Source organism: Hydra vulgaris, chromosome 15 (assembly GCF_038396675.1).
Source record: "Hydra vulgaris chromosome 15, alternate assembly HydraT2T_AEP".
Classification (NCBI taxonomy): Eukaryota; Metazoa; Cnidaria; class Hydrozoa; order Anthoathecata; family Hydridae; genus Hydra; species Hydra vulgaris.
The window spans coordinates 11,080,518-11,224,696 of NC_088934.1; the positions used below are offsets into that span (position 1 = coordinate 11,080,518).

Genomic DNA, 144,179 nt, shown 5'->3' on the forward strand with positions numbered 1-144,179 from the left:
TGGACTAGATAGTTGAATACCAATTGTCAGTACCTGTATACAATGCCAGCTGAACAAAACAGTATGTGCAATCGGTTGCCAACATACCTTGGAAAAGTACTGCAAGATAATCCACTTTGCTTGAGAAAGGATTTAAAACCATGCGGATCTCCTTTGGCCTTGTATCTGAAATACAATAATGCAGATTTAAAATATAGCAAGCAATTAAACTCTGATTTTATAAAAAAAGTAACAATATGCAGTTTGTTTACATTATTTGGATCAAATACAAAATTCAAACATTGACCTTAACTTTGAAATGCTGTACAAAAGATTTGCAGCTCTGCAATCTGACCCATAAGTGGTACTGGGTATTGTATCATTCAGCTTTTGATGTGCTTTCCTGGTCTCACTGGCTATTCCATCAAGTGGATGCAGATGACAGTTTAACTCTAACAGCTCTTTTTCAAGTATGCTGTTTAGCTTCACAACTGCTGCATGGTTAACTGAGGCCCTGTCTGTCAAGTTTGACATTATTTTGCCCATTAGTTTTTTCATTACATCAGCAATCTCTAATTTATAATATGCTGCATATGTGTTGGCTAAATCCTCAATGGTATCAGTAATGTGTTTTACATAGTCCTCTGCCTTGCCTCCTGGTAATTCAGTAATGCTGGCTGTAAGGATTTGTTGCTTAGTAGCAAAATGAATTTGATTTATGTGAATGCCCTTAATTGTTGTTGCATCAAATGCTAATGTCACAACATCAGCATTTATTATTGTTTCTGCCACTTGTAGCAGAGCAATTACTCCCATTTTTCTGGACATCTGCGCAATCGTTGACAGATTGGGGAGATCTTGAGGCTTCAAATTCACGTTACCAAGACTTGCACATGACATGATCACTTTAGGTATGGCATCTACAGGCACGTTGCTTTCAAGACAATGGTAAACAACCAGACGCAATGAGGCATTGAAACTTTTTTTTTCTTTTGTAAAAATTGAACCCTTTTCAATTTGATTGATGTCGCAGTTTAGCTGGTCTATGGTAATATCACTTTCTTTCAATGCTAAGTCTTGAACTCTAAGTTTTTTTTCTAAATCTAAAATAGTAAATTCTAATGCCAGGATCTTCTTCTTACAACTTTTATTTTCTTTAACCAAACTTTTGCATTTGAGGTTCAACTTTTTCAAGGATTTTGTTAAAGATATAACATCAGCTTCATATTTTTGGGCCTTCAACTGATATTTTGAGATCCGGCGTGAGGTTCTTTTAATTAGTTGGTTTACTCTCTTAACTTGAAAAGTCTTACTGATTGTTGTTTTCTCTTTTTTTACTGTTTTGATCACTGTCCTAAGCTTTTTGTTTTGAGTAAGTAAGGCTTTATTATAAAGTTTCCTTTTTTCACAGGAATGACATTCTCTGTTAATCCTTGTCTTTAATAGAGACACAGAAGGAGGTGTCTTTGGCTGAACAGGGAGAAGTGATGCCCTGGCTAGCGGAAACTTGAAGTCTTCACTTAAAAAAACAACTATCCTATCCCAGCTATAATGTATGTGTCTTTTAAAAAACTGGATTTTTTCGTTAACTCTTAGAATTGATAGTGTTAATGATGAAACTTTACATTCACTTTTACTAAATTGCTGAATTAAATATTTAGCTGTTTCTGTAGCATTTCTGTTCTGTTTTAAAAAAACATTGTACACAAAACCATTTGAAAGTATTTTATACTTGTGGGAACCAAGAAGATCTTCAAAGTCTTTTGCCTTTTTAATTATTTTCTCCATGTCACAAAAACAAGTTATTGTAAAAAATTGAAATAAAAAAAAAGGGATTTGTATATTTAATATTTAACAAGGCAACGTAATAAAAACAAAGAAAAACTACTAAGTATTAATTTTTAAATAAATCTTATTTATCGTAGATTAGCAACTAATCTACGATAAATAAGACATAGCTATTTCAATTATATTATTATTGATTTATTAATTATTATGCCATTTAAGCTAAGCACAATTTACTACACTTTATAATCATTATAACTAAGTAAAAAAAATGTCAAATTTTATGAAATTAGAATTCAACCATATTTAAAAAAAATAACAATAGTAGTTTAAGAAACTTGTGTTGAAACTTGTATTTATTCTAAATTGGATTGTGCAACACCACAAATGCCCATTATCGGTATTAATAACCGGTTACTTGTGGGTAAGTTCGTTGGGAAGCATTTATTTTTAAAATTGGGTAATTTATTTACATAAAAAATACACAAAAGTAAATTAGATACATACATCCTTATGCAAATTTAATAAAAAAATGACTATCTAGCACAAAAAGCAAAAAATTTCGAAAATAAAAACTTACCTTGTTTTGAAAATCAAATTTTTCACTAACAACACACTGGATGAAGGATTTCCAAGTTATTTATAAAAAGATTAAGTATTCAATGTTGAAATACAAACAAGCCTATTTTAAAATCTAAAGAATTTAAAGAGCAGTCTGGTTTTAAAAAAACACACTATCCAGAGATGACTAAAAATCGGGTTTATCTAAGTATATGAAAAACCAAGTGCAATTTCCGACTAAAGTTACGGCCGATATTAAAGTACCTACTGTACATATGAAAATATGTGAGTCACTCAACTATAGTTGCGTGACTTTAACAGTAGAATGAAAAATACTGAAAAATAATGAAATTCAAGATATAACAAAATAATAACCAATTGTTATTTAGAATTGCCCTTCTCATGTTCCTCAAGTTTATACAACGTCATAGGTTAGACTGTTCCATTTATTAACAACCCTATTAGTAAAGTAATGCATTCTTGTTTCCGAAATAAGAACATTTTGTTTGTGCAACTGTTGATTATGAACTCTTATTTTTGGATATAAGTTGTTTATTGGAGGGTTTCTCCAACTTACTTTATGAATGTCATTTTTAATTTTATAATACTCTATTATGTCGCTCCATTCTCTTCGTTCTTGTAATGACATCAATCCAAATTCTTTTAATTGTTCCTCATATTTCATACCTTTTAAACATCTTATTCTTGTTGCTCTTTGTTGTACTTGTTCTATTTGATTGATCTTTTTTATAATAAGGATTCCAAATTGGTGAAGCGAATTCCAAATGAGGTCGAACTAACAAACAATACAGCAGTTTCATTAGGTTTTATCTAAGTATTATCTAATTATTATAGCAAGGATTTTTTTTCCTATATGCATAACTTTGCATTTTTCATTATTAAAGTGTAATAACCATTTTTTTCTCCATTTACTAAGGTTCAATAAATCCTCTTGCGTTGCATAGTTATCGTTGATATTTGTAATAACCGAAATAATTTTTCTATCGTCGGCATACAACTTACAGCAATTTTTTATTTATTGTATTATCTCATCAATATAGATAACAAATAATAGCGGACCTATTACTGAGCCATGCAGCACTCCACTTGTTACCCCCTTCCATTCTGATTTATAAGTACCAAGGACAACTATTTGAATTCTATTAGTCAGATATGCTTTAAACCAGTTTACTAAAACTTCATTTTCACAATGTGCTTTTAATTTTATTAACAATCTATTGTGTGCAACTGTATCAAATGCTTTAAAGAAGTCCAAAATAACTATATCAATTGAAAAACCACGTTCCAGAGACTGTGTAATTAAATCTCAAGTAAATTTGTGCAACAGTTTTTACTACAGACAAAACCATGCTGCAAATCAGATATTAATTTATTTTCAACAAATTGTTCCATCAAAGTGTCGCTTATTATACTCTCCATTACATTACATATGACAGACGTTAATGAAACAGAACTTTATGAACAATTTCATATTTATACTCTCTAATTGTTGATTTTACAGTTGTTTTTTTTTGTGACTTAACAAGCTTAAAGATTTAACAAGCTTAGGCTCATTTGCCTATATGGGTTTAATAGGTCTGGTTATTGCAAGTTTAATCAATTTGTTCTTGCGCTCCGGATTTTGCTCTGGATTTTGCCGTCTCATTTATAGGTGTAGGTATATTTACTATACTTACCGCTTGGGATACACAAAAGCTTAAATCTATATATTACGGCATGAACGGTAGTACCACAAGAGCAGGAAATATTGCCATATACGGGGCACTAACCTTGTATTTGGATTTTATTAATCTGTTTACTATGTTACTACATTTCTTTGGGGTCAGAAGAAATGATGATTAATTATTAAGGAACATATAACTATGGAAAACAATCAAATCAGTAATTCGGGTAGTTGCCGTAAATATTATAAATGTGTCCTGACTACAGGAGTACTTTTAGCTTTAGCTGCTGCACGGCTTATTTATTATTTCAGAATAATAGACAAAAGGAAGTTATACTAGGTTATACAAGGCAAATCAATGAACTTCAGTCCGTAATAAAAAGCAACCATTTGATGATTAATTTTAACGATTATCTGAATTCAGTATTTAACGACCGCAAGTTTACCTTTCATAAGTTTTTTAACGATATAGAAAATCAAATGTCGGAATTACGCCGAAGCTTTTATAAGGATAATATAAGCGGAAAGGTTAAAGTAGTCAATAATAAGAAAGAATGTATAGTGACCGTTGCTCTACAAGGATTTTCTGAGCAGGAAATCTTAATAAAGCTAGTTCATGATAATTTGGAAATAAGTGCTCAGCATAGTATCACAAATAATAGCCATAATGAAGATAATAAGGATATAGCCGATAAGCAATCTCAAGAGAAGATTAAGTACACGATAGCTGTTCCTATAAATATAGACAGAAATAATGTTACCGCTCAATTAGAAAATGGCCTGCTCACAGTTAAATTCTCTAGAATAATGGATCAAACTCCTATTGAACCAAAAGAAATATCAATCGATTAACAAAGAAGAATAACCATATATGAACAAATCAGAATTTATCACCCATATCTCAGAGCAGCACCAATGTACAAAAGTAGAAGCAGAGAAGGTAATTGACATGTTTACCTCTTCAGTAATTGAGGCGATAGGACAAAGTAAGGGAATATCATTCCTTGGTTTTGGTATTTTTACTATTAGTAAAGTTGCAGCAAGAAACGGGCGTAATCCTCGAACAGGTGACTCATTAAAAATTGCCGCTTACAATCAACTAAAATTCAAGGTAGGATCAAAACTAAAAGAAGCCTGCAACAAATAACAATTATTTAAGGTATAGATATTATGGAAACCGGTACTATTAAATGGTTTGATTTTAACAAAGGTTATGGTTTCGTATGGTAAACCGGATGATAAATCAAGAGACATATTCCTTCACATCTCAGCTCTAGAACTAGCCGGTATCAGGAATATTGACCCGGGCGAGAAGATAAGTTTTGAAACTGTAACACGGAAAGGCAAATTATCGGCTACTAATATTAAATTACTATAAAGTGCGTTTAAAAATTATTTCAAATAAAGTAAGCTAGTAGCTAGGAATAAAGTTAAACAAAAATGAAACATAATTACATAAAGTATTTATCGGTATTAATATTCGTAGTCTCTATATACTTTTCATATATAAGATCTTTTTTTCAAACGATAACGTTGATAATCACGGACATTTACATCATCAAACCCCCACGGAATTATGCGATCAAGCAATACAATCTAGCGCTTCTTCTGTTAATCAATATCTTATGTACGTCAAGAAAGCAAAGGCATTAAACAAATTACATCGTTATGAAGAGGCGCTTAAAAACGCAGAAGCTGCTGTCGCAATCTATCCTAAAAAGGAAGAAGCTTCTCAAGTACAGGCAAATGCTTTGTTCAATTTAGGAATGGACGAAGAATTAACCGCAGTTCTGGAAGAAATCATGGCCATAAATCCACGTACCCCGCTTAAGCTTCTTTTGAATTCTTCAAGACTGAAACGCAATAAAGCTCAATACTGAAACTATAACCTAATATACGACAGAAGCACTAGAAACAGACAAACTAAAACAGATAAGAAATAAAATTGAAACCATAGAAGAAGAAAGGCTAGAGAAAATCCGCTGATATTCTCAAGGACGCTTATAATGAAGCTAAATCGATGGGATTTGACGTAAAAATGGTGTAGAGCTAACTTTGCAATTTATATTATAGCTTATTATAATTTTTAACTATTCGTAAAACTATACGGAAGGCGAACTATAATAAATGCATCATGTATAACAGAATTGGATGAAGAACAAAGGCACGATTCCTACAAAAAATATCAGCTTATTGAACCGTATCTAAATGGTACTCTTAAACACCATGAGATTGTAAGAAATAAAAACTTTCCAATTTAGAGCTATGTTAAATCTTAGGTTTGGAATTAACTCAAAAGTATAAGTACATCGTATTACATCTGTTATACCATATCAAAGCATTTTAAATTAAAGAGACAACTAGAGCTATTATTGACACATCAATTTTACTTTTCAGTATTACCACGATAATTTATTACTTGTTGTCTAATTGTTAATATGTACCATTTTTCTAGGACAAAAATAAATTTATCATTGCTAATCTTTATAGTTTTGAATTATCTTTTACAATTATATCTACAGAATCGTTGTCTTCTTCTTTTACCGTCAGATCATCTAAAGTAAAAGTGTTAACTACTTGATGTATAATATCAAATTCTTCTTTAATATCATGATCTTTAACCATCTGCAATTGATAAATATATTGTGCAATTTGCTTATGTACACTTTCTAAAATTAAAAGATGTCCTCCTGTTTTAAGAGTTAGGAAAGACAATTTAGGATTTTTACACAGAATAGGATGTAAGAATTCTGCTAACTTTGTAGCATTAATTAGTTTATCTTGTTCTGAAATAAATATAGATGTAGGTTTTTTTAGATTCTTCAATACAGTAACAGGATCCGACGGTGTAACAGCTTTACACATGTTAACAGTATATCCTGATAAGAACCCATCTTGTTCAATTTGTTCTTTAGAATAATTAAATGTAACTGCTCTTGAGCTACCAAAAAACCCTGATACTGCATTTACTAAAATGAAAGGTAGACTGACTGTTACAAATGGATGTTCACTTTCAGTAAGTTTATTTTTTACTGGTGCTTTATACCCAAATTCAGGAGCAACCATAATATAAGAGTCAACTAGTAATCACTAGGCCCAAGCTGCGTAATTTAAAATAAGGCCTGCACCTGAAGAATGACCTCCTAAACAAAGAGGTATATCTCCATAATTCTGTTTCAAAAATATAATAGCACTTGAAATATCATCCCATACTTGGTGTATATAAGGTGTATGCCCTAATTCTCCACCAGATTGTCCATGTCCACGTGTATCAAATAAATAAGTAGCAATTTGATATTTTTGACATAATTGATCTGCAATGAAAGTGTATCCTGCTAATCTATGAGCCCGTCCTCCATGTAAAAAAATCATAGAACTTATTGGCTTATCTAGAGCAAACGTTGTGTAAGAAAGATTTATACCAACACTAGCTCTAATAACATTTTATATAGGTGAAGTAAAGGAAGAAATAATTTTTATAATAAACTTGATAAAAACTCTTCTCCGATTAGTAATTAGTAATAGATGTATATCTCTACTCTTGCACTTTTCATTGAAGTGCGCAAGAATTAAATTTGAATTTATCCAACTTTAAATGACCAAGATTTAAAACTATAGGAAGTCGGTTTATGGATGACGTTATTATTAGCTTAAGTGATGTGAATAAACACAATAATAATGGAAAAGTTTATACAAAAGTTCTAAATAATATACATCTTGAAGTGAAGCATGGTGAATTTGTAACAATTGAGGGAGTAAGTGGTAGCGAAAAGAGCACATTGCTGAATTTGATAGAATGTATAGATAAACCTACTTCAGGGTAACTTGAAATTTATAAAAATAATACTACAAAATTATCTGACTGAAACTTAGCTTTTATAAGACGAAAATATATTGGTTTTATTTTTCAATTGTATAATCTGATTCCAACATTATCAGTGTTTGATAATATTTGGTATTCTCAATATATTCGCGAACTTCCCTTTGAACCCAAAAAATTTTTAGAAGTCGCTGAATTAGTTGGTCTAGAAGATTTTCTTCAAAAATAGGTCAGAAGAGTTATCTGGAGAGCAAGCTCAAAAAGTTGCGATTGCTCGTGCAATAGTTTCTCGCCCAGATATTATTTTAGCAGATGAACCTACTGCAAATCTTGACTCTTTCAAAACTAAACGTATATTGGAGTTATTAGTTACTTTACAAAAAAATTTGAATTTGACAGTTATCTTAGTTACTCTTGACCGTTTTAACAGCAGTGATTATGGTAGAAGCATTTACATGCAAGATGGCAGACTGATAAGTTAGTTGTAAATAAAAAATACGGAGTACCAGTTTACAAGAGTTAATTTATTTAAAAGCAAGAAATAACTACTTATTTTTAGAATATAAATTATGTTTTATCTAAAATTGTGTTTTGCAGCAATTAAAAATGCATTTTTACACGTTATTAGAATACCTCGTCATAGTATTACTTCAATAGTGGTGTTTGCATTTGGTTGCTTAACGATGATTCTTTTTGGTGGTTTTGTTGAATCAGTGTATGATGGAATGCGTGAAAACATGATTCATTCCCAGTTAGGCCATATTCAAATTGCTGCAAAAGGATTTAAAAAAAGTGGAACAATTGAACCAAAAAAAATATCTTATACCTCCAGAATTAGTAGAAACTATTCGAAAAGTTGTACAAGACAATCCACATGTCATCACTATAACTAGTCGTTACCATTTTATTGGTATAATAAGCAACGGTAGGCAGTCTACAAGCTTTTTAGGCACTGGTGTTAATCCAAGCTCTGAACGTGAACTTAGTACTTCAATTTATATTAAAGAGGGGCAAGATCTCTCTCCACGACAACCGGATGGGGTTCTATTAGGCGAAGGTTTAGCGCAAGGTATTCATGCAAATGTCGATGATAGATTAACAATTTTAACTACTACAGTAGACGGAGGGATGAATGCAACTGATGTAACTGTTACAGGTATTATGACTACAGATATATCTGATTTAGATATGCGCTTAATACGTATGAAATTACCGTATGTTCAACAAAGAGTGGATACTAATAAAGTTACAAAACTGGTTATATTGCTTGACAACACTAATAATGCAGAAAAAGTTTCAATCCAGCTGGCAAATACTATTAAAGAAAAAAAATTGCCTCTAGAAATACGAATTTGGAGTGAGATGGCAGATAATTATCAAGGAGTTGTTAACTTTTTTAATGGAGTTTTTGGGTTCATCAAAATTACTATTGTAGCTATTATATTAATTTCGATATCAAGCACTATGTTAATTAGTATAATGGAACGTACACGAGAAATTGGAACGATACGCTCTATGGGTGCAACTCGCCTTGATATTATATCTAACTTTATTCTTGAAGGTACTTGCATAGGTACAATAGCTCTTTTCTGGGAGCAGTAATTGGCATATTACTTGCTAAACAAATTACTGCCGCTGGTATCTTAATGCCAAGACCCCCGGAAAGTACCGTTGATTGCCCTTTAAGGATTTTTATTGAAAATAAAATCTTGATAGAAGCATTCTTTATTGGATTAATAACTGTGGTAACTTCTAGTATTTATCCTTCAGTAAAAGCTGCAAGAATGAATATAGTTGACGCTATTAGATTTGCATAATAGGAAATTATGATAAGATTCAGTGTATTTTTATTAATATTCCTTTCATCTATTGCTTTAGCGTTACCAAATACTGATGATATTGTTCTTAAAGTCGATGATTATCGTGGGTATCATGGAAAATCTTTTAAATTCGATGTTAAAAGCATTAGCTATGAACAAGAACAAAAGGTTAGGGAAAATAAAGTAGAAGTATTATTTAAAAGATCCGATAAAGTATTAGTGGGATTTCTTGAACCAAAGCGTGAAGCTGGTCGTCGAATATTAATTGATGAAAAAAATATGTGGCTTTCTATTCCTACAACTCGAAATATTATTCGGATTTCACCTGCTCAACGTCTAATTGGTGAAGCAAGCAATGGTGATGTTTTTAATACTGATTATAATTATTATTATCCCAGCTTAAAAGGTGAAGAAATCATTGATGGAAAACCTGTATTACATTTGACTCTAAAAGAAAAAGATAAACGAGCAACTTATAAACGTGTTGAATTATGGGCTGATAAAGAGACATTCAAACCAGTAAAAGCTGAGCATTATGGAAATTCTGGAAAGCTTATAAAAATTGCTTATTATAAAAGTTTTATTAAAGTAAATAGTCAAGAATTTTTAAATGAAGATTTAATGGTGAACCCATTAATCCAAAGTAATTATACTAAAGTATTATTTGATAATTATCGTTTAGAAGATTTTCCTGATTTTGTTTTTTGAAGTTGCCATTTTTGAAATTTTTGATTAGTAGAATAATGTAATGATAAATAATTTTTTCTTAAAGGAACATTACTTAATGTAGAACCTACATTAAGTAAAAAGACCCGATATGGATTCCCAGAAACTGACGTAAAAGGATAACTATTCTGATTCCATGCTAATAGTTGATTAGATGCTCTGATTCCATCAGTTATTATATTCCACTCATTAGTAGAGTAACCATGTGTAGTATAATAGTATACTAATTGTAGCAACTGTGAATCAGCAAAGGTATAATCTACATCCAATAATAGACGATAGAATTGACCTTTTTGCGACATATTATTGGTAAAAGCATAACGAGCAGGAAGAATAAGTTTCTGACCTATAAAAATAGGTGGAGATTATAAAATACCAATACCACGATCACGTAGATCTGTCGTTAATAAGGCTGTACGTAAAATGATATTATCTGTAATTAATGTATTAGATCCTATTCCAATACTAGAATCCATACCATAACGGCGATGTACTAATCCAATAAATTCAGTATCATTTAATTTTAAACTTACCTTGGATGCTGCTTGCCAACCCGATATTCGTGGTTTTTCATTAGATCGATCTGACAATACAAATGTTGCAGAACAGATTTCATTTGAATAGTTAGATAGTAATAAATTAGTACCTTCTTGTAACTGTGATTCATTGTCAGGATCAAATGAAGTCATTGGATATTTCTGAAATATATCAAAAGGATCACGTCCAAACCCTGAACCCCAATTTACTGGTACTTTTCCAAATTCGATAATATATTGATTGGTATGAAAACGCAAATTTCCTTCCAATAATCTCCCTTTATGGCGAAGAGGAACAAAATTATTTACATTCCATATATAAAAATCTAAATTTTTATTCAGAGGATGATTAATAGACCATTCGATTTGATTAAAATTTCTAGGTTGTACAATATTTTTATTATTTGAGTTGATATGATTATTTTTGTTAAAGTCGTAATGACTTAAGTAAGAGCGAACCGTGGCTTTATAGGTTGTATCTATAAATAAATTAGAAGTAATAGCTGAAGTACTTATCATGAAATAAAAAAATATAATAAATACCAGTAAGGTTTTAAATATTAAGATAACAATTATTTTCATACTTTTTGATTATTTAAGGCAATCATTAAAACTGTAATTTTTATCTATCCGCGTATCTAATTTTGAAGTACAATAGAGACTTAGGGAAATATCTCAATGCCTTAATGTGCTATAATTTATATTTTACGAGGTTTATTATTATTCAGATTTTGGTAAAATACAATATCTCTTCATCTGTTATATGTTTCAACCTTGTTTTCTGTCATTGACATCTAAACACGGTATCTTTTTAGTACAATTTTCTGGTTTCTTTTATCTTAGCAGTGACATTTGAGATAATATCACTATATCAACTTATGATATTTTTGTAAGAACTTGGTAGACGTAGGAGTTAATTAAAGTTTTAATTAAAAAAAGACTATACTCTCTTTTTACCCTAACAATATTTATGAGTAACTCACCTTACGCAAACACATTATTTTTACGCAAATTTATCAGTTCATTCATAGAGGCTATATTAGCAGCAACTAACAACTTATATTTAATGGCAAAATGATTAGTTGCAGTTTGTAACCTTCATAATCTCTAAGTTGCAAAATGCTACTATAGAAGCAAATATATGCTTTGCTCGAGATCTTACCCTCTTTGTTAGAGATTTGGCTTGCATTTTCCTTTATAGATTTATGATATTCTTCAATTCTCCATCGTCTTTGATAGATTTGATATAAATAAGCCGCATCATGTTCTACATCATTAGATGCAAAGTATAGAATACCAATCGATCCATCTTCGTTTGTGAAAACTTTTTTGACGAGGACAACCTCAAAAGGTACACCCTTTAGCCATACTTTTTAATTCCCCATCCCGCATATCTAATGATGATACTTGCTTAAACTTACCTGGTTTTTTATCTTTACCAGATAATGCAACAGTTCTGTTTGATTTTATACCAACGATAAATTTCTTACCAAGTTTGTTTATGAATTCCACATTCTCTTGAGAACCAAACCAATTATCGGCTAAAACATGGTCAAACAGCACTTGGTTCTCTATGGATTTCTGAATCAAATTCCGAAAATGTTGGTTTTTGCAAATGCTAGACTTACGCTTTACTTTTCGTGTCTCAATATCAGAAAAACTTGCATCCTTACTGATGATTCTATAGCCAAACGGTAGTACTATGTCGTCATACAAAACCAAGCACGATAAAATGTTTATCCCTTTTACATGTCTTCCTTTAGCATTAGAGTGATGCTATGCAACTATCTCATTTTCATCGGTGTTGGGCCTTTCCTCTATAGAATCATCTAATATCAAAACTCCACCTTTATCAGTCTGATGCTTTCTAATTTCCGACTTGACATATACCCATAAATCTTTTGATCCTAATTCCTCAGAGTTAAGATATTTTGTGATCTTGTCATGGCTTATGTCACCAGATAGTAAATCGGATAAACCGGTAGCAGTTCCATACTTACTTTGACAGATTAAATAGTCCGAATAGATATCCAATATCTTTTTAGCCATACTTCTTGAGTTTTTCTTTTTATCCTCCCCATTATTACTACATTTATCCTTGTTTCGCTAATTTTGCGTAAGGTGAGTTATGTCAGAAGGATCAAAGCGGATTGTTACGCTTTCTCCAACATAGTCTGCTAATATAGGATCAAGGTACCTAAGCCTTTGAAAGTGGATCCCATCTCGCATTATTTTACGCGGTTTACAACTAGTAAGTAGTAGTAAGTCTAACTTTTCTACAGTTTCTGGTATATTTGGTAGAAATCCATTTTGCTTCCAATGTTGCTTTGAAGAAGATCCAGTTTGCGAATTTTCACGTTGATTATACTCAGCGATAAAATTTTTCAGCAAAATATCAAAATCTTTCAGTGTCAATTTAGCAATAATATCTTTATTTTTTGTATATCCTGGAAGTTCACATAGAATAAGCTGATTGAGTGTTAAAAAAAATCTTTCAATTTTCCCTCTACCTCTCCTCTAGGTTTGCCTATAGTTGAAAAAATAAGATTAATCTTTAAATCAATGCAAACTTGTTCGGTATGTAACGAAGTAAAATCAGAACCATGATCGGTATATAATATCTCCGGAATTCCACATATAGTCTATGGAGGATCTTTTTTTCGACATATTGCCATTCGTAAACAAAGGGCTGTTTTCATAGCAGAAGGAGCAGTAAAAGAAAGCTCAAAACCAGCAACGCTGCGACTGTAATCGTCAAAAATTATTGTTACCCACGGTCTTTGAGCCGTTTCCATTTGATTTAATAGCATCGTATCTAATTTAGCATGATCTGCTTGCCATATTTCATTAGGCCGCTGAGCTTCGCGTCTATACAATAAATCAAATTTTTCACTATATGATATAGCCCCTTGATGAGCTAAAGTTAAAACTGATTTTGGTATCTTGCTTAAAATATTACATACAGTACGATATTTTGGGTATTTCAAGCCCTTTTCTTGTTGATAGTTTTTAATTTGGCGGAATATAACTGCATAGCTTAAATGAGGTGATTGCAAATATATTCCTTCAATTATTTCAACTAATTCAGATGAAATATAACGATTTTTACCTTTATCAACTCTTGTTTTTCTTGATAAAGCTGCTAATCCATACTTATGATAAATAGATACCCATGATTTGGCTGTACGCAAGGATATGTTACTTTTCTTACATACTGCAACTAAAGTGTCCTGCTGTTGTAATTAAGGTTGAATGATTTTATACTTATAAAATGCTTGGTTTCCTTGCGCCTGTGTCATGGTTGCAATTTGTCTTTGTATATCATCTCTGGGAATCATAAACCTGTTCTTCTTGTATCAACAAACGAGCGTTTTTTAAGAAAAAAAATTTGTGGTACCAAATGCCTCTTTTTGTGTATTAAAAAGTCATCTTACAAATTAAAATCTTATTAACTCAAAATAACACTAAAAAAGTGAGAAAATCATGGGTAGATTAATTGGATATGCTAGAGTTAGCACTAATGAACAAGATCTAGATTTGCAGTTAGGCGCATTGAAAAAAGCCGGATGCCACAATAACTTAATTTTTACTGATAAGGCCTTTGGCGCTCGTGCAGAAAGATCGGGACTAACAGAATGCTTAAAAACTATTACAGATGGAGATACACTTTTAGTATGGAGGCTTGACAGATTGGGAAGATCCATGCATCACTTAGTTATTTTAATTGAAGATCTGCGAAAAAGAAAAATAGCTTTTAAACACCAGTTTAGGATAAACAACAATAGAAAAGGTTAGATATATTGGTTTTGCCGGAAAGCAAGTGTTGAGTGAGGATGTATTTTTTCAACAAAAGATCGATAACTCAACAAGAAAAAATGTATCACAAGTGTGTATTATTTAATAAACAATTTTTGCAAAGTTTATCTAGAATGGAAACAAAATAAGTTATTACCGAGTAACAAAAAACGTCAAAGAGATGGTAGTTTAGGCCTTTGTGAGCTAATGACAATAGTATTGTATTTTTGATTATCGCCTTGTCGGGATTTTAAAAATGATTACTTATATTACCTATCAAACAAATATAAAGGTTATATTGCTCTACCAAGTTATAGCCGAATAATCCAGCTGTGGCCTAGACTGATACTACCATTAGTAATAATATAACAATTATTAAAAGGAAATAGCTCTGGTATATATTTTATTGATTCTACCAAATTATCTATATTCCATAGAAAACGTAGCAGTGGCATTAGGGTTTTTAAGAGAATTGCTAAAGTAGGCATGAGTAGGTATGGATGGTTCATGGGAATTAAATTACATTTATCTATTAACAATAAAGGAGAAATTATGGCTATTAAAATTACTATGGGAAATGCCAGTGATTTATCTGCTGTTTCTGGTATAACAAAAGGTTTATATGGCAAGTTATTTGGCGATAAAGGTTATGTATCCAAGGACTTATTTAATGAGCTTTACTCTAAGGATCTGCGATTATTCACTGGTATTCGCAAAGATATGAAGAATCATCTATTGGAACTGGAAGATGAAAAGCTGTTTCGTAAACGCTCGCTAATTGAATCTGTGTTTAATGTACTAAAAAACCATATGAGCTTAGAACATTCAAGGCACAGGACGCCTGTTAAATTTCTTGTGCATGTCTTAGCTAGTCTTACTGGTTATGTTATTAAAAAATCTACCTTAAAACTTGATTATTTAAGCAATTCTTATCCCCTTTTATCCTAAACTGGCGTTTCTAGGGCATAATAACTCTGCTTAAAAAGTGCAAAATATCTTTGCCGACTACACTAATTTAGCAAGTTATAGCATATCAAATTAAGGTATAGACAAATTGATAGCAGAACAAACACAATCGAAGAAATCATTAAAACTATATTTTATTTTTCTAATGTTTTGCTTTACCTTATGCCAATAATGCTCAATTAAATTCAGATCGGGAAAAAAAGCCGGTATAAACAAAATAGTTGCCCCAACAGACACAATTATTGTTTTGACAGATTCTTTTTTATGAAAAGCTATGTTATCCATTACTACGACATCTTCTCTAGATAACTGAGGTAATAAGACATTTAATAGATAAGTTTCGAAAACCGAAGAGTTACAGTGCCCAGTAAAAACTAATGGCGCAAATAGTTCCTTGTTCCTTAAAGCGGCAATCTTACTTACCCTGATTTTATGTTTGAATTCCTTTTTACCGTAACATCTTGTACCATCTAAGCTGTAACCATGAGTAAAAGTGATGTTTTCCTCTGCACCGCTTTCAACAAGATAAACGCTCTACCGGCGTTTGTTTTATTTGTTCCATAAACTCTTTTACTTTTAATTCATTTCTTTTGGTATAAAAAAAGGCTTTTTTTATATGTAAAACCTAGCCTCTTAATCCACCTACTTAATGTCTATGCAGATACCTTTTCCTGCCATAACCCAGATAATTCGTTTTATCAGGGATAAAACGTTTTATCAGGGTTTTCCAAGAAAAACTGTTCTAATTGTTTTGAATCTTTTATTTTATGACTATGGCCATTTTTTTGATAACCTGATTTTGCTTCTATTTTACCCGTTTCTTCCTTGATACTTACCCAGTTGTATATTGTTTGTCTATTGACTCTGAATGTTTTACTCGCTTTGCTAATAGACATTCCTAAATCCAGTCGGGCAAATAACTTTTCTCTTAAATCTACACTGTATGGTTTTGGCATTTTTCTTCTGTTTAACAGGATCTATATCTACTTGTCTAAACCTTAATCTGATATGCTATATATTATAGCTTGTTATAAGTTTAACTATTTGTAAAACTATACGGAAGGCGAACTTTTACAAATCCATATAAATATTACATATAATGAACTTCACTTTAATAAATTGCATTTGCTGAAAAATATATTATAGCTTTTACAATCAATGATTCAAAACAATTAAATATTTTAAAAAGTATTGTGTTGTATTACCAACTCAAAACTAAATAAATGATCAGCACTTGGATATCAAAATATTATTAATCAGGTTAATAAACTTGTAACATTATTTTTTATGTAGTTGGTAATTAAATTTATAAATTATCTTTTTGTTTATTTTAGTAATTTGGTATTGAGGAACTTAAATATGAAAAATAAAGCTATCTTAGAATTTGAAAACAATGAATTAACTGATTTTCATTCTTGGTATACCCCAGATGTAATTACTTATTTAACATATCTAAATAAACAAACTGAATTAATAAGATATACATTTTTTGATGGAGATTTTCAAGCGCAGTTTCAAAGCATCAATATGCTTAAAAACGGCTTAAAACAAGGATTTAATTTTATCTGCAAAGAACCAGGGATAGGACAAAACCATTTCATATTTGGAATATTAATTGAAAATAAACTTATTTTTATTAATCCTGTGGGTGAAACTGCTCATAAAGATTTTTATGAAATAGCAGCATTAATAAAAAGAGAATATAATTTAGATATTTACTTAAGTAATACCATTATTCAAAAAGATACAAATCTAGGTAATAAAGGAGTATTTTCTTGTGGTCCTATATGTGTTGAGTTAATGAGATACATATCTTTACTATCTGAAAAAGAGATTTTATCTTTTTTAAAAACATCTACAAGTATTACAACACAAACCAAGTATGAGTTAGAATATAAAGAAATTAATATAAAGGCTTTATTACCTGAATCATTAAATTCATTAGAAACTACCGATATAATTAATTATCAGCATCTACTAGAAGGGATTAGAAAACAACACTTAAAGATTCTGGCTGAAGATCCTTTAAATACAAATTTAAGATTAGAAGAGCAAAATGAATTCTTAGAAAATAATTGTATTAATCATCCAATTCAAGTGGAAATTAGAAAATTTACTCAAGAGAGTAACTTATTGGAAGCAGTAGAAAGAATTAAAGAACATTTACAACAAAAACAAATTATGTCTAAAACAGTTTTAAAACAAGAAAAAACAGAAGAGATAGCTTCTAGTTCTAAACTAAATAATGACTTTAGTGATAAAGAAAAAAGACCTATAAATACTAAATCTAAATATGATGAAAATATGATCTTGATGGTTTGGGATAGCTATATTAAGCTAGAAGGAATCCAATACTTTACTGATGGTTTAAATCCTTTGCTAACACTTTTTAAAAACGGTATGGCACCTGTAAAATCAGCTGGCTTATTGATAAAAACAGAAAGTAATAAATTATATATAAATAGGTTTAAAAAAAGTATAAGTATTTGTGGATCAGTAGATCATAAAGAAAACACAGCAGAAGATGCGGTAACTACTAATTTAACAATCGCTATAGAACAAATTAACTTATGGAATAAACAGCAGCGAGAAATAGGTGCCAAGATAAAAGACCATACGATTATATTTCCTTATCATATTACAAATGGACATTGGGCTTTAGGTATTTTAGAGCTTAACCTAAATGACGAAAGCAATTTAACATATGCCGAAGTAAAAGTGTTTAACCCTTTACCAAGTTGTGGTGGACAAAAAATATCTAGCACAGCTCATACAAACATTCAAAATTTGCTTAGAACATCTTTTGGCAACGCTGAGATTAATTTAACTACTGAAAATACTGGGCATAATAAGCAACAAAATGATGGTGAATCTTGCGGAGTAATTAGTGCAGAAAATGGTAAGGATTTTCTAAGTTCTCAGTTAACTGAAAATAGACTAGATCAAATATATCCGAGAGGAGCTGAAGATTTAAGACATAAGCACATAAACGAAGTAAGTAAAGAAGAATTTTATCAAGCGCAAAATAACGAGCCACCTCAAAATCCAGAATTTTTTAAACCTACAGATTATGAAGAGTTAAAAAGCAATTTTGCTAAAAGTATAGAATCTTTAGAACAAGATGATAAAGTAAGGATATTAAGTATTATGAGAGAAATTAATATAAATGAAAAAATCAATGTAGCTATAGAAATTAAAGACTTTATTAAAGATCATAAAGATAATTTCCAATTAATTTTAAGTTTGTTTAAAACCGATAGTGAAGACTGGATATTTGAAGGAGAACATATTAATACCCTTGTCAATATTATTAATGAAAGCAATGTAAAGTCTACTACAGATCTCAAGATTGATCAAGTTACTCAAGGGATGAAAAATCTTGGGATTGATTATGTTCAACAAAATCCCGTAACCAAAGATATTAAAAGTTATAATAAAAAAGCACCTATAAACTATGTTCAAATAGGAAAAGATATTCCCACAAAGTCATATACTGCAAATAAAACAGCAGAAGCTGGACATCCTGATGCTAATAGAAAGCTATCCGAAGTAATAGATAAAGTTTTATTAAATAAAGATATTACCACATTGGAAGGATTTCATACTAAAGTCTACGAACTGTTATGGAAAAACCCAGAATTTCAAAAACCAAAATTCAAATATAGTTTTAAGTATAAAATCTCTTATAAATTGCGTTCAGTTGAAATTGGGGAAAGTGATAATTTACTATTTCTGTTAATAGCTAATGGTGATTCAAGTAAGATATTGACTATTTTAGATAAGTATAAATTTGATGTAGAAACCGTAGAAGACAGTAATGAGAATAGCATTTTACACATAGCAGCTTTATACGGAAACCATTCAGTTATTGAAAAAATTTTTGACTTATATTTAGGTAGAGAAAATTTTCGCGATCAATTTGGAAACATAATAAATTATCGTAATAATGATGGTACTAATCCCTTAGGAATGGCATTTTTAAGTAACCTACCTCATGAAAAACTTATCAAAGTTACTGAATTATTTGTTCTTGAATCTCTTTTTGAAGTCAATTCTTATCTAAATAACAAGAAAGGAATGGATGTTTTTGCTGATGATTTTTTAAAACAAATAGGAGGATTTAATACCCTACATATGGCTTTAACTGAGAAATACCCTAAGATATTAGAGATTTTATATACACGTCATAAAAAAGGTAATGAAAGTGATACAGATCCATATTATGTTAACTTTAAATACCCTTCCTTAAACCCAGCTCACCATATGAATAGCCCCGAAAAGGTTTTAGAATCAAAAACTATTTTTTCTAAAGAAAATGAAAAGATACAATGTAAAAGATTACTTAAAAAATATCAAATAGAACAACTTCAGAAAGAAGAGGAAGACGATAGTGGCGATTCAGAAGATGAAAACTCAAGTGCTTATATCTGGAAGCATGTGTTAACAGATATGATGGAAAGCCAAGCTATTACTAAAAAGGAAGACACATATTTTGTACCCCTTTTTCATGGAGTACCATTAATGTCTGGCTTGTATACACATAGTAATAGAAAATATGTTGGAAAGAAATTAATGTTACTAAACCCTGGTCTTACAAAAAAAACTAAGAGCATAATAAAAAAGCAATTAGGTGATAATGAAGGCTCGTCTGATGAGCTAAAAGCAGTACATTCTAGGACTTCAACTGCAAGTGCCGGTATGGAAAACCTAGCCAAGATAGCTAAAGCTAAAAATGGTATGTTAAATAGATTAAGTGTAATAGATGATACACTTAAAAGTGGTTTACAAACGGCTTTTCAACAAAACAACGAAGATTTTAAAGCTCAAGTTGCTAGTTTTGTTAATAAATTTTCAAGTGATGAGGCTCATACAGATGTATGGCAAAACTTAACAACAATAAATCAAGAATTAAATAATGATTTGATAGTAAAATATAGATTTCCTTTCATTTCAACTAGTAAAACACCAGATCATGGTATAAAATATGGGTTTGGTACAAATCTAGAATTACCGAGAGGGGAAGGAAAATTAGAACCATGTTATGAGCATGGTAAACCTCGGCACAGACTTGCAGGGTTTTTATATCTTATAAAAGAAAATGAAAATGAATTTACGGAAAAACTTAAATCTGGTAAAATTTTTGATATATGTTCTTTAGAAGGAATAAATCCACTATTTCAAAAACAAATTGAAATTGCCTATTTAGGAGGGATAAGTAAAGAAAATATATTAGCAATTATTCCACTAATTTATCCAAATTTTTCTAAAGGTTTTGATCGCAATTACCATGTTAATGTACTTAGCTTTTCAGACGAGAGAGCTTATAACAAATCAAAAATAGATTTTCTTATGCCAGAGCTAACAGAAGATGGAAGATTAATTTTAACTCAACAAACAAAAACTCATAAAGGTCAACCAAATAAATTGTGTGCTTATCTTGCTAATATCTTTGTTCACATTGCTGACAAAATAGCTTTAAAATTCACAGATGGCATATTAGTTTCTAAGTTACCAAAGGAACAAAATTTTATAGAATACATCATAAATAAAACATATAGAATTTCTAGCGCAGATATTACTTCTCCGAATCATAAAATGCTATCACAATCTACAAGTGAAAAGACTCCTCCCCCAAAATTAATAAAAGTAGTTAAAAAACTATTTCAGGATACTGAAATGGATAGTCTAACTGGACAAATAAATACTCTTAGTCTACAAAATAAAACAATCCAAAAATCTAATATAAGCAGCATTAAAATTATTGATGATAGTCCTATCAGATTACGTGAGGCAGCACATAATGGAGATGAAAAAGAAGTTACTGCATTACTTCCCAGACGGCACAACTAGTTAAAAAGCTACGCGTGGTTTCTGTTGCGTGTTTAAAACTCCCGAAAACACTAAGAATAACAAGTGTCAAGAATTTGGTTTTGATTCCGTGAGAGTAACAACTATATTTTACCTAAAAACCAGTTTGGATATTAAGTTTTTAGTAATGGTTTTTCCTTTACAAAAAAGGAGTATTAAATTATGACAAGTTTTCGCAACGAATGTGAAACCATTACTAAAAGCACGCGATTTTTCAAATTTATTGCATTTTTATTTTTCGGAAGGTTTTAGAGTGTGTAACAAGAACATTTAGGAAAACATTTGTCGATCAAATTTATATGTTAATAAATACAGTTTTTGCTAAGTATTAGCATATATATATATATATATATATATATATATATATATATATATATATATATATATATATATATATATATATATATATATATATGCACATATATATATATATGTATTTATATATTGAATATATATATATATATATATTTAAATATATATATATATTATAGATCATCTATTAGATATGTATATTTATATATGTGTGTGTGTTTGTGTGTATATATATATATATATATATTTATATATATATTTATATGTATATATATATATATATATACATATAAATATATATATGCACATATATATATAAACATATATACACACACTTATATATAAATATGCACGTGTGTATATATATATATATATATGTATATATATATATATATATATATATATATATATATATATATATACACACACACATATATATATACACGTGTATCTATATACATACACAATTGTGTATCTATATAATATATACAATGTATATTTTATATCTGTATGTATAATACATACATATATAAAATATGTATGTGTTTATTTATGTATTCATATGTATATATGTGTGTATGTATAAGTCTATATATTATGTATGTATAAATATATATATTTATATACATATATACATATATACACTTATAAATAAATATATATGTGTATATATTATGTATACGTAATATATACACATATACACACATGTGTGTGTATTTCGGCGTATGTATATTTGTGTGTATTTGTATCTGTATATGTATTACTGCAATGAATATATATATATATATATATATATATATATATATATATATATATATATATATATATATATATATATATATATATAAAATACATTTTTTGTGTTAATAGTATTATTGTTATTACTATTAGTATTGTTATTATTGTTATATGTTTGAAAAATACTAGTGTTGTTCCTATATAAATGTGTGTGTACTAAATGCTATAGGATATCCTATTAATAATAATTATTTAACAAAAATGAAAAGAACAAGTTCAGCATAGTAGAAAGAATATATGAAAAAATATCGATCAGCCTTAGCTGGAAATTTATTTCCTGAATGTTTAAATTTGTCTTAAACTGCGAGGCTGCACCAATATACTACCTATGCTTCATCGAATAAACTTTCTCTACCAATATTGACAGCAAAATCTAGTAATACTTTGTTGCAAAATACTGTCCGTAAGTAACTTTACTTATCTGTAAATCAATTTTTTACATTTGTAAATTATATGTAAATATTAAATTAATTTCTAATTGTTTTAAAAGATACAAAAATGAGTCAGCAGTATAAAAAATATGGCATGAGCCAAAGCCAGCAAGAAAATTTCTTGCATGGTCTATCTAATTGCAGAAATGATATTTTTTTTTGCTGATAAAGGTAAGGGTCTATTATCAAGCAGACTATGGCTAGTGATATGCATTAGCACATATTGAATTTTTGTTTTGTTTGTGTGTGTGTGTGTGTATATATATATAACATTTTTAAACCAGAATGTGTGGGTTTTAATAAGCAATAAAACATAAATTGAAAAGATTCTACTATAAGTCTTCTACTTACTTATAATCTACTAAATTATTTAATAATTACTTATAATCTTACTAACTCTACTTAAAGTCAACTACTAAGTTTTTCACATGTTCAACGAAAAAGACAATAAGAAAAAATATTTATGCTTGTACAACTGTTAATGAAAATACTTGTATTGAAACTCTAGTTATTTATCTTTAAAAATCTTTATTTATCTTTCAAAAAATTTAAAATGACACTAATATTTCTGGTAAATTTTGTTTTTGCAAATTTTATCTTTTAGGAGTTTTACCGTTATCACATAATCCAGCTGAAGACAATATATTTATAGAAGACTTCAGAAACTTAATGAAGATAATGATGTTAATGTTGATTAAGGTAGGTGACTATTAATGAACAGGGGGCATGTGTGCATTTGGTTTTTTTAAATATTATGTATAACTTATATTTATATTTATTACCTATATTTGAGTGTATATTAGTCTAATTTATCTTAAAACAGGGTATTTGCACTTTAACAAGCAACAAAACCTAAATAAGATGGTTTCGAATTATTCTTTAAAGATTTCTATATTTATAAGCAAAAATCAATTAAGAGAGGATTTACATCCTGGTACAAATGCTAATGAAAATACTTGTGAATACTCGGGCTTCTTGGTCTTTCCAAAGTAATAACTTATTTGCATTTAATTTAACAGTTTATAATATTTAAAAAGTGCAATACTATATTTGATGAGTTATGTTTCTTATTGGGTTTCATAAATTCTTAAAGGGCGTCTCTTATTTAGGTTGAAGTAGGTGGCTCTAAAAACAATTTGAAAAGAAGAATGAAGGGTCGATTCCTTTTAAATGTACAGACACAAACAAGCGTGATTAATAAGAAAAAAAGCAATTTTACTCTTTCATCGAATCATCACTCTGATTTTTTCAAACAGCATTTTTTATAGTGCATTTATTTAGGTACAATACTAAACAATAGACTCAGATAATCATTTATTTTGTTATTTATTATAAAACTTGTTTTTTTTTTTTTAATAGATTAAGGCGAATCATCAAAAACCATTACCAATACAGATCGACTAAAAAATCAGACAAACGAAACCTCTCCTATGGATGATGCCATGTCTTAGCGTAAAATGATTGTGTCACACCATTACATAAAAAGAAATTTGGGCTACTGCAATAGTTTTTAGATAAAGATTTGAATAAGTTAAATTTGAACAGGTTACCTCAATTGAGGAATTAGTAAAGTTCGAGACTCGACTTTTAAGAAAAATTAAAAAGAACATTTGATGCTACTGGAATTGTTTGTAAAAATGCGAAAGCGTATTGTTATACGATTTTAGATTTTATGATGACGGAAGAGGCGGTCAATCGAAATTAAATATTATGTATGGTAACCATGTGACTAACGTCTTTTATTAGCTTATTTTTGATGATTTGGTTTTTTATTTCTCTATTTATTTTTTCTTTGTAGTATAATTGTAAAATAATTTACCTTAAAAAGCAAAAATAAAACAACAAAATTGTCGTAAATATAATGTAGTATATATGAAAAAAGGTTTACATGTTTAAAACTATAAACGTGTGTCTGACGAAACCTACGTATTTTTGGTTTATCATTGAACCGTGCTGAACAGCTTTTAGTTCAGGCATAAGTTTGGAAAACTTATGATTACTTACTATGCCTGAACTAACTTGTGGCATTAAATAAAGTTTCCGTTTTGGAAACTTTATTTAATGCCATAAGATCGTTTTAAACTATAGAAAACACGAATTTAAAACCTCAAAAACACATATTTAAAACATAAAAAACTCGTGTTTAAAACCTTAGAAAACACGTGTTAAACTCCAGTAAAACTTCCCGCGAAATCCACGTGTTTTTGGTTTACGCCTGGATCGTAACAAACACGTGTTTATACCGGTTTTAATTCCGAGTTTTGAAACCAGATGTGCCGTCTGGGTTACTACAATAACTCAAGAAGCTATTATTGCACCGGATGAGAATGGTCAAACAGCTCTACATCATGCTGCTTATAGTGGTCATAAAAAAATAATAGAACTGTTACTCACTAAAATGCCTAAAGAAATTATTAATGCTACTGATAGTAATGGATATACTGCGTTATATTGGGCAGAACAACAAGGCTTTAAAGAGATTGTAGTTTTGATACAAATCAAAACACAGGAGATGCCATTACAACGAACAGCACTAGAAACAGAAATATTAGTGGAAGCAGTTGACACTAATAGTACTAATACACATCAATTAGAGCATTTAGGAAATATTTCAGAACATCAACAGAGTGATTTTTTATAAAAAATTCTAAAAAAAATATTATATAAAGTTAATGGTGCTATCTCTTAATAAGGTATAACAAAAGTGAAAAAAAAATTTGATCTTTACTATGATGACTCTTCTTGGGAAGAAGATGAAGAAAGAAAATTTAATAATTACAGTAATAGAAAATTAAAATCTGGTAAACAACAAACTCATGAAAACTTGAAAAAGAATCTTGGTTATAAGTATAAAAGTGACGATGTTAATTTCAAAAAAGTATTGATTTATCTTTTTTAGCTCATGAACTTTCTATTTATCTTATAAAATCACCAATAATAAGTAAAAAGTATTTCGCTCTTAAAAAGGAATTTTTAAGTGATAACAAAGTTCCAACAGATGAACAAATGAAAGAAGTAGTAAAAAAAGCTGTGCAATCTATTCTTACTATGGAAGTAGCCGAAAATAAAATGAGTACGTTAATTATATATTTAAAGATCCTAAGAAACTATTAAAATCTCTTAAGTCTGATGATTTAAGTTACCTATATCCATATAAAAATCCTCTTGGTCTTCCTATAAAAAAACAAAAACTAAAAGAAAATAAGTTATTTACAGAAATAACAAAATATTTATAACGATAAGAACTTGAAAATTACGCATCAAATTTCTCATAAAGTTCCTAAAAAAAAAAAAAAAGTCTACTTGATAATACCCAGATATCATTTTTTAGAAAAATATCGTTGTCTAATGTAGAACTAATGGAAACTCAATTGTTATATACAAATTCTGGTTCCAGAACTGATCGTCACGGAACATTGTTGGCTGCTCTGGAAAAAAATTATTTAATACAGTACTATTTAGCCTAATAATAAGAGCACTAATGTCATAATTACCTTTTAAATTTTTTAACACCTCAACTTGATGTAAATTATCTATTATAATAGTAGCTTTTGCACCGATTGCAGCACGCAATAAGTTAATAGACAGATAAATTATTAACATATTTCACTCCACTTGCTCTTCCAGCTGCAAGATTTAGTTCTTGTAAAGAAGCAACCTCGTATCCCTCTGTTGTAATGTGTAAACTGCGTAAAAGTAATTCGGCACAAGGATTAGCTTTAACTGATAATATAAGGGCAGTGCCTAACTTTTGTTTAAATTGTTTAAAATTATTTATTAATATTTCAGGATCAAAAATATAACATGGAGTTTCTATGCTTTCATACTCTTGTCTTGATTCCATAAATTTTATGTTATTTCCATGCATTACTTGAAACTTATTCCTCAAAAGAGTAAATCTTATATTTTTAATCGAATTCATATTATAACAATTATGTTTTCTTTGTGCAATCAAAATATTTGTTAACAAGAACCATAGCAATTAAATGTTATGGAAGCCCAGAAGTATAGTTATATTACTCATATGTTATATACAGCAAACCCAAACAGATTATGCATTTTTGATCATCTGTTGATCTACTTCACGTAATGTAGTATGCTCATCAAACGATAGAGCTTGAGGATCCATAAGATTTGGATAGAGTTGCTCACAAATTAATATCAACTCTACTATGTTAAGTGAATCAAGACCAATCTCACCTAAAGTATTATCTGGATCTGCGTATTCTTTGCTGAGCATTTCAGCGACTTGAACAGTTAATTCATCTAACTTTGATTTTTCTTCCATAGAGTACTCCAATTATCTACTTTACTTATATGAAATAACATAGCTTTGCATTCTAAACTGAATGTTATGAAAAATCAACTACTACTGATCAATGTTAAGCAGAGGGTACAATATCTTTATAATACATAATATATTACTTTTTGGTAGCATTTTTGGATCCTTAAGTTTAATATCTCTACATATTGAATATTCCATGATCCTAGAAGGGTTAAATCTTGACAAAAAGAATAGAGTTTGATAGTATTTTTCTTTTTTTAAGATATGTCTTAATAAACAAAATTCATTGATCAATCTAGAAAATGTAATTTAAGGCGCCTATCAGATTAAATTTTGACTGGTACAGTATATGACGAATAAGCGTTGGAATCGGTTGAATTTGTAGCAAGAGATGGGGTTAAATTGGTAGCTAAAAAGATAGTACCAGTCTCTAATAAATCTTTAACGCAACCAATTTTGTTATTTCTACATGGGGAATCATTTAATAGCAGACGTTGTGTAACGTTCGCTGAGCAATTAAAAAATTTTAGTGTCCTAGTATTTTTATTGGATATGCGTGGCCATGGAGATTCTGAAGGTATTCGTGGTAACACAAATTATATTGGACGATTGGAAGATGATCTAGAAGATGTCATAAAAATACTTCATATACGTTATCCAGATTCAAAATTGTTAATTGGAGATCATTCATCAGGAGCTGTTGTATTATTACGTTACCTTTATAGATATAACGTAACAAAAATAGATGGTTTTATTTTAATTGCACCTGCTTTAACTGCTCTTGAATTAATAAGATATAATCAACCAGCTTATCGCTAATTATATAAGTTTAATTATTATCGTTCTCTTAAACATTATGTTTCCCTTCCTAAGGGCGCTGAGAAACAAGTTCCCAGAATCAATTCTTCAAAAGCATTATTAGCAAAATTATTTCCGTGTTTACGTAGAAAAATAAAAATCCTAACGTTTCCAGGAGACTATAAAATAGCAGCTATCGAAAAACGTGTTTTGGAGTATACTTATAATATGATGGCTTCATATACTTTATCTATAAACTATCAAGATGTTCTACATTCAATTCGTTTTCCATCATTATTTTTAATAGAAAGTGACGATGAAATATTAAATCCATTAGCACTAAAGAAAACTTTATTATGGAATATTTCTCCCTTTGTTCCAGTGAAATTTTATGACATATCTAATGCTAATCATATAAATATTTGTAATCAATGTGTTCCAGTATTAATAAATTGGCTTTCTCAACATGGTTTTATTTAAAAAAAATTGATATGACAACATATTGTACATCATTTATAGGTATATCTTGTGCTCATAAAAATTCATTATTTGTAACAAATTTTTTTAAAATGTTCGCAAATAAAAATCTGTGTTCAGAAAATATGTTACAATTAAAACTTTCTGAACATCAATTTATTTTTTTTAAAAATTTGAATTTTGAAATGGAAATTTTTTTATCTAACAGGATTAAAGAAAAAATTTCTCCTATCTCTTTCTACCAATTGCAATCAAAGGTTTCTTATTTTGAGATTTTAGTTAGAGAACTTTTAAAAATTCAATGGAAAAAAAAGAAAAAACACTAAAAATTTTTTCAGATATTATTGGAAGAGACACTATTTTTTTTATTAAAGAAATGGATGGTATTGTATATTCAGATCGTTTGGATTGGCTTTTATTGTATTAAAAACAAAATAATAAGTCCTTTCACATAAATGATACAGCATTGTTGGATGCCATTTTTTTTCAAGTTATTTTAGCACCACAAACAATTTTTAAAGAATGTTTTTGTCTTAATGCTAACCAAATATTAAAAATTGTAGAATATAATGATACGATACACGTAGCAGTTAATAGTAGTCCTTACATTAAGAAAAGTACTTTTTAAAAGAAAAAGGTTTTTCTTTTTTGCAGCAATATGAACCTGTTTTAAGCAATATTTCCACAAATACTTTTTCTACATTATATTCGTTTGTATCAAAATTTAACCAATTATTTAATCTATCTAAAAATAAGTTAGATTATTATGTACTTACCCAGTCTCATGTGAATTTATCTTCCAGCCAGGTACCAAATTTAACATGTATAGAAACTAGTCAATGTGATTTATTTAATTATCTTCCGGTTCTTGTTACAAGGATGATGGAACCCTGCATTCATTGTTCTGAATATTACCATGCTTTACTTTTAGAAAAAATCTTTTCAGAAAAACTGCTAATGATAAGCGATATAGGGTTTTTGCATTGTTTAAATGCAATTGTTAAAGTAACAAATATAAATCAAAAATTTTTTGATCATACAAAATATATTAGAACAGTTTTAAAATCGATAAAAATTTTTTATCGTTTCAAAACTTGTCCTGAAGATTATCTAATTCATAGATGGGAAGAAACTATTAAATTCATTCGTTTATTAGTAGGAGAGTATAAAATTGAGTTTATATCTTATATATCTTTACTTGAACTATTAATTTGTTTACCTGAACGAACGAGAAAATTTCGATCTTTTGCAAAAACTCTTGGAAAAAAAGTAATTTTGCCATGTGACGATGACGAATTTATTTTTAAAACGCTGCTTTCTTTAACAGAAAGCAGCGTTTTAAAAATAAATTCCTCAGCGCAAAAAATAAGAATATACTTTCATCTCAAGAAGCAATAACTATAATAAATTCTATACAGCCAACATATATTGCCAAAACAGATGATATTAGTTTTTTCAATTTATTCGATGCAGTTCAGAGAACCTATTTTGCCCACAAGAGTACCATCAATGAAATTTTTAACTTAAGTAGATTACAAATGAGTAAATTTGCTCAAATTTCAAAAAAAGGTCATCAACAGAGAGTTACTGATTTTTTAATTATACTTTTAATATTTATCATTTATATAAAAATTTTGAAATATGTTTCAAATAGGCCATGAACTGGATGAAAGCTGTTTAGCCATGTTACCGCATGTTAGCCGTATCGGTTGGGATAATGTTATTTTATATGGAGAATACGTACTCGATAGGAGTTTTGAATCAAAGAATAAATCCCTTATCGTGTATTTACGGCCAATTCTTCCTGATACCCTAAATAGTAGCTAATTTTGCTTTATCTATTTTTCCATTATCAGTAAGAGGTATATTAGAGGAAAATGTTATTTTTCTTGGAAGTAAATATACTATCTATTTCTTCTGATAGCCATTTACGCAATTCGTCACGTCTTTCTTTACTATCTTCTTGTAAATTAATAAAGATATGCGCTATTTGATTTTCTTGTTGATCAAATTGCCCTAATACACTACATAAATAAACATTAGGATGTTTTAAAACGTGATCTTCAATATCTCTGGGATAAATACAGTACCCACCTTGTTTTATTAAATCCTTACTTCTTACCTTAAAGTAAAAATAACCTTCTTCATCTCTCAGAAATAAGTCTCCAGTATTTAACCAGTTATCATCACGGTATTCTCCAGAAATTATTTCCGTCCCTCCTTTTGCTTTTGTATCGCAGTATCTCTGCATAACGGAAGCTCCACGCAGATATAATACTCCAATTTCATTAGTTTCAGTTTCAATATAATATTTTGAACCATCTTGTTGGTATTGTTCTTTAAAAATGTTAGCTTCTAAGCCAGGCATTGGAATCCCAACTACTCCCCTTTTTCTATCTATATCCTCTTAAGGAAGATATAAGGCACGTTTTGATTCTGTAAGACTATACATTGCAAAAATTTTAACAAAAGGCATTTTTTTTCGTAATCTATTTATAGATACTTCAGGTAGGTGTCCGCCAGTATTAGTGATTTTTTTCAAACTATATAGTTTTTGTTTAAAAAGATGAAGTGTGCGCTCAATTGAGATAGCAATAGCAGGTAAAACAGGCAAAATAGTCACATTAAATTTATTTATCGTTTGCAGTAAGATTAAGGGCTGCACTGGCTTATCATAAAGTACTACTGTACATCCTGTTTTAAAAGCAAAAAATATATTATATAATCCATAATCAATTGATATAGGAGATATGCATATTATTATATCTTGTGCAATAATATTGAGATAATCTATAATGCTATTCAGCACCGTTATCACATTGTTATGAGTACACCTTTTGGTGTACTTTTGGTGTACTTTTGGTGTACCATGAGTACACCTTTTGGTGTACCTGCACTTCTAGATGTATAGATAATTAGAGCTAAATTGCTTCCTGAAACTCGTTGTTGTATTGTCGTAATAAATACCTCTGTTTTTTTTGATAAAATTTTGAATTTATTATTTCTTTATCATTGGGTTCAATTATAAAGCGTGCATTACAATCTTTGCTAATAACATCAAGTTCCTTTTCCAGAATATCTTTCTTAACAGGAACTACAACTGTACCCATTGACCATAAACAGATCATTGTTAGGATTGTTTAATAAGAGTGATCTGTTTTTACAATAACCCAATCGCCAAAACGAATTCCAGCAGATTTATATAATATGAGAAGTTCGCTGGTAGCTTCAGTTATATAATTCCTATTTAAACTTTTCAATAAAAAGAGACTTGTATAATTGAGCCTTGCTAACAATTAACAAAATAAATGATATATGTCTGCAAGAGTATGCATACTTTGCCTTCTAATTAATGAAACAAAAATATACCTGAAATTAAATTATAATTATATTACCAATATCGTAAATATACTTAAATGTGTGGGAATATTCTTCAATATTTTGTTATTTTTAATCTAGATATATTCCTGAATAATATTTTCAATAGTGTATATTTTCAACAACTACACTAAGATTCTGCCCTCTAAAAGCTGGTAAGTTTAGTTACACATTAAGGATTATTATGTATAAATCGCTTTTAATACAAGATCTTCAAGTATTTCAATTTGAAAGTTTAGCATCTAAAATAAATGGATTATATAGTATTTTTAATTACATTGAAAAATATAAGCATGAAACTAAAAAAATATATTTTATTAGTTCAACAGAACTTTTATTTTTAAGAGATAAAAACGTTATTCTTTTATTTAAAAAAATACATCATAAATTCTTACAAATTAAAATTTCAATATTATCGCTTGGTTGTACAGGATTTTATGCTAGTTTGTTAGATTTTTACTTTTCGAAAGAGACAAGTGTAATTGTTTGTGTTATTGAAACGCCCTTATCAGAATTACAACATACTTTAAATTCTCTTGGTATTGGAATAGACCCTGGACAAGATGGCTTAGTTTCACAAGACGGTATCGGACTTTGTAGGTTAAATAAACAAATTGATATTTCATCAAATCAAAGGTGTTTTTGGGTACGAGCAGTAAAAATTATGGGATTGCCAAATACCATTGATTCTACGATCTTTTTAATTAAAAAATTTGTAAAATATCTTTCAGAGATAAGTCATAAAAATATATCTGAATTTTTTTCATTTCAGATTCAATCAACGTGGAGCGAAGCACTTATACGGGGTTTAAATACCTTAAAAGAAGATTTAATAGATGTTAATAGTTGGTTACCAAGTATCGAACAATCTTATTACCATACACATGGGCTAAAACCGTTACTTGAATTGCAAAAATATCAATAAAAAACAAATGATTGATATTTAATTATTTCTTGCTTAGGAGCCGCAGGGCGGATTGGGGTGATGCAAGTTAGTTTGAAGAAGCCTGTTAATACAATATTTACTAAATCAGAAAAACTAGTTGTAAAAAATTTTACTTTATTATCTAATCAAAATAAATTTGATGTATTAGAGCTGCATGTTAATAATTATCGTAAAATAAATCGTGAAAATGTAAGAAATTTTTTTTATTATATAAAAAATGAATATTCTGATCTTGATAATTTTTATTTTGAATGGATTTTATAATGGCAGAGAATTTTATGTAAAGAAATGTTTACAGAGTAAATTTACGGGAGCTTCATTTTCTATTGTGGGAGCAGCTAGACATTGAAAAAAACCTTTTTAGTTTAGAAAGTTATGAAGGGTTATCTAAAACAGCTATTATTAGTTGTGTTCATGAAGCAAAAGATTTTGCATATAAAAACTTGGACCAGCATACCAAAGCAGTGATAGAAAAGGTTGCAAAATGCAGGACAGTGAAACAGTAAAAATACCTAATGCTTACTCTAAAATATGGGAGGAATATAAAAAAAATTGGGCTCCATCTACTAATGCAGAAAGTCTAAGATTACCTTATGTGGTTAATCAAATGGTGGCTGAAATGTTTATGGGGACAAATCCATCTTTTATAACTTATAATGGTTTTGCAAAGCCTTCAGCTCAACTAATTGAACATTTTGGAACACATCAACAGAAAAAACTTTTTACTAACAAGCTTTTGAGTTTGGAATGTCTTTGTTTAACAGAACCCCAAGCAGGTAGTGATATTAGTGCAACCGAGACTGTTGCTATAAAACAAACAGATGGAACTTATGTCCTAAAGGGAGAAAAAGTATTTATTTCAGCTGGTATGCATCAATTAACAAATAATATAATTTACTTTGTGATGGCAAAAACAATGCAGTCACAAGATATGTTTGGTCTAAGCTGTTTTGTTGTTCCTAAATTTTGGGTTCAAAGTGATGGTATTGCCAATGAATTTAATAATGTTACCTGTATGGGTTTAGCTGATAAAATGGGATTTAATGGTTGTGCAAATACACATTTATTGTTTGGGCATACTGGTAAATGCCGTGCATATTTATTAGGAGAAAAAGAAAATATTGGTTTAATTCAGTTGATGACTCTTATGAATCAGGCAAGAATTATTACTGGAATATTTGCATTAGGGATGGCTTCTAGTGCTTATCTTAATAATATCCAATATGCGCATGGTAAAATACAAGGAAAAAGATATGCAGAACCGTTTAACCCAAAAGCCCCACGCGTTTCTATTCTTACACATTATGATATTCAGAGAATCCTTTTAGAAATGAAATGTAATGTAGAAGGATGTCGAACCTTAATTGCACGACTAGCATATTATGAATCATTACAAGTCCATTATGCACGTTTTAATACAGAAACATGTCAAGAAAAAAAGCTTTATTATGAATCTTTAGTAAGTTTGATGACAACCATTGTTAAAGCTTATACTTCTGATGAGGCTTGGAAAATTTGTGAATTAGCAATACAAGTATTTGGTGGAAATGGATATATTAGAGATTTTCCTGTCGAACAATATGCTCGTGATGTTAAAGTACTTTCAATTTGGGAAGGAACAAACTAGATTCAATCACAAGATTTAGTACGTGATAAATTAAGTATGGGCAGAGACTCTCGCTTATTTAAAATATATTTACAAGAATTCAATTTGATTTTAGAGCAAATTTCTTCTTGTTCCGAGCTAACAATTGAGACAAAAGCATTAAAAAAAGCTTTAAAAATATATCAAGAAACTTTACTAGTTTTGGGGGAATGGGTTAAGAATGGAAAAATTAATTTAATTTCAGGATATTCCACAATATTTCTAAAAATGATAGCTAAGTGTACAATATCATTATTTCTTCTTGAAGCTGCAAAAATTTGTAAAGAAAAGCTAAGGTTCAATTTAGATAAAGAAAACAAAAGCTTCTATGAAGGAAAGGTTGCTTCTGCTAAATTTTATATCAATAATATTTTACCTTATCTTCATATTGAAGCAGCATCAATAAAAAGTGAAACAACTAATTTTGGAACTAATGACATTTTCAATTCAGATTTACTATCTCTTCTACAAGACTAAAAGAAGAAAGATTTTTATACACAGGAATTGTTCGATAGGGTAATAATTTATAAATAAAAGAAAAGATTATGCTAAAAACTAGTCTGATATTAATAGACAAGAAATAATTTTATCGTTGGAAAGTCAAGCATAATTTTGGAAGGAGAAATATGATAGAACAATATGGACACTCATGATATTATTTTGATTGTAATTTTCATTGTAATTAGTATTTTATCTATTGGACAAGATATTTTTTGTAAAATTGAAAATAAAGCTTACATCTCTAAAGAAACTTATGACAATACACCAATTAACATTATTTTAGTATTCATTCTAACCTTTTTATTCTTTCTAATCATGCCACTTAATTTTATTTTTAGTTTTTGTCCTAAGTTATTTGATTGGCCTTCAAGTTACGTTTGTTTAGCATTAGGAAGCGTTATATCATTTGTAGGACTCTTAGCACGTCTTCTAGCTACTTACACATTATCGGAAGCACATAGCATTAAAATTCAAATACAAGAAAATCAAAAATTACACCAAGAGGTACTATATAAATTTATGACACCCCATTTATTTTGGATTATTACTAACTGTGAGTGGATTATCACTAATTTTTCAAAATTTATTTATGTTATCTATTGGACTGCTAATATATTCATGTGTTATATTTATCAGATTTAAAAAAGAAGAAAAACTTCTTATTCATCATTTTGTTAAAGACTATTTAACTTACATAAAAAAGACTAAAGCGATTATTCCATTCATCTATTAGATATATCATCGGTTTGCAAATAAATAGTTAATTTCTAGTAATAATTTGGAAATGAGGTATTTTAATTAGTTAGAGAAAATGTTTTAAATATGAGTACAAAACAATCTTTAGATAAATTATTTAGTACATTAATTTTAAGGCATCTAGAACGATATGTTTCTATTCCTGAAAAATTCATTTACATTGTTTATTAAGCATTAATTAGATTAATAGATTCAAAGATAATTATTGAAGATCCATTAATATCGTTTTCAGATTTGTCTGAATCCAAAATTGAACAAACTCTACCATTAGTTAACAATGATGTGTTCATTGAATCTCTAATAAGTAAAATTCGATATAAAGGGTTTGGAATGAATTTTCACCAGTTAACTGCTCAATTAGGTGCAACTATGATCCAATTTTGTGGTAATGAACAGCAACAAAAGGAAGTACTTCGGTGGGGACAAGGTGTTTTCATAATGACAGATAAAGGTGGTTCTAATCTAACTTCTTGGTTATCAGAATCTATACAAGAAAAACATGGCTTAATTAGTCTGAAAATAAATAAAATTTGGGCAATTGAAGCTCATAAAGCTAAATTTTGTATAGTAAATGTTAAGAAAAAATCCATCATGGCACCTCTTGCTTTTTTTATTTCTCCTGATAAATATCAAACTTTAAATAAGTCTCCATTTGGATAAAATTTTTTAGATAATTATGTTCAATTAGGAAATGTAGAAGGATCAGTTATTGTTACAAAAAATGATCAGCTTAGTGCAGGAGGAATTGTAGGAGTTAACCGTTTTTTAGCTTTGGCTAGACCACGTTTTATATTAAGTGTTATGGCTCATTTGCAGTGGCTTATTAAAAAAGATCGACTTTATATTGATAAAGATTATTATCAAGTAATCGAAACTATTAATTTAATTGCTTCAAAAATATTTTTCAAAAACTATATTTAATCGGTACTCAATCGAAGAGGTTTTAGCACTTAAATTGACCAGTAATGAAATATTACTTGATTTGGTATTAAATAATGCTGTTCCATCAAATTTTGATCAACGCGAAAAATGGAAGGTAGTTCATATCGTTGTATGCATGAATTATATATCAGAACCAAAAGAGCGGTTGATTAAGAGACCATCCAAAACCAGTAATAAGATTTTTTCCTGCTATTTTAATATTGTGACCATTCAGATAAATAGGGAAAATAAAAAAAGGAGTTACAGAGAAAAAAGGTTAATTTACAATTATAGGTACAGTCTTACTATTACTCACTCACCTTACGCAAAATTAGCGAAACAAGGATAAATGTAGTAATATTGGGGAGGATAAAAAGAAAAACTCAAGAAGTATGGCTAAAAAGATATTGGATATCTATTCGGACTATTTAATCTGTCAAAGTAAGTATGGAACTGCTACCGGTTTATCCGATTTACTATCTGGTGACATAAGCCATGACAAGATCACAAAATATCTTAACTCTGAGGAATTAGGATCAAAAGATTTATGGGTATATGTCAAGTCGGAAATTAGAAAGCATCAGACTGATAAAGGTGGAGTTTTGATATTAGATGATTCTATAGAGGAAAGGCCCAACACCGATGAAAATGAGATAGTTGCATGTCATCACTCTAATGCTAAAGGAAGACATGTAAAAGGGATAAACATTTTATCGTGCTTGGTTTTGTATGACGACATAGTACTACCGTTTGGCTATAGAATCATCAGTAAGGATGCAAGTTTTTCTGATATTGAGACACGAAAAGTAAAGCGTAAGTCTAGCATTTGCAAAAACCAACATTTTCGGAATTTGATACAGAAATCCATAGAGAACCAAGTGCTGTTTGACCATGTTTTAGCCGATAATTGGTTTGGTTCTCAAGAGAATGTGGAATTCATAAACAAACTTGGTAAGAAATTTATCGTTGGTATAAAATCAAACAGAACTGTTGCATTATCTGGTAAAGATAAAAAACCAGGTAAGTTTAAGCAAGTATCATCATTAGATATGCGGGATGGGGAATTAAAAAGTATGGCTAAAGGGTGTACCTTTTGAGGTTGTCCTCGTCAAAAAAGTTTTCACAAACGAAGATGGATCGATTGGTATTCTATACTTTGCATCTAATGATGTAGAACATGATGCGGCTTATTTATATCAAATCTATCAAAGACGATGGAGAATTGAAGAATATCATAAATCTATAAAGGAAAATGCAAGCCAAATCTCTAACAAAGAGGGTAAGATCTCGAGCAAAGCATATATTTGCTTCTATAGTAGCATTTTGCAACTTAGAGATTATGAAGGTTACAAACTGCAACTAATCATTTTGCCATTAAATATAAGTTGTTAGTTGCTGCTAATATAGCCTCTATGAATGAACTGATAAATTTGCGTAAAAATAATGTGTTTGCGTAAGGTGAGTTACTCATAAATATTGTTAGGGTAAAAAGAGAGTATAGTCTTTTTTTAATTAAAACTTTAATTAACTCCTACGTCTACCAAGTTCTTACAAAAATATCATAAGTTGATATAGTGATATTATCTCAAATGTCACTGCTAAGATAAAAGAAACCAGAAAATTGTACTAAAAAGATACCGTGTTTAGATGTCAATGACAGAAAACAAGGTTGAAACATATAACAGATGAAGAGATATTGTATTTTACCAAAATCTGAATAATAATAAACCTCGTAAAATATAAATTATAGCACATTAAGGCATTGAGATATTTCCCTAAGTCTCTATTGTACTTCAAAATTAGATACGCGGATAGATAAAAATTACAGTTTTAATGATTGCCTTAAATAATCAAAAAGTATGAAAATAATTGTTATCTTAATATTTAAAACCTTACTGGTATTTATTATATTTTTTTATTTCATGATAAGTACTTCAGCTATTACTTCTAATTTATTTATAGATACAACCTATAAAGCCACGGTTCGCTCTTACTTAAGTCATTACGACTTTAACAAAAATAATCATATCAACTCAAATAATAAAAATATTGTACAACCTAGAAATTTTAATCAAATCGAATGGTCTATTAATCATCCTCTGAATAAAAATTTAGATTTTTATATATGGAATGTAAATAATTTTGTTCCTCTTCGCCATAAAGGGAGATTATTGGAAGGAAATTTGCGTTTTCATACCAATCAATATATTATCGAATTTGGAAAAGTACCAGTAAATTGGGGTTCAGGGTTTGGACGTGATCCTTTTGATATATTTCAGAAATATCCAATGACTTCATTTGATCCTGACAATGAATCACAGTTACAAGAAGGTACTAATTTATTACTATCTAACTATTCAAATGAAATCTGTTCTGCAACATTTGTATTGTCAGATCGATCTAATGAAAAACCACGAATATCGGGTTGGCAAGCAGCATCCAAGGTAAGTTTAAAATTAAATGATACTGAATTTATTGGATTAGTACATCGCCGTTATGGTATGGATTCTAGTATTGGAATAGGATCTAATACATTAATTACAGATAATATCATTTTACGTACAGCCTTATTAACGACAGATCTACGTGATCGTGGTATTGGTATTTTATAATCTCCACCTATTTTTATAGGTCAGAAACTTATTCTTCCTGCTCGTTATGCTTTTACCAATAATATGTCGCAAAAAGGTCAATTCTATCGTCTATTATTGGATGTAGATTATACCTTTGCTGATTCACAGTTGCTACAATTAGTATACTATTATACTACACATGGTTACTCTACTAATGAGTGGAATATAATAACTGATGGAATCAGAGCATCTAATCAACTATTAGCATGGAATCAGAATAGTTATCCTTTTACGTCAGTTTCTGGGAATCCATATCGGGTCTTTTTACTTAATGTAGGTTCTACATTAAGTAATGTTCCTTTAAGAAAAAATTATTTATCATTACATTATTCTACTAATCAAAAATTTCAAAAATGGCAACTTCAAAAAACAAAATCAGGAAAATCTTCTAAACGATAATTATCAAATAATACTTTAGTATAATTACTTTGGATTAATGGGTTCACCATTAAATCTTCATTTAAAAATTCTTGACTATTTACTTTAATAAAACTTTTATAATAAGCAATTTTTATAAGCTTTCCAGAATTTCCATAATGCTCAGCTTTTACTGGTTTGAATGTCTCTTTATCAGCCCATAATTCAACACGTTTATAAGTTGCTCGTTTATCTTTTTCTTTTAGAGTCAAATGTAATACAGGTTTTCCATCAATGATTTCTTCACCTTTTAAGCTGGGATAATAATAATTATAATCAGTATTAAAAACATCACCATTGCTTGCTTCACCAATTAGACGTTGAGCAGGTGAAATCCGAATAATATTTCGAGTTGTAGGAATAGAAAGCCACATATTTTTTTCATCAATTAATATTCGACGACCAGCTTCACGCTTTGGTTCAAGAAATCCCACTAATACTTTATCGGATCTTTTAAATAATACTTCTACTTTATTTTCCCTAACCTTTTGTTCTTGTTCATAGCTAATGCTTTTAACATCGAATTTAAAAGATTTTCCATGATACCCACGATAATCATCGACTTTAAGAACAATATCATCAGTATTTGGTAACGCTAAAGCAATAGATGAAAGGAATATTAATAAAAATACACTGAATCTTATCATAATTTCCTATTATGCAAATCTAATAGCGTCAACTATATTCATTCTTGCAGCTTTTACTGAAGGATAAATACTAGAAGTTACCACAGTTATTAATCCAATAAAGAATGCTTCTATCAAGATTTTATTTTCAATAAAAATCCTTAAAGGGCAATCAACGGTACTTTCCGGGGGTCTTGGCATTAAGATACCAGCGGCAGTAATTTGTTTAGCAAGTAATATGCCAATTACTGCTCCCAGAAAAGAGCTATTGTACCTATGCAAGTACCTTCAAGAATAAAGTTAGATATAATATCAAGGCGAGTTGCACCCATAGAGCGTATCGTTCCAATTTCTCGTGTACGTTCCATTATACTAATTAACATAGTGCTTGATATCGAAATTAATATAATAGCTACAATAGTAATTTTGATGAACCCAAAAACTCCATTAAAAAAGTTAACAACTCCTTGATAATTATCTGCCATCTCACTCCAAATTCGTATTTCTAGAGGCAATTTTTTTTCTTTAATAGTATTTGCCAGCTGGATTGAAACTTTTTCTGCATTATTAGTGTTGTCAAGCAATATAACCAGTTTTGTAACTTTATTAGTATCCACTCTTTGTTGAACATACGGTAATTTCATACGTATTAAGCGCATATCTAAATCAGATATATCTGTAGTCATAATACCTGTAACAGTTACATCAGTTGCATTCATCCCTCCGTCTACTGTAGTAGTTAAAATTGTTAATCTATCATCGACATTTGCATGAATACCTTGCGCTAAACCTTCGCCTAATAGAACCCCATCCGGTTGTCGTGGAGAGAGATCTTGCCCCTCTTTAATATAAATTGAAGTACTAAGTTCACGTTCAGAGCTTGGATTAACACCAGTGCCTAAAAAGCTTGTAGACTGCCTACCGTTGCTTATTATACCAATAAAATGGTAACGACTAGTTATAGTGATGACATGTGGATTGTCTTGTACAACTTTTCGAATAGTTTCTACTAATTCTGGAGGTATAAGATATTTTTTTTGGTTCAATTGTTCCACTTTTTTTAAATCCTTTTGCAGCAATTTGAATATGGCCTAACTGGGAATGAATCATGTTTTCACGCATTCCATCATACACTGATTCAACAAAACCACCAAAAAGAATCATCGTTAAGCAACCAAATGCAAACACCACTATTGAAGTAATACTATGACGAGGTATTCTAATAACGTGTAAAAATGCATTTTTAATTGCTGCAAAACACAATTTTAGATAAAACATAATTTATATTCTAAAAATAAGTAGTTATTTCTTGCTTTTAAATAAATTAACTCTTGTAAACTGGTACTCCGTATTTTTTATTTACAACTAACTTATCAGTCTGCCATCTTGCATGTAAATGCTTCTACCATAATCACTGCTGTTAAAACGGTCAAGAGTAACTAAGATAACTGTCAAATTCAAATTTTTTTGTAAAGTAACTAATAACTCCAATATACGTTTAGTTTTGAAAGAGTCAAGATTTACATCAACACTAATGATTCTATAGCCAAACGGTAGTACTATGTCGTCATACGAAACCAAGCACGATAAAATGTTTATCCCTTTTACATATCTTCCTTTAGCATTGGAGTAATGTCATGCAACTATCTCATTTTCATCGGTGTTGGGCTTTTCCTCTATAGAATCATCTAATATCAAAACTCCACCTTTATCAGTCTGATACTTTCTAATTTCCGGCTTGACATATACCCATAATAGTTGTGATCCTAATTCCTCAGAGTTAAGATATTTTGTGATCTTGTCATGGCTTATTTCACCAGATAATAAATCGGATAAACAGCTGGCCGTTACATACTTATTTTGACAAATTAATTAGTCCAAATATATATCCAATATCTTCTTAGCCATACTCCTTGAGTTTTTCTTTTTATCCTCCACAATATTACTTCATTTACCTTGTTTCGCTATTTTTGCGTAAGGTGAGTTAGATAGTTATTTTTGTATTGAAGCACTAGAAGAAGCTATAGAACAACACGGTCAACCTGAGATTTTTAATACAGATCAAGGCTCTCAATTTACATCAAATAATTTTATAGGTGCTCTGACTAAACGTGAAATCAAGATCAGCATGGACGGTAAGGGAAGAGCTTTGTATAATGTATTTATTGAATAATTTTGGCGTTCATTAAAACAAGACAAAATATATTTGATCATTTTAAATACTGTTAAGGAGGCAAAAATGCTGTATCAGATTACATAACTTTTTATAATCAAAAAAGAATGAACCAATCTTTGGAATATTTAACTCCAGAACAGGTGTATTTAACAAAAATTATTAGCTAAATTTATAATGAAAATTTTATGTACGAGTTAAGATTTGATCGTACAAACACTATTTTTTCACTGAACAAAGCTGTCGTTTAAATTTTGATTATTTTGTTCAGCTACATATTCAAGATATAATACCTCGTTATTCTTTTCAAGCGCAAGTTTTTTACTGTCTTCAAAAGTCTGCATAGGAGTTTTGCCATAGCAATACTTCCCTGAATGAGGCCTTTCATAATTATAATGAAGAAGCCAGTCATCCAACTCATTCTGTAATATATCAAGAGATGTATAAATCTTTATTCGCATAGTCGTCTCAAAAAACTCATTATTCATGGTTTTATGGAACCGCTCACAAATACCATTAGTTTGAGGATGAGAAGCTTTAGTAGTAGTATGCTCTATACCTTCAATACTCAAAAACAGTTCAAAAGCATGATGCTCGATATTTCCCTTGTAATCGCTACCTCTATCAGTGAGAATAAGAAGTACCGGAATCCCTTCTTTTTCATACCACAGCATATCAGCAGAAGTAATAGCAGTTTTTTCGGTATAAAGCTTAGCATCTGCTACCTTTGAAAATGTATTAATATAAGTTCTTTTTCAGATTTACGTTTTTCTAAAACCTTTAATTAAGCTTCAGTAAGTACTATACAGTCCTGCGCCATCTTCGTCTCCAAAGCAACAAGGCGCTTCTTAAGGTTATTTAGATCATTCCGTAACCAAATCAACCTTACTCCGCCAGGTAATACCAATATACCATTTTTCTTTAATTCGTTCGATACTCTAAGTTGTCCATATGCTGGGTAATCCACAGCCATGTCAAGAGCTGCTTTTTCTACCACAGGATCTACTCTATTAGCTATTATCGGTTTCTTACGGCTAATCTCGTATAATGCTTCTTCACCTCCAGTTTCGTATAGTTCTTTAAATCTATAGTAACTATCTTGGCTATAACCCATAGCTTTACTAGCAGATGATATACTTCCAAGACTTTTTGCTAAGTCAAGCAAACCTTTATTTGGTTTGATTCTTTTTTGACTTGAGTTCATGTTTAATCTTTATTTAATTAATAATTTCTTTTACTAAATGTAAGAATTAATCTCAACTATTTCAGATATGTTAATGCGGTAATAAACTCACCTAATTCTTCTTTTTGCCCTAATGTCTAAAGAAGCATAAATTTCAGCTTCCCCTTTAAATGTTTATGTATCCATTGAGCTATTTGTTTATCTGTAACATTTAATTTTTGTTTTTTGTTTTCAATAGTTATAGCTATATTCTTATAAGCTCCGGATTTACCTCGTGTTTCTATCTCTACATAATCAGTTCTGGAACCAGAATTTGTATATAACAATTGAGTTTCCATTAGTTCTACATTAGACAACGATATTTTTCTAAAAAATGATATCTGGGTATTATCAAGTAGACTTTTTTTTTTTTTTTAGGAACTTTATGAGAAATTTGATGCGTAATTTTCAAGTTCTTATCGTTATAAATATTTTGTTATTTCTGTAAATAACTTATTTTCTTTTAGTTTTTGTTTTTTTATAGGAAGACCAAGAGGATTTTTATATGGATATAGGTAACTTAAATCATCAGACTTAAGAGATTTTAATAGTTTCTTAGGATCTTTAAATATATAATTAACGTACTCATTTTATTTTCGGCTACTTCCATAGTAAGAATAGATTGCACAGCTTTTTTTACTACTTCTTTCATTTGTTCATCTGTTGGAACTTTGTTATCACTTAAAAATTCCTTTTTAAGAGCGAAATACTTTTTACTTATTATTGGTGATTTTATAAGATAAATAGAAAGTTCATGAGCTAAAAAAGATAAATCAATACTTTTTTTGAAATTAACATCGTCACTTTTATACTTATAACCAAGATTCTTTTTCAAGTTTTCATGAGTTTGTTGTTTACCAGATTTTAATTTTCTATTACTGTAATTATTAAATTTTCTTTCTTCATCTTCTTCCCAAGAAGAGTCATCATAGTAAAGATCAAATTTTTTTTTCACTTTTGTTATACCTTATTAAGAGATAGCACCATTAACTTTATATACTATTTTTTTTAGAATTTTTTATAAAAAATCACTCTGTTGATGTTCTGAAATATTTCCTAAATGCTCTAATTGATGTGTATTAGTACTATTAGTGTCAACTGCTTCCACTAATATTTCTGTTTCTAGTGCTGTTCGTTGTAATGGCATCTCCTGTGTTTTGATTTGTATCAAAACTACAATCTCTTTAAAGCCTTGTTGTTCTGCCCAATATAACGCAGTATATCCATTACTATCAGTAGCATTAATAATTTCTTTAGGCATTTTAGTGAGTAACAGTTCTATTATTTTTTTATGACCACTATAAGCAGCATGATGTAGAGCTGTTTGACCATTCTCATCCGGTGCTATAATAGCTTCTTGAGTTATTGTAGTAAGTAACGCAGTAACTTCTTTTTCATCTCCATTATGTGCTGCCTCACGTAATCTGATAGGACTATCATCAATAATTTTAATGCTGCTTATATTAGATTTTTGGATTGTTTTATTTTGTAGACTAAGAGTATTTATTTGTCCAGTTAGACTATCCATTTCAGTATCCTGAAATAGTTTTTTAACTACTTTTATTAATTTTGGGGGAGGAGTCTTTTCACTTGTAGATTGTGATAGCATTTTATGATTCGGAGAAGTAATATCTGCGCTAGAAATTCTATATGTTTTATTTATGATGTATTCTATAAAATTTTGTTCCTTTGGTAACTTAGAAACTAATATGCCATCTGTGAATTTTAAAGCTATTTTGTCAGCAATGTGAACAAAGATATTAGCAAGATAAGCACACAATTTATTTGGTTGACCTTTATGAGTTTTTGTTTGTTGAGTTAAAATTAATCTTCCATCTTCTGTTAGCTCTGGCATAAGAAAATCTATTTTTGATTTGTTATAAGCTCTCTCGTCTGAAAAGCTAAGTACATTAACATGGTAATTGCGATCAAAACCTTTAGAAAAATTTGGATAAATTAGTGGAATAATTGCTAATATATTTTCTTTACTTATCCCTCCTAAATAGGCAATTTCAATTTGTTTTTGAAATAGTGGATTTATTCTTTCTAAAGAACCTATATCAAAAATTTTACCAGATTTAAGTTTTTCCGTAAATTCATTTTCATTTTCTTTTATAAGATATAAAAACCCTGCAAGTCTGTGCCGAGGTTTACCATGCTCATAACATGGTTCTAATTTTCCTTCCCCTCTCGGTAATTCTAGATTTGTACCAAACCCATATTTTATACCATGATCTGGTGTTTTACTAGTTGAAATGAAAGGAAATCTATATTTTACTATCAAATCATTATTTAATTCTTGATTTATTGTTGTTAAGTTTTGCCATACATCTGTATGAGCCTCATCACTTGAAAATTTATTAACAAAACTAGCAACTTGAGCTTTAAAATCTTCGTTGTTTTGTTGAAAAGCCGTTTGTAAACCACTTTTAAGTGTATCATCTATTACACTTAATCTATTTAACATACCATTTTTAGCTTTAGCTATCTTGGCTAGGTTTTCCATACCGGCACTTGCAGTTGAAGTCCTAGAATGTACTGCTTTTAGCTCATCAGACGAGCCTTCATTATCACCTAATTGCTTTTTTATTATGCTCTTAGTTTTTTTTGTAAGACCAGGGTTTAGTAACATTAATTTCTTTCCAACATATTTTCTATTACTATGTGTATACAAGCCAGACATTAATGGTACTCCATGAAAAAGGGGTACAAAATATGTGTCTTCCTTTTTAGTAATAGCTTGGCTTTCCATCATATCTGTTAACACATGCTTCCAGATATAAGCACTTGAGTTTTCATCTTCTGAATCGCCACTATCGTCTTCCTCTTCTTTCTGAAGTTGTTCTATTTGATATTTTTTAAGTAATCTTTTACATTGTATCTTTTCATTTTCTTTAGAAAAAATAGTTTTTGATTCTAAAACCTTTTCGGGGCTATTCATATGGTGAGCTGGGTTTAAGGAAGGGTATTTAAAGTTAACATAATATGGATCTGTATCACTTTCATTACCTTTTTTATGACGTGTATATAAAATCTCTAATATCTTAGGGTATTTCTCAGTTAAAGCCATATGTAGGGTATTAAATCCTCCTATTTGTTTTAAAAAATCATCAGCAAAAACATCCATTCCTTTCTTGTTATTTAGATAAGAATTGACTTCAAAAAGAGATTCAAGAACAAATAATTCAGTAACTTTGATAAGTTTTTCATGAGGTAGGTTACTTAAAAATGCCATTCCTAAGGGATTAGTACCATCATTATTACGATAATTTATTATGTTTCCAAATTGATCGCGAAAATTTTCTCTACCTAAATATAAGTCAAAAATTTTTTCAATAACTGAATGGTTTCCGTATAAAGCTGCTATGTGTAAAATGCTATTCTCATTACTGTCTTCTACGGTTTCTACATCAAATTTATACTTATCTAAAATAGTCAATATCTTACTTGAATCACCATTAGCTATTAACAGAAATAGTAAATTATCACTTTCCCCAATTTCAACTGAACGCAATTTATAAGAGATTTTATACTTAAAACTATATTTGAATTTTGGTTTTTGAAATTCTGGGTTTTTCCATAACAGTTCGTAGACTTTAGTATGAAATCCTTCCAATGTGGTAATATCTTTATTTAATAAAACTTTATCTATTACTTCGGATAGCTTTCTATTAGCATCAGGATGTCCAGCTTCTGCTGTTTTATTTGCAGTATATGACTTTGTGGGAATATCTTTTCCTATTTGAACATAGTTTATAGGTGCTTTTTTATTATAACTTTTAATATCTTTGGTTACGGGATTTTGTTGAACATAATCAATCCCAAGATTTTTCATCCCTTGAGTAACTTGATCAATCTTGAGATCTGTAGTAGACTTTACATTGCTTTCATTAATAATATTGACAAGGGTATTAATATGTTCTCCTTCAAATATCCAGTCTTCACTATCGGTTTTAAACAAACTTAAAATTAATTGGAAATTATCTTTATGATCTTTAATAAAGTCTTTAATTTCTATAGCTACATTGATTTTTTCATTTATATTAATTTCTCTCATAATACTTAATATCCTTACTTTATCATCTTGTTCTAAAGATTCTATACTTTTAGCAAAATTGCTTTTTAACTCTTCATAATCTGTAGGTTTAAAAAATTCTGGATTTTGAGGTGGCTCGTTATTTTGCGCTTGATAAAATTCTTCTTTACTTACTTCGTTTATGTGCTTATGTCTTAAATCTTCAGCTCCTCTCGGATATATTTGATCTAGTCTATTTTCAGTTAACTGAGAACTTAGAAAATCCTTACCATTTTCTGCACTAATTACTCCGCAAGATTCACCATCATTTTGTTGCTTATTATGCCCAGTATTTTCAGTAGTTAAATTAATCTCAGCGTTGCCAAAAGATGTTCTAAGCAAATTTTGAATGTTTGTATGAGCTGTGCTAGATATTTTTTGTCCACCACAACTTGGTAAAGGGTTAAACACTTTTACTTCGGCATATGTTAAATTGCTTTCGTCATTTAGGTTAAGCTCTAAAATACCTAAAGCCCAATGTCCATTTGTAATATGATAAGGAAATATAATCGTATGGTCTTTTATCTTGGCACCTATTTCTCGCTGCTGTTTATTCCATAAGTTAATTTGTTCTATAGCGATTGTTAAATTAGTAGTTACCGCATCTTCTGCTGTGTTTTCTTTATGATCTACTGATCCACAAATACTTATACTTTTTTTAAACCTATTTATATATAATTTATTACTTTCTGTTTTTATCAATAAGCCAGCTGATTTTACAGGTGCCATACCGTTTTTAAAAAGTGTTAGCAAAGGATTTAAACCATCAGTAAAGTATTGGATTCCTTCTAGCTTAATATAGCTATCCCAAACCATCAAGATCATATTTTCATCATATTTAGATTTAGTATTTATAGGTCTTTTTTCTTTATCACTAAAGTCATTATTTAGTTTAGAACTAGAAGCTATCTCTTCTGTTTTTTCTTGTTTTAAAACTGTTTTAGACATAATTTGTTTTTGTTGTAAATGTTCTTTAATTCTTTCTACTGCTTCCAATAAGTTACTCTCTTGAGTAAATTTTCTAATTTCCACTTGAATTGGATGATTAATACAATTATTTTCTAAGAATTCATTTTGCTCTTCTAATCTTAAATTTGTATTTAAAGGATCTTCAGCCAGAATCTTTAAGTGTTGTTTTCTAATCCCTTCTAGTAGATGCTGATAATTAATTATATCGGTAGTTTCTAATGAATTTAATGATTCAGGTAATAAAGCCTTTATATTAATTTCTTTATATTCTAACTCATACTTGGTTTGTGTTGTAATACTTGTAGATGTTTTTAAAAAAGATAAAATCTCTTTTTCAGATAGTAAAGATATGTATCTCATTAACTCAACACATATAGGACCACAAGAAAATACTCCTTTATTACCTAGATTTGTATCTTTTTGAATAATGGTATTACTTAAGTAAATATCTAAATTATATTCTCTTTTTATTAATGCTGCTATTTCATAAAAATCTTTATGAGCAGTTTCACCCACAGGATTAATAAAAATAAGTTTATTTTCAATTAATATTCCAAATATGAAATGGTTTTGTCCTATCCCTGGTTCTTTGCAGATAAAATTAAATCCTTGTTTTAAGCCGTTTTTAAGCATATTGATGCTTTGAAACTGCGCTTGAAAATCTCCATCAAAAAATGTATATCTTATTAATTCAGTTTGTTTATTTAGATATGTTAAATAAGTAATTACATCTGGGGTATACCAAGAATGAAAATCAGTTAATTCATTGTTTTCAAATTCTAAGATAGCTTTATTTTTCATATTTAAGTTCCTCAATACCAAATTACTAAAATAAACAAAAAGATAATTTATAAATTTAATTACCAACTACATAAAAAATAATGTTACAAGTTTATTAACCTGATTAATAATATTTTGATATCCAAGTGCTGATCATTTATTTAGTTTTGAGTTGGTAATACAACACAATACTTTTTAAAATATTTAATTGTTTTGAATCATTGATTGTAAAAGCTATAATATATTTTTCAGCAAATGCAATTTATTAAAGTGAAGTTCATTATATGTAATATTTATATGGATTTGTAAAAGTTCGCCTTCCGTATAGTTTTACAAATAGTTAAACTTATAACAAGCTATAATATATAGCATATCAGATTAAGGTTTAGACAAGTAGATATAGATCCTGTTAAACAGAAGAAAAATGCCAAAACCATACAGTGTAGATTTAAGAGAAAAGTTATTTGCCCGACTGGATTTAGGAATGTCTATTAGCAAAGCGAGTAAAACATTCAGAGTCAATAGACAAACAATATACAACTGGGTAAGTATCAAGGAAGAAACGGGTAAAATAGAAGCAAAATCAGGTTATCAAAAAAATGGCCATAGTCATAAAATAAAAGATTCAAAACAATTAGAACAGTTTTTCTTGGAAAACCCTGATAAAACGTTTTATCCCTGATAAAACGAATTATCTGGGTTATGGCAGGAAAAGGTATCTGCATAGACATTAAGTAGGTGGATTAAGAGGCTAGGTTTTACATATAAAAAAAGCCTTTTTTTATACCAAAAGAAATGAATTAAAAGTAAAAGAGTTTATGGAACAAATAAAACGAACGCCGGTAGAGCGTTTATCTTGTTGAAAGCGGTGCAGAGGAAAACATCACTTTTACTCATGGTTACAGCTTAGATGGTACAAGATGTTACGGTAAAAAGGAATTCAAACATAAAATCAGGGTAAGTAAGATTGCCGCTTTAAGGAACAAGGAACTATTTGCGCCATTAGTTTTTACTGGGCACTGTAACTCTTCGGTTTTCGAAACTTATCTATTAAATGTCTTATTACCTCAGTTATCTAGAGAAGATGTCGTAGTAATGGATAACATAGCTTTTCATAAAAAAGAATCTGTCAAAACAATAATTGTGTCTGTTGGGGCAACTATTTTGTTTATACCGGCTTTTTTTCCCGATCTGAATTTAATTGAGCATTATTGGCATAAGGTAAAGCAAAACATTAGAAAAATAAAATATAGTTTTAATGATTTCTTCGATTGTGTTTGTTCTGCTATCAATTTGTCTATACCTTAATTTGATATGCTATAACTTGCTAAATTAGTGTAGTCGGCAAAGATATTTTGCACTTTTTAAGCAGAGTTATTATGCCCTAGAAACGCCAGTTTAGGATAAAAGGGGATAAGAATTGCTTAAATAATCAAGTTTTAAGGTAGATTTTTTAATAACATAACCAGTAAGACTAGCTAAGACATGCACAAGAAATTTAACAGGCGTCCTGTGCCTTGAATGTTCTAAGCTCATATGGTTTTTTAGTACATTAAACACAGATTCAATTAGCGAGCGTTTACGAAACAGCTTTTCATCTTCCAGTTCCAATAGATGATTCTTCATATCTTTGCGAATACCAGTGAATAATCGCAGATCCTTAGAGTAAAGCTCATTAAATAAGTCCTTGGATACATAACCTTTATCGCCAAATAACTTGCCATATAAACCTTTTGTTATACCAGAAACAGCAGATAAATCACTGGCATTTCCCATAGTAATTTTAATAGCCATAATTTCTCCTTTATTGTTAATAGATAAATGTAATTTAATTCCCATGAACCATCCATACCTACTCATGCCTACTTTAGCAATTCTCTTAAAAACCCTAATGCCACTGCTACGTTTTCTATGGAATATAGATAATTTGGTAGAATCAATAAAATATATACCAGAGCTATTTCCTTTTAATAATTGTTATATTATTACTAATGGTAGTATCAGTCTAGGCCACAGCTGGATTATTCGGCTATAACTTGGTAGAGCAATATAACCTTTATATTTGTTTGATAGGTAATATAAGTAATCATTTTTAAAATCCCGACAAGGCGATAATCAAAAATACAATACTATTGTCATTAGCTCACAAAGGCCTAAACTACCATCTCTTTGACGTTTTTTGTTACTCGGTAATAACTTATTTTGTTTCCATTCTAGATAAACTTTGCAAAAATTGTTTATTAAATAATACACACTTGTGATACATTTTTTCTTGTTGAGTTATCGATCTTTTGTTGAAAAAATACATCCTCACTCAACACTTGCTTTCCGGCAAAACCAATATATCTAACCTTTTCTATTGTTGTTTATCCTAAACTGGTGTTTAAAAGCTATTTTTCTTTTTCGCAGATCTTCAATTAAAATAACTAAGTGATGCATGGATCTTCCCAATCTGTCAAGCCTCCATACTAAAAGTGTATCTCCATCTGTAATAGTTTTTAAGCATTCTGTTAGTCCCGATCTTTCTGCACGAGCGCCAAAGGCCTTATCAGTAAAAATTAAGTTATTGTGGCATCCGGCTTTTTTCAATGCGCCTAACTGCAAATCTAGATCTTGTTCATTAGTGCTAACTCTAGCATATCCAATTAATCTACCCATGATTTTCTCACTTTTTTAGTGTTATTTTGAGTTAATAAGATTTTAATTTGTAAGATGACTTTTTAATACACAAAAAGAGGCATTTGGTACCACAAATTTTTTTTCTTAAAAAACGCTCGTTTGTTGATACAAGAAGAACAGGTTTATGATTCCCAGAGATGATATACAAAGACAAATTGCAACCATGACACAGGCGCAAGGAAACCAAGCATTTTATAAGTATAAAATCATTCAACCTTAATTACAACAGCAGGACACTTTAGTTGCAGTATGTAAGAAAAGTAACATATCCTTGCGTACAGCCAAATCATGGGTATCTATTTATCATAAGTATGGATTAGCAGCTTTATCAAGAAAAACAAGAGTTGATAAAGGTAAAAATCGTTATATTTCATCTGAATTAGTTGAAATAATTGAAGGAATATATTTGCAATCACCTCATTTAAGCTATGCAGTTATATTCCGCCAAATTAAAAACTATCAACAAGAAAAGGGCTTGAAATACCCAAAATATCGTACTGTATGTAATATTTTAAGCAAGATACCAAAATCAGTTTTAACTTTAGCTCATCAAGGGGCTATATCATATAGTGAAAAATTTGATTTATTGTATAGACGCGAAGCTCAGCGGCCTAATGAAATATGGCAAGCAGATCATGCTAAATTAGATACGATGCTATTAAATCAAATGGAAACGGCTCAAAGACCGTGGGTAACAATAATTTTTGACGATTACAGTCGCAGCGTTGCTGGTTTTGAGCTTTCTTTTACTGCTCCTTCTGCTATGAAAACAGCCCTTTGTTTACGAATGGCAATATGTCGAAAAAAAGATCCTCCATAGACTATATGTGGAATTCCGGAGATATTATATACCGATCATGGTTCTGATTTTACTTCGTTACATACCGAACAAGTTTGCATTGATTTAAAGATTAATCTTATTTTTTCAACTATAGGCAAACCTAGAGGAGAGGTAGAGGGAAAATTGAAAGATTTTTTTTAACACTCAATCAGCTTATTCTATGTGAACTTCCAGGATATACAAAAAATAAAGATATTATTGCTAAATTGACACTGAAAGATTTTGATATTTTGCTGAAAAATTTTATCGCTGAGTATAATCAACGTGAAAATTCGCAAACTGGATCTTCTTCAAAGCAACATTGGAAGCAAAATGGATTTCTACCAAATATACCAGAAACTGTAGAAAAGTTAGACTTACTACTACTTACTAGTTGTAAACCGCGTAAAATAATGCGAGATGGGATCCACTTTCAAAGGCTTAGGTACCTTGATCCTATATTAGCAGACTATGTTGGAGAAAGCGTAACAATCCGCTTTGATCCTTCTGACATAACTCACCTTACGCAAAATTAGCGAAACAAGGATAAATGTAGTAATAATGGGGAGGATAAAAAGAAAAACTCAAGAAGTATGGCTAAAAAGATATTGGATATCTATTCGGACTATTTAATCTGTCAAAGTAAGTATGGAACTGCTACCGGTTTATCCGATTTACTATCTGGTGACATAAGCCATGACAAGATCACAAAATATCTTAACTCTGAGGAATTAGGATCAAAAGATTTATGGGTATATGTCAAGTCGGAAATTAGAAAGCATCAGACTGATAAAGGTGGAGTTTTGATATTAGATGATTCTATAGAGGAAAGGCCCAACACCGATGAAAATGAGATAGTTGCATAGCATCACTCTAATGCTAAAGGAAGACATGTAAAAGGGATAAACATTTTATCGTGCTTGGTTTTGTATGACGACATAGTACTACCGTTTGGCTATAGAATCATCAGTAAGGATGCAAGTTTTTCTGATATTGAGACACGAAAAGTAAAGCGTAAGTCTAGCATTTGCAAAAACCAACATTTTCGGAATTTGATTCAGAAATCCATAGAGAACCAAGTGCTGTTTGACCATGTTTTAGCCGATAATTGGTTTGGTTCTCAAGAGAATGTGGAATTCATAAACAAACTTGGTAAGAAATTTATCGTTGGTATAAAATCAAACAGAACTGTTGCATTATCTGGTAAAGATAAAAAACCAGGTAAGTTTAAGCAAGTATCATCATTAGATATGCGGGATGGGGAATTAAAAAGTATGGCTAAAGGGTGTACCTTTTGAGGTTGTCCTCGTCAAAAAAGTTTTCACAAACGAAGATGGATCGATTGGTATTCTATACTTTGCATCTAATGATGTAGAACATGATGCGGCTTATTTATATCAAATCTATCAAAGACGATGGAGAATTGAAGAATATCATAAATCTATAAAGGAAAATGCAAGCCAAATCTCTAACAAAGAGGGTAAGATCTCGAGCAAAGCATATATTTGCTTCTATAGTAGCATTTTGCAACTTAGAGATTATGAAGGTTACAAACTGCAACTAATCATTTTGCCATTAAATATAAGTTGTTAGTTGCTGCTAATATAGCCTCTATGAATGAACTGATAAATTTGCGTAAAAATAATGTGTTTGCGTAAGGTGAGTTATTAGTAGATACAGCTGGTACTTCTGGCGCTGGATTAAATTGGTTACAAAAAGGAGAATCATTGCTCTTTTTCAACCTAACTAGGCTGATATAAAAGCAGTATTAGATTGGTTTTATGTAATAAATCCTACATTACAATGAAAGTAATGTTTATACCAAACTAATACCAAAAAACAAATGAACAAAAAGATGGATTGTTACAAGTAAAAAAAGTATAGGATTCAGAAAATGCTAGAACTCTACTTCCATATCTTTTAAAAAGACCTGCAATCGATGGATCTTTATTAAATGGAAGTAATATAAATGTTTTTAGACATTATTCAAGATGAAATATTTTTAAGTGAAACTAAAAATCTAATGAGTTCTCTAATTAGTGGTTTATCAGAGGTCAAATGAGAGAGATTATGAAATCGCCCTTTACATCAATACAATAAAGCAACCCTCATTTTGTGGGTAAATTAAATACTTTTAATACATCAAAAGTAAATGGATATAAAATTACAGTCCGGATCAGTATAATTTTAATTGATACTATAAGGAATATTATTATTTGAAATAGTTGAGATTTAATCTTACATTTAGTAAAATAAATTAATTATTAAATGGAGATTAAACATGAACTCAAATCAATAAAGAATCAAAACAAAATTAGGTTTGCTTGAATTAGCAAAAAGTCTTGGAAGTATATCATCTGCTTGTAAAGCTATGGGTTATAGCCGAGATAGTTACTATAGATTTAAAGAACTATACGAAACTGGAGGTGAAGAAGCATTATACGAGATTAGCCGTAAGAAACCGATAATAGCTAATAGAGTAGATCCTGCAGTAGAAAAAGCAGCTCTTGACATGGCTGTGGATTACCCGGCATATGGACAACTTAGAGTATCGAACGAATTAAAGAAAAATGGTATATTGGTATCACCTTGCGGAGTAAGGTTGATTTGGTTACGGAATGATCTAAATAACCTTAAGAAGCGCTTGTTGCTTTGGAGAAGAAGATGGCGCAGGACGGTATAGTACTGAAGCTCAATTGAAGGTTTTAGAAAAACGTAAATCTGAAAAAGAAGTGCATGGAGAAATAGAGACCGAACATCCAGGTTATCTTGGAGCACAAGGTGTGTATTATGTTGTTACTTTTAAAGATATCGGCAAGGTATATACACAAACATATATTGATACATGTTCAAGGGTAGCAGATGTTAAGCTTTATACCAAAAAAACTGCTATTACTTCTGCTGATATGCTTAATGAGAGAGTTCTGCCGTGCTTGGAAAAAGAGGGGATTCCGGTACTTCGTATTCTCACTGATAGAGGTAGCGAATACAAGAGAAATATCGAGCATCATGCTTTTGAACTGTTTTTGAGTATTGAAGGTATAGAGCATACTACTACTAAAGCTTATCATCCTCAAACTAATGGTATTTGTGAGCGGTTCCATAAAACCATGAATAATGAGTTTTTTGAGACGGCTATGCGAAAAAAGGTTTATACATCTCTTGATATATTACAGAATGAGTTGGATGACTGGCTACTTCATTATAATTATGAAAGGCCTCATTCAGGTAAGTATTGCTATGGCAAAACTCCTATGCAGACTTTTGAAGACAGTAAAAAACTTGCACTTGAAAAGAATAACGAGGTATTATATCTTGAATATGTAGCTGAACAAAATAAACAAAATTTAAACGACAGCTTTGTACAGTGAAAAAATAGTGTCTATAAGATCAAATCTGAACTAGTACATAAAATTTTTATTATAATTTTAGCCAATAATTTTTGTTAAATACATCTGTTCTGGAGTTAAATATTCCAAAGATTGGTGCATTCATTTTTGATTATAAAAAGTTATGTAATCCGTTATAGCATTTTTTGCCTCCTTAACAGTATTTAAAATGATCAAATATATTTTTTCTTGTTTTAATGAACGCCAAAATTATTCGATAAATACATTATACAAAGCTCTTCCCTTACCGTCCATGCTGATCTTGATTTCACGTTTAGTCAGAGCACCTATAAAATTATTTGATGTAAATTGAGAGCCTTGATCTGTATTAAAAATCTCAGGTTGACCGTGTTGTTCTATAGCTTCTTCTAGTGCTTCAATACAAAAATCACTATCTAAACTAATCGACACTTTCCAGCTCAGAATATAATGGCTAAACCAATCAATTACTGCTACTAAATAGACAAATCCTTGTGCCATTCTAATACAAGTTATATCACTGCTCCACACCTGATTTGTTTTGGTAATCTCAACTCCTTTTAAAAGATATGGATATACCTTATGAGCTTGGTTGCGCTTACTTAAATTCATTTTAGGATATGCGGCTTCAATGTCTATTTTTTCATAATAACGACTTACTGCTTTGCGACCGATAACAATTCTAAACGGTTCAAGATGCTTTGACATTCTTCTTGCTCCAAAATACGGATACTCTGTATAGATTTAATCAATTGTTTTCGTCATTTCTATATCCCTTGCAGTTAGTCCTTTTGTCTTGTAATAATAAGTTGATTTATTAATTAAAAGTAGATCGCATTGCCTGGCAATGCTTAGATTCTTACAATTATTATCAATCATACTTTTCCTAGTTTCCAAGCCCAAACAGTGTAGATTTTTTTTCAGCCAGTTACGATCAACGCTTAGCTGTCCTATTTGTTCATATAATTGTTTTATCAAATCTTGATTATCTGGATCTTTTATTGCAGGCTTAACTTGAAAACCACTAACTAAATTTTCTATACCTCTTTTTTTCCATGCTTGTATTTGAGTTGCATGAACCCCATATTTACTGCTTATTTGTGTTATCGTTTTTTCACCTTTTATTGCTTCTATAAGAATTTTTGTCTTTTCCGTGGCACTATATTGCTTCGCTTTTTTAGATTTCCTTTTTTCTTGTTGTGAAATTATATCTCATCTTGCTATTTTAGCAGTCCAGTTTTTGGGGGCCATTATACTTTAAAGAAAAAGGAGAACAGGAAATTGCCGCAAAAAAAACTGCAGAGCAGACGGCATTAAATAATAGGGCCCAAGCAGAAGGTCTACATAAAAGCAGAATACAGAATCAACTTGATACGAATGAAAGAGCTTTAAACATGAAGCACAAGGAAATGACGCAAGAGGTACAAAGTCAGCCAGGTAAGAATTTGACTTAGCTAAAAGACATGCAAACTAAACAAGCTAAAGCAGTACAGGAAGCTGAGAGTAAAAGATATACTACACGTTTTGCCAGCAGAATGTTGCCAAAAGAATAAAGGTTTTATTTGCGCATACGGTGATAAATATTACTTAACAGGTAACTACGTGATGGCGAATAGTACATCTTTTTATGCAAATCACTGCTAGTTGGTGTGTGATAAATTTTTTTATTGCCTGGGGTATACCAAACATTGTAATAATCCCAGGCTTTGATGTTAAAGAAAGCGGAGACCGGAATGTTATTCTTTATAAAGTGATTATTAACCCAAAAAGAGAAAATAAAATAACAGTATCTGTCAGTAACTCCGGTTGAAATATATAAAGCATAATAGGTAGAAAAGTAATGATTATAATTATAAACCAGCTTTTATCATAATTAAATTCAAAAGGTAAGTGCATGGAAAGTGATTCTCCCCGTTTATTAAAAACTTTAACTTCCGTTAAAGGAGTATCTTCTTTACTAGAAGGGTCAAAACATATGTTATTGAATTTAGCTAGTATATACGGGACCATGGTAAAAGAGCTAATAAGACCCCAAATAGTACCATTCTCAAAAATATTATTACCGTATTCCAAGGATATATACACGGATACGGGCATAGCAATCCAGGTCAGAAATTATCGATTAAAATTATCGATCTTTTTGTAGAATCACTCATAAGCTGTACTAGTTAAGATTTGATCTTAAAGACACTATTTTTTCACTGTACAAAGCTGTCGTCTAAATTTTGTTTATTTTGTTCAGCTACATATTCAAGATATAATACCTCGTTATTCTTTTCAAGTGCAAGTTTTTTACTGTCTTCAAAGGTCTGCATAGGAGTTTTGCCATAGCAATACTTACCTGAATGAGGCCTTTCATAATTATAATGAAGTAGCCAGTCATCCAACTCATTCTGTAATATATCAAGAGATGTATAAATCTTTTTTCGCATAGCCGTCTCAAAAAACTCATTATTCATGGTTTAATGGAACCGCTCACAAATACCATTAGTTTGAGGATGATAAGCTTTAGTAGTAGTATGCTCTATACCTTCAATACTCAAAAACAGTTCAAAAGCATGATGCTCGATATTTCTCTTGTATTCGCTACCTCTATCAGTGAGAATACGAAGTACCGGAATCCCCTCTTTTTCCAAGCACGGCAGAACTCTCTCATTAAGCATATCAGCAGAAGTAATAGCAGTTTTTTTGGTATAAAGCTTAACATCTGCTACCCTTGAACATGTATCAATATAAGTTTGTGTATATACCTTGCCGATATCTTTAAAAGTAACAACATAATACACACCTTGTGCTCCAAGATAACCTGGATGTTCGGTCTCTATTTCTCCATGCACTTCTTTTTCAGATTTACGTTTTTCTAAAACCTTCAATTGAGCTTCAGTACTATACCGTCCTGCGCCATCTTCTTCTCCAAAGCAACAAGCGCTTCTTAAGGTTATTTAGATCATTCCGTAACCAAATCAACCTTACTCCGCAAGGTGATACCAATATACCATTTTTCTTTAATTCGTTCGATACTCTAAGTTGTCCATATGCCGGGTAATCCACAGCCATGTCAAGAGCTGCTTTTTCTACTGCAGGATCTACTCTATTAGCTATTATCGGTTTCTTACGGCTAATCTCGTATAATGCTTCTTCACCTCCAGTTTCGTATAGTTCTTTAAATCTATAGTAACTATCTCGGCTATAACCCATAGCTTTACAAGCAGATGATATACTTCCAAGACTTTTTGCTAATTCAAGCAAACCTAATTTTGTTTTGATTCTTTATTGATTTGAGTTCATGTTTAATCTCCATTTAATAATTAATTTATTTTACTAAATGTAAGATTAAATCTCAACTATTTCAACTTAAATGAGAAAAAATATGTTGCCTAATTTTTTTCATACACAACAATTGACAATAACTCAGACAAAATTACACTTGCGGATTTTTCTTGGTAATTATTACTTTTTATGCCTATCTATTCTTTTAAACTTAATTCGAAGTTCATTAATAATCTTTTTATGGTATTTCCATATCGCTTTATTATCTCCTCCTGAATAAAAGAATTGATCGATGAATATAAGTCTAGTTAAGTTAGTACAAAAAATACTTGAAAATTTTGGGGCTTTTTTGTTTCCAGCCTCCAATCATCGCAATTTTTTGCAAATCCTCATTATTTGACATATGTATAAACATATAAATGTTTGGAGTTTACTCCATGTCTGGAAGTTACCTATCTCGAACGCCAAAAAATTCTTTCTACGCCTCTGTGAACAACATAGAAATTGAAAAAGAAGTCTGGGTTCTAAATTATAAAAACTTAAGCAAATATAATTACACTGACAACGTTTCAAAAATTATTAAAACAGGATGCCAAAAAATATACCATTTTCAAAACAAAACATCTGACTGGGATCTTCTTAAACAAGAATTAAAAAACTTTCCACAAAAGTTCAGTAAATCTCCAAGCAAAAAAAAAACGAGTTGAGAAATATAGAATCAAAAAGCATCTGAAAAACTAAACTCCTGGAAAAATTCCTAAAAAGTCCCACTTTAACCCCAGAATGAAATACCTCAGCGAAATTCGAAAGGTAAAACTTCAAAGCTTTGAAATAAATAAAATAAACGGCGCAGAAATAAAAAAATAAAATGGCGAACGGATGGTGAAAAATCCAGCAACTTCTTTTTCCAGCTTGAAAAAGCAAAAACATCTAAACAAATCATTACGCTAATAAAAGACAAAAACGAAAATAAAAACAAAAACACCCAAGATATTACTAAAAGTTTTGAACAATTTTATAAAAAAATGTATAAAAACACTAATAATGACGTTACACTGCAAAAGTTTTTACTCGATAACGCAGACATAAAAAAAATCACCAAGCAACAACAACGCTCATTATGCTTTGTGAGATCGAAAATGCAATAAAAACTATGAAAAATAATAAATCACCCGGAAATGATGGCTTAACCGCCGAATTCTACAAATCCAATTTTGACATTTTAGGTGAAAGTTTACTTACAGTTCTAAATGAAATAATAAAAAAAAACGAATATTACCCAAAAACAAGCCATTATAACTTGCCTTTTTAAAAAAGGAGATAAAACCGACATTTCAAACTGGTAACTAATATCTCTCTTAAACACGGACTACAAAATTCTTACCAAAATAATATCAAAACAACTCACAAAAATTCTCCCAACCATCATAAACGAAAACCAAATAGCGAGTATCCCTCATAGAACAATTTACCAAAACATGGCATATGCAAGAGACATAATATATCGCAAGTAAAAACAATTTAGATGCTTCCATTATATCGATCGACCAAATCAAAGCCTTCGACCGTGTCGACAGAAATTTTATATGACTGTTTATCTAAATTTGGTTTCAGTGTTTACTTTATTAACCTTATTAAAACTCTACACTATGACATTAGATCCAATCTTAAAATAAAGGGCTTTCTATCTGATAAAATAAATATATACAGAAGAGTACGGCAAGGATGTCCCCTCTCAATGACACTGTACATAATTCAGGCTGAAGTCTTTGTAGGGTATATTCGAAAAAATCCCGAAATAAAAGAAATTGCCCTAGACAACAAAGAAACTAAACAACAACAATACGCAGATGACACACATTTTTATTCATCATCTGACAAATTCATAAAAGCCCTAGGTAATGCCATAAATATTTATAAATTAGCTACAGGTACTAAATTAAACACTGCCAAATCCCAAGGGTTGTGGCTTGGAAAGAACAGATCAATAATAAAAGAAAACTTCTTAAATTTTTCGTGGCAAGACACCACACTTCGGAGTTTAGGTATTATTTTCTCAAGTTGTAGTCGATATACCAACCACCAATGGGATGAGGGTATCGCTAAAATTAGCAAAAAAATAGAAAGCTGGAAAAGATTTCATTTATCGATAAAAGGAAAAGCTATTATTATTAACCAAATACTCTTAAACAGCTTATGGCATCTTGCCTTTACGCTTCCTATTCCAGGAGACCGAAAAATTAAACAAATAGAACAAAAAATCGAAAGTTTTCTTTGGAACAATTGCACCATAAAAACTCCAAGACAAATATCTAAACTCCCTGTTGATAAGGGAGGCTTAAATATCATAGACGTTAAGGAAAAACTTCAATCTATACAACTTAGTTGGATTTCAAAATATTTTGATAAAAATGAAAAAAAAGCGTGAAAAGATTCAGCTTTCTACATATTCAACAATTACAGAAACGCCAACCAGGGAAACCTTATCTTTTTCACCACACACTCAACAGAATCGTTAAAAACTCTCCCTCCTAACTATCACCAAACTATAAAAAAATGGAGTTGCTTATACAGAAAAACAAATAACCACACAAATCTCACAATCGAAGAAATACTAAAGCAACCTACATTCTATAACCCATACATACACTACAAAAATAAAACTCTCAAACCAACTCAAGAATCCACAAACAATGACGTAATAAAGCAAGGTGATATCGCAAAATTATTTATCCCTGGATTTCTGGTAAATCAAATAATTGGTATAAAACAACTCTTCCTAACAAAAATTATAAACTCCTTACCGCCTCAATGGAAACAGCTCATAAATACTCAAAATCAAATGTACGATCGCAACAAGTCACTGACATCTATTCACCTAAAAAATTGACCTCCCCTTCGTATTATTGACCTCAATCCAAAAAATTTATACATCATCTCAAAGAACTACAAAAACACAAATTTAACCGAAAAATATTTCAGGTGGCAAGATCATTTCAAAAATAGCATGAAAAACACCACAGCAAAAAAATGGTCGCAGTTATTCTGCTCAATTCACAAAAACAACACCAACAACAAAGCACATGAAATAAGGTATAAACTCATACACTTTGTTTTACCTACCAACTCAGTATTTAATAAGAGATAATGCATTAAAAATGATCTCTGCCCCCAATGTAAGAATAAAAAAAAAGATCTACCCCACATGATGTATAAATGCAAGAAAGTACAGCCACTAATAAAATATTTATTTGCTCTTATCCGAAAAATTTATCCACATCATCCACCTCTAAAAAATACATTTAAATCTTTTCTTTTCGCTTTATCACCTTCTGTAAATAGTTTTTATATTGGTAAAATAATATTTAATGAGCTTTTTTATAAATTATATTGCAACAGAATGAGGTCATTCCACGAAAAGTATATGTTTACGATAGTGATGCACTTAATAGAATTCCAAAACAAAATCAAAAAGATTTTGTTACAAAAATTCGAAATTTCGAAGGTAACAAATAAAAAGAATTTTCTTGTTTTAGAATTTGCACAAATCTGGAGCAACGAAAATAAAATTAATATAAAAATGAACAACAATCGTTTTTTAAACTGAGATGCCCAGATTTTTTTTCAAATTTTTTTTTTATTTTTTTTTTTATTTTGCTTTTTCGTTTATTTTTGATTTTTAATTCTTTTTTTCTTCGTTTTTTTTTTATGTAGCCTCTAGAGACTATGTCTATATTTTACCTAGTAGTGGAACAGTAGACCAAATTGTAAAAATAACTACTGTATTCATTATTAAAACTCTGCACAGCAAATGCCTGAGGAGAATAAACATCAATATAAATTTTAGTAATAAAAAAGATTTATCAATAAAAAGATTACTTTCAAAAGCAAACCCGCAAGCAATTTAGTAGCATATTTGTAAATGAAACGTTAGTTGGTAACCTGAACTTCATATTACTAAAATCTTCAAAGATAATTCTAAGCAAAATGTCACGCAAGTTACTACAAAAAAGTCTAGTCTAATTACTAACATTCTAGTCTAGTTACTAACACACTAGTATCAGTAGTAACTACTAGTAACACTAACACACTAGTCTAGTTACTAACAAGTCTAGTCTAGTTACTAACAAAAAGTCTAGTACTACACGCAAGTCTAGTTGCTACAAAAAAACGGTCATATAATTCAATTTTAAAATGGTGGGACGACTGCAAACTTTTTGTTAGGGCTGAATTACAACTTATATCGATACAGGAAAGTGCAAAAAATAAAAAAAACATCAAAAAGATTGAAAACGAAATCCATCGGGAGAGACAAATCGCTAACCCGAATTTAGACAGCATCAAAGAAAAACGCGATGCTCTTTTCTTGCTCCAGTTTCCCGGAGCGTTTATTCGCACGAAACAAAAACTAATCAAAGAAGGAGAAAAACCTTCAAAATTTTTGTATAATTTGGAAAAAGTTTAACAGCGGAACAAGTCAATTACCGAAATTCGCAAGAATGACGGCACATTGACGAGTGAACCTGGTGAAATACTAAACTCCCTAGTTTCATATTATAAAAATATTTACACCAAAACTAGTTTATGCAAAGACAACCAAAATTATGTCTTGTCACATATCACAAAACGTTTAAGTGATGATGAAAATCAATTTTTAAACACCCGCCTAACCGTCGCGGAACTAAAAGAAGCCCTTTTTAAATTTGAAAACGGAAAATCTCCGGGCTATGACGGACTTCCAGCTGAATTTTATAAAACTTTTTGGCACATTTTAGAAAAAGATTTTGAAAAACTTACATACGAAATACTTTTCGTAGAAAAAAACACCAGCCACTCTATGAAAAAATCTATTATTTCACTGATCCCTAAACAAGGAGATCTTACTGAATGCAAAAACTGGAGGCCCATATTCTTAATCGGCGCCGATTACAAAATAATCGCAAAAGCGCTGGCCCTAAGACTTGCAAAAGTAATGGGGAAAATTATAGAACCAAATCAAACTTGCAGAATCCCAGGTAGAACAATATTTTCAAATTTACATTTAGTCCGTGATCTTATAGATTACGCGCAATTTAAAATTCTACCTAGTTTCATTTTGTCAATAGATCAAGAAAAGGTGTTTGATAAAGTCGATCGTGCGTTTCTGCTTCAGATTCTCCAAAAATTCAATCTCGGAGAAAATTTCGTATCTTTTGTTAACACCTTATATTCAGAAGTTTCGGCATCTGTTCTGAATTGCGGTTTCCTGTCAGCTTCTTTTCCTACGGAAAGGGGAGTTAGACAGGGCGATCCCCTCTCTCTTGCTGTATGTTTTTGTCGCCGAAGCTCTCGCTTTGGTTATCAGAGCAGATAGCAGAGTAGAGGGTTTCCCGCAACCAGGTACATCTAAACCCCTTAAAATACAGCAGTACCCAGACAATTCAAACTTTTTTGCCAGGGACGTAAAATCAGTCCGTTTTTTCTTCGAAAAAGTAAAACTTATTAAAAAAGCAAGTGGTTCAGTGATCAATGCCTCAAAAACCAAGGGTCTCGTCCTTGGGGGTCTTGATCCCAAAATGTACCCTGAATTGGACGGCATAGAGTGGAACAACAACACCGGTTTCAAAATTTTAGGTGTTACCTTTTACACCAGACTGAGCGATACTACCAATTTCAACTGGTTAGTAACTCTTAACAAAATAGAGAAAAAACTCAAGTTTCTGGGACTACGTACTTTGTCACTTAGGGGAAAGACTATGTTAATAAATACGTTAGCAATGTCAAAAGTGTGGTTTCTGGCAAACGTGCTGCCCGTTCCCGAATGGGTAATAGAACGTCTGCACAGAGCCATTTTCGAAAATCTGTGGCAAAAGACCAATTACAATCCGGTCAAGAGAGAGACACTTTTCTTACCCGTCAAAAGCGGGGGTCTCGGAATTTTATCACCGAAGGAGCAAAGTCTCGCACTTCGCCTCAAAACACTCTTTCAACTGAAAGAATGCGAAGAGGACAAAGCTCACGATTATTACTACTTTTCAAAGTATTGGTTGGCGAGTTCACTTATTAAACAAAACGTCTCAGTACTACAAAACAACAATCGAAATATTAGGCAAAAACGGGTCCCTTTTTAACATCCCCCTAAAAACAAAAAATAATTTTTACTAAGAAGTGGCAAAAAACAAAAAGACAGTTGTGCCTGCAGAACTTTTCTGGAACGGTTCAACAAAAACAACAATGCCGTGGACCCAAATTTGGAAAAAAAACTTCACCTCCTACGCATGCGGACCGACTCAAAACATCCTCTTTCGTTTTTTACACAACAGTTTACCGTCTGCGGCCTTGCTAGCCATAATCACAAGGCAGCAGATCGTCAAAAATAACAAATGCAAAACCTGTGGTAAAATCGAGGACAGCATCCATATCTTTGCCTACTGTCCTCCTTCTGTTGAAATTTGGGAGTATTTTAAACATGTATATAACTCCTTGACATCCCGAAACAACTTTTCTTCGATAAATTCAATTTTCTTGATTGAAACAGCGAATTTATCGGAGAAAAACCCCACTTCGCAGCTGCTGTTGACACTCACTCAAACCATCATGAATACAATATGGAACAGTAGATGCCACCACATGTTTACTAACAAAACAATTGACCCAATGGCAGTGATCAGGGTAATAATCAGGCACATCAGGAATGTTATTACCTTAAAATATAATTATCATGTCCGTAGAAACACCGCGGGCATTTTCTGTGAGTATTTTTGTATTAAAAATGTTTTCTGTCTAGTAGAGAATTGAAGTCTGAAACTAAACATATGAGCTAAAATAAAACAACGGCTCGTTGTATGTTTAGTAAAGATTTCCTTCCCTCTTGCAATTTTTTTATGTTATACAACAAAATTATTATTATATATGATTAGCAAATCACTGCCAGCCCTTATTTTATGAAATATTATTTTAACACATAAGTTTATTATATATAGTGTTCGTAACGTAATGTTTATGTAAAAGTCCTGTAATTCTTTTTAAATTTTTTTGGATATAAATCATTCTTTTACCTTATGAACCTTTCCTTAATCTATTTTAAAATTTTTCCTTTTTTTTTAACCTAATCTAAACTCTCGATTTCTTTCGGCACAACGGCAAAAAAATAAAAAACAAAAAATACAAAAAAATATAAAACCAAAAAACACAAAAAAATATAAAATCAAAAAACACAAAAAAATCAAAAATCAAAAATATAAAAATATATATTATAAAATAAATACGAGAAAATGTATATATTTACGAACACTTGTAAAAACTATATATTGTAAAAGTTTAAAACCTGAGTTAATGTTATGATAAAGAAAAATTGTAAATAATTATTATTTTGTAATAAAAGAAAAACAAACAAAAAAAAAAGTCTAGTTATATATTGCTATACTTTAAAGGGTACTTTGGTTACTGGTGTAACTGGTTGTAACTAAAGTAACCACGCATAACTTAATTGAGTTAAAATACAGCAAAAGAGTTTATTTTGATACTTTATAGTATTAGGAACAAATATGTTCTATTGAAATTTATTTAAAGCATTAACGCAAACACAATAACACGTATGGCAACGAATAAATTGAAATATGATAATAATCCTTATTTTTATAGTTAATTCAAATTCATTTATTAAATAATTTTTTTGGCTGATTAAAAACACTTATTATAGGCTAAATGTGATGAATGAATTATGGAACCAATGGTTGTAAACAAAGCTTGATATTTATCAGTAAACTTTTCTTAAATTCTTAAATATGAATTTAATTAATTTTAGGTTAATTTTCTAGGCTAAGTAAGATTAAGGTTCTTAGTTTAGGTTCGCTTTTTTGTTAGATTGGGTAGGGTTAGTTAAAACTTTCATTTTATACGTCTTAAACATGTCTTGTGCCCACAGAGAAGTATCTCTATTCTAACTAAATATCTATATTCTAACCAAATATTTGCAGCTAAGTTAAATCATTACTTTTTTAAAAACTCTGTGTTTTTAAGAAAAAAAAATTTCGGGTGCTCATATATATAAGTTGTCAGAGTAATGATCCCTAAAAAATTTTATTTGCAAATTTTTTGGATCCAGCATAATTATTTTTGAAAATATTTCAATTTTCGCTAAAGGTGTTCACAATATCCTAATCTATCCTGATCGTTTTTTGAATACCTTAATACTAGGTATCAAAGTTTTAGACAACTTCTACTATTTGTTTAAACCTTATCTTTTGCTTCTCGTTTAGTTATAGATTTGGTACGTTCTTCGAGAACGTTTCTTCGGTAGGGAATTTATCATATCTCTGCTGGATTTTATTTTGCGCTGTATTATTTTTGCTAGATTTGAAAACTTAATATCTTTCTGTAATTTAAATTCAAAAAATTTGTATTTTTATCGTTTATAGGTTTGAGTTAATAAAATGTAAAAAATAACGAGTTATGTTTTTTGTTGTTGTTTTTTTTTGCGTAAAAAAAATTAGTATTGTTTTAATATATAAATATAGCAAAAAGCTATATTTAAATAAACGGATATTAAATACCTTTTTGAAAATCCAGCAAAAATATTATCAACTCTTATCTAGAAATTTATTAATTCAATTCAATCTAAAAATTAATTATTAGTTGCTTTAAAAAACGAAGCATAGAAAAATAACTATAAAACTTATTACTAAACGCTTTTCGAATATTTCTAAATTGTCATCTTTTATTAGCGATACATTGAAAACTTGTGACGTTTTCAAAACGCTATAATTGGATAGCTTTTAGAGTGGAATGTGATTCTAACTTTAAATAATGATAGCTACACGATATTTAAATGAAAATTATCCTACTAAGTCTGTTCCTTGAAAAATGACGTAGTTTTACTCCGTTTTCACTCCAGCTACATTATAACTCTTTGCTTTAATAAGATAAAAAAAAAAAAAAATGTTTTTCGTAATTTTAAATTTTAAATTATATTTTAAATTTAAAATTCATTATATTTTACATCAGAGTTTTTATTGTTATCTTAAAAGATCAACCACGAAAGTTAGGTCTCTTTTAAAACCTTTTAAACAAAGTTTTATGATTCTATTAGGTTTTTAATAAACTTTAAAAAAATGTGGATTTTTAATGAACTAAACATGAACCAAACGTTTTTTTTAACTACTTGTGTTAGAGATGATTTTGAGAAAAGCTTTTTAGCAACATCTAGTCAGCAACAAAAAGACGTTGATCAAAAAAAGTGCTTGTGGAACCAGCGTCTAATCCAAGTACCATGTATGCAACTTTATCAAAACCATCGTAGTATCGATATCATTTAAAACTATTTTAGAAAGCAAAACATATTGTTCTAAGTATACTCTGTATTTTTTCATAGGTCAATAAACATTTGTATCTTAAGCAAGAAATACAGATGTTTTTTTAAAAACCGGACAGAGCAAAAATTTTAGATATACTTTGCAATTTTTTGAAATTCTATCTTTTGATTATTTACTAATTCATCGGGAAGCTGAAAAATTATTATCAAAATATTTAGCTGTGGCGCAATAGTGGGAGCAATGGCGTCAGAATCAAAAAAGAAAAAGTAAATCCCTACTCTGGCTATGCAAGCAATATTAATTTAAAGGCGGCGTGAACTTCCTTATTAAATACTCTTTTACGGTGCTCTGTTAGACCTTTAAGTCTTCGTGTAGAAATAGATAGTTTAGGAAATAGAATGTGCATAAAACACACGTTCTGTATCTTAAAGTTGAAACTTAGGAGTAAGTTTCGATATTTTAAATAATTATAGCAACTTGTTATAATTGTGGAAAAGTGGTTACACGATAGGTGTGCATAGTTATCTATTAGAGGTGCATAGTTATTCATTTGATGTACAAAAGTTTGTTTTCCCAATAACTAAAAGTTTTAAGATTTTATAGCAATCTATTGTTTATGTACAGTTTAGCTATAGTGATTATTAGCTTGGTTTATTACATAATATAAATTTTTGAAAATTTTGCTAATTTTTTTTTATTACAAATCTGAACAAAATTAAATAATTGTGCGTGTTTATAAGAGAGTGATGATATGAGAAAGAAGAAGAAGGACCTTCTATGTACTTATGTAAGTCGTCTATGCACTTAATTAGTAAATTGTTGCTAATTGTATTCAATGGAATTAAAAAATGTTTAAAATAACTAGTATTAAAGTTAGACTTAATCCTATAATAAATATAAGTATGAATAATAAATAAGTAAAAATAAGTATTAATAATAAATTAGCTTATAATAATATTAATCAGAATTTAGCTGGCATTTTTTTTAAACTGTGAAAAAAATTTTTATAGTTAGAAACAAGTTTATATATTTTAAATATTTATTCATTAATTAGGTTATTTTAACATACGTTTATTGATTTAATTACTTATCTTTTCATATTTTTTTTTTCACGGTATTTAAAATATAATTTTATTTTTTATTTTTTTAACATATTTACTCTCCGTTGCGTATATCCCTAAAAACTAGTCTAGCCAACGGATCTTTAGCTAAACTAGACTTGTTAGAGTTTAGACTATTTATAATCGAATACTTTTATTTAGAAATGAATTCATCATTTCCCCAAAGAAAAGCTCAGACAAAGTGTGCTTACTGGGTATTTTGTTTCAACGAAAATAAACCCAACTAAGGCATGTCACCTATTTCAAAAGCATTAAATGAGTCACATAGTCTGCATTTTATTGAAACATCATCTGCAGTCACTGCTAAAAGCAGAAGCTTTAGCATTTTAAAACAAAACATACAATAAATGGTGTCTTGTGAGATAAAAGATTTCAAAACATTTATTGTGCGTTTACTTCACAGAGATGTTAGAAAACATCATACATAAGAAAAAAACTTCATACATAAGAAAATATTTTTATTTAAACAAGAAATAAAAGAACACGCTAATTCATTGTTTTGTTTCATTGGTCTGGTTCATTGTTTTGCTATTTCTACAAACAAAAGCATTGCTGTAATAAAAATAATTATTTCAATTAAGTCAACTTTTAGTTGAATTTTAAGTTAATGCATTTTTATAATTTATTTTGTTCTTTAAAAAGGAAAAGGTTTTTACAGCTATTGCATAAAAGTAAACTGATGTTATTAGTTGCATTAGTTATCTTTAGTTTTCTGAAAAAAAAATATCTAAAGCTTATTCAATGCAGCAACAATTTAACTGAACGCCAGATTTCAGTTTATAATCCATCAACTATTTAATTTTGCTTATTAAGAGATAATCTATTAGAAGAATCAAATTTCTGTGTAAAATAAAAATAACACTAGTTTATTAAAATAAAATAAAATTTTGTTTTTCTTTAGACATAACTGTTGCTTTGCGACATTTTTTTTTAACTTTTGCATTTTTACACATGTCAAACAATCTTAGTTTAATGCCACTCAACTTCATATTGAAATATATTTAAATGTTAAAGTTGAAAGGTTCTTAAGCATTTGTTTGCTTTAGTGAAATACAACCTTCATTGTTGGAAATATATATTGCATATATATATATATATATATATATATATATATATATATATATATATATATATATATATATATATATATATATATATATATATATATATGTATGTATATATATATAAAATAAAATTAACAATACTTTTAAAATGTTTATTATACATGTTTCGAACTACATAGTTCATCATCAGTAAAATTTACAAAAATTATAAAAAAACCGTTTTATATACAAATTATATACTTTATTATATTTGTATCCCTTATAAAAACGGTATTTTTTTTATTGATGATGAACAATGTAGTTCGAAACATGTATAATAAACATTTTAAAAGTGTTGTTAATTTTATTCAAATATTTATTTCAATTGTGCTTAACAAATCATTTGGCAATAATATATATATATATATATATATATATATATATATATATATATATATATATATATATATATATATATATATATATATATATATATATATGTATGTATATACATAAACTAATTTAAAATGTCAGATAATACGAATTCTCTCAATACTAAACAATTTATTTGAAGTTTTCGCCGGATTATAGGCACCTACAACATCAGCATAAAATGTAACATAATTACAAAAATTGCGACCGTTAAATAACAACAAAAATTTTTAACTTTGACGTCACCTTTATAATGGTTTCTTTTACTTAAATATGAAAAAAATGAAGTCCAAAAATTTGAAATTTAAAGATCTTAGAAATAAAATTGAAGACAAAGACTATAATCAAGTGCTATTTATCACTGAAAAAGCTCGCGAAAATATGTTTATAAAATCTAAAGAACGATTAATTAAAAAATTTAAAATACTTCAAAGTAAATTCAATTACAACAAAAGTAATAAGAAATCAACGAAATACACTTAAAATGCGATTTTAAATCTTTGTGATGCCAAGATACTTGAAAACCAAACTGATCTTCTGAACCTTGGTCCACACTTTGTACCTTCCTTGAGATTTATATCTTACATGGACTTTATTACAACAACTGAATCGTCTGCCTTAAAACTTGAATTTAATAAAGAAATTGAAAAAGCGCAAGCCTTAAGGAAAAATGTACTGAGAGAACTTAAAATTGGCAAAAAAAATTAATCATAATCTAACGAGACATCAAAGAAAAGCATTTAAGGAGATTAATTAAGAAAATTAATCAAGAAACAAGAAAATTGATATTTATCCATTTGATAAAGGAATAGGATTCGTGAGAATAGAGCATGATAAAGCAATTGAAAAGTTTAGAGAACAAATTGGCCCAACAAAAATTTTTAGTATTGATCCCACTCTCAATTATGGAATTAAAACAAAGTCTTTCCTTTCAAAGCTTAAAAAAAAGCAACGTTTTTTTAATATGAAAGCATATATCCTAGTGATCCTGTCGCACCACGTTTGTATGGGCTAATTAAAGCTCATAAACAAGACAAATCTTATCCGATGAGAGTCTTTGTATCAACTATTGACACACCTTGCTATGGAATTTCGAATTACTTGGTTAAAAGAATACAACCGGTCTTAAATGAAAATCCTATTAGGTTAAAAAAGTCAAAAGACATTATTAACAAAACTAAGTCGTGGTTAATTGACAAAGATGAAATACAGGTATCATTTGACATTGTGAACTTAGATCCATCAATACCAATTAAAAGAAGCAACTTTAATACTTTTGGATCAGTTAAATAAAAACGTTTCTTACAAAAACTCAACTAAACTACTTTAACTGAAGCAAAACAACTAATTGAACTTTGTTTGTTTCGTTGTTATTTCTTGTGAAACGGTGAGATTCATGAGTTAGAGAATTCATGCCCAATTTAATTATCTTTTATGGTTGTTTTGGCTGAACCTTTTTAACAAATGAGGAGAAGGCAATAAAAACAGCTGTGACAATGATTCCTTCAATTGATATTAAATCCTTTAATAGATATGTTGATGATAGCCACGCTAGGTTTTCTAACTTAAAGCAAGCGGAACAGTTCTAAACAATCCTTAACAGATAACATCCTTCTTTAAAATATACTATTAAAGTTAAAAACAAAAATAAGATTCTTAACTATCTGGATATAACTGTTATTAATAATACACAAGGAAAATATGAGTTCAAGGTTTACAGGAAAGATGTTATAACCAATATCTAAAATCAAAGCTCATTCTAATCACAATGTCCAAAATTTTAAAAGTAATAGTTAACGGATACATACACAGAGCAGCAAAATATGCAGCAAAAATCATTTAAAAGATGAGATAAAAATTTTAATTCAAGTGTTTACTGAAACTGGGTACAATTAAAAAATGCTCAAAGATATTTTTTAATCAGGTTCGAAAAAAACGTTTAGCAAATAAAAATGAAATTCTATCAAACTCTAATAACCTTCCTACAATCTCTTTACCATGGATACCAATAATATCTCCCAGACTTAGAAGAATATTCTGAAAAGCTGGTTACAGAACTGTTTTTAAATCAAATGCTAACCTAAAAACGCTATTAACGCCTAAAAATAAATCAAAGTTAACACGCAACAGCCAACCTGGTATCTATTTCATTAAGTGCAAATGCTCCAAAGTGTCGGTGAATCAAAACTTCAAATAGGAACAAGGGTTCAACAACGCCAAAAACATTTGACTGTAGGCAAGTTAAACCAGTCTGCATTAGCTTTGCGTAAAGTAAATTGCAATGAGGACATTGAATGGGATAAAGCAGAAACACTTAGAGTTGAGGATAAAAAATTAGAAACAAAAGTCCGTTAAGGCTTGGAGATACAAAAACGTCAATGTACTCCAATGTACTGTGGTATGAATTAGGACAATCGACAATAAGTTATAACAAATTTTTGGACTTTATTTTTTGATATTTAAGTAAAAGAAACCATTATAAAGATGACGTCAAAATTAAAAATTTTTGTTGTTATTTTACGGTATCAGCATATACTATAATATAATTTTGTAATTATATTATAGTATATGCTGATGCCGGCGTCTATAATCCGGCAAAAATTTCAACAACAAAAAAAATTTCAAATAAATTATTTATTATTGAAAGAACTCGTATTATCTGATGTTTTAAATTAGTTTATATATATATTTATATATATATATATATATATATATATATATATATATATATATATATATATATATATATATATATATATATATACTCTCGTACAAGATGTACAAGATATACAAGATGATACATATGATAAGATGATTATATATATGATAAGATGATAAGACCATCTAATCTACTTGCTTCAGTCAATTTGTTACGTTAACACTTTTGTAAAAAATTTATATTGACGAAAAAGATTATATATCTATCTCCCTAAGAATATATACATATATATATATATATACATATATATATATATATATATATATATATATATATATATATATATATATATATATATATATATATATATATGTATATATATACTTTACGGCTAAAAAAGCGTGTTTGTGGTAAAAAATGGCTCTTCGCTTGTTTGTGGTTTCATCCCCCCTCCCTTTATCCCACCTTTCATGAATCCGTTACTGATATACCTGACATATATATATATATATATATATATATATATATATATATATATATATATATATATATATACATATATATATATATATATATATATATACATATATATATACATATATATATATATACATATATATATATATACATATATATATGTATATATATATATATATATATATAATATATATATATATATATATATATATGTATATATATATATATATATATATATATATATATATATATATATATATATATATATTATATATATATATATATATATATATATATAGTCTTATAACGTTGCTAAAAAATTGAAACGTTTTTTCGAAAAAAAATGGTGGTCCAAGCTGGTTGGTCTACCTTTGGTACCAAAACCTGGTTGGCCTAACTCAACCTAACTTTGAAATTTCGTAAATCGTAGATTATGACGCTTTTGATTTTCAATCGAAAATTTTTGTTTTTTATAATTTACACCTAATTAAAATATGTACTACTAATTTTCCGACCTACAAAATTGCTGACCTACTGAATTTTCAACCTACTGAATATTGAACCTACTATATTTTTCTATTCACAAAAACATATACATTGGATGTACGCTTGGAGAAAAAAATCAAGAAATTCGATTCTAATGACTAACACTTGAAAGTAAAGTGATTTTTATTTTATCCAAAAAATAAAAAAAAATAAAGTAACCTTTTCATTATTTTTTCTTTCTTCTGACCAAAACAACAATTTTTTTTGCTTTTTCGGAAAATTCTTGATCAATCTCAAAAATACTATATGCTCATTACACAAATTTTTTAACGTATCACAGAAATAGAAAAAGTCCTGTCAAAACAAATTTGTTTATATTTCACTTATACTAATCAAACATTTTGCAAAACTGAAAAAAAAAAAAATGAAAAAAATGTTTTTCTTTAGAGAATGTAAATATAAAACATCGGAAAACACGCGACATTTATTTGAGCAGCTTTACTCCTACCTCAACATGAATAGTTTTTAACTTTTCATCTCAGTAAAATTTATTTAATCTTTTGTATATTTTTTTGTTTTATGTTGATCAACGTCAAAAAATATACAAAAAGATCAAATGATAAGATAATCATTAATTATTTTTTTTTCGAAGTAAAGTAAAATCAAATTTTTTATTTTGTAAAGTTTATCTACTTTGCTTATGGTGATCTGGGCCTAGGCTTAAATTTCAATTCATGTTTCAAGCAAGAAAAACGGTTATTGATATTTATTGACGCCAAGATAAAAATATTAAACGAACTATTGGACGACGATCAAGAGTAAAACAACAACTTATTCTTTTTTTAAACGTTTATTTTGCAGCTTCTATAATAAGATAATAAAATTACGTTTACATAAAAAAATTTTAAAAACGTGTGCTCGGTGTAGTTAAGGCAATTTTAAAATATTATTGCGTCTGTATGATATTTTATTGATTACAACATATTTTCGTTAAATGATCAGGTCTGTGAATTATGAAAAGAATTACAATGATAAATTTTGCGGTATCGTAAAATATAATTGTTTCTATCGAAAAAACCTAAACCGAAGACTCTTTTTTTTTAAAAACAAATCTTCTTAAAATCACAATCGCTTGCCCAAATTTGAATAAGATTTTAAATAAATAAGTTTTTTTAGGTAAAATGAATATCATATTTAAATAATATGATCTTTATGATCTAGTATTTTTTGTGAAATTGATAAAAATATTGTATTTGGACAACTATATACAGTTAATATACGTCAGAACCGATTAGAACTAAGATCAATAGTGGGTTAAGGCACTTTTATAAAAGATTTTAACTAAATTCATGTTAACGCCGATGAGCGAAAGTGAGCTAAAGACTTCAAAATGGTGTTCTTTAGATTCACTATTAGGAGTAGTAAAAAGATTTTGAAAATTATATATAAAAAAGAAAAGTTTCTTTAAATATTAAATTTGAGGCAAAATAAATACAACATCTAAAGCTTTTGTTTGAACATAATACGCTCATAAAATCATGTTCATTCCAAATAAAAGAATTCAAATATTTTGTAAATCGCCTTAACTACACCGAGTGACCGTAGGAAGTGTATCCTCTTTGAGCTCCTGTCTGTTTTTATAAATCCACTTTTTTATGCAGATTTTCCATACATATCTCGCATTTTTTGTAATTTGTTATTAAAATTTTTCGAAACCAATCTTTTATTGTACTTATACATTAAAAAAATTTTTGTTAAGGTTTATTTTTTATATATATTCATTATTTCCATGTCTCTAATAAATGGTTTTACATGTTTATTTTTATTTTGTCTTATACAAGTCTAAACGCGTGTTTTGTTGAAAAAATATTTTTTTAAGTTTTCTTGGTTCAGCTCAAGTATTGAAATAGTTGATGAAACAATGTAATGCAAAGATTAGCTAATATTAGTTTCAGACTTGTGAAGTTATACATGGACAAGTTCGGTACATCCAGCCATTTTTTTAAAAATTAATTTGTGATTGTTAATGTAAATTATTCTTTATTACTTTTACTATTGAATATTTGTTAAAAAACTTCTATAAAACATCTACTATATATGACCAGTAAATATCATCCATTATTTTATACCAGTAAGGTAAATTATATTTAGAAAAAAAGAAATGTAATTTTTCTACATAAAACAATAATATGTATTATCTTTTAGTTTATATATTTACGTTCATATTATACGATAATTGTAAATCAGACAAAACTTTCTTTTACTCGTTCAACTTATTTTATTGTATATGTATGTCATATATATATATATATATATATATATATATATATATATATATATATATATATATATATATATATATATATATATATAAATATATATATATATATATATATATGTATATATATATATATATATATATATATATATATATATATATATATATATATAATATATATATATATATATATATATATTTACATATGAAGACCTCAGTGGAAAAACCGGCGTTGTTACATTTAAAAAGTATTGAGAAACTATTTATTGATCATTAATAAAAGTCTTTATTTAAAGCAAATGAAACTAAGCAATTTAAAAAAATTTATATTATAATTATTTTATTTAAAATTTATTCAAAACAAAACATTTTGTAATTTTTTATACAAAAATTTTTTTTCTTTGCTTTAATAAAGACATTTATTAATGATCAACAAATACTTTCTTAATACTTTTTAAATGTGACAACGCCGGTTTTTCCACTGAGGTCTTCACACACACACACACATATATATATATATATATATATATATATATATATATATATATATATATATATATATATATATATATATATATATATATATATATATATATATATATATATATATATATATATATATATATATATATATATATATATATATATATATATATATATATAAGTTAGATCCTCACCACGTCCTTGGTAGAACCGCGCTTAACTTGTATCTCTGCGCAGCGGCCTTATTGGCCAAGGTTCTTGTTTCGGAGTTATAGAGTTGAAAGAGGGTTATAACCACAATTAAGTGAGTGAATTAAGATTAAAAAAAAAGGTTTATAAAAACTGTATTTGTATATAGATAAACAAACAAATAAATAAGATCATTATGGAATTTTTTCTTCACGAGTATTCTTGAAGATTCTTAGTAAATTTTTTTTTTTTCTGCTTTGCATTACATGCTTTACATTTTTTTCATGACTATTGCACAACTCCTTTGCACCATCTAAAAAGTGTGTGGAGCAATGTGGAATGTGGAAAAATTTCAATATTTTAGCTGCGACTTAACAATATTAAATATTATTTTATTGGTCACTCGGAAATAAATAAGTTTAGCTTGCTTTGTTGAAAGATTGTTAATATATCCTGAATAAAAAAATAAGAGATTAATATAATTTTTACTGTGTTTGAAAATGTTTAGGACTTACTTGTACCAACTATATCAAGCTTTTGCATTAAATCAAAGTTATGTTCTCAAAGGACCATACATTAGTGTCGAAACGGCTAGTTTTTTGTATTTCTAAAAAACATATTTTGAATAAGCAAATCGAGTTCCAGATTGAATTAAAGATTGGATTACTGCCCGGATATTTGATATTCTACAATTTGTTTATTTATTTATTTTTTATCCTCATATTCAGCTGGACATCTTTGGCGTAAGAGGCAGTGTTCACAGTTTTTTTTCCTCCTTATAACACACGTATTTTCATTTGTTTCTATATTTACCTGAGAAAACCCTCTACCTTCTTCTTCTACTGCTGATTAGTTTAATTTAATTGTTAATATACTTTGTACAGTTAGAAAGATTTCTTCATTGTATAACTTTGCTCCTGTAATAGAGAACCTTACTTTTTAAACCATAGAGTTTGTATGGTGCAAAAAAGAAAGTTAAATTTGTATAATAAGTGATGTAGATATCGATTTTAGTGTCTGTCTATGAATAATTAAAAAAATTAAAGAATCTTACTAGCAATTCTGTCAGTGCTTCACAACTCACATTTTTCAAATTTTCTGAAGAGATTCTAATGGCGACCTTGGTTTTGTTCAACTTTAAGTAAGAAGAAGTAGAAACAGTTTTTAAATTTTTATTGGATACTTTTTGTCTCAATTTGCAAAGATGTGCGTCAATGGTTTAGTTTTTAAACGACTTTCAAAACTATTAGCAAACTCTTTTGAAATTGAGTCTTTTTCATTCTTATTGTTTATAGTGAACAAGATTCTTTATATTTCTGAAAGTGTTTCAAAGGTTTTTTGTATCTGTTTTTTTAATTATTTTTTGTAGAGGTTATTATTTGAGCATTTTTGATTGTGCAGCGGAAACATATTCATGACATCCGGTTAAGATTAAAAGGCAGCAAGTTTAATTCTTTTTCGAAACCAGCTCGATTTCTTTTTGAAAAAAAGGCGAGAATTTTTCCAAACTCCGGAGTTTCACTCAAGATTTTGAATGCAGAGATCATTTTTTCTTGTATAAATAATGGCAGGAAGTTCTAAATCATTATTAGTAAAGTTAAGACTTTCAAAACTAGTATTTAAAGTTATATTTAGACATTCTTTGGAATGCTGTTATCTTCTGTTACTTTGTAAATGTTTTTTCGAAGCATTGTCTAATGAATCCAATTTCAATTAATCCTGGTAAATGGTCATTGGTATTTTAAGATGAAAAAGGGGTTACGTCACAAATGATTAGATTACGAAAAGGTTGTATGGCAAATGATAATTCAATTGGAATACAAAACAGACGTAAAACTTATAAAAGTTATGTGATCAATGTAGGACACCTTTTGTAGTCTATGGTCTTGGTATATGATCTTAGAGTCAGAACTTTGATTACGTCCACCAAAAACAAAGTTCAATTATTATGTAACAACAAATAATAAATGTCAACCAAGGTGATGTTAGTGTAATTTGTTTCGAGGCTTGTTGCAATTATATGATTATATTCGTAAAAATGTAATGGCGCTTTAAACATACGTTTTTGAATAAGAAACACAGTTCCATCAAACTATCCTGCTCGTGTTTATTAGCCTGGTAAAAGTAGGAAAAATATATTTCAAATAATTTTTTGTTATGAAGTATTTTTTCAAATAATTTTTATTATGGAATAGTCATACTTTGATAATCAGTGTTCTGATATAATATTAATTCGGTTTTCCTTTTATCGCTTTGTGATCAAGTCGATTTGAGCTAGAAATTAGTAAATATTTTCAATATTTTCATTGTTGTTTATAGGCGTATTGTTTAAAGAACCTTATCATGAGTTTTTTGAACTGCGTTTTTTGTAACAGCTGGTTATGTGGGGAAGCCACAATAAATTTTTATCGATCACCATTTCTATATAGGCAATTTATATTTAACTCTTCATATACTACTTTAGAAAGTGTAGAGTTTGATAATTGAAGCTAAATCTGACTGTTATCGTCAAGATTTAGTTAAAACTAAAACATTAGTTAAATTTCCTTTACTATAAACCACACTCTATCATGGATTCAAAAAGTAGCAGGGATTAAAAAAAAATTTCATCTGAGGCAGAAGTGTAAACTTTATTTGTGTCTTTAAAGATAAAGGTATTCTATTTAAAGTCTGTATTTGATGGAGCATCAAGTCAGAGTATTAACAAAAGTATAAAGAATAAAGAAAATGAGAAATATTCCACTGAATGTAGTCATTGATGACAATATCATTTAAATTAATTTAAAACCATATATCTTTCATTTCTTTCGACTTTATGACAACACAAGAAAGAATCATTCGAGTTTAGCAAGACAGATAAAAATAGTATCGTATCACAGGTAGTAAATCTACAAAGTTTGTACCTAGAATAAAAGTTTGAAGATGGCCAAGTATGCACACTCAAAATTTATTTTAAAATTGGTCGAACCAAGTTTGATGATAAAGTGATCAATGCACTCATTGATATTTAATCAAAAACAACAGAAAACAAAAAGTTGTGCCCTGAACCCCAAATGTGAGAACAATAAATGTTATGCATAGTTTATAATTAAACATTAAACTAATATTTATTATTAAGTTTTCAACTTTATCTAATAATCTTTTAGTTTTAGAAAGATATGACCATGTAAACTTCCCTTCTCCCCTTAACCGTCATGATTTTACGGGCTTTGAAAACTTTGCGTGGTCACTTTCAAAAAATGAAATATTTTTATTTTAGACAAGTTAAACGAATTTTAAAATACGAAATTTAAAATCTGTTAGTAAAGGCCTATAAAGATCCACTGAAACTCCATGGTAACCATGATAAGTCATTAAACACAGATAAATAAATTATATTTTGTTATCATGCCATCTTATTTTGCCTATATATATGTGCTGCCAGAGATTGTGCAAAAGTCTTTGCATTTTATAGGTATCCTCAGTTATATGGTACAACAAATAATTTTTTGCCTTAAGACAATGAAAATGTAGACTTATTGTCTTTTTTTTTTTTTTTTTCAATTTTTTAAACGTTTCAAATCAAAATCAAAAACTCAGATTTAAGATAAAAAGTGGATAACTATTCTACTTAAGAAAAAGCTTCTCATAAATCAGTAGTATTCCAAGAACTTAAATAGAAAAGATGAAATAAATAAATCAACTCTATCATGAGTTTAATTTGGAATTACTTTAAGCATTGTGCGAAACATTTTGATTATACATAAAAAAAGCTTAACGGAAAGTATTAAAGTTGCGAACTCCCAGGCTTAAAGCATTAAAGTTGCGAATTACCAAAAATCATTTGGTTTAGCAGTGCATTGCTAAAATTCACTAAAGTTTGAAATGGAACCGTTACATTCTTGACATTTGATGGCCATGCTGCTAACGTGTTTATAAAAAAGTATCTTTTATGCAATATTGATCCATAAGACTTCACTTTTAAAATTTAGCTCCAACACTCAAAAGCTAAAGAACAGATTGTACGCTTTTTAAGTCCTTGCATATGCAAAAAAATAATACGCGATATGCTTGATGACAAGTGTCACTATCTGATGGAAAGTTTGTAAAATGGGAAAAAATTTATCAAGCACAAAAAATTAAAGGCTTTCATTTTCAACGGCTTTTTTCAGTATCAAAGACAATATATTTGTGATCTACGTGAGCACTGATACAAATATTAGTTGTTTTCTAGATCCTCAAGCTAATCATCTGTATGTTTTCAAATTATTGCAGAACATATTGCAAAGTTTATAGTTGTTTAAGTCGAGAAACTTGCCGCACTGCAATTTTAGCACTAAATATATTAAACGTATACAAGCAACATGCATTGGTAAATCTGAAAACAACAGTTGTGTTAAATTTTCTCTACAAAAATTTTTTTTTGACGTAATGTCAGGTTAGATTTATTTTTTTCTAACTCTTCATATATTAAAACTGAGATAAACTGAGGTTTTCCACTGCGATGCAGTTGTACTGCACGTTGAATAACTTTTCATTTATACAACATTTTTTCAATACTTGGCCGTATACTAAAATTACTGCTTGTTTCGAAAAAAAATCTCTTTCAAATTTAAAAAAAAAATTTATTTCCATTTTTTAATAAATGCAATTAAAACATAAAATGTTTGGCGAGACGTCCCAGTGAAAATGCGCACAAGTGGATTTTTTCCATTTGTAACCCATGTGGGGATTATTATTTTGTCCCATGTGGGTTTCGTATGTTAAATCCCACATGGGTTTTATATGGTAAATCCTACATGGGATATAGGTGGAAAATACTACATGTTTTAGGTCTTAAATGCCACATATATTTTAATCCAAATGGTATAAAAGTAGTCAATACTAGATAAATGAAAGTCCGAATGCTTCTACGATAGTTTTTGAAAATTCTTTAATTCAAAAATTACTTAAATCGTAATTCAAAGTTAATCATCGAAGCTATCAGAGAGACTTAATTTAATCTGGTATTTGCTACTTTATCTCATTTGTGATTCAAAATGTGTAGCATTTTTGATCTTTTACATGTGATGTTTTCCACCTATAACCTATGTGGGATTTACCATAAACTATTATAACGAAATTTTATGAAATTAAAAAACGTGTAGCAAAATAAATTTATTTTAAATAAATGTTATTAATAAATACATTTAAAATAAATATTGAAAATATTATTTTTTCTTTTGCGATTTACACGCCGTCTTTTGTCGATTGAATGAATTAAGTAAATCGCTTCGGCTTGCATTATACCAAGGTTTTTAGTATCTTCTAACTTTCTTCAAACATTTTCTGAAAAAAAAAATATATATATATATAAATACAAATATATATATGTATATGTATATATATATATATATATATATATATATATATATATATATATATATATATATATATGTAAATTATGTTAGTGTATTTTACAAATAGAGTGCTCAATGTTCTTAACGAACAGAGCAATAATAAATTGGTAAAAAACACTTATCTAACTTTTATCTTCTACTTGAAGTTTCACCATTGCTGGATCATCAGGAAGAGTTACTAAATCTCAAAAAAAATTCAATTTATAGAAAAAAAATATTTTACAGGAAGTTATAAATTATTTTTAAAAAAATTTTAATTACTATATTTTTTTGTTAACGGGAAGTTACAGAAAGTAATTATTATTAAATAATTTTCTTTGGAATGGGATAGTTAAATTTGGTCATTTGTTTTTATAATTTTTTAAGAGGTATTTATTTTCGTGCCTACATTTAGAAATTAATTCAGATTTTTTATTTAACAAATTTTCTTGATTTAAATGAGTAATTGTTTCAAATTTTTCTTGCAAACATAGCATACATTTTTTGGAAATGTTATTATAGGCAAGGGCAGATTTTAGAATAGACCATTGTAAATTAAAATTTTTATTATTATTTTTTTAAATCCCAAATATATTTTGACAGCATAGTCTCTTTTGAATATTTTTTGTGTTTTTTCCATTCCCTCCGTTAAGCCAATATATTGTTTATTAGGGTTATTTTTGTGAGGAAACAATGCACTTGTAAATTACATTTTTCGAAAGGCATTTTCCATTTAGAGGGCAATCTATTTTTTGTTTACAATTACAATAATCAGTGTTTTTTTCTTTTATATGTTCATTTTTATTAATTAACGCGTAGTTGTGGCCTTTTATAATTCTTTTTAAATTTTTTGTACAACTATAACTTACTTTAATGGTATTTCTGTTAAAATTCTTATGTAATTTATTAGAGGGAGGAAAATGTTTGTCTACTAATTTTAGAAAAATTTTACCTATATTTGTTGAAACATTTTTGCTGTACGGGGGGTTAAACCAAATTATGTTTCTATTTCTATTACGCTTTTTTTGCAATTTTCTTTTCAAATTTTAGCTCGAAATTTTGAAAGCCACTTTTTTTAAGGGCATCTTCATAAACGCGTTTAGAGGAGTTAAAAATATTTTCATTAGAAGAGTTTTGGTTCAGCCTATTGTTAATTGAAAATGGAATTTGTTTTAGAATTTGAGGGGGATGGTTCGAATTCACATTAATATACAATAATTCGTCATTAGGTTTATTGTAGAGCTTATAGGAACTTTCTGAGAGGTTAAATGTGACATCAAGAAAATTCACTATTTTTAAATTTATATTTATTTCAATTTGGAAGCCAATATTTTTAAAAACTTTAATAATATCTTTTCTAATTTTATCGAGTTGTGGCCCTGATTTTTTATGCATTATTATTAAACCGTCGTCGCGATAAAGACCTAATTGATTAATTTGGATTATTTTAGCTAGGGTATTTAAAATATATAAACCTACAAGTTCGCAAATTTTTGCTCCGTCGTAACTTCCCATTGTTACATCAAAGCATTCGTGCGTGGTTTTTTTCTTCCACGTTTCCTTATCAAAATAGAGTAAATTTTTTCTGCAGTGCTTAATTATACGGATAGTGTCCTCAGTAATTTCTAAATGGGATTTTTTAAATTCTATTGTTTTATCTAAAATTTCTGCTGTAATTGAGGGGTAAAAATCAACAATATCAAATTGTATAAATGTGCATTCATTTTTATTGTTAATTTTAGAAAACCAATCTATAACATCAGTGGTATTTTTCCACTGATGTAAACCTAATTTTTTCCGAATAGAGTCATTAATTTTGTCTAGTTTTATTTTACTAACGTGCCCTAGTTCACTTTTTGAGGGTACTAGTAGCCTACAAGGGAGTTTATTTTGAAAATTTGGTTTGTGATCTTTTAGCGAAACAAACGCTTGCGCTGGTGCAACTGATTCAATTCTCGCATCTAAATTAATATTTTTGGCGATGTTTTGAGATTCTAAATTAATGGCGTTATCCAAGTTTTTTGGTGCTTTTGTATAATTATTAGAAATATTATCGCGCAGTATTTTTTGATGAGTTTCTGGGGTAATTTGGTAAATATTGCTTGTTTTGTCAGCAAAAACTAAAATATTAGGGTTCAATTTTATATTATTAATGTCTAGTTTTAATTGTTTTTGAAATTCATTATTTATGTTTTGAAAATTTATAGTTTTAATTAAGTGTAATAAATCATTTTCAAAATTTTTCAGGTTAGAAATAAATGGTGGGGCGTTTTTTGTTTTGAATCCATAATTTTCATTCTGTTTTTTTTCAATTAAAGGGTTTTTATTTTTTTCAGATTCTAAGAAAAAATGGGCTTTCCAACGAATTCTTTTAATAAAATGTTCTACTTTGTCTATTAATGAAATAGTATAACTTTATTTGTCTGGGATCGGGATATTTTTGAGAGAGTAAGTAAAAATATATATATATATATATATATATATATATATATATATATATATATATATATATATATATATATATATATATATAAGGAGAGAGAGAGAGAGAGAGAGAGAGAGAGAGAGAGAGAGAGAGAGAGAAAGAGAGAGAGAGAGAGTGAGAGAGAGAGCAATTGTAATAAGGAACCTTATTTGTCGAGCAATTTTAATTATTAGCCAAGTTAAAGTTATTATTGACTACAATATTTCACAAATAACTATTTCCTAATTTATTAATTACAATGACTAACGTATTATGGGTAATTGAACCCATATAATGAGTAATGAGCTTAAACTCATGAAGAAAATCCTGAAAAAAAGTGATAAATCGTTAAACAAAACACAAAAGCAAAAATGTCAAAACCTACTTTACAATGATGTAGACATTGGGTGCAATAGACACTGGATTATTAGTTTATAATCATTAATACTGATAATATAACTATAATATATATCATCATATAATTATAATTCAAAATACACTTATAATAACCCTGAGCCGTCTCATCATTAAACATAAAACCATAAATTGTTAGCACATTTCTACCAAATTAGATCCAATTTTTCATAAAATATCACATAATTACAGTCATCTATGCTCACTTGTCTCATATTAGATTAAACATAATGAATTTTTTATTGGATTTGGCTCATCTTACACGTTCCCGAATTAGAAGCTAATCACCTTGCACGTTTTGCAATTTGAAACTAACTACCTCATGATCCGATATATAGGAGTCGATAAGACGTGTTTTTGTTCGAGCGTAAGTTTCGAAATTTTATATATTTTGTTTTTTTCGTAATCTTTTTATTTCCTTTACCTCATATTCTCTTTTTTCTAACATTATTTCTTCTCTATTATTGCTGCATCTTATTAGCTTATAAATTATTTTCTACTTTCAAATCATAGTATATTATACTGCCTATATTAGTGTCTAAAATAACAGTTTTGTCGTACTTCGCGCAACTATATTTATATATACCTATACTTATATACTTATATTTTATTTTATATATTTTTATTTATATATTATTATTATAAAAATAGTTGTGACTAAGATTTTATTTACGCTTTAGTTCGCTTATATTTTTACATAGTTTACAAATTTTTTTTTTTTTTTTTTTTTTTTTTTTTTCCTTATTTTAAAGAGTTTTGTAAACTTTTCCATTTTTGCTCGTGGTTTTACCGCCAACGTTTAAGCGCGTAAACGATTTTCTAATCTATTGTTCTATGCAATAAGTTTTGAAATAAATTTTTAACCTTTTTCTAAATTTTTTTTTTCCGCATTTTTTGTGCCTTGACAAAATCCAAAATTTATTATCAATTAATAAATATATTACTTATATTTGTAATCAAATTACTAATATTAGTAAGTCATATTCGTATAAATTTATTATATTAAGGTATATTCATATAATCATATAAAGTATCAATTTTATTGAAATTTTAATTAAATTTTTAAAATTTGTAATAAATTGTATCAAATATTAAAAATTTAAAAACTTGCAATTATTAATTGCATTTCATCGCTAATTATGTCAGCAATCGAAGTAATAGCTACCAACGCTTTTAAAGCGGCAGTAGATCTAAAGGGTTTAAATGCTACTCTCATGAAAAGTTACCAGAACGTTAAGTACTTTTATCGCTGCTCAAAATAAAAATATTCGAAGTCGCGAGTTAAATGTCATTGTAGTCGGTCTTAAAAAGTCTAGTACTGTAGACGATAAAAAGCTTGTTGAGGATTTTTTTGTAGCAACAGGATTGGAGGATGCTACTGCTAACGCACGTGTTAACCGCCTCAAATCGAGCAAAAACAAAACAAAACTGTCAAACTCGAACATTATCCAGGTTTCGTTATCAAATCTTTCATCTCGAGCGGAAATACTCAAAAAATGCGCACACCACAAGCAAGAGATATACAAGGGTGTCTACGTATGCGAAGACAGAACGCTATAGCAACAAACCGAGTTTAACACCACACGCATCCAACTCAAAAAGCTTAACGACAAACTTGCCGCTGTTAATATTCTCGATAATCCGTTTCGGAATGTTATACATCGAAGAACAGGTCGCATCTGTTGCATCGATGTCATCGAATCAACGTCCAATCAGTGCTACGTATTTTCATCCCCAGCCAGAGCTTTGTCAGACTACGCTAACCACACAGCCGCTTCTAACTCAGAAAATCTCCACTGCCAACTAGACGTCCTAGACCAATAACTAAAGCAAAAATAAAACCGATACAACTCAACGCTTCTACAGTCTCACCTAGCCATCTAAGTTACTGGGCAAACAACCCATGTTCACTCAACAATGAAAAACGCTAAAAGCTTTTTGCTAGACTATCAGCTCTACATATATTCAGCCGGCCACACGTCATATTTTTTGCGGAAACTTGGTTCACAGATTTATCAGACGTTACCGCACGTGGCTACCAACCACATCGCCATGACAGAAACAAGAGGGGCGGTGGAGTTGCAATTTACACAAGAGACGGTATCATAGTCAGCGAAGTTAGTTCTACTCAGCTCAACATCAATTGAGCAAATCTGGCGAAAAATAAAACTGGGTCAAGAATCATTTCTCCTCGGCTGCTTATATCGTCCACACAACGAAAATAATCAAGTTCTTACTCAGTGTATCACATCAATCACTACCACTCAACAGATACTGCCTAATATAAACTGCTCTGCAATGCTACTGCATGGCGATTTCAATTTTAGCCATACGTCTTATGAGTCTATCGAAGTTAACGGCGGAATTGCAACTGTTGCTCACGTGAGAGGTGAGCGTCAAGGCGACATCAGGTTCCAGAAGTGCCTTGATGAATGTCACTTAACTCAGCTTATCACATTCCCAACCTACCGTTGTAGTTGACACGTCGAGCTTACTAGCACACTCGATCTTATTATAACAAATGAGCCAGACCGTGTAATCTTCATTAAACAAGGCGATTCTCTTGGTGACACTCCAATGGGCCAAGGACACTGCTTCGTGAAATAGTATTCATTGGACTAAATGCAAACGATGAGTACCAGCTTCTAGCAAACGTGTATAATGAAGCCACTAACCTACACATTCCATCAACTACTACTCCCTTTACAGAAAAACAGGAGCAATGGGTAACACCAGAACTTATTGAGGCAGTCAAAGCTAAACGCACCTCGTAGGCCAAGTACATTAATGCAGGTCGAGATACGAACAAATCTCTCAAAATATCGCATCGCACTGCCTGCAAAAAAGTTAAAAAAATCGTCAAAGCTGGCAGGCAGAAGCACGAAGAGCTACTTGTCAGGGATTCCGAAAGCAACCCTAAACGCTTACATGCATATGTAAGAAGCAAGCAGAGGGTCAGTAACAACATTACATCGCTTGAGACAGTCAATAAGAACATCACAACCGATACCGGCGATATAAGCGCATCGTTAAACAATTATTTTCAATCAGTCTTTGTTTTAGAGCCCGAAGGTTCAATGCCAGGCTTTGAAAGTCGTACTGAAGCAGTTTGTGTCATCGATCCAGCAAGTTTCTCTATCGATATAGTACAAAAATGCCTAAACAACCTTGATGAAAGAAAATCAACCGGCTACGATGGATTACATCCAAGGGTCCTTAGTAAATGTTCAGCTACCTTTACCAAGCCTCTTTTGCTTATCTATAAGTGCTCGTTTGCAACTGGTGTAGTTCCTGAATTATGGAAAAAATCGAATGTAACACCTATTTTCAAGAAGGGGAGTAGGCTTAAAGCATCCAACTACCGGCCAGTCTTGCTCACTTCCATACCTTGCAAAATTATGGAAAGTATTTTACAAAAAAGAATAATGGAACACTGCGTTGCTAATGGTCTAATTTCTCCAAATCAGCATGGCTTTGTTCATCGTAAGGGATGTGTATCAAACCTTTTAGAAACTCGGGATATCATGACGGAAGCAACTCACTGCAGACAAGCAGTAGACATCATTTACACAGACTTTGCAAAGGCGTTTGACAAAGTACCACATAAACGCCTTCTTCATAAGCTGAGAGCGTACGGTATTCAAGGCGCTCTTCTTGACTGGATCGCAGCTTGGCTAAGCAATCGATGTCAACGAGTGGTTATAAACGGCATTACTTCTGAATGGAAAGCAGTCACTAGTGGAGTACCTCAAGACTCGGTCTTGGGCCCATTGCTATTCGTAATCTTTGTAAACGACCTGCCGGACAGTATTACTCATCATATGAAACTGTTTCCGACGACAGCAAAATAATAGGGATAATTAAAAAGGAGTCGGACAACATCACTCTCCAAGATGACGTTGACAGAGCAGTCAAATGGTCACATATTTGGCTCTTGCATTTCAACGTTGAGAAATGCAAAGTAATGCATGTTAGGGCGCGGATGTAACAAGTCAACGTACAAATACTCAATGTCAAATGTCGACGGCACCCGTCGTCCTCTCGAAGAAACCGATGGTCTCGAATGGCCCCCATCTTGAGTTTGCAGTACAAGCCTGGTCACCGCATTTAAAATCAGACATTACCATTCTCGAGCAAGTCCACCATCGAGCAACAAAAACAATATCGACTATTAAACACATGACCTATGAATATCGACTCCAACGGCTCGGTTTAACAACTCTTGAAGAACGCCGCAAAAGAGCAGATCTTATCGAGCAATTCAAAATCACTCGTAAACTCAAGCTTGTTAGTTTTGTCGTTCCGCAAAAAATTTCAAAAAGTAAAGATAAGTATATTCTAAGAGGCCATAACCATAAACTAGAACGTCAGATGGTAAAAAACTGCGAGGAGTGGTATAACTTTTTTTCAAATAGAGTTGTCGCCCCATGGAATGCGCTTTCGCAAGAAGCAGTGAACGCTCAATCCATCAACGCTTTCAAAAACAACATAAGAAAGTAACTTTGTAAATACAATTGCTGCTTTGTCTGTAGCTTCTGTATCTCCATGTCATATCTGGGGGCCTGGTGTAGCACCTCTTTATCAAATTATAAATAGATTATTGTATTTGTATTTGATCACTAAATAATAATAATAATAATAATACCTCATTTGTCTTTTATCACCACACACATCTTATACATTTTGTGTGAACTGGTCAGTTATACATACGAAGCAATCATGTCACAGTAGCGTTCGAGTTTTCAAAGATGGAAGTTAGTTAGCAAATTAAACATTCGAAACGTTAAAATACCAGGGTAGAGACCCCCTCAAAAGGGTCAATACCATAACCATTTCCTGATGAGAATCTGGTATTTACACTACCTAATTCGTTTGCTTTTTTCACTAATGTATTTTTATGCGTATCTTTTTGAGTCCCACATGCGCTAATTCTAATATATTTGCTTAATAATTATTTTATTTGCTTGTATGTCCGCTTTTTTAATAAAAAAATATTTTTGGCTTTTCGTATTCCGAATTAGTAACTAGGTTTTTGTCTATTTACTGTTTTCAAAATTACACCATTATGATATGTTACCTTATAATGTTTTGTCGTTAGTAAGCACTAACGGTTTGTGTGTCAAAAATATATCTACTATGCTTAGGTGCTTTTTAAGTTTTTATGTCTACAATACTAAGGTTCTGTTTTAATGTATATTGAATTTTCTAAGGCTAAGAGTATAAATCATCTCAGTAAGCATACACATATACCCACACACCTTTTCAAGTCTAAATTTTATTTAAATTTACTTCTTAAGGTTTTAACTCCTCTATTTTTTAAGTTCATAAATTAGATAAGTGAGGCATAGGTACACATTTCGGCTCAAGCTTTAATTGCGCCATGATGTATACACACAGTTTTTCCATACGGCCTTTTGTATTTATGCGTTTTATATCCCCTGTTTTTTGAGCATTTTTTAAGCGCGCAGTTTTTTGTTTTTATGCGCCAAAACATTTAAGGCCACCTATCCCTAATATTTTTTATAAGTAATGAGATAAATATACGTGTACAAATTTATAAATGTTTTTCACTCTTTATAAAATATTTTCCATTAGTCACTTCTTCTCTAGTTCCAGTCTGAGGTCTTATAAATACTTTTCCTTTATCTTTCTTATATATATTTTCTCTATCTTTGTTTTTCTCTTTGTCCTAAGGCTCGCTTCTAAAATTGTTCTCACGAAAATATTTCTCATGCACGCACGCACGCGCACCCCTATCACAGGCTCTAATTTTTTAAATTTTTTATTTTCTAGTGTATAACAAAAGTTAATTCTCATAAATTGGTTTAATATGTTTTTATACTGAGGCAAGAGCAGCAGGCATTTTATAAACTAAGATTAATAAATTAATTGTATGTGTATCCGAACATCCCGCGTTGGCGAAAAATTTTTTCTCTTTTTACTTTTTTCACTTGATTCCATTTAGCTTTATGAGATTTACTCACGTATTGATCCATATCAATACTCACATACCTGTTGATTAGCTCATAGATTAAAATTATTTCTCAGTATAAAAGACATAAACACACATGCGTTTATTTAGTAGACCTCGATTACCATATCTCGTTTACACACTTTGGATATTTTGGGCCAAATTGTTTCACGTTACCTTGTTTCTATCAAAATATATAAAATTCTTTACTAATTTTTGATATAAAATAAATTTATACGTAGCATAATCAATTAAATAAATAAATAATTTAACAACAATAGATGTTAAAATAGTTTTAATATGTCAAAATAAGATGGGATAACTTTATTTAATTTTTTATGTGCTCTACCTTTAAATTTAAACTTCATTAATCAGAATAATAATTGTAATATATTCTCATCCTTACCAGTCAATGCCCTTAGGATCATATATTTGGTCTATCGCTATGGTGATTAATCTTGAGGTGGCATTCTGCTGCTGTTCATACGCACTCCTCCTTATGCGAGGTGTCGGTTAAGGTCTGGCCGCGAGTATATCAACCGACTGAGGGATAAACATAAGCCCTTTCTACTTTATTGTACAAGCTCCCCTGTTTTTTGCTTTTACTAAAATGCTGCTGAAATGTACGTAAACAAAAAATAATATATGCTATTTTGCTTTAACTTTGTGCTCTGATACTGGATATCTGTCCAACATCTTCTAATTTTATTTCTTATGCTTACTCTAGTATAATCTTTTTTCCTTCTTCCCTAATGCTCCTACGGCCTATTGTGTTCCATTAAAGTAACTGGTTTTCGAGTCCGGTTGCGAATTATAAATATATATATTTAATTTTATAATAGTCATACAATGAATTATAAATCATATATATATATATATATATATATATATATATATATATATATATATATATATATATATATATATATATATATATGTATATATATATATATATATATATATATATATATATATATATATATATATATATATATATATATATATAATATATAATATATATATATATATATATATATATATATGTATATATATATATATATATATATATATATATATATATATATATATATATATATATATATATATATATATATATGTAAATTATGTTAGTGTATTTTACAAATAGAGTGCTCAATGTTCTTAAAGAACAGAGCAATAATAAATTAGTAAAAAACACTTATCTAACTTTTATCTTCGACTTGAAGTTTCACCATTGCTGGATCATCAGGAAGAGTTCTGAACTCTTCCTGATGATCCAGCAATGGTGAAACTTCTAGTCGAAGATAAAAGTTAGATAAGTGTTTTTTACTAATTTATATATATATATATATACATATATATATATATATATATATATATATATATATATATATATATATATAATACATATATATATATATATATATATATATATATATATATATATATATATATATATATATATATATATATATATATATATGATTATTAATTCATTGTATAACTATATAGAACTCTTCCTGATGATCCAGCAACAGTGAAACTTCAAGTCGAAGATAAAAGTTAGATAAGTGTTTTTTACTAATTTATATATATATATATATATATATATATATATATATATATATATATATATATATATATATATATATATATATATATGATTAATAATTCATTGTATAACTATATAGAACTCTTCCTGATGATCCAGCAACGGTGAAACTTCAAGTCGAAGATAAAAGTTAGATAAGTGTTTTTTACTAATTTATATATATATATATATATATATATATATATATATATATATATATATATATATATATATATATATATATATATATATATATATATATATATATATGTATATATATATTGCTGTTGTATGATTTAGTATTAAAAATACTAAATTCTTGATTGTTGTAAAGTGCTCAATATTTAAGAAAATTTATATTTTTTCAAAAACAGAGCGTTTTATAATTAAATATTAGAAAAAACAACTTTTAATGGAACTTAAAGTTTCATGCCTATCGGCAATCATCAGCCATGAAGTACAAAATCAAAAATATAAAAAACCGTTTAAAAATTACAAACTCCGGTAGAATGAGTTCTGACGTTATATTACAAGAAGACGTAATGGAAAACTAATCTCCGCTATCAAATAATGAAAGGAGAAATTTATTTTTGTGTCTGCATTTAGAAACTAATTCACCTCTTTTGTTTAGCAGATTTTTCCCTTTGTAAAATAATATTTCGAATTTCTCATTTAAACAAAGCTTACAAATTTTTGACGCAGGATTGTATGATTTACAGCGTTTAATAATTTTCCATTTGATTGAAGTTGTAAAATTGTTTTCTTTTAACTCCCATACTTCCTTAGACAATTCAGTGTCGTTTTTGTATTTTTTTATGTTTAAAGATTTTTGATGGTTCGCATAACGTAGCTTAAATGAGGTTTCGCTTATCCCAATGTATACTTTATCGTTGTATTGAGGTTTGTTTGAGCTTACGGTGGCTTGGTAAACGATATTGTTAGACAAGCAATTGTTGTTCAGTGGACAAAGAGATTTTTTAATGCAATTGCAGGCTTTTTCTGATAATTTTAGATCACCATATAAAATATTTTTGTTGCGTAAGTTGATAATAGATTTGATGTTAGGCATACAGGAGTAGCTTATTTTAATTGTGTTTCTGTTAAATATTTTGTGTAGTTGGTGGTTTTTAGGAAAATGCTTGTCAATTAGGGTTAAAAAGCGTTGACCAATTTTGGTTGTAACATTTATACTAAATGGAGGATTGTACCAGATTATGTTTCGTTTGCGGTTATTTTTTGGAACATTATTTATGCTTGGTTTATATGTCAATTTATAAATGTAACCCGATTGCTTTAATGCGTCATCATAAAGGTGTGTCGATTTATTAAAAATAACTTCACTTGATGAGCTGGCGGACAATTTTAGCTCGATATTTTTTGGAAGATTATTTATTATGCTAGGTGGATGGTTAGAATCAGCATGCACATAACTTAGGTTATTTTTAGGCTTGCAGTATGGTTGAAAAGAATTTTGAGTAAGATTAAAAGTTAAATCAAGGTAGTTAACAATTTTAAGATTGCAATTGATAGAGCGGAAGTTTGCGAACTAGTTGGGATTTTTCTTTTAGATCAACTTTCGCAGTTTTACAACAAAAATGATTTTGGTTTATATCGAGATGACGGGTTAGCTGTTTTTAAGAACAAAAATGGCCATCAAATGGAACAAATAAAAAAGCATGTCGTTCAAGTTTTCAAACGTAACAATCTCAACATCTCTATCAATTGCAATCTTAAAATTGTTAACTACCTTGATTTAACTTTTAATCTTACTCAAAATTCTTTTCAACCATACTGCAAGCCTAAAAATAACCTAAGTTATGTGCATGCTGATTCTAACCATCCACCTAGCATAATAAATAATCTTCCAAAAAATATCGAGCTAAAATTGTCCGCCAGCTCATCAAGTGAAGTTATTTTTAATAAATCGACACACCTTTATGATGACGCATTAAAGCAATCGGGTTACATTTATAAATTGACATATAAACCAAGCATAAATAATGTTCCAAAAAATAACCGCAAACGAAACATAATCTGGTACAATCCTCCATTTAGTATAAATGTTACAACCAAAATTGGTCAACGCTTTTTAACCCTAATTGACAAGCATTTTCCTAAAAACCACCAACTACACAAAATATTTAACAGAAACACAATTAAAATAAGCTACTCCTGTATGCCTAACATCAAATCTATTATCAACTTACGCAACAAAAATATTTTATATGGTGATCTAAAATTATCAGAAAAAGCCTGCAATTGCATTAAAAAATCTCTTTGTCCACTGAACAACAATTGCTTGTCTAACAATATCGTTTACCAAGCCACCGTAAGCTCAAACAAACCTCAATACAACGATAAAGTATACATTGGGATAAGCGAAACCTCATTTAAGCTACGTTATGCGAACCATCAAAAATCTTTAAACATAAAAAAATACAAAAACGACACTGAATTGTCTAAGGAAGTATGGGAGTTAAAAGAAAACAATTTTACAACTTCAATCAAATGGAAAATTATTAAACGCTGTAAATCATACAATCCTGCGTCAAAAATTTGTAAGCTTTGTTTAAATGAGAAATTCGAAATATTATTTTACAAAGGGAAAAATCTGCTAAACAAAAGAGGTGAATTAGTTTCTAAATGCAGACACAAAAATAAATTTCTCCTTTCATTATTTGATAGCGGAGATTAGTTTTCCATTACGTCTTCTTGTAATATAACGTCAGAACTCATTCTACCGGAGTTTGTAATTTTTAAACGGTTTTTTATATTTTTGATTTTGTACTTCATGGCTGATGATTGCCGATAGGCATGAAACTTTAAGTTCCATTAAAAGTTGTTTTTTCTAATATTTAATTATAAAACGCTCTGTTTTTGAAAAAATATAAATTTTCTTAAATATTGAGCACTTTACAACAATCAAGAATTTAGTATTTTTAATACTAAATCATACAACAGCAATATATATATACATATATATATATATATATATATATATATATATATATATATATATATATATATATATATATATATATATATATATATATATATATATATATATATATAAATTAGTAAAAAACACTTATCTAACTTTTATCTTCGACTTGAAGTTTCACCGTTGCTGGATCATCAGGAATAGTTTTATTCCTGGATCATATTGCTAGATCATCAGAATCATCATTGCTTGATCATTCCTGTTGATCCAGCAATGGTGAAACTTAAAGTAGAAGATAAAAGTTAGATAAGTGTTTTTTACTAATTTATTATTACTCTGTTCTTTAAGAACATTGAGCACTCTATTTGTAAAATACACTAACATAATTTATATATATATATATATATATATATATATATATATATATATATATATATATATATATATATATATATATATATATATATATAGCGTGAATCTAGCGTGACTATCGTCGACAATCGTGATTATCTAAGATAGAATTTTAGGTCAAGAGGAGGATTTACTGCAATTGCAATTTTAAAAGCGGGATCCCGGTGATAAAAGTGGCAGCAGGATTTCCCGGGATATCACTGTTATATCCCGGAACAAAATTTTTTTATCTTACATATGATGACTGTTTGAACTAATTCGACCAAAAATAAGAAAAATATTATTGCATTTAGTTACATTTTTATGTGTTCATATCTTATATTAAAGCCAAGCTCAACAAGAAGTGTTATTGAAACGATGCGATGTTTTCTTTTTTCTCGTTATATAAAATATAAAAAAGATTTCTTGAGACGAAAACAGTAAGTTTGATTTTTAAACTTTAAACTAAATTATTGAAAAGTTAAACTTTTTCTGTATTGAAATATTTAATAATTTTTGTATTTGTATTTACGTAAGATAACATACATATGTAAGAAATATTTATAACTTTACCTTAAGTTGTTTTACGATTCAATTTAGTTATACCATGTCTATGTAAATGGATCAAAAGCATGGCAGTAATTTTTTAAAGAAAAATCTGGCGAATCTGCAATTTGCAAAAAGTGCAATGTAAAGATAATGTGCAAAGGATTTACGACAGGTGGGCTCCTTCGTCATTTAAAAAACGCACATAATGATTTTGATTTAAATATGAAGCGTCTGCATGAAGATAATGGTTCGGAAATTAAAATTGTGCAAAAGAAAATCACATTGTTTGTTAAACAGCAGACTATCGAGGAAATTGTGTCAAAGCTATCAACGGTGGATGGCATCTTAATAAATGCCATAACAAAAAGTGAATTTATTAGAAAATCATTGTCTGAAAAAGGCATTTATTACAATATTATTACCAAAAAATTCATCCCATGTCATGAGTATGTTAAAAAAACAATATGATTTAGCTAAAACAATGGTTTTAGAGATAACAAAAGAAATACCTAGCAGGTCGCGATTTTTTTTATCGTTAGACGAATATATGTCTTTAAAAAATCAACGTATATTCGTCTAACGATAAAAAACGTAAATTGACGAAAAAGGATCACTTCCTGCAGAAAAAATTGTCGATCTGGTTGAAAACAAACTGTCATATTTCAGTTTATCAATTAAAAAGTACATCATAGTTAGTGTCACCGACGGAGCATTCGTAATGAAGAAATTTGGACGGCTAAGTGGTATTGAACATTAGCTGTGTTATCCCCACGGACTTCATTTGGCAGTATGTGATGTTCTTTACAAAAAGTCAGACTCTTCAACAAAATATATTGAATCGCAGTTGCAAGATTCCGATGAAAGTTTGAGTGATTACGATGAGTTTGATCATGTCTTTGACTGTAATGATGAGTCATACAGCTCAACAGGTGTTACGTTTATTAATGATTTACAATAGCGTAAATATAGCCTTAACTATTCAGAAGGTTCGAAAAGTGGTTCGAATGTTCCGCAAATCATCTCTTAAAAATGACGTTTTACAAATCAACGTAAAATCTATGTTTCATAAAGAACTGAAGCTGATATTAGATGTCAAAACAAGGTGGAATTGTCTTGTTGCAATGCTAGAAAGATTCTTTAAAGTAAAGACATGTATACTAAAAGCAATGATTGATTTAAAAGAAGTTCTGAATATCTCCGAAGATGAATATGCGATTATAAATGTCATAACAATTTCTCTGCAACCGATAAAAGTTGGAATAGAAAGACTTGGCAGAATTAATGCTACTCTACTTGACGCAGAAGGTGTTATGATATTCATCTTGGATGATTTGGCGGAGAAAAAAAATTTGATAGCTAATAAACAGTTTCAATCTGCGCAGAAGAGAATTGAAGAACGCAGAAATGCCAATTTAATTGGATTACTAAAATTTTTAAACAACCCAATTAGTTATAATCAGGAATCCAATATCAACTCCAAACAACTCTTACCGTGCAAACATGCGTTAAAAACAACAGCAAAAAAAATTTATACCAGGTTGTACATAGAGTATGCTAGCACTAGTTCATCAAAAAATGAAATAGTTGAAGTGAGTCATGAAAATGAAAGCATGGTTTCTGACCCATCAATACCTCAACCTGTTGCTCCAAATTTATTAGGCAAAAGTATTTTGACACTTGAACAAAAATTGGATGCGACTATTTGTAATGTCAAACAAATAGAAAAAGCAGCTCTTGAAGACATTTAAAAAACCTCACAAAAGGAATCAAACGTTTTGAGGCAACTAGAAAACGTAGCGAAAGCTTAGAAAGAATATACTACACATTAATGACTATCAAGCCAACATCAATTGAATCAGAAAGAGCTTTTTCTGCCCCGGGTCTATTTATGGGAAAAATTCGTTCACGATTAAGTGACTAATCAATTGATTGCTTATGTTTTTTAAAACGATATTTTATTTTAAATAGTAATATAGATTAGCGTGCTAAGATAAATTTGTCAAAAACTGCTTGTTTTTATATTAAAAATAATCCTGGGAAATCCCGGGATAAATAAGTTGCACACCGGGAATCCCGGAATGCTAAATTTACGGGAAATGAGAAACCCTAATTTCGTTGTTCCACAGGAAATAACAACGGTGTAAACAAAACTCAATGAGTTGTCTTGTTTAAAATATAGTAAGCTTGGTAGAATATTTGTACGAGTCATCCTTATTTAATTGGTTTGTAAGAATTAAAGTGGCTTCCTTTAGTCGTATAGATGGATACAAATTTATTAAATCAAATGAAACTTGAACCTCTTTTTTGACAATCTACCATGAATTTTCTTTACTAATAAAACCAAAAATAATTTTTCAGACGTGTTTGGTTTTTATTTAAGACAGGTTGTATTTTCTTTACTAAGTAGTTCGATACTCCATAATTAGGAGTGCTAATAGTTGATATAATTATTCTCATAGGATATGATTTTTCAGGTTTATGAACTTTAATTAGACCATACCAACGAGGCGGGAGGGATCACTTGGATATATATAAAATATTCCATTTTGGAAAATCGCTGTTTTTTATTAAGTTGTAAGAGACAAGTTTTAACTTTAATAGCATAACTAGATGTGGGATCTTCATTTAAAACTCTCTTTGAGCCAATTTGTTGGCAAATTTGTTCAAAAGATTTATCGTGTTCTATTCTTACATAACCATTACCCTTATCAAACGGATATATATCGATAATTTTGATGCTGGTAACCATAATCCAGCGAAAATTTCTAATAATAAATTATTAATTGCATTAAGGTGGTACTACCCTGCAAATTTTATTTTCTGAAATAAGATTTTTTCCTTAAAATGATAAACATTTTTCGATAGTAGTTAAAAAACTGAATATAAGAAACACTATTTTTTTTTACTTATTCGTCACAAAAAAATGCTGAGTCAGCAAAAATAAGCAAAAAACATGCAGTTAAAGAACATAAATAATTTAAGTAATATTTGAAATAAAAGTTCTAAATTTTACAAACATATTTAAATAGTTGGTGACATATTTAAATAGTTGGTATACATATACATATGTAAATATACATATTTACATAGCTAAATGATTGGTGGAGGGCTCTTAATAGAATTTTTAAAAAATACAGAGCCAATGTAAAATAGCAGATATTAACCTGTAGAAATCATAAAAAATGGTGCATGAGGTATTTAAAATTTTAAGTTCTGGTCAAAATAAAAAAATATTTTTTGATTATTTTACTACCAGCCCTTTCTACAACATCAATGAACAAATTGTAAAAATTTCAAAGAAAAAGAGTAAATAGTTTCTGAGATACCAATGTTCAAGTTTAAAAATATTATTCTGAGAAAAACAGCTTTTAAAATAAAAAATGTCATAAACTAAAAAAATCTCAAGCTAAAAAACATCAAAACCGGCCAGAAAAACATGATTAATCACCTTTAATATTTTGATCTGTGTCAAAATAACCTTTTCAGCAATACCAATCAAAAAATTGTGAAAATAGGGCGAACACGTAAACGGACGTGGTTGCTAAGACCATTGCTAGGAATTCAATAATAACCTTGTTGCCTTTGAATTCAAATTTTGAGAATTTCTGTTACTTTTTGAAGGAAAGGAAAGTGGTTATTGTGATTTAGGATGTTTAAACTGTTAGAATTTAAATAAAAACAATTTTTTTCTTTTTGCTAATTTTAAAAGGGTACTACCACCTTAAGAGAATTCATATTAATTGATGTTTTCTAATATAATATATACTCTTATTCACAATGACAACATTAAAGATATATATATATATATATATATATATATATATATATATATATATATATATATATATATATATATATATATATATATATATATATATATATATATATATATGTCAGGTTATCCTGGTACTGGTAACATGTAACCCAGTACAATCTGCTTCAAGTCCTGCTGCCTTAAAAGATACGTCTTTTTAGGCAAAGGCTAGGAGATGCCAACTCTGACTTAAAATACCACATCCCTTGGGGCTCTTGGTTGAGTAAAGGCTAGAGATGGTGTCTCGATAAAAATACTCATCTTGGCAGGTGTTAAATGCATCCGGCTATTGTCTTGTAGAAGACCTCCTAGGAAAAGACATAAGGGGAAAACAGATTCTATGTTGGGGTAATCAGATTCTCTGTTGACCAGCCTCGCACCACTTCTTCATCTATTAGGCTGGCGCAAATGTGTTTTTAATACATTGTTTCCAGTTTAGAATGTTGAAAGCTAGATCTTCTTGACTCAATGCATGGGTTTTTCTTGCGTCTCTGTTTCTATAACTAGGCAACTCATTCTATTATCTCCTAATGAGGGTACATCTCTAAAACTCAGTTTTATGGGTCTGAGATTGGCTGGTAGTCAGGTTTCCCAAACTCTGTGGTAGCTCTCAGAGAGGCTGATTCCATCAACAGCTGAAAAATATCAAAGTAATAACAGCGCCATGTTGCGCATGGATGGTGTCCCTGTTTGTACTTTTGGTGTGCATTGCCGAGGCCACATTTGGAGCCTTTTGTTACGGCTTAGGGTTTATTAATAGTAATGTGACAATTGTTTGGGCTATAAAACAATGTTCTGAGTACTATCTATGCTTTGAGTCAAGTTCTTCAAACTAATTTAAAAATGAATAAAGTACTAAAAACTATAAAACACAGAAAACCATCATTATCATTCACTAATATTCGTGGTCTTCTAAGTAACTTTTTTTTTGTTGAGTCTTATCTCTTGCAAAGTTCACCAGACCTACTTGCTATTTGTAAGACTAATTTGAGTTCAGCTGTCTCATCTTGCAATCTTAGTGTTGATGATTATCTTCTATTAATTCGTAAAGATTCCAATAGTCACATGCTTGGCCTGAGCATTTATATTCGTAAGAGTTCACCCATTTGTCGTGAAACTAGGTTTGAATTCACAGACTGTTCTTTCATGTGCTTTCATTTAGCACTACTTAACTCTATTGCCTTTTTCTTTGTTCTATATCGCTCTCCTTCATCTCAAAACTGCACTCTTTTTGTTGTTATTTCTGATCATATTGACCATGCCCTCTCTCTTTATCCGTCAGCCTATATTTTTGTAATCGGTGACTTTAATGCTCGTCACACTGAATTGATCTGCTCTAGTGTCAGCAATTCTGCAGGCATTAAAGCCCACAATTTTTGCCTTTCTCAACCCCTAACTCAAATAGTCAACTTTCCAACTCGCTTTCCAGACCACCTGAGTCGTTTACCTTCTCTACTCGACTTATGTCTTGTTTCTGATCCTAGTCGGTGCTCAGTTTCTCCACATTTACCTTTAGGTGCTTCTGATCACAGTTTGATCTCTCTAAAACTAATATCTCATTCTTCTTCATCACCTGAATCCCCCTATCATCGTACCTCTTACAACTACCTTAAAGCTGACTGGGGCTCTTTCCGTGATTTTCTTCGTGATGGCCCTTGGGTAGAAATCTTTTGTTTTCCTGTCAACAAATGTGCTTCTTACATAACTTTGTGGATTCAGGCTGGCATGGAATGAAAAAAAAATAAATGATATTTTTGAAAATGGAGCAATACCGTTAATAAACAAACCTACTAGAATTACATTATCATCAGCCTCATTATTAGACAATATAATTACTACAGATATTTTTAACATATCTATAAAAAAAAGGCATAATTAAAACCGACGTATCAGATCACTTTTCACTTTTTTTTTCTATAAACGTAGAAAACTTAAAACTGCTCCATCAAAATAAACTTCTTATTAAACGATTTTTTACAGAAACATATTGTATCGCATTCAAGGAACAATTATCTTTACTTCATTGGAATCACATTAATGATTCTGATGACGCTAATTTAGTCTGTAATTCGTTTTTAAAAACCTTTTTTGAAGTATATGATATTAATTCTCTGAAATATAAAATATTAAAAAAAAAGAAAGATATAAGTTGCCATGGATTACGAAAGATTTCGAAAAATGTTCTACAATCAAGCAAAAATTGGATATCAAATATTTAAAAACAAAATCATTCGAAAATGAAACAATTTACAAGACTTATTGTTAAAGATTTGAAGTCCAAAGAAAAATGTTAAAAAAAAAATGATTACATAAATTTATTAGAAAAACATAAACAAAATTCAAAACACACATGGGAACTTTTAAGAGAAATTACAGGCAGTAAGAAATCTAAAACAGACTCTTTACCAAATGCCATCAAAATTGAATGACGAAATTTTTTATGATCCTAGAGTGATAGCTTATAAAATGAACACATTTTTTATTTCAGTTGGAAATAATTTAGCTAAAAATATTCAAACCGAAACAAAACAAAAAAAAAAAATTTTAATTTTCCTTTAGTGTCTTGTCTTGAGTCTTTTAAATTATCTTTTGATGAGTTTGATAAAGCATTTAAAATGCTCAATTCAAACAAAGCAATAGGTCATGATAATATTAGCGAAAACGTGGTTATTAACTCATATAAAACCATAAAAAATGTTCTATATAAAGTATTTCAATGTTCAACTGATCAAGGAATATTTTCTGATCAGTTGAAAATAGCAAAAGTTACACCAATATCTAAAGGAGCAGAGTTGTTGAATGTCAGTAATTACCGTCCTATCTCTGTTCTCTCTGTTTTTTTCTAAAATTTTAGAGAGAATTCTTTATGACAAAATTTTCGAACATTTATCTCAAAATAATATATTATATAAAAATCAATTTAGGTTTTAGAAAAATAACTCTACTGAGCACGCTATACGAAAAATAACTCAATATATTACAGATTCATTTGAAAAGTCCAAATTTACTATAGGCATTTTTGTTGACTTATCAAAAGCGTTTGATATGATTGACCATAAAATCCTTTTCAAAAAACTTAAATATTATGGAATCACAGGAAATTTTCTTAAGCTAATAAAAAGTTATTTACACAATAGAAAACAATTTGTTCATTTTGACCAATCATCGCGATCTCAGTTATTAGAAATCACTTGCGGAGTTCCTCAAGGATCTGAACTAGGACCTCTTCTTTTTCTCATTTACATAAACTACCTCTATAAAGCATCCAATCTGAAAACAGTTATGTTTGCTGATGCCACAACTTTTTTTATCTGATAGCGACATAACGACACTATTTTCTTGTATGGACAACGATTTAATGAAAGTTTCTCAATGGTTTATATCACACAAACTTCTCTAAATATTAAAAACACAAAATGGTTTCTTTTTTATTCTCACTCTACTTCCAATCGAGCTTCCTCCTCTTTTTATTGATGGCGCTCTAATTAAGAGAGCAACATGCACAAACTTTTTAGGAGTTTCAATTGATGAAAATCTCACATGGAAAAAAACATATCGAAAACATTACCTGCAAAATTTCGAAAAGTATAGGTATATTATATAAAGCAAGAAGCATGTTAAATAAACATATTTTAAATCAACTATACCACTCACTCATTCATTGCCACATAAACTATGCGAATGCGGCTTGGGGTAGTGTTAATAAAAGTAAATTAGAACCTCTTCATCGCCAACAGAAACATGCTGCACATCTTATTAATTTTAAAGACCGTTTTTCACAGACTAAGCCTCTTTTTATTGAAATAAATATTTTAAACATATTTTAACAAAATATTTTTAATGTACTGTGTTTTATGTTTAAATGTAAAACTCGTGCAGCTCTGGTTTCTTTTCACAATTTATATTCCTTAAAAGAAAAAAATAAATATAATTTAAGAAATGATAATTTCCTTTTTCAACCAGTTTTCAAAACCAATTTAGGCAAGTTTTGTATTTCTTTTCGAGGGGCGTTTTTATGGAACAGTATAGCTTTGAAACATTTTGATTTTTCTCACGACTGGAACTTTTTCGCATTTAAAAGAAAATTAAAAAATATCATTCTCGCTATTGAAAACATACTTATATATTTTTAAATTTAGTTGTTTTGATTTATTTATTAGTGTTTTTTGATTTATTTATTAGTGTTTTTACGAATTCTTATATAAAAGATATTTATTTGACTATATACTTGTATACTTAAATTTTGTTTTATTAATTTTATTTGTGTGTGTCATGTTAATTTAATTTATACATTTTATACCTATCAAGTCTTGTATTTCAAGTATTTATATAAAACGTTAATTTTTACTTCAAACTTTCGTTTTATAAACTTTATTTGACTGCCTTTTTTATTTTATACACATTATAAAATTGTTTTAACACGTAACGATTGTTAGCGGTTCTTGATGACAAGATCATCTGATCTTCTGCAAGTCTCCGCGTTCTTATTTTATATGCAACAAAATTTGTAATTTCTTATTTATATGCTTTTTCTTTCATTTATTTTATTGTAATAGTTATTGTGAAGAAATAAAAGAGCAGAAAAAAAAAAAATCTTTCAGCAAAACAAAGTGGCATCAGTTATCCCTATCTTCAAAAATTCTGGAGAGCGATCTGATTCGTCTAACTACCGTCCCTTTAGTCTTCTTTCTATCATAAGCAAGATTTTTGAATCTTCAATTAACTAACACTTAATTTCTCATCTTTAATCTAATAACTTACTTTCTGACCATCAATATGGATTTCGAATATTCTCGTTCTACAGCTGACTTGCTAACAGTAATAACTTTAATAGATAAAGGTGGAGAGGTTAAGGCCATCGCTCTTGACATTTCAAGAGCTTTTTATAAAGTTTGGCATGCTGGTCTTCTCCATAAGCTTTCTTCTTATGGTGTATCTGGGAACATCTTTAAGATTATTGAATCTTTCCTTTCCAATCGTAGCATAAAAGTTGTCCTCGATGGACAGCACTGTTCTTCTTATTCTGTAACTTCAGGAGTTCCTCAAGGTTCTATACTTGGCCCTTTACTCTTTTTAATTTACATTAACGATCTTCCAGATATTCTCACATCTAAGGTAGCATTGTTTGCTGATGATACTACAATTTATTCTTGTCGTGATAAGAAACCGACACTCTCTGATTGCTTGAAGGGGGATCTCAGCTTGAAAAGGATCTTACTTCTGCTACAGCATGGGGCACACAGTGGCTGGTAAACTTCAGTACAGATAAAACTCAATTTTTTTCAGTCGTTATTGCAATAATTTAGATCTTCTTATATCTATGAACAGTGATGTACTCGATAAGTCATCTACTCTTGATCTTCTAGGATTAGCTCTTACTTCCGATCTTTCTTGGAAACCATATATCAAATCTGTTGCAAAATTACCATCTTTCTTACTTCGGATTCTATTCTCTATATCTATAAATCTCAAATCCAGCCTTGTATGGAATACTGTTGCCATAACCGGGTTGGATTTTCTAATGATGCCCTTTCTCTTTTAGACCAGGTGAAAAAATTCATTGTAAACATAGTTTGACCTGCTCTTGCAGTCAACCTCCAACCATTATCACATCGTCGTAATGTTGCTTCTCTTTCTCTTTTCTACAAATACTATAATGGCACTGCTCTAAAGAGCTAGCATCTCTTGTGCCATCTACTAAAATTCATTTTTGTGTTACTTGTCATTCAGTTAAGTCTCATCCTTTTTCTGTGACTGTTCCTAAGTGCTCCCAAAACTCTTATTCGTCTAGATTTTTTCCTCGATTATCAGTTCTTTGGAATTCGCTTCCTTCATCTTGCTTACCTGATTCATATAGTTTGCAATCCTTTAAGTTGTCGATCAATCGTTATCTTGCTCTACAATCTTCATTTTTTCTCTTTCAGTAACTTCCAACTCTAATTAGTGGTTGCTTGCAGCCTTGTTGGAAGCGAAGATGTGTAAAAAAAAAAAAAAAAATATATATATATATATATATATATATATATATATATATATATATATATATATATATATATATATATATATATACAGTACTGTGAATAAGTTTTAGACCACTTACATTTTTTCAAAAAATCCCGGAGAACTCTTCTTTAATATTTAAGTTTATAGTTCTAAATTATAAACTTATTAAAACACATGTATTTCACGCAAAATATGGAACAATTACAAACTTTTTAATGTCAAATTTCGTAAAAAACTCTTAATATTTAATATTCTCTCTATATAAGCATGCTTCTATACACACACATACTCACATAAACACACACAAAAATATATACATATATGATAGTGATTTGCTTGGTAAAAAAGAAAACCATACAATACAACAAGCTCGCATTCTGCAATATGTGCAAAGTATTATTTTTAATATATTTAAGAAATATATTAAAAAGACTAATATATTTAAGAAACATGGAGCTGTATTTATTGATACACCTTTACTAACACCTAAAGGAAAAAGTTATGGAAACATTCATAATCTTACTTGTATTTTGGACCCTAGTGGATTACAGTTATGTCTTCCAGTTGATTCTAGACTAAGCTTTTCAAGATTTATTATTAGAAATAAAATAAACCATATTCGTAGATATTGTTTTAGCAAATTATATAAAGATTTTGGTATTAAAGGAGCTCATCCAGTTCAATCATGGGATTGCTCTTTTGATATTGTTTCAAACTCATTCTCAAGCTTCTTGCCAGAAGTAGAAATTATGTATAGTGTTTTTGAAATAATCAAGGAGTTTCCATCATTGTCTCGAAGAAATTTATACATTTGACTTAATCATTCAAAGTTCATTGAAGCAATTTTTTTGCAAAATGGATTTAGTGATGAAGCTCAACAAAAAATATATGATATACTTGAGCATGTCTTTAATAAAAAGCAGCAAAATTCAATGCATGTCTCTGATAAAAAGAAGAAAAATTCAATGTTAAAAGATTTTTTTATACGCTTGGGTCTTCCAGAGCATATTATAACACGCTTGCTAGTATGTTTTACTTTTGAAGGAAGTTTAGCAAAAGCAAAAGAGAGTTTACAGATTTTATGCAAATCAGAAGCAAAAGTATGTACCCTACCTGAACAAGCGTTTTCTGAAATAGAAAAACTTATACATAGTTTTAAATGTTTTTGGGTTAATAAAAATTCATAAAGCTGTTAGTGTTTAAAATGAGATCTTTTAATAATGTTTTCAGAGTATTTAAGTTATTTGATTTTCCAGTTGGGTATTTTTTGATATTAATTTGTTATATAGATAAGGACCACGGTACGAAATGGAAAAGTGCGAGAGATTTGTCTTTTTAGAAGGTACGTTGAAGTTTCCCGTTCCTCTGGTATGGTATCTATTTTTGCTATTTTGGAAAAAATTCTTTGAAAAGTAAGAAGGAACAAGTCCAAGTTTATATTTGAGCAAAAATAACAAATTTTGGAATATATTGATTTGATATACATTTAATGCTTTCAAATTTTTTTAAAGTGGCTCAGCATGCGAGAGTCTATCCTTATTAAAAACTATTCTTGCTCTGCAAGAATAGTTTTTAATAAGGATAAGAACTGTATTTGGTTTTTTCTGTGTTTAGCGATTTGTTAGATTTTAACCAACTGTTTATTTTTTCAAGTTCAGTATTTGTAGTTTCATAAAGTTCTGTAATTGATGAGGTGCATAAAATAAATTGGTGTCGTCTGCGATCATTATGAAATCCAATTTACTTGAGGCTTTAGGAAGATCGTTTATGTATATTAAAAACAAAAGAGGTGCAAGAATGGAACCATGGGGGACACCGCATTTTATTTTGAGTAATTTTGAAAATTTTTTTCCATGAGCAATAACGCATTGTTTTCTGTCTAGTAAAAAATTTTTGAACCAGTTTAGTGCAACACCTTTTATCCCATATTTTTCCACTTTCCTAATTAAGATAGCGTGATTTAACGTGTCAAATGCCTTAGATAAATCAACAAAGACTCCAAGGACGTATTTTTTGTTTTCAAAGGAGTCATTTATATTATATATAAGATCAAGAATTACGTGTTCGGTTGAATGTTGCTTTTAGAAGCCAAACTGTTTTTCATTTAGGATTTTATTTGTTAGATATTTATACAGTTTATTGTATATTACTCTCTCCAAAAGTTTTGAAAATAGGTAGCACTGAGATAGGTCTGTAGTTATTTAGTGTAAACGCATCACCGGTTTTTAATATTGGTATTACCTTAGCTATTTTTAATTTATTCGGTACGGATCCTGTAGTAATTGAAGATTTAAATATTTCATAGATTGGTTGTTTATCTCCGAAAACACATTTACAACTATATAGCTACAAATGTTCTTCATGGTTTAGTCCAGAGAAAATATTTAAACAGAAATGTTGGTTTGTGATATAGGTTTCGAAGGAGATATCAGGGCATTGAATTTTTGAAGCCATATTAGGGCCTATGTTTGCAAAAAAGCTATTGAAGTTTTCAGCGATAGAAGTTTTGCCGATATATTCAGTTTCGTTAACGATAATTTTATCGGGTAAATTATTTCATTTAGTATAGTTTTTACCAATTATTTCTTTCAATATGTTCCAGGTTTTTTTAATATCACTTTTGTTTTTTTGTAGTTGTTTTGAATAATATACTTTTTTTGAATTTTTCAAATAGATTTTTGTATTCCTTGTATGTAGTTAAGTTAGTTTCGTTTCTGTTTTTTAAATACTTGATATAGAGTTTTTGCTTTGTTTTTGATGATTTTCTAATCCCCTTAGTTATCCATGGGCAGTTTAGATACTTTAGCTTTATTTCTTTCTCTTCAACAGGGAAATGTTTATTGTAGTGATCTAGAAAAATATTTATAAATAAATTGTATGCGGAATTTGTGTCCAAGGTTACACTCTTGATACACTTCATCCCAATTTATTACCGATAGCGAGTCTTTAAAATTTTTTATAGAGAACTGATTGATTTTTCTTTTATATACTTTAGTTTTAGGATTGTTGTAGGTTCTTAAATCTTGAGATAATGAAAAATAAATAGGAAAATGATCTGATAAATTGGTTTTGATAATTCCTGCTTTTAAATAAGTTTCAAGAAATGTATTTGTTAATATATTGTCTATTGCAGAGACGGAGGTTGGGGTTATCCGAGTAGGTTTGTTGATGATTGGAAGGATACATAATTGAAATAGACTATCAAAAAAGAGTTTAGTAACCGCGTTTTCTTTGTAGTTTAGACTGTTAATATTTAAATCTCCTATAAAGAAAATATTTTTTCCCTTGTCATTTATTTTAAGAAAGATTTCATTTAAAAAATTTGAAAATTTAGTTATATCACCTTCTGGAGGTCTATAGCAAGTGGAAATTATAATATTTTTTGATTTATTACCCGTTATCTCAATAGTAAAGACTTCGCTATCAGTGTCTGAGATGGAGAGGTCTGGTCTTACTTTAAACACTTGATTATCTTGGATACACGTTGCGATTCCTCCTCCCCTTTTGTTTGTTTTTCTTTCAAAAGATATTACCGTAAGATTGGGTGGCTTTGGCCCATTTTGCACCTTAATATCTATTGCATGAAAGCCACAAAAGTTATTTCCTAAAACACTAAGTACTATTAGAAGTACATAGAAAGGACAGTTAGAACTATCTGTCTCCCATTTGATAATTATTTACCTGAAGTATCTTTTGGGTGGTTTAAATGGTGGGCCAAAGCCGCCCTGTGTGTTAGGGTGACTTTGGCCCAACCCTGTAAAAAGGGACTAAAGGAAGCAAAACAACAATAAAAACAACAATATTTAGGCAAAGAAAATAAATTTACAAAAATAAAGTGACAAAAAAAGATATAGTAACAAAGTTCTTGTATACAGTAAATAAAATATAGGTACAAACTAAACAAGTATAGGTACCAAGTAAACAAAACAGTTTAGGTATAAAGTAAACAATATGACTAAATAAATGTTTTAAAAAATTTAGTGAAAAAGTTCTGGAACTGAATAAATTCCTCTTTTTGAAATTTTCTTTGGTTCCTCAATAAAATCGACTACTTCAGACTGGGGAAAAAAAAGTTGCACTGCTGGTAGTGACCATTTCCAGTTAAGTCCATTTTTTTTCATAATAGTAATTTCTGCTCCATTTTTTCTTAATTTTTTCAACTGCAGAAAAAAAAATTTCGAAAGTTACTTTAAAATTATTCAATAGTTATTACATTGAATAATATTAGTTATTAAAATAATTAGTTATAAAGTTTACTAAATGATTAGCTAAATATAAATAATTCAAAATAAATAAACAAACCTGTCCAGGATTTAACTCTCCATTGCATTTAACAATTACATAACAATTCTCTACAAGATTTAACAATTTCTCCTTTTTACAAACATTTTTTGTTTTATCAATATTTTGAAAGTTCTTTTTGCCTAATGCTGAATGATCTAAAGATTCTGTATGATTTTCTACGACTAAACTTACATCCGCAAAAATTAGATTAGAAGTCTCAGTGTTCCAGTATTTGTACTTGGGCCAGCAAAGTCAATGTTGTTGGTCTCAATTGTATTTATAATACTGATAGGTGTATCTACATTATTTGAATTTAATCTATTATTTTCATTTATAACACAAGATGATATATCTGTTGAACATAAGCTTTTACCTGGGACAGCACATACTTTACGTCACTTTGGTTTTTTAGAACCACCTTAGGGATCATCCAGTGACTTACATAAATGATCTAAAAATGATTGGCTTACTAAATCAGTAGTTGAGTCTAAACCTACATTACAACATGGTAGTCGAGAAAGCACTTGAGACTTGTCTAAAATTCCAGTTTTGCGAAAACCAGCTCTAAGGTTATCATTCCCATGTTCATTTAAGTTGGTAATTAAACGGTCTAAAAGTCTAGGAAATTCATCTTTAGGAAGAGAAGCAACTCTCCTTTCTTTTGCTTTCTCCTTCCATTCACGTAATGTTTTGCACCAGTTAATCTTCATAGGTCTAAAGTAGGCAACAACTTATGGCTGTGTGAGATGTGTAGAGTTTGCTGGTAATGCCACAAATCCTATGTTATTGCTTTGACATCATCCAGTACTGCAATGCTCAAATGTGAAGATACATTATCACCTATAATGACACTTCTTCCTTGAGCCTTCTTAAGTCATGGAAGAAGTAAAGAGAAAAACCAGTCCTCAAAACATGTTGAGTCAAACCAACCACTTTTGATCTGTTATAACGTGCTTTTGGTGGCCCATGTTCCATCTATGTATTCCATAACGACTCAGCTTTGTAAACAACATAAGGTGGTAGCAATTCACCATTAGCATTGCCACAAAACATTACAGAGAACGAGGTCTTTGTAGAATTAATTATGTGTTCAGGAAACTTACATCCACGCTTTGTTAATTTATTTTTTTTATTACCTGGATCATCACTGAGATTGGTTTCATCATAATTCCATATATTATCAGGTGACATATTACTTATTTCATTTGATAGATTTATAAAGTAGTTATCAATCACAGTCGTTCCTATTTCTGCTCTCTTTCGCTTTATGTTGCTTGCAAATCTTACTGTGAGTTCTGGATTTCTTTTTAAAAAAGATCGAATCCAATCGCCCCCTGGAAAATTATTTTTGAACTGAGGTATAACAACGCCTTTTTTCTCTAAATACCCTTTTACTATGCATCTTAAATCATATTTATCAACAGGAAAACCAAACAATAAACTCAGATGATTTTATTGCATATGCTTTAAACATGTCTTCTTCTTTTGATGTAAATATTCGCTGACCACCATACTTTTTAGAATATGTCTGTTTTATTTTATTTTTTAATGTTGATCTTGGTATATCGTATTTCAAAGCTGCTTAATGCATTGTCTAACTGTTCTAAAGTATAAGTAACATTTTTTCTTTTTCCATGATTTGGCTTGTAATTTTGTGGCATATTTAAACTAAGAACTAAACACATTTCGCTATTTACTAATACAAACTGTTATACTGATTTTCTATTGCATTACTACTACAAAATTTTTCATTCCAACATAGTAACTACCATAATATCTATAAATGATCACTAAAAAAGGTTTACTCTAATACATGGGGTGACTTTAGCCCGGGCCAATGTCACCCTATGTAGTGGGCCAAAGACAACCCATTTTTTTTTTAATCTCAATTGCAAAAAAGTAATAAACTGTTAAGCTTTAAAAACAAGATAGAATCAAACACTAATGGTTTAAAATTAATTCAGTGTATATTCCAATAAAAAACCTTCTCCAGGTACTGCTATCGATGTAAAAGTTTACACACCTAAAAAAATTCGGATTTTAGGTGCTTCTTCTAAAGTGCAACTTACAATAATATCACAAAGACTCGAGTTAAGTAAACTAAGTTAGACTAAATAAATAATAATATTTCCACAATTTGCTACTAAACATTAACCGGCATACCTTGAGGTATCGATTTTAAACCATTTTTAAACAAAAATTTTGCTTGGGCTAAAGTCACCCAATCTTACGGTAGTTTATAATTTGGAATTTGAAAATTTGTGTTCGTTTGAAATGATTTATCAGAACACCACGTTTCAGTTATGCAAATCATACTGAATGAGTAGTTGCAATCTATTAGAAAGTGTTTTAGTTTATCAAAATTTTTATTTATACTTCTTATATTTATGTGTATTGCAGTAAAATTATTTTTTAAAGTTTCGAGTTCAGTTTTAAAAGTTTCTATTTCAAAGTATTTCGAATCAAAATTATTTCTGTGAAAAATTTGCGCATCGTAAAAATCATTTAGTAAAATATTATTAGCAGTTTCGAAGACGTTGCAACGGGGAGCGTTTCAAAATCTTTTGTTTTGTTTTTGTTTTCGTTAGTCATTGTGTAAAGTGCGGTAAATTAAAACGTGCTAGCATAATAAAAAATGTACAGAACTATTTCACATATCTCGACTTAGTTAAAAATTAAAATTATTTACGAAAATCTTTGACGAATATTTTATCATATTTGATAATAGCAAATTTACCTTCCTTTCGAAATCTTTTTACATCTTCCCAAAGCTTTTTTCTTATTTCCATCGTTTCGTTCGCAAAGTCTTTATTAATGAATATTCCGGTTCCTTTGAATTTTTTTGATAGCGTTAAGATTTTATTTTTGTTTTGAAAGTCTAGTTGTTTAATAATTATAGTTCTTGGAGATTTATCTTCATTAGTTTTCCCAATGCGGTGAGCTCTTTCAATGATTACGTCTTCAGAGATTCCCAGTTTGTTTCTAAATAGATCTTCAACTTTCTTTGCACAGTCATTCCAAGATTCCATGGGCAGCTCAGTTAAACCATCAATCCTTACATTATTACGGCGTGAACGATTGTCAAGGTCAATATTTTTTTTTTTTAAATTGTTAATTTCCATGGCCATCTAACTGTTAGTTTCCGAAATTTTTTAAGAAGTTTTCTTCCTGAAAGTTGATACTTTCCTTTATTTCATTGATGTCTTTTTCAATTATTATAACCTTCGATTTGCTTTTATTGAACTCGTTTTCAAGTTTGTCGAGCCGATCTGTTATTATTTTTAGATTAGCACTAATAATATTGCTAAATATCTTTTCCTGTTTTTTTAAAAGGTTGATAGTTTCACTAAGAATACTTTTTTTTTGTTCTTCCAGTTTGGTGGTTATTAGTTTTTCAATATTTATCATTGTAACTTCCATAAATTTATCATTGTAAATTTTTTTGATAAACACGTCTTGCTCTTTACCATGCCGCAGATGAAAAAAAAAAAAAAAAAAAAATATGTAGCAGAAAATCCTAGATCAAATAAAAATGGAAGACTGGACATAATAGCTGTAGGCGGATGCTACGATAAACAAATTAAATCGTTGAGTAAATGTGCTGAATCAACATTACCTCATGCAGTTGGAGTCAGTTTAGAAGTTGAGTATTTTTTACATGCTGCACGTAAAGATAAAATAGACTCTTTGAACCCGCACACCAGTAATTTTGGTGTCATTGTTTGTTCATTGACCAGCTCTACTAATTTAATCTCTTTAGTTAATGTTATATGTGACTTGTGGGCCGGAGGCATTAGTGCTGTCTTATATTCTGATGAGTCTGAACAAAGTTATACTATTAAAGAGATTCAAAATTACTGCAAAGAAAATAGTGTTAATCATATTGTTGAAATAATTGATAAAGATTTGACCATACGTGTAAGTATTTTTAGTTTAACTTTTTTTAGTGCAATCTTGTTGCAAATCAAATGTTAACTAATTTTTATTTTTTAAATTTTTTAATACTTACTACATATTCATTTTTTATTTGTTTAAGTATATACTTATGCGCATGTATAGGTTCAGTCCAGAGAGAAAGAAAACTTTGGTAATTGGTGTGCTCTTTCTGTAAAAGAACTGAATGATTATTTAAAAAATGCTTGTTATGTAAAATAGAATATTGAACAGAATATAGAGAAGTGGAAACAGTAACCAAGGTAGCCGTTTTAGTAATTTTTTTATTTAAACTTCTATTCCTTTAAGGTGATCTGTGATATAGTGTTTTTTTTTTTCTTTTCCATAATACTTTTAATTGTTTTTTTAGGCGGCTTATCTTCATGATACGCAACAATCACACATATTACATCATCTTCATCATACGTAATCAACAGTGGTATGCAAAAGTTTTTGACCAGAAACATTTTTACTCTAATTTATTTTTAAAAAAGACTAATAGATTATAATTATACTAAATGATAGTATAAGATATATTTACACAATATGACATTCAAAATTTAATTACGAGTAATAGCGCATTATATGTTTAATTTTAATTCATGAAAGACGGAAGCATAAACATAGCTTAGCAAACAAATTCGAATTCATGAAAGAGTGATCAAATTTTCAAAAAAAGGGAAAGTGATCTTGTAAAATTCTTTCACTAATTTTTATAGGTAAACCAACCTATCAAAATTATATTTTATTATTTAACAACTGCAAATCAACTACGAATGTCAAGAAAATTGCTGCTTCCGGTATTTCATGAGAGCTAAAGAAGTTTATAATTTTTTAAAATTCAAACATTTTATATAAATTAAAAAATAATTTTTTTTAGTATATTCAATATGTAAAATGTTTACGATTTGCTAATTTTTTTTATAAATTAAAAAATTATTTATATTTAATTATTTCGTTTTTTTCTATCATTAATAAGTTAATAACTTCCCTAATAAAAAAATAAATAACCTGTGAAACCAATTTTTTATAAAACTTGAAAACTAAAGTTCATCGTTCTGAAGTACTTTATCGTCTACAGTTGCACCCATATTCAGTATTATTTTCAATGCAAAATATATCTGATACACATCTTGTTTATATAAACGATATTTTTTATTTAAAAACCAAAATAACTTTTGAAAAATTGTCTTCGAGTTCCATTCGTCCTTCGCTAATTTGGATCTCTTAAGTTCTGAAAAAAATATATTTTTGTAATATAGAATATATAAATGAACTAATTCAAGTTTATCTCAATCAACCGATTTATAACAATAAGCCTTTAGTTTTGTAAGATTTGCAATTAGGGGAAAACGGGGTAAGATGACAAACGGGACAAGATGACTTTTCGCATAACGACTCGTATAACGACTTTGTATAACGACTCGTATAATGACTCGTATAACGACTTCGTATAACGACTCGGGACAAGATGACTTTTCATATAACGACTCAAAAAAAAATTTAAAAATAGGTGAAAGCAAAATAGTATTTATATCTTGTAATTTAAAACGCCAATTGGTTTTTTTAAATATTATCAACGCAATTTTACACGCATAAGTTTATTTTTTTACTTAAAAAAATGACCTTGCTTTCGGTTATTCAAAATGGTGTCCTTCGGGTGTAACTTTTTAGAAAATTTTTTTTTTGCGAAGCGTGGTCATTTTGTGTTACTTTAGAGTAGTTGGTAGTTTTTAAATTTTGATAAATTGGTGCAGAATTTGCCTAAGCAATCCTGCCCCGGTCACGTGACCAGATAACAAAATGATTTTTTTATTTCAAACTTTTCTACTTGCAAATTAAAAATTCATGCAGGCAATGAATCATTATGATAATAAACATACTGACAAAGTATTACTGTTTCATGACTAATAGTTTTGCAATAACCTAGATGGCTTTCAAAACGTTCACCATTATTCCCCGCCTCCCCCTATTCAATATTATTCTTTATATTTCAATATTATAACTCATTTATTATTCTAATTTCCCCTATTCCTACATATTGTTTTTTTAAGCATAGTAAAAATTTTGAACAAATTTTTAACTTTGAACAAAGTTTAAATTTTAAACAAGTCTTTTTAACAAATAGTAAAAACTATTCGCTTAACGAATAGTACTATTTACCTTAACGAATAGTACTATTTAGCATATAAAATTTCTGGCTATTATTATTTTTCTAATTAAAAGAATTTTTATTCTTGTAATAGAGTTCACATTTCCTTATTTTTAAGACTTAAATCTTTCAAAAAGTTAATTCTGTTGCTACCGAGCCTGGGGACATTTCTTAATTTTAGATAAATTTTCCTACCTATTCCAAGCTTATCGACATCTTTTTTCCCCTCCTCGTTTATTCGTTTTTTTTATTTATTTATTAACAGAGAAACCGTCTGAAAACTATAAAATAACTTTTGAAATTTCTGGCCATAATATAGAATTACTTTCTTTAACTGTTTTCACTTGTTACTTTTAACTGCGTATTAAATATGCTGCTTTTTTTTTTTTTTTTTTTTTTTTTTTTTAAATTTTCCGTTTTTGTTACAATTAAATTCCGTAATATAATACAAGATACTCTTATTCTTTCAAAAATAATCCAGTTATAAATATAAAAAAAAAATCAAAGACAAAATTATAAGAGATAGTTATACAAAAGTATATAAAAACGCGGGAAACTTGCAGAAGACCATTAAGTCTTATCATCAAGAACCGTTGTACTAGTTATGTTTTTACAATATTAAATTCCTATAATATTGTTAAAAGCAAAACTTAATTAACTAAGGTAAATAGTGTTAACACCAAAAACATTCAATGTAAAAAGACAAGAACAAATAAAACAAACAGTCAAAGAAACAAAAACAAAACAAAGCAGTTTAAAAGAAATCATTAATAAGATTTTTATACTTTGAAATACTCTTTTTTATTAGTTTTTGAAAGCAATTTATATTGTTTACATCTTGTAAATTACTATATTTTGCTAAGATTTTATTCCAGATATGCGGAGCACGATACGTAATTTTAAATTGTTCTTGTTTAGTTTTGCACAATGGCTCAATTAAGCCTGTTGTGCGTAAAGTATACTTAATGTTAGGTTTTATTTCATAAAGATCATTAAAAATTGAGGGGCATTGTTGAAATTTACTTTTGTACATGAGATATAAAATTTTATAAATGTTTATCTCGTATAACGTAAAGATGTTCATAATTTCGAACAGTGGTTTTGCATGTTCGTTTTTATTTTTAAAATTTATTATTCTTAAGGCATGTTTTTGTTTTCGATAGAGTGCTTCAAGCTTGCTTTTAGATGTACTACACCACGCAATATTCGCGTAATTCAAGTAACTTTGAATAAAACTGAAATAGATTTGTTTTAGATGATGCTTATTAAGTAAATCCCGTGACTGATATAGAACGCCAATACTTTTTGATATTTTGCTTCCAATATAGGCAATATGTTTATTCCAGGTAATATTTTCGTCAATGAGAACACCAAGAAATTTTGTGACTCTTTCGCGACTAACTTCTGTGTTTTCAATAACTAGTTTTGGAAAAGAAATAGGAATTTATTTTTTATTTTTTAAAGGGTGGAATAATGAGAACTTTGATTTACTTGAATTAATAGAAAGTTTATTTGCATTGAACCATAGTGAAATTTTATCTAACTCGTTGTTCATTTGTACAAAGAGTTGAGGTATATCTTTTCCTGAAATAAAAAAGTTACTGTCGTCAGCAAACATTATTGTTGATATATTTGTCGCTCTCCAGAGATCATTCACGTATATTAGGAAAAGTAGAGGCCCAAGAATAGATCCTTGGGGCACTCCACAAGAAATTAAAGATGAATTTGTTAGTTTTTTATTTCCGTTATATATGGACTGTGTACGTTTACTCAGGAAGTCTGCTATCCACCTGCAGGGTACGCCTCTTATGCCGTACATCATAAGCTTTTTTATCATTATTTTATGATCCACTGTGTCAAAGGCCTTGGAGAGGTCAATAAACACGCCTAAAGTAAATTCTCCGTTTGCAAAAGAGTTTTTTATTTCATTAACTAAGTGAAGTATTGCATGTTCAGTTGAAGTGCTTTTCTGGAATCCAAACTGTTTTGAATAGAATAAGTCATTATTTTTAAAAAATGCATATAACCTATTGAACATAATTCGCTCAACAATCTTAGAAAAAATGGAAAGTATAGATATTGGTCTATAGTTTCCAATATCCGTTTTATCGCCTGATTTATATATAGGTTTAACTTTTGCTGATTTAAGTATATCAGGAAAGATACCCTCATTCAGAGAACGTTTACAAATTTTAAATAAAGGCACTTTTAACTCATTAAAACAGTCAATGACAATGTTGCTGTTTATACCATCAATTCCAGATGACTTATTACGTTTCAAGCTTTTAAATGCTGTTTCGTATTCTTTAAAGGTTAAATTCTCATTTTTTAATTGATTTTTATTGCACTGAAGGTATTCCTTAAATGATTTATTTACATTTGGAATTTTTGCCGCAAGTTTAGGTCCTATATTCACAAAAAAATTGTTAAATTCATTTGCTATATTGTTTTCATTGTCAATAGTTTTATTTTTAATATGTAAGATTTTCGGAAAAGATTCATTGATTTTCGGTTTTCCAATTATTTCATTTAGTACTTGCCAAGTTTTCCTAGAACTTAGTTGACACTTTTCAAGTTGCTTTTTATAATAGTTTGATTTTGCAGTTCGTTTGACTTTCTCAAATAAAGTCCTATAGTTTTTATATTCTGCCTTGGTCTTTACGCACTTATTTTTTAGATATCTATCGTACAGTCGATGTTTTCGCTTCGAAGCTTTTTTTAAGCCTTTACTAAACCATGGCGAATTTAAGGTTTTAACTTTAATTTTTACTTCTGTCTCTGGGAAGTGTTTTTCATACAAGTTTGAAAAATTGTGATGGAAGTTATTAAACATGGAATTAGCATCATTGAGTGATTCTAATGGAGACCAGTCTATATTTCCTAGTTCATTTTGAAACGCTAATTGATTGTTTAATGATAGGAGGCGTTTAGTAAATGTGACTTTATTTTGTTTTTGTTTTTGTTTATTTGACGTATTAGCGGATATGAAAATTGGAATGTGATCTGAAATTGGTGTTTTAATTATTCCTTTTTTTAACGAGTTTTCAAATAAAAAGTTAGTTAATATATTGTCTATTAATGTTGCTGAATTTCTTGTTATTCTTGTTGGTTTGTTTATTAAAGGGATCACACCATATCGAAATAAATCATTGTAAAAGTTTTGACTTTCTATATCATTGTCATAATCTAGGGCGTTAATATTAAAGTCACCTAATACAAACAGTTTTTTTTTTCTAGAGAAACTTTTTGAATAATATTCTGGAGATGATTTGAGAAATTTTCTGTGGACGCATTTGGCGGTTTGTAACAACAGGTTACTAAAATATTTTTGGCGTTCAGCTTTGAAAGAGAATAGCTACCAAGTTTTTAATGGAATAAGTAGTCAACCAATTACAATGCTTTCTCATCTAATGTGACAAAATAAATGCGGCTAGTTTTATTTAACAACCCTATTCAACGCACACAGTTTTACAAGTTAAAACATTCGTTGCTACAATATAAAACAACTAATAGAAAAATGTTCACCAAAGTCATATTGATCGCCCCAGTAATTTTGGCAGCCATCGCCAATGAGCGATGGGAATCAGATGCTCAAACTGAACCTCATAAAGGATATCTATCCGAGAGAGGATATGAAAGTCAATACGAATCTAATAACGAGTATCATCCTAAGAATGGCTACATACCGAAGAAAGTTTATTGCTTAGGTAAGGGCGTGACTTTATTATAAACGCGTGTTATTTTCGCTTAAACAAAACAGGTCAGTTAAAATTATTGTTTTGTTTTTTGTTGTTGATTCAGGAAAACAAATTTAACATTCCTATTAGATTTCTAAATTAATTCAGATGTTGACGTCACTAACGAATGCATATATCGCAATGACTACGCTAATCTATAAGAAGCCAAGATCAGGTTACGTAGCTTGTGTTAACAAAAGTGCAATAGGTATGCAGTGTCCATACGGATTGATTTTCTGTTCCAAAGCTGGCTTCAAAGGTCTCGGGCAATGTCTTGGCAAATACGACAAATGTCCACCTCACTCATACTGATGATGTTTACAAGAAGCTATTATTAAAAACAATTTGTGCAGCATACTTAATTTGTTTTTTTTTTAAACCGTATTCGATATAATTTTGAACGGTTTAAAAAGTTAAGACGTTTTCACTCGTTGTGATTTGACTGTATCAAGCTATTCTCATATAGTTTTAAAAGAAGCAATTATAAATTGTGAAACGAACGCTTTATTTTTATCTAGTGTCCTTAAATCGGAGCGTGTAACTTAAAACGTATAACTTACTTTAGAATGTTTTATTTTTTTATTCTCGAAGTTAGGCTCTAGAGACTTTTAGAAAATCTTCAACAGCGTCATTATAAAAGGTAGGTTTAACATTTCATCTCTCATTCACGGGATTAATCTTATTACCTCTATTAAGGGTATAGCAGAACTATTTGCAAAGAAATTTTTTTTAAGTCGACTATTGAATCTTACGGCCATACTTTTCCTTCCATTCCAATTAACAGGTTTATCCATTATTAGAGACTCAAATCACTCCAGGTCCCGTTGCTAAAGTCATATTTTTGTTAAACTTTTTTACAGCTGTTGGCTCATACAACATTTCTTTCATATTCTTAATTGTTCTCCAGAACCTCTTCAATTTTCTATAAACCATTTAATAAGTGCTTTACTGAATCTTTTTTTTTTTTTTTTTTTTTTAAGCTATTTTTTTTTTTAGGTGCCTCAAGAAGTCCTAATGGTCTTGTCACAGAGCACCGCGGAAGTGCATTTAACCGGGAAGTTCACGCCTCCTTCCTTACCGTGACACGAAAATTTGTCCAGAGCTCGTTTCGAACCTGGACCTCCTGCTTATAAAGCAAGCGCTCTATCCACTGCGCCACGGCCGCACATCTTGTTTATTACCTGCTGGAAAACGGCATCCGATTTATTAAAACTCTGGTGAACATTATGACCCCTCCAACTATCGTTCGATCAGTCTTCTTTCTGTTATTTGCAAGGTCTTTGAGCCTTCGATCAACAAATTTCTAACATTCCAACATGAGTCATATAACTTACTGTCAGACAATAAATACGGTTTTCGATCCTTAAAGATTTTATCGTGCATTAGATAAGGGCGGTGCGGCTAGAGCTACATATCTAAAGCTTTCGACAAAGTTTGGCATGTTGGTCTTCTATATAAGTTTGCTTCATATGGTGTATCTAGGAACATTTTTGAGATCATCAAATCATTTCTTTTTAACTGCTTTATTAAAGTTGTCCTTTAAGGCCAGCCCTCTTCTTCATTTCCAGTAACTCCTGGGGTACCTCAAGATTCTATCGTTGGTCCTGTTTTGTTTCTAATTTACGTTAATGATCTTCCTGACAACTTTACAACTAAAGTGGTTCTATATATTGATAACTCGACTTTATACTCCTATCTTGACAAAAAGTCTACTCTATTTGATTGCTTAGAAGAGGTAGCCGATCTGGTCTCGCTTTTGTAACAGATTGAGGCATGCAGTGGCTTGTAAATTTTAACTCCAACAAAACAGTTATTTACTGCAAAAACTATTGCAATACTGTCAACATTCCATATTACTGAATGGCAACCCTCTCACTGAGTCTTCTTCTTTACGTCTTCTAGGGCTATCATTCACTATTGACTTCTTATGGAAACCATATATACAATCGATTGCTAATTCAGCATCTGCTGAAGTTGCTTCTCTTTATCGTGTTCACCATATTCTTACTCCTGAATCATTTCTCTATCTCTACAAATCTCTTATTCTTCCCTGTGTAGAAACTGTTACTATATTTAGGCTGGTTCTTTTGAATGATGCTCTTTCTCTTCTAGAGAAGGTCCAAATTTTGAAATGTCAAAAGAAACTAAGAGTTTAAGTATAGAACTGCCTACTAAATACAATATATTTATATGCATACTCGTAGATAGACTCAGCATTGCTAAAGAACGAATTACCAAATTAAATCTAGAACTTTACTCCCTCAAAAAATACTTTAGTGTTCAATGAAAAAAACTATTGGTTTGCAACTTTTATTATCGGTAAACTAAATTAATCCGGAAAAGAAGAAAAAAACAATAATTTTCTTCATTTTTTTTTTTTTTTTTCTTGAAGTATTCAATAGTTCTTGCATTAATAACTTATTTCGCTTTTTAGTAGGAGTGCGATGCTTTATTGTGCACCAGTTCATCAACCACAAAATCTCAGGACCAAAGTTTAAAAAATATTTTTATTATTGAGGGTGAACAAGTCTGAAATTGAAAATATTTTTCACCTTAAACCAGTGTGAGGACCCTAAACTAACCAGTCCAATGATAGTTATCCTCATGTAAGAAACAGTTAGATGCAATTTGCATTAGCAAACTAAATTTTTTTGCTTAATAAACAATTTATTAGATCACAGTTTCCTGTTCATCAACCCTGGTGTGACCTTAAAGGAATAAAACCAGGCTGAATTCCTCAGAACCGAACGCAAAAAACTTAACGCCGCTTTTAGATCAACTGCTACTATCAACTGCTATTACAATCCACATTAACTGAAATAATAAAACATCATTAGCCACCAATGATAATCAAAACCGCAACAAGTCTGAGTTATTTGTCAATTACCTTACAAGTTTTGAATTACAATTAAGATAAACCATATCCCAGTGGGAAAAAACGCTTGTCCTACATAGGTTGCAAATGAGTTATGAGTGGGATTCATGGGAACCCGCATGAAATCCATGTGAGACAAGAGTTTTTTTTACTGGGATAACTCTTTAAACCAATTAAATATTACCCACACTAATCAACTAGCAGCCTCTCCAACAACACTTTTATCAATTCAAAATATTCCAGTAAAATGCTTCACCCATACATAACATTGAAACATAATTCTACAAAGAAAAAAAAATTTACGAAGCCTAAATAAAATCATTAACTGCATATATATTTTGAAGATTTATTGCAGGTTGAAAATGCAATTTTTTGTAGATTAATAACTTTTAAAATTATCTTTTCTTGCTTCGGCCAGAATTTTCTATTATTGTCGTTTCTTTTTTGTCGTTTTAAACAATCGACAAAGTAAATAAATAAAAAATAAACATAAAAACTTGAATACAAGATCACTTAGCAACAAACTAGATCATCTACATATTTTTCTCCAAATCTCAATATTCTCAATACGGAGACCTGGCTTAACGACAAAACTCCAGACTTACTATTGTTAAATGGAAATGATTTTCAAATGCGTTGACATCATCGTAATTGCAAATTTGGTGGCTCGTTTGCACTAGTATTAGTGAAAAGCGACATTCTTATCCAAGAAATGCTAATGTCTATAAGATGCCAAATTGATAAAAAGCGCTATTAGTAAAGAGAAAAACATTGTCAAAAAAGAAAATATAAACAAGTTTTACTCTTTTGTGAAATCAAAATTCAACTGTTATCATTCTGTTACACTACTTGTAACTTATGATGGTTTTGTTTAGACGATTATAAAATTTTGCTTATTTTGGGCAACATTTTTGCTTCTGTCACATATAACAGTGTTAGACCGCGGTAAGCATTTTAATTATTGTTAAATATTTAACATAACAATAGAAATATATTTCTTTTTATCAAAACTCGTTGAGTAACGCATTATTTTCGTATGATTTTGTTGTTTCATCGATACAAAACTTCCAGCAAAAATTTTCAAATAACTGGATGTTTACCCTGCCATATTTTTAAAATCGATTAAGACTACCTTACCATTCCTTTTTTAATTTTTTTTCAAATTGCTAATGACCTCAAATACTATATCTAAAATTTGGAAATCAGCCACAGTTTGTTAAGTTTTTAAGAAAACCAACCAACCAACTACACAGTTATGGAATCAATTAATGCTAAAAGCATAAAAAATTATTGGTTATTAAATGATTTTATTTTACTACAATTTCACATTAATTTGGTTTATTAAATTAGAGAACCACAGGCACAAAAATGTTGGTAACTCTAAACAAATGGACTCTGCCGCATACAAAAAGAAGATAGTTGACGTCAATTACATTGATCTTGAAAAAAGCATTTGATTGTAATTTGTTCCAACTACTTTTCAAATTGCAAGATTATGCTATTAAACACAAATTTTTTAATTTGAATTAAAATTTTGTTATTAATCACTCTCAAAGTATGTGTATTGGTGCATGTTCCGAAAACATTCCAGTAAAGAGTGGAATACCACAGGGAACTGTACTAGGACCTATACTGTTTTTAATTTTTATTATTGACATAATTTTTTACACTGATGGAGATTATGTCATCAAACTGTTTGCAGATAATATCAAGTTGTTCCAATCGAGAAATTATTACAACAACATTTATCTTAGTAGAGATTGTTTTAAAAGTACTTAGTAAGTACTTTTAAAACAATCTCCGCATGGTCCATTGAATTGTACGTCACCATGAAGCTTTAAATATTTAAGCTTATACTTATAATCATCAGGTAATTATTTATGTTTGAACCAAAACGTGGTATATCTCCAGTATTTCAATTTTATTTTAATAAAATCTCACATAAATATCCTACTAAATTTTTAAAAAATAACTATGTTATTTTCTGTTTTTTATTACGCATCTTAAATTCTTAAGTTCGTACTAAATTCAATATCGGGCACCTTTTGTTTAGAAACTTTTTTTTTATATTTTAAGTTAAAAACAAAACTTCGTTTTCAACTGCACCTTGAAAAGTTTTAAGGTGCAGTTGATTCAAAACAGCATTTACTAAACATGGACTTCGATTTATTAGATTTCGAATATCTTTTTTGAAAATAGTTTAAAAGGTTTTAATTAAATAAATCATTTAAAATTATTAGATTTTATTTTGCTTTTTTTAGTTTTATTTGTTTGCTTTTTGTCTATATTTTTGTTAATATTTATTAATCAGTCCTAAATACATATTTATATCGCATTATTTTTTGTTTTACGATCCTAATAACTTAAAATGTTTGAAACAATGAATAGTAAAGAGAAGAAAAGTAAGTTGGAAAACTTTAACTTCTGGTTAGCAAACAAACTTTCTTTAAACTTTGAAAAATACTAATTATATTTTGTATCATAAAACAGGTCAATCAATAATTTTTCCATTACGAATTCTAGAGCTCATTAATCACGTAATAATAAGAAAAAACGTACTAAATTTCTTGGTGTGCTTTATCGGATGAATACTTATATGGAGAATTCGTATTGAGCAAATTTAATCAAAAATATAATCTGCAATATCGATAATAGTTCACTAAAAAATTATAGTCATCTCTCTTACGCTAATATACTAAGAATTATATTTGCTCATGCTATTGATATGTGAGTACACACAATGTTAATGATACATGAGTACACACAATGTTAATGATACATGAGTACACACAATGTTAATGATACATGAGTACATACAATGTTAATGATACATGAGTACACACAATAAAACTATTCAAATTATTCATTGCTTAGATTTCATCGTTTAAATGGACTATCATCATTTAAATGTTATCGTTTAAATGGGCTATCAACGTTTAAATGGCAAAAAAAAAAAAAAAGATATTCTTGATTCTGAAAGGGTTTCTTTGTAATAACAAAAATAATAATTGAAGGCACTAGAACTTGGCAAAAATGTGTTTACCATAGAGACATAAAACAAGGGAGAAATCTTTGCAAACTAGTTATCTTTCACTTAGATATTTTATAGACCAGAATTTTATTTTCATCAACCTGGAGCCTGCCATGAAGTCAGAAATAGTTAAAGTATACTATTAAAATTTTTTGTTACAACGGAAAAAGACATTTTTAAGTTTTTCTTGTTAACTTGATGATAATTGATTCTTAAAGTTCTTGGCAGATGCTCCATACCTGCAGAACCTGAGGATGACTGAGATGGTAGCCTCAGTAATGAATAAAGAAAAGAAGAAGTTTTTAAAGACGATAGAATTTTTTATTTCTTTATGCATTTGGCCCTGGTTAAATCTTATACAATGAAAAAAATTTTATATATTTAAATCACCGTTTGAAATAATGGAACACTGCCTAAAACTAAAACAGGCCTTTCTTTTTACCATGCAACGTCATTTTTAGTATTTAACAGAACAGTCAGTTATGCTGATTAAAGCCGACAATGATGTGAAAGAGGAGGTTAAGATAAAGTTGGAGCTGGAGGAATCGGTCTAGTGTGACGTGCCATAGCAGTTTCGTAAAGGAAAACTAAAGCTACCGATTACTCATGATGAAGAGGTGGAAGAGACCAAAGGCGATTTTACGGAGGCAGAGGGGTAAACCCCGATGATGGTGATTTTCAAGTTATAAATGGTTTTTTCCCAAATTTAGTCGGTTAGTCGGATATTTGACACAATTTAGTCGGTTAAATTTTCGTTTTGAGGACCTTTTTAATTGTTTTAGAAGCCAGTCGGAACTTTTTGAGGTTTTCCCCCTCTCTCATTTTATTTGTAAAATCGCTTCTGGAAGTGACTCATATTGAAGAGGTGGAAAAGTGGATCAAAGTTGTACTAGCCACAAATTTAAAGTGTTTAAAAGGTTTATAAAGCTGATTGAATCTGTCAATGACTGTGAAAACAATATCAATGACCCTGAAAAGAATATCCAACTGAACATAAACTTTACTGCAGACGACAGGTCAGACAACATGAAACAAAACCTCATGCTAGTCACAATAAAGAAACTTAAAAGGGATTGAAAAAAAAGTAGCATAAAGAATTTTTAACTTTTTAAACTGGCAGTATATATTTAGCACAAAGTATGAATCAGTATAAAGTTTGCCCAACGACTAATCGATACATTTTGCATTATCAAAAAATTTTGAATGCATAGTAGGGCGGTTCAAAACCATACTTTTTTTTAAATTTTCACAAGCAGCACTATGAGGAGTTTTTGAATCGGTATAATAAACTATGTAGACTAAATTTTATTTTTTTACACACACCCCTAGGGGTTGCACCACACACCTTAATTTTTCTACAAAAAAACTTGTAAAAAAAAAAATTTTTTTTTCTTTTTGGGTATACATTCTTTTAACAAAAAAATTTAAAGCAAAGAAAAAAAAATTGGTGCTTAATTTTAGAATTATTAACTTCATGCCTTAAATAAAGTTTCAAAGTATGATATCATGTCAGCATAAGAACTTTAAACTATGCTATTATGTAATTTTTTAGTTTATTCTATTTGTTGCATTTTAGTCTATATACATAGCATATTTAGTGTTTGTGTATATATTGTTTACTTTTTATTTTTTAGTAATTAAAAATAAAATATAACTAATAATAAGCAACACATTGTATCATGGCAACATTTCATACTCGCAGTAAAAACTGACAACTTAACATTTGGACAAGGTTCTAATTTTCCAAATGCAATGATTCCTACAAAAAGAGATGTTGTGAACTATTGCTATTAGGTTCATAGAAATGAAGATGCTAAAGACAAAGGATCAAGTTCTGCTCATAAACGTTACAAATTAGTTAACACTGAAATTGAAAATATTTGGCGTAAATTCAGTTTTTCAACAATCGAAACAGAGGAAGTATTCTCAAAAGTATGTAGATTAATGGAAAAAAAGCATCCAATTTAAATAAAACTTCAAGACTTAGTATAATTGCTAATTTGATGAAATAATTGATGAATAATTGAAAGCTTTTGACAACATATTTGATATATGTTAATGCAATTGTTATGATTTAGGAGTAGAAAGAGAGAAATGCAGATGTACTTTTAAAGTGCCAATAAAAGAGTGGGATGCGTTTGTTGGGCAAAAGAAACGCACAAATCAACTTGGACTACTTGATCGTGCCTACACATCTACTTTAAAGAAAACTGAAACTAGAAAAAATAATTTATAACTAGGCAAAAACAGTTAAATACACATAAAAATGTTGAAATAGGCATTGATAGACAAATTACCGATGACAACTTTTATGAATCTAAGGATAATATCATATTAGATGAATCTAGTAATGAATATGACAAGCTATACGAATCTGATGTCTTAAAAAAATGTACTCAAAATAGGTTTCAATACAATAAACAAGCAATCATAGCAGATAGTTATCGTGTCAATTGCAGAGCAACTGCTGCTATTGTCAATGCTGCTAAAAAAGACATGAGTATACCAAATGAACCAAATATGCTTAATAGGAAAAAAGTAGTAAGAGAAAGATTTTGTGTTGGACAAAAAAATATAAATCAGAGAAAATGCAAAAATTTAAAATTACAATGTATTGGTTTTGATGGAAAAAAAAAACAATACAATAACAACTGCAGGAATAAATAAAGAAGAGCATATTACAATTGTTAGAGAACCAAGCAGCAGCTATATAGATCATCTAACACCTGATAATGGAACTTCTCGCTGCATTTTTAATGAAATTCTCCATATAATATTTGTAACTGGCAGCAGTGATTCGTTAAATGCTCTCTTATGTGTTGCAACTGTAGTAAATACTGGAAAATTTGGAGGGGTGATAAAATTAACTAAAACAGAACTCGATAGATCAATGCAGTGGCACGTTTATCAACTAAATTTAAATGAACCTCGCTTTCAACATGTATTTGAGTTGATTGATGGAAAAACTTCTGGCCCCGGATCATTTAAAGGAGAAATTGGTAAAAAAATAACAGAGGACTTAACTAATTAAGCAGTAGTTCCTTTCAAAAAAATTAATGTTTCTTTTTATTTAATTCCAGATAACATCTTCAGTAAATTAAGTTCAGATCAAAAATATCTTTACAGTATCTGTTTAGCTACTCAAAATAATTAAAATAAAAGTTGCTTATACCCTCAAAATACATAAAATAATTATGTATAAAAGTTGCTTATATTATTTTTCTCTAAAATGCCAAATAACCAGATTTTGTGTGCGACCACTACGGAGGCTAGCACATACATGAAAGTTGATGTATACCAATTTTGAGGTATGTGCTAGCCTCCGTAGCCTAAACACATATATAGGAACCTCCCAAAATATGCTTCTTCTTAAAAAAAAGATTTTGACCCGCCCTAATGTATAGTTTATTATGAAATCTTTTATAAGAACAACTTTTAAACAGAAGATAGTTTTCAAAAGACTATTTAACTTAACATGCAATTCAATTTGGTATTGTTACTGACACAAAAGATTGTGAAAAGTTGAGAATTAGTATCTAAATTTGAACTGTTAGAGATCTAATATTTACTTAGACAGTTTATTTACTTTTCTTGCTGAAGAAATTAAGCATGGCATATTCAGATATAGTGGATATATGAAATGATTTAATTCAATTGCAGGTTGTAAAATGTTCAAAGATTGATGACATCAATTCAAAAGATAGTTCTATTTCCTACTCGATAGTGTGAATAACATCAATACCGAAGTTAAATTTGTGAACAAAGAAATCTTAAAATTTGTACAAATATGCAAATATGAAAAAATTGATGACTTGAAAAAAATTTCAGTCCGACAAGCGCCAATCTTATACCAATCATTTTAAATGCAAAGTAATTACAGAATAATATGAATATTGATGCCGCTATTATTGAACCTAAAAAATTAATAAAAAAGAACAGATTCAGTACTAGATGTAAACGGGTTTTCATAAAGCTAAATGGTAAATCTGTTAATGCACAAATGAAAGGGTTAAAGATTTTATTTGTATGGTTTAAAGTAAATGTGAATAAGGTTTACAAAAAATCACATTCATGCGCTGGATAGATTTCTTTTCTTTTTTTTGTTAACACCGCAATTTTTTATTTTTTTTCTAACAGCGCAAAATTTTTTTTTTTTCTTAGAGCGCAATTGCTAGATTTATTTGACTTTGCAAAATCAAGTTTAAATGCGTGCAACAAATGAAGCAGATCAATAAATACTTGCCGGAATCGACAAAATTTTATACTCAATTTTGCAAAGGTGTTAGAAAATTGCAAAAAATCATCATACAGTTTTATAAATGGAGAGGATTTGCACATAGCCATTGATCTAACCTTGATTCAGTACCCATGCCGTTTAAAGTGGATTAGTAGAATACTGACATTATAAACATACTAAAAACTGATCTCAGAGGTTATTAAACTTAGGTAAGCCTTTCCGGAATAGTTCTATGCAAACAGTTCAATGCCTGAGAGCAAAGTTAGGTTTGCGTTAATTTTGAACAAATCAGCCCCGGTGAGAAGGAATCTTAGTACAAAGACCTTGATGTATATTGTCAATCAAAAGAATGGGCAGTTACGGAATTTATTATTGAATGAGTAAGAAAAACTTTAAAACCAGATGTCAAAACTGATAACAATGAAAAGTTGATACAATTTTATAGTAATCAAACTACATTGTTGAATTATTAATGAATTAGTTCACTAATAGTTCAACGGTAAACTTAATTTACTTGTTGTGTAAAATAGTCAACTTAGTTAATAAATTATTTTGTGCAGAGATAAAATTGATAAATGGATTAGTTTGGTATGGTATATTTGGGGCTGCAGATATTTGGCAACCTGTAGGTTGTGAATAGGTTGGATGGTTAAACGAGCTGATGCAAATATTTAATGGTTAGGCAACAATGACAACCTTGACCTATGGCTGAGAAACAATAAAAGAAAGCTGGATGTTAAAGCGCAAAGAATTTTTAATCACTCGTTGGATAGGAGATGCTTTTCGTTAAACTATAAAGTTTGAACCTCCCTCAATTTAAGGAGATTGCAAATTTTATACGGTCATAATTTTTAATCGCTGAGAAACTATACTATGAAGCTTGAAGTTTATTGGTGAATATTAGCCAAGTTCCCTGTGGGGATGCGTCGTCCGAAGGACGTCCTTTGGACGTCATACGGATGTCTGGACGTCTATGAAACGTTCGACGATGGACGATGCATGCCCACTGGGTTCAGAATAGTACAAAAAATATTTTATTAACTTATTGCTCTCACATTTGGCGCAGGGGGCAAAAATTTTGTGACTTTTTGTTCCTTGACTCCAATCATCGCAATTTTTTCCAATGCATCCTTATTCGACATAAATATAAACATATGAGTTTTCGGAATTTGCTCAATCTCAAAGACCATAAAATGCTGGATCCGCCCCTGTTTACAATACAAAATTAGAAGAATATCGTGTTCTGTATAATAATAAATCTGAGAATTATATTACATTGAGTGATATTGATAGAATGCAAATAATTTTGGTTGACAAACTGTAAAATATGTTATATCATTTATTAACATATTTTCAATTGCATTTTATTTACTTTTTCTCTCTTTTGATAATATGAAACTTAAGAAAGTTTTAGTACTAGATTGGGAAAAACCTTAAAATAAGAAACTTTTTAGTACAAGCGTATTTGTTTGGTTTCTTATATTTGTATATATATAAAAAAAACGCGTGTTGTAACAAAATTTTAAGTTTCAACCAATGTATTTTCAAAAGACTTTTTAATGCAATATCTTAAAATAAAAAAAAGAAGAAATAAAAATAGACTAAATATCACGCTTCTAAAATAATCATTAAAAAAATTTCCATTAATTAACCGGATCTTTTACTTTCCTTTTACATTTGTTAATGATGTAAAAAGAAAGAAAAAGATTTGGAGTGTAAAAATCTTTTTTAAAACAAGTAACTTGTTTTTAAAAAACCAAATACCAATTACGATAAAACATAAATACGAAAACCAAAAAGCTGAAGACAGATACTAATTTCAGATACAAAACATAAATAAGATATAAAATAAAACATTAAAAAAAATCTTCAGCAGTGTCTATTAACGTTTTGAAGATTAAATGTCATCAAATTTTTAATGCATTAGAATATTAAATTTCAAAAATATTTTGTTTTTGCTTTATATTTATTCATTCTCTAAGTTCTAAATTTATATTTATTCAAAGTTTGTAATTTTTTTAAAATAAATTAAAATCTAACTTAAGTTTTTATTGTTTTTATTAAAAATTTTTATTCAAAAACAAATGTGAACCAAAGAACTTTTTAATAAAATTTTATTGTCAAAAACAAATGTGAACCAAAGAACTTTTTTCAACACTTTTTAATTGTTAAGAAAATTATTGAGAGTCAACGAAGGTTTGGTTCGAATGCTAATTAATAACTCTATTGATTTTAAGTAACATTTAAGGAACTTTTGCAGACACACGTTCGGGCCCTTTATCATTGGAAGTAGATACTCCTCCAGATTTAAAAATTTCTTCGTTTTTTAAAAGAATAAAAAAGCTAAAATTTAAAATATCGAAAGTCTTTTTTTTTTTTACTATTCAATTGCGAAATATTAATTCATTTGATTTCCTCCCTCAAACTAATTTGCTTTTTATATGATTTGCGTTGTTTCTAAAGCTTTGTTATTATGTTATCCCTCTTTTAGATTAAACAATATGCTTAAAATTGCAACTTGTAAGTCTAAACGTACTTCTACCTAGTAAAGCCCACTTATCCTCTTAAAATAAACACATAATCGGATATTTTTAAATATTGTTTTGATGTCATATCATGTTAAGTATGCCGTTCAATGTTGGTAACAGCAGTTGCAAAGATAATATCATTTTAAATACAAAAACCTTTTACCTATATTTATTGTCGATAATATGTCAAACAAGTTGAATATCAGCAAGAATGCGCATGCCAAATTTGATCTTGTCAATAATTGTAACTAATAAATATCTACTCTAATGACAGAAAATAAAATTTCATAATTGACTGTCTTCTCTTGATTAGGTTTTTTTTGGTTAGGTTTTTTTTTAAACGTTTATCTGCTATACTAAAAGAAAGAATTAACAGTTGTAGCGAAGTAGTTAAGCAGCCGCAGTACTTTTTCCATTTGCAGAATCAAGAGGTTCAAGACTCAATGTCAGTTTTGGTTACATATGCAGCATCAGTATTAAGGATGGCAAAAATCCAGGAAATTTTCAATCCCGGGATTTCGGAAATTTTCGGAATAGAAAAAAATGCAATTGAATACTTTTTAAGCACTCATCAAACACTTAAAAATGACTAATTTGATAATAATATAACTAAAATATTTAATAATAAGTTAAAAATAAGTTAAATTTGTTTAAATCATGTTTAACTTAATTTTGTATTAAAACTTATCTTAATTTTGTATTAAGACTTTTAAAAATTAATGAACCTAAGTATTTTAAATTATAAAACAATACCTTAAAATGGTAACACAGTATAAATAAAAATAACAATTAAAAAATGATATAAATATGCATGACTTCATTAATTAAACGGACCTTAAGAAAATTTTGTACTTTTAATAAACCTTCTGTTTTTTGATAACTTTATTAATTAAATTAATGTTAAAAAATCTTTTGTAAATCACGTATTTTCATAAATCACATTCTTGAAACAACTTAAATAGTTGATTGCTCAATAAGAAAACCGTCAGGTCTTATTGAAATACCTTAAATATCAGGAGGAAAAAAATAATACGTTGGTAGTTAAATACAAATTTGATTTAATGACAAATATAAATTGTATTTAATAATAAACAATAAATCATTACCATGGTCAATCTCAAAGCATTCCCGCAATTTCAAATAAAGCATCTGGCTAAATTATTAGGCGCACTTTAAGGTTCCTTTATAAATCTTAATTATCATGTGATAAAGTATAACTTTATTGTTTAACAATTTTGTACAATGTATATTTTTTTATTGTCCATCATGTTACCTGCTTTTTAACACAAATAAAACATCATTGTTATAGAAAAAGTATTTATTTATTAACTGTTGAAAAAAGTATTATCTGAGTATTATGTGGCTCAACACCGCAGCCTAAACTAAAATACCATAGTTTTTATCCTAACGGTCCGTCAACAAAATAGAAGAAGGGGGATTTTAAAATTTTTGACAATCATTTACATAGGGGAGGAAGGAGATAAAAAAAAAAAATTGACGTCAACAACGTTACTGTTTTAAATAAATTTAATTACTCAAAAAAAAGTAAAAAAATGAAGTTTTTTTTCCATTATAATTTTAGTTGGGTTAGAAAGGGGAGGGGGTTTAATCAAATATTGACGTAATTTTATAGAGGGCCTCTAGAAATTTGACAAGTTAAGAGGGAGAGGGAAGTAAAAATTGCAAATATATTATTGACATAATTAACGGACAGCCCCAAACATAAGAAATGTAATTTTACAGAAAGTTTAGTTAAGTATTTTGGAAGCTCTCCAAGTTAACTTTTATTTTAATTAGCGTTTTTTTATCAATAAAATCTAATAAATCTGTTATCTTATAATAGTTAAATGTAAAAACTTAAAGTGCAAAATAAGTATAAATTGTGTAAAAAATTTCCTCATTTTTAACAATTACTCTAGTAAACACAAGCTTTTTTTTATAGTATTTTTCTTTAATTTACAAGCTTTTAATATAAAAAAATGAGATTATAACAATCATTGTTATAGCAACAATTCTAATAAACGATACAAGTTAAACAGTCTTTTAAAAAAAAAATTAGCTCATCAGTTTGAGTAATTTATTGTTTTGTTTCGCTTAAGTATAAGTAATATTATTATTGATAAAGCTGTTTATAGTTACTGAATCTAAAGAAATACCACCTTCTAAGCTTTGGGTTCGATACTGTCGACTTTTGTTGAACTGTTCTTGTTCTTTTGTTCGTTTATAAAGTCTAACAAACGATGTTTTGAATGGCTTGTTAAAAAAGTTGTATATTATTGGATTGATAACTGTATTCAGCATTGGCAATACTTTAACAAATGTATAAAATATAAAATCAAATAAGTTTTCATTTGTTTTCTTTAGGTCCGGAAAATATTTTGGATTTATAAAAATAATCAAGTTAATAACCAAATTCGGAAACCAACATATCACAAAAGCAAGTAGACTACCGCAACTGACTTAGTAGCTTTAAGTTCTTCACTAAGTTGTCTCTTCGGAGAACTTTTTTCTTTACCGTTTGTGCTCAAACCGCTGTTGCGATTTAATGTACTAAAATAGTTCGGTAAATTATCAACTTGAGTGGCCTCAATAGCTTTGATATGCAAAATTGCAACTTTTAGAATTATAAAATAAATTATTGTCATTATAATTAACGGAACCATATATAATGCAAAAAAAGATGCAACGTAGAATTTATAATTTTTGTTTGAGCAGTAAAAATTTACGTTTACGCTTGTAACTGAATTTCTATTCCAATCGAAAACGCCAGCTATCGCCCATACAAAGGAGAAAATCCATACAAGTAAGAGCATTAATAAAACTCCTGTTCGGTTTAACAAACTCGCATATTGGAAAGGCATCACAATGGCAATAAATCTAAAATAAAATTGTTGGAAAATTTTTAATATTTTAAAACTTTTGAATTGTGAACTTTTTTGTCAAAGTTATAAAAAATTACTTTTACTAAATACTAAAAAATAAAGCTAAAAAACTTTTTCTAACCTTATAAAATAAAAAAGAAATTATAATAAAGTAATATATTCCCAGTGGACACAGGACGTGTTTAAGACGCTTAAATAAACGTTTAAAAACGTATTAATACGTTTTATAAACGTATAAACCACGCCTTGTCCCCTCTGGATTGACAGAAACAAAATCTAAAATTTTGTTACTGCCAAAGTAATTTTGTTAAAGTGAGGTGTGTGCAGTTTTTAAAAACACGGTTAAATTTCTAAATAGATAAACCGCTCTCTAAAATGAATTTCTCTATCTAGCAGTTATTAAAAACTTTGTTACAAATTTTAAAAATTAAATATAAAATAAATAAAATTTAAAACAAATCAAACAACATAAAAACGTTTTAGATAAAAAAAAACTTCAAACAAATACCTGTCTATTCCGATGAGAAGAAGCGCAAGTATGCTAGAAACATTAAACAATGAATCGCTAATCAAATATATAAAACAAAATGATTTGTTAAAACAAAATTGAAAATCGTATAGCTTTTCACCAATAATGTAAGGAATACAGGTTAACACGAGAAGCATGTCTGATATCGCTGAAAATTAAATGAAAAAAATAAAACCAAAAACTAGATATCAAAAATCTTTGTAGCCTAACCTCACTTTAACCTTGTCTCGTAACGTAATATTGCAATATTACAACCTTGTGTCGTAACGTAATATTGCAATATTACAACCTTGTGTCGTAACGTAATATTGCAATATTACAACCTTGTATTGTAATTAAATATTATCTTAAAGTTGTAACTTTATATCATTAGTAATGCTGTTATTATATTAACTAAAATGGCTTTATATTTTGATTAAAATTTTTTTTTTGAAGAAATGTGTTAGACTGTCCTGTAAAAGCACTTACTACCGGGGTAAATATTTTGACCGACTGACCTCATTAGCTTTTTGTCTACAAATTGACCTATAAATACACAAAAAAGCAAAATAAAATTAAAAAACAATATTGTTACTAAAGTTAAAAAATTAGTGATAAAAAAATATTATTGCAAAAAATTTTACGTGCACGCATTAATTTATCTTATAATTAGTGAGAAGATGAGTTAAATAAAAAAAGTTCCATTCGAATTCTGGAAATTCATGGCGGAAAACCGCCAAGTTTAATGTAGCGTGAAATGAAATTCCATATAATTTGTGTAAGTTTAAGGTATGACAACTAATTCTTAATGAGTGGATAAGAGAAATTACACTTCCCTACTTAGCAAACATTTGTATTGTGGATTTGCGGTGGACTTATATAGACATTTTAAACGTTTCCTTGGAGTTATGCTTATTGGTTACTGAGTGGACCGTTAGTGGCATCCAGTGGCGGATTAAGCACACGAGGGGCCTGAGGTGAATAATTCAGCGGGGCCCTTATAAAATAAAATAGTTTAATACCTGGACGTTGGTATATTTGTCGTTATTTTTTCGCTTATTTTAGACAACAATATTTTAGAGAATTCCAAAATTAAGTTAGTTCTTAGGTTTCCTTTGACATCAATTTTCTCTCTTTCTTTATAGCAAATGTTTCTACCACTTCATCGAAATTTATTTCATTCAAAATTTTACGCTCAATTGACATCAGTGACAGATTATTTAATCTATTATGTGTCATTGTTGATCTCAGTTCATTCTTAATTCTACTCAGTTTAGAAAAACTTCTTTCTCCTGTACAATTGGACACCATCAGACTCAAATAAATACGAAATGTAATTTCGACATTGGGAAATGCTTCCTTTAGTCCATGCTTCCTTTAGTCCATGCTTCCTTCAGTTCAACAACTTGTAAATTAATAACTTTTTACTGTAATCTTCGTCCATTTACTGTTCTGCAAATTTGGCGAATTGAATTTTTAGGTAGGCGGAAAAACGAACCATTTCATCTTTTAAACTTATTTTAATGTCTTCACTGTAAGCCATCCTGACATTTTCACAATATTCCTTTATTGTGTAAGCGGATAAGCAAGTTAAATTGGTCAAAAAACCAAATTTGTCACACACAGCAGAATACGCCCTTACAAAAAAACCCAGTGAACTTCCAGTGAAAAAATGTTCCAAAACCCAGCAAACTTCCAGTGATCTTTTCCAGCGAACTTCCAGTGATCTTGTTCCAAAACCCAGTGAACTTTTCCAGTGATCTTGTTCCAAAACCCAGTGATCTTTCATAGCTAACTTTCATGTTTATATATAAAAAATGGAAGTTTAGCGAATTTGCTGGAATTGTATTTTTTAAGATGTAGTTTTTTAGAATATATTTTTTTTAAAACGTTCATAAACATTTTAAATATTTAAAACCGATAAGCGCGAAATAAGACAAATTAAGCATAGAAAAATAAAAATGTTTAATATAACATTTATTTAAAAATATCGATATTTAAAATAGAAATACAATAATAAACTACCTTAAGTATGAATACAAACTTTCATAAATTTTAACAAGAAAATAAAAAGTAAATTCACTAATATTAAAGTAAATGTTTGTTTTTTTATTGACCTTGGCTCAGAGATTTTGTTAAGAACGAGTTAATGTAAGCATATTGTGGATCTTTACTATACATTACGCATGTTTCTTTATTTAAATGGTTTACATTTTTTTAAGCTTAAATCAAATTTTTTTCTATTTTAACCATTTAAACGAACTAAACAAAAGATCTTAATTGTATTTTTATTTTTTTTTGTTTTGATAGAGATTTAATTCGTAAAACATAATCTACAAAAAAATTTAATAAAGCAAAATTACTTTGCATAAACTTATCCAAGCTTGTTTGAAAAAAAATTGAATGAATTTCATAAGTCGAGAACCAAAAGGCTGTACATTTTTTTGTTTTCGAATAAATGCAATTTGTTTACTTTTCCTGATAACTTATTTAAACTTTTTTGAATTTTATTTATTAGGATATTTTTGTATATTTTGAGGCGAAGAAATCATAAATGCGGTCTGTTGGTTCTCTACAGACAAGTTATCAAAACAAACAAAAATTAATAAAATCGTAAGTTATATAGTGCTTGGCGCATTCTTTTCCGTTTGGGTCTTCGGAGCTAAAAAAAAATGATACAATATATAAAGGGCATATATAATAATTATATAAAAACATATAATAATATATAAAATAAACAGTAGAATAGTAAGCAAACATAAAACAGTATAACAGCTAAAAACAAATATAACTTTAAAAACCAAGGATAAATTATAAAAGCAAAAACAAATTTATCTTTAAAAATTAATCATTACTTTAAAAAAAAATTTGATTGGTGACACTACAACGTAAACTTAGCCAAACTTGTGATAATAAAAGTTAGTTACTATTAGAGCTTATACGGTAATTAAAATAATTAATACTAAAAAAAATATACTAAGACAATAATAACTAACACAAGACTTAAATTAAAAAAAAAGATCATACGAAAATCACAAGTTGAAATTAAAAAATTAAAAAATCCAATTATTTATTGTTTTTCTATAAAATAAAATTAAGACATGGTAGTCTTCACAAAATTATGTTATTTATAAATGATGAAAACTAAAGATATAAAATTATAATTAAACACGAAAAGTAACTCCAGCATTAAAATATAATACCTGCTTTAAAATAAGCTCTGCGTTCGTCATTAATTTTTTCACAGAGCGCAACACTGACATCATTTTTTGAAAAATTTGAAAACTTGGATATTATAAGTTCTGTAAAAATTGCAGATTAGCAGTTTCTCGAATTGAAATGATTCTGGAATTCCAGAGTATAAGTATTTAAATTTAATATTTTTTTTTACCTGTTATTAAATGCAACACAGCTGGATCAAGGCCAACTTTTTTTGAAACTGAAAACTTTGAGGAGCCTTTTTTCTAGATAGCGAAGGATTCACCAACTTATTTCTTTCATAAAAATAGCCTAATAACTGTTTGACCAGCTTTTTTTCTGAGGGTGCTGTTAAGACCCTTTTAGGAATCATGTTTTCAGTGACTTCTTTGTCACTGCATATATAATCTGTTGGCTGCGTTGTATGGGAAACTAATGAATGTGCTGGTACTTGTTCTGATAGTTGTGAATGCATTGATAGTAGAAGGTGTGAATTTATTAGCGATGTTGGTTGTGAATGCAACAATGGTGGTGGCATTTGTGGAACAGAATATAGCTGTGTTGGTAGTGAAAAAGATGGAGAAGGCGTTTGAAATGAATTTGAAGTCGATTGAATGTTTTCTGATTGAAGTTGATTGAAGTCAATTGAATGGAACGATTTTTCATGAAACGAATTATAATTGTTAAGAAAAAAAGAGGAATCAGGATGATCATTAATGGAGTCATTAGTTGAAAAAGATTGGAATTGTTTGGATTGGGATTGGGTTGAGAAAGGAGGAGTTACTCGTAATGTTTGTGATAAAGGAGGTGGTATTTGTGAATTTGTTGGTTGTAAGTATAATGGAAATGGTTTTAAATGGCTTGTCGGTGGTTGGGAAATCAACATTTTTGCCATCTTTCTTGGCAACTCTTCGCTTAAGTCACCTTCTGTTTTGCTAACAAGTCCTAAAAGTAAAATAAAATACATACAATTTAAAATATAGGGCATTATAAAACTTAGGGTATTTTAAACAGATGGTCATATAAAACAGAAAAGTTGGGCATTTAAATCTACTGAATGGTCACAAGCAGTGAAAAACTAAAGGAAAAATGAAGTACACTTGAACAACCTAGTAATAATCATAAAACATCTGATGAAGTAAATCATAAATGTTTAGTTATTACAATTCCATTTAAAATTTTTAAAACATTTTATAATAAAATTCTTATTATTGTAAAAAAAAACTAGAATTGCCAAAATTGATCTCATCTATGTCAGTATTTTATTTTGAATACAAATGACTGTTTACTTACTTTCTATTTTTTTGTACAATGTTGTTAGTTCTTAGCAAAATCTTCTTTTAAGGCCATAGTATGAGTATTCTAGATATTGTAAAAATATGTAACAAAAAATTTTATTTTATAAATAAACAGGATAGGTTAATTAATTTTTGTTTATGCTTAATGTCTACTTTTCTAAAATTGTATGGTTTCGATAAGTTTCCATTTTTGAAGAGTTAAAGCCATTTTTATAAATGAAACTATTAGTAGAATAAACTTACCAACAATAACTCCATTTGCTGAACTGTTACATATTCAACTCTAACAGACTCCTAAAAAATTAACAAAGTTTTATCCAGAGTTTGAACTGATCTTGCTCAAAGTAAATTTCATAATATATAAACCTAAATTTCATTTGTTATGTTTAGCGACTTCTTATCTTTTTTTTTCTTGATAAGTGAGCTTTTTTTTCAATAAAGCTTCTTCCAAACTGTCTAAATATAATTATATAATTACTATTTCATAAATGCTAAATATATCTTTAAAAACAGATGTTAGTAATACATCAAACAAAAAAGACTACTAACAATGTTATTATATGAAATATTTAAAATGCTGGAAGCATACGCAATTGAAATAATTAACAACTTTAAATATAAAATATCAAAAGAAACTTAAAACATTTGGGACCTTCATCTCGATTAGTAAGTTTCGTGTAATCTTACATCACCTTCAGTAATCTTACATCACCTTCTTTGTTATTTACAAGAAAAGCCCTGTTAAGTACAGATGTATCCCATTCAACAGAGACAGATCCATTGCGAGACCATTGTATAACAGCAAACTTAGACATTATGAATACTAAGACTTAAATAAATTTAAAGATTACAAATAAATAAATAATTTTGAAAAAATTTTGAAGTAAATTATAAGTTGCTATTAAATTTTATACCCCATTAGCAACATATAGTTATAAATGTGTATTTCATAAACTTATAGATGTATATTAATAAAACTTTAAGTATTTAAAAATTGTAACAACATATAAGCAGTTAAGTATATTGTAACAGAAATTGCAACGGTCTAAGGATACAGAAGATTATATGAAAATAATCCGATTCTAACTAGTACCATGCTTCTGAAATAACAAAACTCTAATTGTTGCTGTGTAGAAAGTTGAATAAAATGACTTAGGTAAATTTAAAAATAAAACAGCAACCCAGTAGTTATAGAAAATGTAAATATCAATTTAATAAAATAAAAAAACAATTTTAAACAGAAACAATATTTTTAAACCAAAAGTTTTCACAAAATTGAAAAGCCAACATAAACTGTTGAAGTTTACATATACTTTTTTGTCACAAATACAAAATGTAATAGTTTACCTAAAAAAATTACAATTCACCAAAAAATAATTACAGTTCACCAAAAAAAAAACAGTTTACCAAAAAAGAGTTATGTAAACAGCTCACAAAAAAAATTAAAATGTTACAAACAAATCATCATGCAAAGATAAAAAGCAATAATAATACAAATAATATTATTACACAAAGAATAATTATAGAAGAGTTAAAAAGGGCATAAATCAGGAATACTTACAATACAACCTTCAACCAAAAAAGCTTTTTGTATAATTTGCTCTGCAAAAATTATAGATAGACATTCTGCATAAGTATACATAAAAATATGCTTAGCTTCTTTTGGATTTGTTTTTAATAATTTAACACAAGCAAAAACATTTCATCTCAAAAATAAAGAAATATTCAATACTACAAAATG

At 29.2% G+C, this 144,179-nt stretch overlaps 5 protein-coding genes, 3 long non-coding RNA genes and 2 pseudogenes across 8 annotated transcripts in view; 5 read left to right on the top strand and 5 right to left on the bottom strand.

The window, feature by feature from the left end:
- The window catches only part of LOC136091754 (uncharacterized), a 15,325-nt gene extending 13,543 nt beyond the window's left edge, over positions 1-1,782 (bottom strand). Inside the window, exons 1-2 of the mRNA XM_065819463.1 lie at positions 287-1,782; positions 34-165 (exon numbers count right to left, since the gene is read on the bottom strand). Coding sequence (XP_065675535.1) covers positions 34-165; positions 287-1,767 — 1,613 coding nt within the window. The 5' untranslated portion in view covers positions 1,768-1,782. The remainder of the gene's footprint in view (positions 1-33; positions 166-286) is intronic.
- A 2,707-nt stretch (positions 1,783-4,489) lies between these two features.
- On the top strand, positions 4,490-4,861 carry LOC136091755 (small heat shock protein C1-like). The gene has a single exon (XM_065819464.1). The coding sequence runs from the start codon at positions 4,490-4,492 to the stop codon at positions 4,859-4,861; it is 372 nt and encodes a 123-aa protein (XP_065675536.1).
- Positions 4,862-30,508: 25,647 nt separating this feature from the next.
- Positions 30,509-31,009, bottom strand: LOC136091756 (long-chain-fatty-acid--CoA ligase-like). The gene has a single exon (XM_065819465.1). It carries the CDS (start codon positions 31,007-31,009, stop codon positions 30,509-30,511), a length of 501 nt encoding a protein of 166 aa, XP_065675537.1.
- A 2,440-nt stretch (positions 31,010-33,449) lies between these two features.
- On the top strand, positions 33,450-34,592 carry LOC136091757 (butyryl-CoA dehydrogenase Swol_1933-like). The gene has a single exon (XM_065819466.1). It carries the CDS (start codon positions 33,450-33,452, stop codon positions 34,590-34,592), a length of 1,143 nt encoding a protein of 380 aa, XP_065675538.1.
- A 39,277-nt stretch (positions 34,593-73,869) lies between these two features.
- Positions 73,870-96,773, top strand: LOC136091758 (uncharacterized). The gene is made up of 4 exons (XM_065819468.1): positions 73,870-74,059; positions 74,275-74,361; positions 89,580-90,274; positions 95,595-96,773. Exons 1-4 carry the CDS (start codon positions 73,870-73,872, stop codon positions 96,771-96,773), a joined length of 2,151 nt encoding a protein of 716 aa, XP_065675540.1.
- Positions 96,774-111,565: 14,792 nt separating this feature from the next.
- On the bottom strand, positions 111,566-114,288 carry LOC136091590 (uncharacterized). Its single transcript, XR_010644096.1, has 2 exons — positions 112,078-114,288; positions 111,566-111,935 (listed from the first exon to the last, which is right to left on the bottom strand). It is a non-coding gene; the product is annotated as an uncharacterized LOC136091590 (long non-coding RNA).
- Positions 114,289-115,564: 1,276 nt separating this feature from the next.
- Positions 115,565-116,942, top strand: LOC136091339 (uncharacterized). Its single transcript, XR_010643914.1, has 3 exons — positions 115,565-115,977; positions 116,119-116,255; positions 116,363-116,942. It is a non-coding gene; the product is annotated as an uncharacterized LOC136091339 (long non-coding RNA).
- Positions 116,943-121,661: 4,719 nt separating this feature from the next.
- LOC136092471 (periculin-1-like) lies at positions 121,662-122,193 on the top strand (annotated as a pseudogene).
- Positions 122,194-136,537: 14,344 nt separating this feature from the next.
- Positions 136,538-144,179, bottom strand: part of LOC136091311 (dopamine D2-like receptor) — a 34,938-nt pseudogene continuing 27,296 nt past the window's right edge.
- Positions 140,467-143,305, bottom strand: LOC136091361 (uncharacterized). Its single transcript, XR_010643935.1, has 4 exons — positions 142,805-143,305; positions 142,682-142,732; positions 142,434-142,502; positions 140,467-142,085 (listed from the first exon to the last, which is right to left on the bottom strand). It is a non-coding gene; the product is annotated as an uncharacterized LOC136091361 (long non-coding RNA).

What these genes read in the sequence shown, in the direction of transcription:
- LOC136091755 (XM_065819464.1), top strand. Translation starts at nt 4,490, where the DNA reads ATGTCGGAATTACGCCGAAGCTTTTATAAGGATAATATAAGCGGAAAG.
- LOC136091756 (XM_065819465.1), bottom strand. Translation starts at nt 31,009, where the DNA reads ATGCCTGGCTTAGAAGCTAACATTTTTAAAGAACAATACCAACAAGAT.
- LOC136091758 (XM_065819468.1), top strand. Translation starts at nt 73,870, where the DNA reads ATGCTCCAAAGTGTCGGTGAATCAAAACTTCAAATAGGAACAAGGGTT. An exon ending in AAAATTAGAAACAAAAGTCC is followed by an intron (nt 74,060 to 74,274) that starts GTTAAGGCTTGG and finishes ATTATATTATAG; the next exon opens with TATATGCTGATGCCGGCGTC. An exon ending in GTGGAGTACCTCAAGACTCG is followed by an intron (nt 90,275 to 95,594) that starts GTCTTGGGCCCA and finishes AACAATTTTAAG; the next exon opens with ATTGCAATTGATAGAGCGGA.
- LOC136091757 (XM_065819466.1), top strand. Translation starts at nt 33,450, where the DNA reads ATGCAGGACAGTGAAACAGTAAAAATACCTAATGCTTACTCTAAAATA.